Here is a 121954-nt window from a genome sequence, read left to right on the forward strand (position 1 = left end):
TGAATAAAATCTTGAATTTTGCTTAATTGCCTGTCTTGTTCAACTTCTTCATATTTTAATGCCGTCGTTTCGTTGGGGGTTTCTTCTTCTGGGTAGTAAAATTCACTTTCGCTGTGTACACTCTCGTCTGAATCCATTTTCTTCAGAATTTATATTTTCCTTACATATTTCCACGGGAAGTTGCTGAAGTTGTTTACGTGTAACTATGGCCTTTGTTTGTAAACTTTCGCAACTATTTCAATTTGCCGCGATTCGCGCAGATAAAAATCCGGACCGTGGTCCGTATCGTAAAAAGCTGGACCGGTTACGAGCGCACGATTAGCCAATCAGATTCGAGGATTTGAGATTCCGGCCCGCGGAGATGCTTCAGAAAAAAATAAAGAACTATACTCACTCCTAGCTCCAGAGTTATCCATGTTTGAAAGGAATGAGATGTCATGTTTTAACCCTCGGTGAATAAATTATATATTAATTTTCTAGTCAGTACCTCAGGCATACTATTTCTAAGAAAACCCTTGATCGTCTTCAGCTCATATGCTGTAGCAATCAAGGTTAAACGTTAGTGGTTGTATCAATGTATTAATTATCAATTAACAATTATCAGACTTAAAAATAAAATACGTTTTTTTTTTCATCTTTCCTTTTAGGGTGTTTTCTGTGCGGGCTGAAGTCTCACGAAGTTTTTAAAGCTGGAGTTATATGAGTAAGAATTGCACGGCAAGATTCTTGAGCTAGTCTTCCCTCTAAATCATTGGTTAAGAATCAGCACCGGATGTCTTTAAATCTCAAGACAAAAATGGCGTAGCCAACATCGATATTTCATAACCAGATTCCCGTCACTACGAAATAACAGTGCGTGAAGACCACCGAGTGGTGATTACGACTACCACGATCAGATTACTTTGGTCGTGGGGTATTTGGCTACAGCGACAGTGAGCAAGCATCGATGAAGCGAACTTTTTCCACTTTGAAAATGAAACAACCTTAGTAACTTTACGATACAGTAGATTTATAGGTGAAACTTTGGTTGTAGTTATCGCCGCGTCAGTGGTCTGAGAACAGTTTGTGCTTCGTAAACATTTCACGAACGTAAAGGGAGGCCCTTTTACATACTAAGCTGAGTTAGTGTAATTTCCTGAGTCCAATTTTCCCGTGTATTTTACTGACCAATGTAGGATTTAAAGTTAACCCAGGTTTTACAATGATCTCGTGTATCTATATGCGTTTTTCCCACTAGATTTAGTTGAGTCTTAGGCTACCAATTTTAGTTTGCGACTGAGAGAATTCAAAACAAAACATCATTGAAGGGCAAGAAAGCATTTACAGGAATCCTCATTATTTAAGTTAACACTCAATTTTAAATGGGTTAAAATGAAATAAACATCAAATTAAAACTAAACATTAAAAATAAAATAAAAATAAAAATTTAAAACAAAATTTATAATTAACATTTATACCTGTCTAGTCCGGCAAACTTTGATAATGGTTGTTTCAAGTATGGGGTCTTAAAGTTTATTAATGCGGATTCCTGTAAAGTTAGGTTGTCCTGCGTACGTCTTGCTGATTTTGCCAACTTGTTAAATACTGTATCAAAGTAAAAAGGAAAACAGAGACCTGGGTTACTTAAAAACTCAGATTTATTTACTGCACTGACTTATATCCGAAACTTAGTCAGTCCCTGAACGCGTTGATTTGTATGGTGACAGACACTTCAAAGAGTTTCGTTTGTTGTTACTCACAAGAATTAAATTCTGTAGAGCCATACAACTAAAATTAAATTATGTAACATACATTGACATTTTGCCGTCACGTAACAGAAAGCTGGGGCGAGCGTAGTGCGTGAAGGCTCACGGTTAGTGGTTTTAAAAAGAATCCGTTCAGTAAGTTGTGACATTCTGCGGTCAGCCTCCCTCGGCGACACATTACGTTGTTAAGTTTGTTTTATTAGTTCGTTTCTTTTTAGCTTTTACTTTCGTTTTTCTGGAGAAATGAAGAGAGGTTGAGTTTGATCTTAATCTCGTACCCAGATCTCACATTTCGACATTCCCGAACCGACGACTGAGATCGGGGTACGAGATTAGGAGGGAGGACGATCCTCGCACTAGGAAGATCCTAGAGGGCGGATCATCCTAACGCCATATGTTTTCTCTATTCAATTCATGCAAAAAGTTGTACTTGCCCCTAGCGCTAGGATCTTCCTAGAGATAGGAACTTCCTAGCTGAGAGATAGGAAAATCCTTGCTCCATGTAAACCACTTTCGCTCGGAAGATCCTAGCACTAGGGACAAAAAGAACAAACACAGCGGCAACTGGGCGTTCACTTGCTCAAGGCCGACAGTTATTCTTCCTTTCCTTCTCCACTTGGTAACCACTTCGGCCGAAATTTCTGTAGAAAAGCAAACGAAAAGTTTTTCCGCCTTCTCGGATCTTCCTAGTGCTAGGATATTCCTCTCTCCTTTTTTTGAGATTGAGATTTTGAGTGTCATTCGGTAATAAGCTGACCACTGCCCTTGCTTTACTGCAAAGTTGAACATGGAATTTTTCCTTTCGCTCGGAACAATTAGTATGCGAAAAACTAAAGAGTATTTTTTTAATCGCAGCGAGATGAGTTTATCACGTCATGGGTTGGGGGTGGGGGAACGGAGATCTGGGGGAGGAGGGAACGTTGCGTGAAGCCAAATTTGTCATCTTCATTGACCCAAATGTTTAGGCCTACTTAAAACCTGCCCCCCCCCCCCCCCCTTCCCCTATCCCTTGTACTAGTAAGTATATGGTGTAATCATCCAGAGAAAATGACAAAATTCACCTCTGCAGGCAAGTTTGATCAGTCCGAGTGAAAATTTTGTTAAGATCTTGTCATTGACGTTTTGAACGTGTCTTTGGTTGTACTTAATCGTGAAAATAACTCTGAAAACTGACAAAAACGACACGCGGAAGAATGATCTCGGGAATTCTGAAATTTATACCGGCTCTCAAGTTGTATATTTAAACAAATAACGCCTATTTCGTGGTAAATTTAAATTTGAAGAAAGCGGCTTGTCCGTTACTTCTGGGCTAAATATGCAATAACGTTGATTTTATAGCGGTATCTGTAGGTTGTTACAATTATGACTCATCAGTTGATATCCATGTTTTTGCTCAAGAAAGACGTTTTTCAATAAAATACATGTTTGTCCGATGAACCTACAGTAGTTCAATGGCCTTAGCTGGCCCACGTGTCTCCTGTAGCTCAGTGGTAGAGCATCAGAGGCGAACTAGTAATCGGAAGGTCTTTGGTTCGACTCCTGATAGGAGCACTCGGATTTTTTCCGAGTATGCCCGTGTCACTTATTGAATAATATATCATTCTACAACAATTAAGTTTGCAAATATAGCAGCTTCATAAATAATTAATAGCGAATGCGTGGTAACCGGAAGTTATCCAACTACTTAGTTTTTAGCTGTACGTGTAATCACCGAAGAATGCAAGTTTCGCTTTATAAAAGTTTCCCCAAACACAACTTCCTTTGCAAAGGAAATGAAACAGAACGTTTTGTTTCATTCCTGGGTGATTTACAGCTGTCTTACTCTGGCTATTTTTAACTAGCAGTGTTTTCAAGGAAACTGAGACGAACAAGGCTTGTTTTTCCTTATGAGTTATTTTAATTCCCCTTAAATAAAAATAAAATAAATAACTTTAATAGTAACATCCTCGTGAGGTTTTTCAGGAACTATTTACAAACTATTTCCAATTTATAAAAGCAAAAATGACAATAAAAACTCGAAATCACAATTTATGCTGGTATTTTACTAAAATTTAAAGCTTATGAAGGAAATGTCTGCCTCAATAGTGTGTCTTTCAGGGTGCGTTTGAAAGATGCCAATGAGGCACTTTGCCTAAGTTCATTATGCAAGTTATTCCATATGTAGGCCCCTCTATAGGAAAATGTGCGCTGGCCTATAGCCGTTCTGTATAGCGGAATCTGCAAAGAGTTCCGTGTACGAGTGTCTCTTCTGTCTCTTCCGGTGAAAAGTGATCTAGAGACCCCCAATTTTTTTTAAAGTTTCAGATAATTTCCCTTAGTATCTATAAAGGAAGTAAAAATCAATATTTGTACCTTGCTTAACGTAATTGTAAAAGTTTGAGAACTCGAGACAGCAGTGCGGGCAAACCCCTGGCGGCGTAACGGTGAATTTCCATGGTCGAAATTGGACAGCTTGAAGTTGAAGCCGTGATTTTTTAAAAACCGCGATGACTTCAAATCATCTGTTTGTGCATTCTCCTCTAAGACTATCAACTGTCTAGCATTACTCTGAACCGTAATCACATCGTCACGGCTTCAATATCGCACCCAAAATCATGACAAAATCATCACAAAATCACCCAAAATCGTCCGATATGCTGCACAATCCATTTGAGTTAACTCTGTTAACTCAATCGCAGCATGCCTCGGATCAGAATATAGCTTGTGTAAACGCCCTATAAGCAAAAACCTATCACCATTTGTGAGTACGTTTGTCATATTGAACCGAAAAACGTTTCATCTGTTCAAGCCTCTTAAGCTCTGGCAACCGTCATGTATTTGTCTTCGATCGTTTAAATTATTTATAAAACAGATAAAATAGCGGTAAGGCATCACTCTTGCACGCGAAAACGACTTACAAACCTCCGAAACTGACCATCACTTTCCTGAAGAACCCAACCCAAGGAGGAGAAAAAACCGTCTATTACACGCTCGAGGATAGCTGAAGGTTTAGAGAAAAACAAACAAACAACAAGGAGGGAAACCAAACAAATCATCTACCGAAAATTTACACCGGGACCCTGAGCCCCTTTAAAAGATTTGATAAATAGATTACGATTGATTCTAAGACTTGGCAGCACGAAACCTCACTACAAGTTGATGACTGAGAAGTCCGACGACAATTCGCGGGATCATGATTTTGTCTTAACCTGGTGATGAGTTTTAGGGCGCACTGACAGGAACATAAAAGTATATCTGGTAGATGCTAGCAGTGCTTTTATACTGACTATAAGGAAATGCCTTAAATCCGGCTTCATCACTCAGTTTGCTTAATCTCATGTGTTGCAGTAGTTTCCTTAAATACATTTAATGAATTCTTGCTATTGATCGATGATTTTTCAGTGTCAGGGTTCGGTCAGGGCCCTACGGGGGGGGGGGGGGGTGACTCTCTTATAAATGGGGCGGGGATGCTCGTCGTCTCGCTTAGGGGTGTAAATTTCGGATTGTGGTCTCACTTAGGGTGTTCTCGGGAAAAAAGCAATTATATTTAGCCGTGAAGGTCTCGTTTAGGGTTGCACGAGAAAAGTCACTGTATTTTTTTTGTTTGTCTTTGTTTTAAGTGGTCTCTTTAGCCGTCCAAATAAAAAAGCTTAGGCTACGCCCAGATTGGGCTCCTTTGAGGGTTTAATTCAAAATGTTCGACGAGCATCTCCGCCTCCAACCCGGGGAACAAGGCAACCGCAAAAGGTGAAATTTCTTTTGCTTGGTTTCAAAGGAGTCTGAAAGCCACTGAGGAAGCTCTCAAGATTTTGCCAGTTCCAGATCAGGACCTGTGTGGACAAGGAAGTGAAAGATGACAACTCTAATCCAGCAGTTTCCAAGGTGATTTTCATGACCTTAATACCCCAAATATCCTGCTTTTCCAATTTTTAAAATAAGGAAAAAATAAAGTAGTAACATGTTTTCGGACGGTGCAACTATAGAGCTTTCATTTGAGTGATCGCACGGAGATCTATTTTCATAGGTTGTCTCCAGGTTTCAGTAATTTAATTAACGTAACCTTAACAAGATTAATCTTGAAGATGTTAACCTTCGATTCTTGTTATTCACGCACGATTCAATTATACGATTCATACATATCGGTTTTCCCGATTCAATCGGCGTTAAATTGTCAAAAGTTAATCACGATTTATCAGAGCATTATATTTAACAATTTATTAGCAGCCAACAACAGTATTATAAGTATTACGTGTACAACGGTTCCCTTTTAGGTGATAAATAACATGGATTATTGTCTATCTCGCTACAGCTACTAGTTTGTCATCCTTCACTTCTCCTTAATTATCCATCAACTGACCTTTTAATAAGGTTACAGGAATTGGAGCTGAATTGTTTATGTTCAACGTTCCACATTAATAACGTCAGAAGAAGGTAAATTCACAAACTAAACAACAGACAAACTGCGTCTCTTTCCCTTCTCATAGCTTTGAGTGCGTTTTCCGGTATTCCGTGATCATTGGGCATGGCGTGACGAACAACTCTTTCTGAAGTTACGTAACATAGCTAAATATAGAGAATATTCCGTGATGTACGTAACGAGGCTGGGTTAGCCTGCCAAACGCCTATATCCTGAGTATTCATATTGCGCAGTCATGCATTGTGAGTGTCTAAGAAAACAGACGTCAAGACTTTGAGCCGACAAAGTCAGCGACGTCTGTTGGAAGATCTGATGATGATTCAAGACCACAAAAATGTTTCGCTTTTGCGTAGAGCTATCGAAATCCAAACCTTATTATATTTTTATTATTTAATACTCAAAATATTCACACTTTTCTACGAAGGGAAGCCGGGGAGGAGCGGAGTTTCTGGACTGTTCTGTCTTCTGAAAAGGGTGTTCAGTTTCATCATTAAAATGGTCTTCCCTGTTAAGATAAGTTTACCTTTTTAAGATTGTTTCACCTAGCTAAAGTCATAATCAGAGGTACCGTCTTACAGGCGGTAGCATGTTTACTTTTAAAACCATCCTGTTAACATCACCCAAGGCAAAAGCACGCAAAAACCAAAACATGGCCAGAATACATCGCATAACACACGATAGCACGACTGGGGCAAATGCTATTCGTTCCGCTTTGGTTGGCAGAGCAGCAGAGCAGATACCGTAAAATTCAGAAAATAAGCCCCGGGGCTTATATTTTTTAAAGTACTTTCTTGAGGGGTTAAAATTCGGTGGGGGCTTATATACGGAGGTGTTTATTATCAGAGGGAAATTCGCGTTTCAAAATCGGCTGGGCTTATAATTGGAGGAAAATTTGTGTCTCCAGTTTTTCAATATGCAAATGATAATAATTGGGCGTTAAATAAAATCGAAATTCATGACGAGGTAATCCCTGTGAACATGCCAACTCCAAATACAAAGACAATAAACTTTATTGAAAATGTAACACCGTATATACAGTAAAGTCAACCAGTTTATAGTTTATACCGTAGTTTATACTTTAGCTTATACATTCAGTGTAATGAATCGTTCCTTTATTGAACATTATGCCGTATGTGTAATTTACTTTGATTTATTTTGTATTGGACGGCAATTCCCGAGTATCTTATATTTGGAGGGGCTTATTTTTGGAGTCAGTTTTTTGTGTTTCAAATTTGGAGAGCGGGGGGGGGGGGGGGGGGGGGCTAAAATTTCGAGCTTCTAATAAGCCCCTCGGAATATGATATTCCCAGAGGCTTATCTTACGGTATGTCAACTAAAATAATGTTCTGTATACTGACATTTCCTCGAATCAACCGTTCAGGAAGTGTTAGATAACAGAAGGATTAGCCAATGAAATCTGGCCGCTTTTGCTGGAAACCCAGATAAATAGTACCACAGGAAAGTGGAGCTAGATGCTGATATTGGAATGGCCATACTGTTATCAGGGTCGTAGTCCTGTAAGGTTCAAAAGGTTTCACCAACATTTGTAACAAAATTTAAGGATAACTTTGAACTGAATCAACGGAAATCGCCTGTTAATTAATAGACTATTCATTCATGTCGTTTTTCGCGATAAGATACCATAAAAGATATTACAGAATTTTAAACCTTTGAAATATATGTCAAAGTAAACTTCAAGGCAGGAGGCATTCCCTTATAATAGTAGCGAAGTGATCGTCTGAAATATCGGACGCAAGATCGTCTTTGGTTGGCGTGGATCCAAACTTTTTAATCCCAACGCAAATGGCACCTATTCTTGCTGTCATGTCAAAACAATGTGACTTCGATAAGTCTAACAGTGGGCGTTTTTGATAAGATTTAATCATCCTAGGAAGGGGCATCGAAAAAAACGAATTTAACAACTAATACTCCGATTGTCCACCATCGTTTTACCATGGGAGTCTCTCCACACCTTTCCAGTAATCTCCAGGCTGCAAGGTCTCAACGAACCCGGTAATCGGTAATCTCTACTTTAGTGAAGTCTTTCATGCGCATGCGTCGTTGGTAGATAGTCAGGAAATGGGCGTGAATTTACATCATGACGGAACATGTCTGTATTTAGATAACATTTCTCACGGGAACAACAGTGCACGCTAAGATTCAGGGGAGACTGTTCGGGTTTCAGTAAGCTTTACAACGACATACCGTACCTTTCTCCGTTTGGCTAACTAGTGTGTTGCTACTGGAATCCTCAGACGAACTACAATTAAGAATTTGTTCCACCCGTGCTGTTTTTTTTTTCTTTTAAATTTAATATAGTCTTCTTAACCTTTGTGGTTCAATAAAGTTTTAAAGTGAATGTTAATTGAGTCATTTGTGGTGTTTTTTCGTCATTCCTGGCTGTATTAAGCGTCCGCTTTTCTAAGATCACTTTTCATCAATTGTAGTTAACTCAGCACTTTGCAGCTGCGCGCTAAGAGGATGGTATTGCTTGCGTGTTTATTATTTTGAAGCATACCTGACAACTGACGTTTCTAACGACTGAATTTCTTGCTTAAAATCGACGCCTGATGAAATTTGAATGATTACCGTAAGCCTGCGGTACACCCTCTCTGTTACGGACTGTAATGCAGCGTGTAATTGTCTGAACACTTCTTTTCTAAAAAACGTGCCAGTTTGAAATTGTAACAAATTCCTATTATTGGGACCTCCCTTAAAAAAAACTAAATGGATATGATAAAACAGACAACGCTTTTTTTCTTAGCAAATATAATTAAACGTTTTAGACGTACGAATTTACAGATATCTACGTGGTTGTCGTTTCGGTAGTACATTTACACTTATACACATGACTGATTCTGACGACATGGCTATTTATCGCTCAGCAAGCACGTGAATTCCTGATTTAACTCATGTATAAACAGCGTTTAAATGGCGCTATGATAAAAAATCTGCCTTTCCTTTTCTCTTCAGTATTGGAAAGTATAGATTTGACAGTAACTTGTATTCAACACGTATAATACCAATAAAGGTCGTCTAGACTTCCTTCATTGTGGAAAATTTACTGATTTATTTCTAGGCTGACAGTATCCAATATAAACGTTTATTTTACAGCAGTGAGTTATAATTACGACTCAACAGTCGAAATCTGTGTTTTTGGCTCGGGAAAGACTATTTCTCAGCAAATTTATCTTTTCTCCACAACACAATGATTAAGTTCACAAATATAGCGGTCATGCGCACGAGTATGGTTAGGGGCTCTTTTCAGCTTCATGGTTCAGTTACCAAGGTTACGGTACAATAGTGAATGTTTGGTGACCGGAAGTTATTAAAATCACCACAGAATGATGCAGTTTCCATTAAAAAATTTTCCCAAAACTAAACTTACTTTTGGAAAGGAAATAAAAGTAAATCTACTGGTTTTTTACTCTCGTCTTATTTATAACTATGCTGTTTCAAGAAACTTCTGTTTTTTGCTCTTGAGTAAATTTAGTTCCCCTTCGATCCGGCTCTTCCTCATGAAAAGTAATCTGGAACTTGACCCCACAAAGTTTCAGCGAAATTCGGAAAATTTCCCTGCTCTACCGCTAAAGGAAGTAAAACTCAACATTTGTTCCTTGTTTTCACTAATTCATAAAAACTTATTTGTAACGTTTGAGACAACAGGGCGACAAATACTCAAGTAAAGGTGGATTTCTACTGTGGCGAAATTTAACGTTCTTTAACGGCCTGCATGGAATTTACGTGTGTAAATTAAAATAGAGCAGACGTATGGACAAGCTGTCCATACGTCTTCGGAAAAGTTGAACCAGGTTCAACTCTTCCGCAAGTAAATTCACACCCTTTAACGCATGTAAAATTACTCGACAGTCGAAATTCAACTTGACTTTACATTCCAATGGAAGACTCTCGTTCTCATCAATGTTCACTCTTATTTAGCTTTATTTCTAAATCTCCAAAGAAAACACAAAAAAATAGTAATTCCGTTTATTCACATCATATAAAAGCACATCGCAGTCTTTGGACTGAATTACGTGTTCTATTTGCAATACTAAAATCCATTTCAATCTATATACAATAAAAGGTGGGAAAGAAAATGTTATATAAACCAATAAAAGACATATACGTTGCATTTGAAATATAGAGATAGGTAAAAGAAAAACCACCTGTTTCCTAAATATTTCATTAAAAATTCCTCTCGTTTTAGGACAAACAACAGGCGGAAAACCGAACAAAACGAAAATAATACCGTGACCTTGTGTCCCGTTAAAAGCGTTGATAAATACACAAGGATTACGATTGATCATTCTGCGACTTGGCAGCACGAACTCCAGTGCAAGCTGATGACAACGAAGTCCAACGACAATTTTTGAAAATTGCTTTTATTTTAACCTTTTGGTGAGTGGATTTGGGGGCAAACAGGAACATTAACGTATATCTGGTCGATCCAAGCAGCATACATATACCGTGACTCAGTGAAATATCAAAATGCCTGCAGTTGAAACGCGTGAAACTGACCGTTATCAGCATTTAACTCAAATCCTTCATCACTTTTCTTAATCCCATATGTTGTTAATCTTAACATGTGTTGTAGTAGTTTCCTTGAGTAACTTTGTTGAATTCTTGATAATGATCTGGCAATGATTTCCCAGTGGCGGGTTCAGTCATTAAGTCGCAACTGCAAAGGCGAATTTTCTTTTGCTGGGTTTGAAAGGAGTCTGTTACGTTCAAGCCACTGAAGAAATTTTCAAGATCTTTCAAGCCTGTTTCAGATTATAACTTACCGTGCCCGATAAGTATATTTTTAAATGCTTTTTCGCCAATTACAGCCATGGTACTTGGCCACTGTTTTTACGGAATTATAAAAAAAATTGACTTCTGCTGAGAAACATTTTTATCACCAAACTCTTTTCAGGCCCGGTTAGTTACCGGGACTTTCGAGGAACGGCCCCCCAGGACCTGTGTAAGGGGTATCGAATGGTCCCATTTGATTTGAAAGTGCTCCCAAAATTGGAATTGCTCGCAAAAATTACACGGGTGCTCGCTTGCTCGTGCTAGCAAAATTTTTGCAACTGCTCACATGCTCGCATTCTCGTTAACATGTGCTCGATTGCTCGAAATTTCTTTAATCCTCCTTTGTAGTTATTTTTGATACATATATACGATAAATCAGTTTTGATAGGGTTAAAACATCCTTACCTCTGGCTTCAGTCTTTCTTCAACAGTTCAGCCTGTAACTATCGTTCTGTTTTGGAGGTGTCAGCCAGATTATTAGCTATTACTTGGCACCAAACATTTATCAGAGGCACCCAATGGAAGGTTTTTCTCAGATCCTCTGAAACGCCATTTTAGGCTATCTGGAGTGCCTAAAACGCTCTGTACTGATTCATTTAAAGCTGCGCTATAATATTTTTATCTGTTCGGTCATACTAGGGGAACTTGAGTCTTCTCGAAATTACTAGGGCATTTTTGTCCATTTCCCAAAAAACTTAGGTCTTATTTCCTTTCCGAAACTCTTAGCTGACCTTTTTTCGGTACCCGAGACGACATTTTTATCAATCCGAAAACACCAGGCCTTAAATTTCCCATATCACGAAAGTTCGAGGCGAAAATTATTTTTAGAAAATTGTAGGGGATTAAGGGCCTTCCGAACAGATAATTTACCGAAACAATCCTTGGGTGCCCCTGATTTATCCTATTAATAAAAGAGAGATTTCGGCTAGCGGAAAATTTACGAAGAACTCGAAGTGCTCACTGCTCGTCATCTGTATTTTTCTAAAGGGCTCGCTACTCGCAAGAAAAATTTGACAACTGCTCGTGCTCGCAAAAATAAACATACTGCTCGCATGCTCGCAAATGCTCGCAAAGACCATTCGATACCCCTTGTGTAATTAAGGAAGTGGTAGATAACAGCCAAAGTTGTTTCACTGAACAGTTATTTTCAAGCCCTCAGTTCCCAAAATTTCCTGGTTTGACATTCCCAAAATAACGAAAAACAAATAGGTGCATGCAACTAGGAAGCTAATTCGTTTGAGTGGCCTCACTGAGTGCGTCATTGAGTTATCTCCGGGTTTCAGCAAAATTTAATCCGGTAAAAGTTATCAATAATTGAACCCAAATATTCAAGTTCCTGACTAGAAACTTGTGCCAACGAGGAAGTGTTAGATAACAGCTCCAAAAACCGGCAGTTAGGGCGGTTTATTTTTGATGACCTTAAAACCCAAAAATGTCTGCTTTCGCAAAGGCCAAAACATCGGAAAACAAATAGCACAATAAGATCATGAGTGGGCGTTACTTTCACCATTTTCAAAGATATAATTTCATCCCGTGTACCAATGAGTTGCCTTCAGGTCAGTTTTCAGCAAATTTAATTAAGCTGATTTTAACCATGTTTTTTTGTTTCTAATCATATTGATTCATGCATATTGGTTTTCACTAATCAAGTCGTGCAATAAATAAAAACTTCCTCTTACTCACGAATTATCAGATTAAATAATGGACTTAGTGATGTGATTAGAATAAGCTGTGCTATTTCGCCCCCTTCTGTGGGTAGCGGTTATCACGTCTTCCTTGAACGCAGGAGACAGGGGTCATAGTACATTACACCATTGCTTTTGAACGTTTACTCTCTTTGTCGGGTCCTTTCACATAATAGGGCATAGCAGTGATCCTTTGCTGTCTGCAGCTTCATGCTACTGAATGGACGAATTTTCAGAAAATTAGTTATCAATTGATAAGAGACCGCAATAAAGGTACTCTAGCTGTTCTAGAAATTTACATGGTGGCAAAAGAGTTGGTGGTGTAACTTTGAACTATTAAAAAGTAGATAGATTTGGTTTTTTGTCTTTCGGGCTATAGCTATTTCCATCATTCTTTAGCTACATATTGATTTTCGGAGTTATCCTCACTCATTATGAAAACCTTACGATTACAGGGATTGGAGCTAAGTTTTTCATGTTAAAATGTTTCACATTACTGAATAGCATCAGAAACAAGTAAACACAGTACAAGAAAAGCCTCTTTCGCTCCTGATAGCCTTTCAAGAGTGCGTTTTCCTGTAATCCGTGATATTATATTAGGCAATCGCTCCCACGCTGATTTTACGTAACATAGCTAAATTAAGAGAATATTCCGTGATATACGAGGCCCAGCTTTGCCTGCCTAACCCTATTTCCGGAGTATTAAATATTGCGCAGTCATGCATTATGAGTGTCTGAGAAAACAGACGTCAAGACTTCGAGCCGACAAACTTAGCGACGTTTGTTGGAAGAAGATCTGATGATGTTTCAAGACCACAAAAATGTTTTGTTTTTTGCGTAGAGCTATCGACTCATCCAAAACTGACAAATAAACCCAAGATTTTCACACTTTTTACGAAGGGTAGTGGGGAGGGGAGCAGGAAAACGCTATGGTTTCTGGCTTGTTCTGTCTCAATTAGATAGCAGGACAATTTAATTAAGAAAAGTTTATCTTTTTAAAATTGTTTCTCGTAAGTCATAATCATAAATACCGTCATACAGGCGGAAGGATGTTTACTTTGAAAAATATCCAGTTAACATCGGCGGGCCCAAGAAAAAAGCACGCAAAAACCTGGAGATGGCCAGAATAAATCGCATAACACACGATAGCGTGACTGGGACAAATGCCATCAGTTATCACCTCGATTCAGAGAAGCAGAACAGCTACCGTATGTCAGCTAAGCTAATGTTGTCATGTCGTCGAGTCAACCGTTGAGTCCAACTTGTATGTAAGCGTAACTCCGGCTAGTAAATCCTTCGCTTGTTATTTACATGTATCAGTATGTAAGTGTAATTTTTATGAATACAGAGTCAGGCATTCGAAATTTCGCCCGCTTGGTCATCCGGGACATCATGGTAAACAAGGAAGTGATTGATCAGAGAAGGGTTAGCCACTGAGATTTAGTTACTTTTTTCTAGAAACCTGAACAAACAGTGCCCAAAGGAATGTGGAGCCATTTGAATAGCTACTGTCCCCCGGATCTCGTTCTGTCAGAGTTAAAAATTTTCAAAACCATTTTTAGCTTGAATTGAATCAACAGCTGAATCGCCTTAATTAAATTAACAATTTGATTGCAGACTATTCATTCGTATTGGTTTTCACGATAAGAAACTAAAACTTTATTAGATGACAAAATCACCTTCAAGGCGGGAGGTATTCCCATATAATAATGAAAAGATCGTCAAATCTGCGAAAAGCGCCAAACTCATTTTCACTCCCAGTACAAATGAGGCGAATTCTTTCTTGTATTATGTAATTGTATTGTATTCTGTTGTTTTTTGTTTGCTAATAAAGGACAAAAGAGTTCCTGTGACTTTAATAACTCTAATAGTGGGCCGGCATTTTAGATAATTAGGATTTAAATACCCTAACTGAGCAGCACCAAACCACTAAATGGTGCGATGACCCGCCATCACATTTGCACGAGATGGGAGCGCTCTCACACCCCGCGCTCCGCCCTTTCCTCAATCAATCTCTGTGTCGGTAGAGTTTGAACTCTTTATGCCTCATTTAATAATGAATAGTCCGGAAATTTGCGTGAACTTATGTCATCACAGAACATCTCGACCTACGATCACGCTATGATTAAGGAACAATGAACGAATACAGTCGGTACAGGAAAACGCACTCAAAACGCGTCGAAACGTAAAGACTAGAGTTGGACATCACTGGTATACAGAATTACATTCCTCTGGAGTGATGCGTGTTACTATTGAGATCTTGACACGGAACTACTTTTGAGATTTATTGACCCGTGTGGATTTTAAAGAGCCATCTTGACCTGTGTGGTTCAATTAAATCTAAAATGATTGTTAGTTCAGGTCTTTTCATCATGAATATTCTGAGTTTCAGCCGACTAAGCACTTTGCAGCGCCTGTCTCAAAGAGCAGGGAATGTATATGGTAGTGACCTGTGAACTTAACGTTTGGTCAACTAACGTTTCTGAGACTGAATTTCCTTTCAGAAAATCAAAGATGTGATATTTCAATTACTGTAAGTTGGATTGGTAATTACGACAATGTGTGTACAGCCATCCGTTTTACTACAGTTACACATTTAGTCTGAAATGTCAGCGGGGAAGGAAAGGGCTGACATTTCAGACTATTACACATGCTGGGAGTACTAAAAGTCACGTGCACATCTTAATAGATTTGTGCAAGCAACTGAAAGTGAAAAGGGTTGACACGCTGAAACGGAAATGTATAACAATTGCAATTTTTTGTACGTTATTACACGTCCGATATCAGGGTCAGCACCAAATTTAGCTCTGCTATACTTAGAAGTAGGTAGTATTTTTTTTTTGAATAACGGCTAAAACAAACAAACAAACATCAACAAAAAGAAAAACAACAAAAAAAAAAATGCTCGTGTTATGTCATGCAGTAAAACGGATAGAGGCATTGACCGGGCTAGAACAGAATAGTTTCAAACGCACACCTATCTTTACATCCGTTTTCATGTGATATCAGTCTGCCAGAGGAGTTGTTGGCTGTTCTTGACTGTTGGATTTTTGGTTGTTTTGTTTTTTCGTATTTCATCGCAACACTTTCTTTCATAAAAACGCATCGGTTTGAAACTGGAAAATCTTCCTGTTGCACTTTTCTTCCGAAAGCTAAATACCTAAAAATAAAATAGAAACGCTTATTTTTAAACGAAAGCATTAAACTTGCGGTGGCGTGAATTTGTAATTAAAGTTGAAGATATAGCTGCCCTGCACGCGCACTGTTCACGGTCAAAAGCGGTCAACATTCGTGGGTTCACGCTCATGTCACGTGGCTATGAACTTCACTTGCCAATGAATGCGTTCGCTTCGGCAGGAAAAACTTGCTATGCAACAATGCTAATTATAGCGCTCAGTACGTACGTACGTACGTGAGGAAAGATGAGGTCAGGATGTGTGAGGTCATGTTCACGATCCCAAAGCTACTTTGATCTTCTTCTTTATCTTCTTTGAAGGAAAAGATCCTTAAAGACCGGTTTAACTGATGTTAACAGTGACCTTATCTCCCTCAAAAGCTTCATATCTCTATCACACATCCTTATAAGTGGAACATACAGGGTGCAGCCGAATCCGATAGCACGTTTACAGAAGTTATTAATAGAAACCAAAATGGCCAGTTCATGAGAGGCTCAGTGATTCAATTCTTGCAAGGAATAACCAAGGAATAAAAAAAAAATTAAAAATGTGTCGAAATGGCCATAGTTTGGCGCGAAGGTGCATTTCATTAAGAAGCTCAGCGAGAACCCAAAGAGGGAGCTCCTTTGGGGCTTTACCGCTCAGCCAACTTCCCGCGAACTGCCCGCCAAACTCAGTCATATGCACGTGCAAAACAATCAAAAGCCGGTTAGCAGGTTGGGTCTGAGCTGTTTGTGTGCGGGTTTTTTTGTGGTCGTCTTTTTCTCAGCCCACTTCATCCGCAGGCAACTGTAAAATTTAGAACCGCACTGGTGAGCGCGAGCATCAAAGTTAGAGCCACTCCCCTCTCCCCCTCCCAGCGGCTCAGTGTTCCCGCTGCAAGTGTGAGAATTATAATTTTGGAGCAAATCCCTGATGCACTGTCCCTGACGTAATATTGAGTTTCGTAACACCGGGGAATTAGTTCATTAGGATAGCTAGTTTCGAACAAGCAAATAGTTGTGCGACTGCCGAAGGAAGGTGAAAGCTGTTGCTATATTTACAACAGGGACAGGGCTATTTTAAATTTAAGGGAGGGGGTTTTTATAACCAAAAGAATGGCCCTTCTGGCACTCCTTTTCTATCCTTTGAATTCGCCCCTTGTAGTGTACATGGTCCACCTAATCCCGCTTGAACTTATACGCAGCAAATGTGACTCAGTTAGAAAGGCTCGTGAGGCTCATTCAATCAACAAAGCTTAAAACATCATTTTTAAAACACACCCTCTTGGTATAAAAAGACGTGAAGAAACACGCCAATGACATGTCTCACACTTGTAACTTGTCACGCATTTTATATTTTAAATCTTCATTTGTAACGATCCTTTTCTGTTTCTTACTTTTCTTTTTCGTTCAGCCCCCGAGGAAGGTTCGTATTGTAAACCGAAATATCGGGCAAATTTTTTTTTCAACAAATATATTTCAGTTATTCTAGCCTTTGTTGTTTATTCTATCAAGCTCGTCACCTCCGCCGTTGGATTTGTCTCAGGCAGTCTGTCGTCAGTATTTTCTACCTCGCCAAGACAGCGCGATTTGGGATTTTTTTTCTCAAAATAGCACATTTTGAGCATAATCAATATCACCCAGCACACAATTTTTCAGATTTTCAACTTTGTAGGGGGTGAAACTTTCTACCCCAGACAAGCCTGGAGAATTCTCTCTTTTTAACCATTATCCAACGATGAGGAAGATAAGACACTTACAAACTGTTGACTGTCTGGAAGCGGCAATTAAGTATGAAGTTGCAGATAACAGGCATAAAAAATGCCTCAAATATTAGCTTAACTTTTTCACAGTGACACTACAAACATCACAGTTTGATTTTTGATTGTATCTCTTTTGACTGCGTTTGTCGTTTGCTGCATTGTTTGTGTCCAATTATCAGAATAAACGTCCACTCCTCGGCAGTATACGCATATGGTGACTTGGGCTTTCGGCATAACTTCACAGTTAAGCCCCAATCACAATGAACTGGTGGGAGGGTGGTGAATAGGTCTACGGATCGGAAGATTTCACAGATATTTTTGCCGCGATTCGATTTCGGATTTAAGGTAAAATTTTACGGGGTTAGCATGATCCTGAAAATGCAGCGGATTGCGGATTTATCCAGTTTTTAGTTCCGGATTTTGCGGGTCTTTGCCGATCATAAAGTTCGGATCGTGGATCTCTTTGTTTTGTGTTGTTTTTGTCATGGCCGAGACGTTGTATTGGTTGTTGATTACATTCTTTTTCTAAGTCCCTGAAAAACTTTAATTTTGCTAAAACTCAATCGCAGTATTGAAGGTAACTGAGCAACTTCGTTTTGTGGATCGACGGATTCGGGCCGGTCAGAATTATCAACCGATCGTCGGATTTGCGGCATAACCCTATTCACCCCCCCCCCCCCCGGGCCACATTTTGGCTTAAGTTTGTAAAATTAGGAGGACTCAGTCACTGAACAATATACTACTGTACTTTTATGAGTACCCAGTGAACACAAATGAGAAATCTTATCACGATGACAAAACGGGGCCGGGCCGGGGAAAGGTCAAGTTTTGCCAACACTGGACCCTACCCCACAGTTTGCATCACTGCTATTTCCGCGAAAATTGTTCAAAAAACCAAGCTAAAACCGTATCATTGGGGCTTCACATGTCGATAAACATACAATTTATAAAATAGGGAAGTACTTGCCCTCTTCCCGGAGAGACACACTGGTTACGTAAGTCTAGCCGTGTGGGTGACACGAAGGTGTGTCCGATCGACTGTCAGTGCGAGCAGGAAAAAAATAATAAAATATCATCTGTCGAACTGACCACGCACGCCACATGTAACCCGCATGCACGCAGCTAAGTGCGTGGTTAGCAAAATCCATATGTTATAGATTCCTTTGTTAATCTTTAAAAAAGAGGAAGATACAGAAAGCTTGTTTGGTTTACAACACATTACTCTCTGGTATTCCTTTTTTTCTCTTTTAGAGGTGAATCACCATCCTCTTCTAGAAAGAACTATGACACTCCCGCTGTATTAACAGCCAGATTTGAGCCGCTGCGACTGAAGCTACTTTAATTTTAAATTCTAATTATCTATATTTGCGGTATTAAAAACCATCGAAGCTAATATCTTAAAATGATACATTGTAGAAATATTTGCCAGTGTTTCTCCAGTACTCTCTTCGTTTGAATTGGTGTATTTTTTTTTACTGTTTGTTCTCAGCGAGTGTGAGGGGGGATTTAAAGAGAGGAAATACAGTTTCCGTTCACAAACATTGATTCATCTTATTAGTAACTACCCTATGTTAATGGCTGGCAGGGTGCTAGCAGGTACCGTAAAAAAACTGTCCACCGCTTTCGCATGTTTTAATCATGCTCTATACTCGGTTGTGTTGAATTTTCTTCCAGTTGGTAGTTTCTATTTTTATAATATTACTTGGGACTATTTTTTAAAAATGGGATGTTTTTTCGAAATTTTCCAAATGTCGTCCGGGATTTTCCCATGAATCGAAAACGCGGTTTCGAAATGCCAGGGAGTGCCCCGTTGCGACGTGACGAAATGTTGCAAGAATATCGACGTCCATTCATCATCTGAAAGCACGGTTGGGTGGTCAAGCCTTTGTAAACTTCCAACAGGTCTTAATCCGCCAACTGCATATTGTTTCCCTGGTGTTATTTTGGACGATGGGTGTATTAACAAAAGAATTGTAAGGCCGGAAAAACCCTTTGACCCAAAATACTCCCCGAAAAAATGTGATTGGTCTAGTGGTCAACGCTGGAGGCTTAGGTGACGTCATTTGATTGACAGGAAGGTTTGAAGAATGCACAAGGTTGCTTTTCATTGCTGCGCGAGAAGAATACACGCTTGTCAAGTGAAGTGGAAGAAAAAATTGTTGGTATATTAACGTGATTTTCTCGACTATCTTCTCTAGAATTACTGGAAAAAAGGAGTTGAAGTGATTTCTAAAGTGACAAAGAACATTTGGTTCGAAAATGAGGCCTAAATTGCTTCTCTTGGTTTGTGTCGCACTGGCGAGTACTTTGTTCGCATCTCATGGCGCAATGGCGGCGGACTTGGACGGATTGATAAACATTGACGACTACGACCCTGCTGACTCAAAAAGGTCTGAAAGTAATAGTAAGCCCGTAGATCGCTCTGATGGGGAAGGAGACGACGAGGAATATTCAGGGGTGCAATCGGATGAGAGTGGAAGTGGTAGTGGAGACAACACAACAGATCCAAGCATTGTCGATGTATCTGTTATGAGCCCGACACCCGAACAAACTTCATCGACGACGACTGAGACCAGTAACGTGATTACAGAGGATACCGAAAAACCCACAGAGGATCCAGATAACAACGTTGGCGGAGTGGATGGAGACGAAACGGGAGATGGTGACATGCTTGGCGGCGGTGTTAGTGCGAAGACCGGTGTGGAGGATAACTCGTCTGACAAATCACCAAACGCTGAAGCTAACATCGACGACGAACCGGCCGAGAAAAAGGTTTTAAGAGTTCTTACCACAGAAGTCATTGCAGCTGTTGTCGTAGGGGCTGTTTGTGCTGTGATTCTCATTGCGTTCCTTGTGTATCGACTCCGGAAGCGAGATGAAGGTAGTTATGCTTTGAGCGATGCAGGGTACAAGGATACCTATAAGCTACAGGGTGACACGGGGAAAGAAGCGTTCGTTTGAAGCGAGCAAACGAAACATTGACTCTATAATTATTTTACAGGCTGAACTCTTTTTGAATGAACAACAGCAACTTTTTTCTACCGAGGTTACAGTAATACGCCGTTAGATTCAGAGGCACGTATATTATGCGATCGAATTAGCTAGAACAGAGCTATCGATGGAGTTCGCATTGCTGCGGAAAATGAAAGCAGTATAGAGTCTTCGCGTTTCGTAACCTCCTACTTACTGGTCATAAAAATGGCAACACGATGGCTTGTGTTCATATTTTGGTATTTTTTGAGGTTTTAAGTACAAACGAAATCAGTGCCACATTTATTTTCATATAATTTGAGGTTTTGACAAGTGATTAATTTTGCCAATCACCATTTTGGGATGTTCGTTTCCAAGACAGTTTTTGTAGGTTGTTTTGTACATGACATATTAAAAATACTTATGATGTTCTTAACCATATTCTTTTTAGTGTCAAAATATCATTTAAGAAAAGCATGAATTGTATTATAGAGCATATTCCACGAAGAAGAAGTAGACGATTTTTTTATTAGAACAAGGCGACGATTCGCAATTACAATGCAAGTTTCGGCGCCATGCAAAATGTTCCACCAAATACAAGTCAGGTTTGTAGCTTCAAAATATTGTCAAGTAAAGTCTTTTACAAAGTAAATCTACAGATCTGAGGTCGGTAATGGTATTTTGAAGGTTTAATGTTGGCCAGGAGACAGAAACTGGGCCAAGGGGCGGTATTTAAGTGTTAATTTAGCGGATTTGCCATCAGGCATTCTGTAGAATATTCACAATGTAATTATATAAACCACTTCTCTTTTGCAAACCGCACTAACATGTGAAAAGTGCTGTACAGGACAGCTCGTTTTTGTAATAAATAAACCTTTGAAGTAATTTTCCACGTCTTTTAGTTCCATTTCATTGGATATTGTACATCGTCAGCTTGCCTTGTTTATCTGTATTTGTTCGAAGAGGTAATCGCAAGCTAAGATGTGAATCGAATACTTCATATCCTTTGTGGTCGCCGTTCCCTTTTCGGTCGGATTTCAGTTAATACCTTATAGTTCTGAAACACGTTTCCAGCTTATCCTGTGCCGAAAAGAATGTGTGTGCTAGCAAAGCGAGACATTACTGTATGGATTTGAATTAGAATTTAGATTGTATATTGGTCTGTGCGCGCAATTCTTACCACCGATCTAATTTCGGTCTCACTTGAAATCCGCCTTGTTTGCTCTAGAAGTTAAAGTTCCGACACGCTTTTACTCTTCGTTTGGCAGTTCTGTTTTACAAACAGTTCGGTGTTTTAAACTACAGGCTTGCTAAATGGTCAATTTTCGGTCCTCGGGGGATTTTTAATGCAAAATGACATGACAAGGATTTGGATAAATACAGTCTTGCCGACTGCAAGGCGATAATAACTTATGCAAAATATGTAGAATGTCTTGAGATTAGTTGTTTGATACGTGGAAGATAATATTCCGTTATCACAACGGTCCTTTGTATTCTGCTTAAAAAAAGTTCCTTCAATTTGGACATTTATAATTTTTTGGGCTTGGTTCTAAACTGGATCGTCCCATGTTTGCGTTCAGAGGTAAACCCAATGGTAAACCTCTTGGGTTTAGTACGTATATCCTTTCTTTTAGAATTGTACATGTCGGCGAAAGTAGTTTCTCAGACAAGATTGATTGCTTTCTTTCCCCAAGACTTCTAACTGCACTACTGTGTACCACAAACCATGTCCAAACTGCGATAGGAAAACCAAGGAGAGATGTTTAGAATGGAAATGTATGAAGAGAGGGTCATACGAGATCTTGCGACCTTCATGTTGTGAAGTGTGTGCAAAGGTTGCATGCCATTGCATGGCTGTCAAAAAAAAAATTAAATCGTCAAAATGCCTTGTTTTTTGTTGGACAAGAAACTGATTTATTAAAGAAAGGTGCGACACCTGATGCGAAAATTACCTCAAAATGGTTTTTAATGGCTTCTAGGAAATCATAAAGTCGAAACTATCAAAAATGCATTTCATTTCGTCTGCAGAAAAAAGTAAAATGTGATGCATGTACAAGACGGGTAGAATTACTGACAAGTGTCAAGTGTGAAACAGGGAGGAAAGGTTGTCATTCTGCCACAAAAAGATGTCCAGTTGGCTTTTACAAAAACAATCTATTTGGCATTTGTACCATAGTCACATGTTTCAGACAGGAAAGGATAAACAGCCATTATTACATGGTCAGTGCCAAATTAAAGATTGACAAAATATTCTAAAATTACCAGTTGATCTGCTGAAATATTCACTATTTTTGTTTTTGAATGCTTGGTAGGAGATCATGGCTCACAAAATAAATATGACTATCATATTTGCAATATCCTTGACCTCACAAGTTAATACCCTTTTATACACAACTTAATACCTTCAGTACATAAGGAAGTTTCTTTTGCCAACGTCAAAACTGGATAATTAGTACATGTAAGGAAATATCCTTAGGAGGAATGACGGGAGGTCAGACCTGTAGCTTCTCTAATATTAACATGGAGAAAGGTAGTTCTTATTCAGCAATGTGAAGCAAAAGATCAGGACAAAAATGACAAATATTGTATGATTGTTCACCAAGGTTTACCTCTGCTACTAGGGGGTTTGGTGTCCCACAGGGTTCCCCACAAGTTCAAATAATTTGTAAACCTTTTTTCCCCAGCTAAGCCTGTCCTGTATGTAATACATACCAACTTAAAAAAAAACATACACAAAAAAACAAAAATACAACTAAAAATAAGCCAGGCTAGATTTACTTTCATAATAAAGACATTTTTGGTGTATTTGTGCCTCTGAAAGGGTTACGTTAGCATGCAAAGCTAATGATTTCATAGCTCTAGAAATAATGTATTTTTTTTAAATGGAACAAGCTCATTAAACAGCAGTACTGTGACACAAACTCCACTGTGGCAGAACCCATGCCATTATACAACTCCCATACATAACACGTCACTGTATTTTCATAGATCAGTCTATTTTTAGTGCTAGGTTTTAAATTACTACTTCCTGTGAACGTTCAAAAATTTTGGTCCATATATATATATGTGAAGCTAGGCTCTTATGTGGAGTCAGAACATGTTCCATTTCATTAGAAATGAATTATTACAATGTGTTTACACTGGGTAAATAACAAAAATTACAAATTCTATCTTATGGGACTGGGATTTACAAAATCAAAATTTAAGTTAACAAAATTTCTAATATTTATAAATAAATATTACTAAAGATATCCCCCCAGGAACAAATTTATAGTCTAAAAATTATTGGGACTAGGATTGACAAAAGACTTCATTGAAGTCAACAAAATTTCAAAATATTATGCTCATACTACATGTATTGTGCTCCAGGAAAAAAACCTTACTCGTGAACCCCATGGAAAGTCATCGGAAATTCCTAGGGGGAGGGGGTATTTTAGAAGCAAAGTACTGAATGAAGCTAAATTGGAATAATTTCCTGGGGGAAGGGGGAGGGGGGTGCAAAACAAAAAACCTTCCACGGGGGAGTATGGATATTTTCTGGAACTGCACATTCCGAAAGATAACCCCCAAGTATAATATTAAAGTTAACTTTTCCAAGCTTTTGCATTTAGCATTAGGATGGTATTAGGGTAGAAACCTTATCTGAAATGAAAAATATCCAAATGTGATCAGAATTCTATATACAGTTGACTCCCTTTATTGTAGACACCCTCTGGACCGCGAGTTAGTGTCCTTAATAGCGAGAGTCCGTAATAGCGGGAATTTATTTCAGTCAAAAGTCCGCAATTTATTTTTGCCGGGGATTTAGCTGCTGCCCGTATTATCGGGGTTTCCCTAATAGCGAGGTGTCCGCAAGGCGAGAGTTGACTGTACAGGGTATACTTTAAATAAATTGAGAAATTGTAAATACACTCTAAATAAATATGAGGGCTCATAAATTTCAGAACAAATAATGAGGACATAAATATTCAAAACAATTAAAGATCATTGTGGCATGAGGGGGAGGGGTGGTATTTTGGGGTGATAAGTTTTATAAATATTTATTATTGCTTATTTGACCAGATTTAAATATTTCTAGACCGAACACAACTTCTATTTTTGGACACAGTCACTTTTAAAATTAGAAGCAGTACACAAAGTACTGTGTATTCCCTTGACAAGTAAATGATAATTTAATAAGGGTTAATAATAGTTCATTTCAATTGCACTTTTTCCTCAGAAGTCCAAGAAAGCTTTAAATTATTGAAAAAAAAAAAAAAAAACAACAAATTATCAAATCTAGCCCAACTGAAAAACAACTAATAATAGTTAACAGTTTAATTAATCAATTAATTAAGACACATGAACTGAACAACATGGCAAACCCAAACTATTGGCCTTCTTTTGTTACTGTGCATACGTTCTGCGCATCTCAAGATACTCGAGTTTCCTATGGGTGGTGCCTACTAATACAGGGATATTTTTTCGTGGTTTAAAAACTATGCAGAGAAAGCAGAACTTAGCAAGTGCTCTTGGGATCCAAAACGAAAATTGGGGGTAACCATGCATTTTTCAGAGATAATAAAGCTTCAATATGGAAATAAAACGCCCTAGATTGCTTTGTAGTTTACTGCTTTTTTGGACTGTTCTTGCTTAATTATCTCTGAAAAATGCGTAGTCTCCCCCAATTTTCTTTTTAGATTGCAATAGCCCTTGCTAAAATATGCTTTTCCTGCATAGTCATAAACTGCGCAAAAATACTTCAATATTAGTAGGCACTGTCCTTAATTCATATATTTAATTATTAAATTAAATGGAATTAAATGAATGTTAAAAGCCAGTGTAGGCACCCCCCTCCCCCACCCCTTGCTGGCTGAACCCAAACAAGATGTTAGAGGGTTCTAAATAACCTCCTAGAGGTTAATGCACTCTTTCTTTGATGGTACAAAGGACTCCATCTTTTGGATGCACTGTCAGTCTCTCCTCTCTTTGCAACGTCTGTCCAGCAACCAACCTGAATTTAAACTTCTGAAAAAGCCGTGACATTAGAATGGTGGCATTGATGCTTGAGAAGACCTTGCCAATGCAGATTCTCGGTCCAGAGGAGAATGGAAAGTAGACAAAGTTTGAGATCTTGTTTTTGTCGTTACCAATCGCAAATCTGTCAGGATTGAAACTTGCAGGATTATTCCAGTATTCCGGGAGGTGATGAGTGGCATAGATGGAGAAATTAAGTGTAGTTCCTTTGGGAATATCAAACAGTCCAAATTTCTCTGGCTTTGTTGTGATGCGAGTTGTTCCACTGGCTGGTGGATGTTTGCGGAGACTTTCCTTCAGAGTTTGCACAACATACTCTAGTTTCGCAGTGTCGTCATATTCAATGGTTTCTTTGTATCCTAGTACATCATCAACTTCCCTGAATATCCTGGGAAATAAAAAGGAATACCTTAATCACGCCATCATCCAACATGTGGATGGAAACTACTGTACTCGATCTGAAGCAAGATCACAAACAGAGGCCTCATGCATCACATACAAGTTAATAGAAAAACTATCTATTGTTTTGCCAACATTAGGGAGCCTGGGTGTTTCTTGCACAATAGTAAAATATGACAATCCTTTCTCTGATCTGGACAACATCATGATTTAATAATAATAATAATAATAATAATAATAATAATAATAATAATAATAATAATAATAATAATAATAATATAATACTACTACTAATAATAATAATATGTATATATATTTTATTGATTTATTCATGTGCTATTTAAGTTTCGCTTGGCTCACAGGTTACGCTATGCGCCCTGTGTTGCTTGCATACAGATAGTTTTAAGTACTGTAAATAATAATAATAATAATAATAATAATAATAATAATAATAATAATAATAATAATAATAGTGTACTATGATTTAAAGCACGAGATGAAACAGATTTGGAACTGCCAAACAGTCTTGGTCATTCCAGTAGTCATTGGTGCATCGGGTACAGTCTCAGGTGGACTTGGTAAATGGTTAAATCTGCCGCGTATGCCCTACAACATGGAGCTCTGACAGTGTGTACATTTTCTGGGGATCTCCAAAATTCTGAGGAAAATGCTAGACACATGATACATGTATTAATGCATGACAGTCAGCAAAGGAAAGAAAAGAACGTGCAGAGGATCCTAGGCCACAGGTGGCGACCAGATGCTCTGCAATTCACTTTCTGCCCAAGTAGTGACTGATAATTTAATAATAATAACATTTATTTAATAATAATTATAATAATCGACAAATTTTTCTATGGATCACCAATGTATTTTTAGTCATATAGACTGACGTCATGTAACTGAAAACTAACTATATGCAAACTTCAGACTCAACCTCAACCAATCACTGACCTGTTTTCAATTTCTTCATTAAGAAGTGTTTCTAACAATGCAAAGCTAAGTTGATTGGCTGTTGTATCTTGACCTGTAAAATCATATTAATCATAATAATTAATTAATAAAATTATACAGACATAAATACAAGGGTACTAATTGAGCCAAAAATAATCCTGTATAAATTTATGCAGGGGGTAGGGGGGAAGGGGGGGGGGAGTAGGGACTTACAACACGGCACAGAGGAAGGGAAATCTATAACAATTTCATTTTGGGTCAAAAATAACTAATAACAAAAATAAAAATTCCAACTGCCATGTTTTGTGCGCAGAATTTAATCATTTGTATGATGTTTTTTGTTTAGGGACTGTCTTTAATAATTATTTTTTCCATTACAAAGCCAATTTACTCATTATCAAAAATTATCAAAGGGATAACTGTCACACAGCAAGGTTGTAATTTTAAGTTGAATGATTATCCAAATTTGAGGCACTTTCTAGAATGGGATGCTATATTGCAAATGCTGCAGGCATGGTCCAAGCGATTTTGCTTCCCAAATATGAGCAGTAATTTTAAAGGGGATGTATCATGGGGTTTTTGATAGATCTTTTGTCAAAAATGTTGAAATAAGACCTTCAATTGGCTGCCAAATAATTCTAGAATGACAAGTGGAAAGAAATCAACTCAATTCTTGAAAGAAACAACTCATGATCTGTTCTAGCGCATTCTGGAAACAAAAATGCGAGAACTTGAAAAACATTAGCGCAACATTTTTCAAGGTTCAATCCATACCAACCTACACTGTCTCTGGCCAGAGGCACTAATTAACAGTTTTATTGCACTGGGGTAATATTTATAGCAAACTTGACAATTATTTTGTTATTTTGTTGACAGACAAACAAATTTTTTGGGTTTAATTTGAAATTTTTGAAATGACAGCTTATTTGCATGATGCTTCCCCTTTAACTTAATATTTAAAAAAAAAAAAAAAAAGAATTTGCCTAACAAAACATGTTCCGATGAATTAAATCCTTACAACTGTCTGCAGATGTCAAAGCAAAAGCAACACCTAATTGTTTTATTTAAATAATCTTCATGTAGCAGTAACAATCATATTATTAGAACTTATATAAATCCAACCAGTATTTAAAACATACATTTATTAACAATTATTACATGGAATTATTAATATTGCCTGATTCTTAGCGGACGAGGCCGTAGCTTAAGTTGGCTAAAATCAGGGAACTATTCCGCGAGATTGAGCAGGATAATTTTTTTATTATTCAACACATTGATAACAAGGACAGTTTTATTGCAGAAAAGCTGCATGGAGATCACGACCTCTAACTTTTGCCATTTTTTCTCTGACATACAGCTGTAATACATGTACCGGTGTGGGATATCACTCACATATCTGGAATGGGCAGTGTTACAATGCGTCGAATATGAAAGCAGAATGTATGGTTAAGGAGGCTTAGAAAAGCTGCGAGTGTTCTGTACATATATATATGTTACCTGCAATGAAGAAAGTAATAAATTCATCAACAAGATCCTCAATGGAAATGCTGGATGGAGAACCTTGTAGAATCATCCCCAGAATGTCATTGGGGAGTGGCTGATCTTTCTGTATGGCCTCCATTCGTTGCTGTATGCAGTCTTTAGCAAACGTTCGTAAAAAGGATAGTGATTGATGAATGGTTTTCTGGTACGAATATCTGTAAAATGGAAGGCATAGAAAAGGATCTCTGTAGCTCTCCTCAAAACCCTCTAAACATTTAAAGAGGCAATCAGGAATCCCACTGTTGCAATCATCCAAGCACTTCAAATCAATACTGAATGCAACCTACGAGACAAGAAGTAAACAGCATCATCATCATCATCATCATCATCATCATCATCATCATCATCACAGCTGAAGTACAGAACCATTCTCAGGCATGTCAAATGATAATTATCATAATGAATTGACTGTAGATTTCTCAGAACCATTGCTCTACCATTTGGACGTGAGCTACAGAGAAATGTAAACAACACATTCAATGGATTCAAGGAGGAGTTTCCTACCCTTAAAATGGATTAAGCTATAAATCCTGGTTTAATGTGAAATCTGACTCGAGTGTCATTACACATTATTAACTTATACAATAGTACAGTTTTGACTTAAATGTTTCTTTACCATTAGCTTGAAATATATTATTAGCTTTGCTTGAAATCAACTTTTAATGAGCGAGATGAAAACCTAGGTTAACACTTAATTGTGTATTAATTAGTGCTAATTGGCTTTCCAACAACTAGGCCCTAAAAAATATAAGGCAGAGGAGTTTCAACAAACCCAAACCTCTTTGGGCAAAAATAAGGACATCTACCAACAAACAATCTTTGCAGTTAAAGCATGCAAAAACATGTACACCTCTTGCTCTATTGGTCAGGCATTCTGTGCATGTCTAAGCCAGAAACTTACAGTCCTCCATTTCCATACTTGGTAACTGTTTTTAATAATAGTCTATTGTAACATACATTAAAATTTTGGGAGAAATTCAAAGCATTTAAGTTCAACCAATTTTATGATGATTAAGGATCACATTCCAAACCTCTTTCAAGGGGGTGATTTCCTTTTTATTTTCTCTTGTTCATGAATTATCAGTGGGTTTGGATAGTGCAATTTTCTAACTACCTTTGCAATGGCACCAAGAGTAGCTTTTTGAAATTCATCAGCCATGTTAATGACAGTTTTTCCATCGGCAAGTTTTGTCAACCTGGCAACTAAAGCATCTGCAGCGGCATTGAACTGTGGTACAAGATCCTTTAAATATCCTCGATGAAATGCTGGATTTACCCAAAGCCTTTGCTCTTTCCACCTCTCATGATTCACCTGCGATAACAGACCAGATCCAAGGAACCTGTACCTTCCAAACAAATAAGCTACTCTGTTGTAGGATGCAGGCCCCTTTGGAAGATTTAGAGATATTAATCCGTGTTTTATCAATTCAGGACTTGATATTACAACAACTGGAGAATAAAAATGCCACCACACAAAAACAGGTCCATAAACGAGAGCATAGTTAAGACAAACATCGCACCAAAGACGCCCCTCAGCTTCAGTTAGATCTGAAATGTTGCCGCAGAAGAAACTTGTCCTTTTTGGTCCAGGAAGGTGGTCATATCGCCGATGTTGATGCCACAAAAGAAGTACACACACCAGAAAGACAATGAGAAATGCTGAGAGAGTACCAAGGGTGATAACTGACAAAGTCCAGAAGATTGAAACCATCATGGATAACAGATTGAAACAAACTTTCTTTCCAGCAGTCAATTTCTTTTTAGCCTGAGAAAAAGAAACAAAGTGATTAATGGAAAGACATAGACTAATATTATTATGCATGTACCACTGCCATGTTTAAACCCACTCCCACAGTATCCGGTCGTTTCGCTACACCGTTAAGTATGAAAATGTGCTTATTTCTCGTTCTTAAAGTGAGTTCAGGTGAAATATTATCTTAGCTGTTTCTACGTTTCACAGTGTTTGCATGAGAAGCAAATTGAGTTTAAATATTAGAGAATATGTCAATTTTAAAATGTAGCGAATCGACTGAACTGCAATGTAGCGAAATGACTTAGTAGTGAAAGGACCGCTAACCACTTCCACTGTAAGCTGTGTGGAAGGATTATCTGCTCATTCTTTCGCATAGTCGTTTCAATAGTTCATTACACTGCAAGTATCAAAATGCAATAATTATTATTTCTCATAATTTGTGCTTGCATGAAAAAACAACCTCTATGTACAATGTTTGTGGGAGGAGTAAAGTGAAAGTATTAATAAATCAATTTTAAAATGTAGAAAATGAATTTAACTGCTAAGTGTATTCTCGGTTTTCACTGTCACGCCATTGAAAAAAAAAATCGAAACCATTCCATGAATGAAGTCAAGAAATTGACATGGTATAGAGGATAAATAAATAAGGCATCTGTCCAAGTGTCAGGACTGTGCGGCATTCCGTACTCGAGTTATTTGACAAAATGTTCCACATAAATTTATAGAGCTTAGTATGGAGACGCCATGTTTGTGTCCCTCTGAGGGGCACAAAGATGGCGGCCGGAAATAGGAAAAAACATCTGGAGTTCACTTCTGCCAGAAAAGATGTTTGTTTGCCCTTGTGAATTTTCGAATGTTTAGATTAATATTTCTCCTCAAACTTAAATTGTTTAGAATGCTGAAAATCACACGAAGAGTCATTTTTAAGATACGGAATAGCTCTGTCACGGTCGTCCTCCTGATGTCACGCACGATGGAAACTCGGAAATTGAAACTGTTCTATTTGCAAAAGGAAGCACGACATCGAGCTAAGAAATCGTGAACAGACATATTTTTAGGTAATCTTTCCTTAAATGAAGGTAAAAATTTTGTAGGCCCCCCAGTTTTGAATTCTAGAATTTGGTGACGTCACATGAAAATCAAGAATAGTTATGTTAAGCAAACCGTCCATAACCGTACAAAACTGTTGCCTAGTTAAATACAGTGGAAGCTCTCAAGCGCACACCCTCGGGATGCTAAAAAGGTGTCTGTAACTGAAGCTGGCCGCTTTTGAGAATGGTTCTCGTAACCTGAGCCACAGTGGAGTGGGGGATAGATGGCTACTCACAGAGTTTGCCCAGCTAACGATAAACATAATTTGGGAATGCAAAAAAATACCAAGTTCAACATATTAAATGATTTTTGTGCAATGCTGCGATTACTGTAATTTAAAAATGCACTGTGAAATCATTGTGATGAACAGCGATGTGAGGTTGATTGACTAAAATAGGATTCAGAGGCTAACGGGATTTCCTTTCAGGTGTCCGCTTATGGGAGCTTGAAAACAAAGGAATACTGTATAAATCATAACCCCTGATGGCTGAAAGTGTCTCCGGCCACTTACGGCAATATGTTAATTCAGAGTTTGTATGGGAGTTCAAACAGGGTTTTGTGAAGACGGTTGTAAGTAGAACTGTCCGCTTACAAAAGAGAGTGTTTGTTAAGAGAGCTTAAATTTCACTGTCAGTAGTACTTTCAGCAAAGAATTAGGGTTTAAATTTACATGAGTTAAGATGGTAAAAGTTTATAACATCACACTGACTGACAAAAACTAAATATAAAGATGAGACAGGCCTTTTGTCTGAACTGCATATAAGGCACAAATTATGTGGCAGGTTTCTTTTCCTGAGGTCACAGAAATGTTTTGCCAATCTCATGCTCAAGCATTTTCGTTGCACTATCTTGACATATTTTATAGTGTGAATCCCTCAGTTTTATTTATCTGTAACATTTTTTGCCTACTCAACTTCTACAAAACCGCAAAGTTTTGGGAACATTACTTTCAGTTGGTCACTGTTTTCGATTTAGACTGCAAGCAGTATCTTTCTTCTCCAGCTGATTTCTGCAGTGCTCATTCACTTTTCTAATTTGCGTAATTTTACTGTCACTTTGTGTGCATGCATGAGTGATCTGAGTATGATTACTCACAGTCTATTTTTGATTCAAAGATACTTTGAAGTATTATTAATATTACAGAGGTACTGAAGCAGTTGTTAAATACTTTCAGGTACTGGGTAGTCTTTACTTCCCTTAATTAGCTATACCTTTTGATTACTACTCTGTGACCTGGGACCTGCTGTGTAACCCGTGACCTGCTGCTTATGAAATACCGAACAATACACTTTTTATCCATTTTATTTTGTAGTGGAAAGACAGTTTGCAAGAGCAGTACACACAGAGGGTCCCCAAAAGGGGTTCTTCAATCCCGCCATCCTGGACAAAATTAGTAGTAGGTATGAGTAGGTTTCTGAGAGATTCTCCTTTTCGGTCAAAATGTAGTGAGATCTCTCTGTTGACCTTTTGATTTTGAATGATCATGAAGGAAACGACTCAAATTTACCGGATATAGGTTTTCTTATCATTCGAAGCCGTTTGAATTCGTTCCTTTATGCCATTTTGTATGCTAGCTCTGTGGAATTTGATTAGTAGGCTTATCAGCTCCAAGTTAACTGCAAGGTCTCAGGGAGCACTCAAGAAATTTTATCTGTAAAGACATAGGACCCGTAAATTTCTTTTCTCGTCCAGGACAGTGACAACTAGCTTTTTCATATTTGTACATTTTCGACACTGGACTTCCCAGATCTCATTTCTTTAGAGTAACATTTCCCGCATCCCGCTTCATAAAATCGTCAAATCCTGCGTCCCCTCCCTCATTCCAATCCCTAATATTGTTGCTCTTTTCTGCTAAAATCCCGAATCCTGACCTTTAAAAATGCCAAATCCCGGATCCTGAAAAACCAATTGGGGACTCTCCCAACAATGCAACATTAAAAATTGGGGTCACTTTGTTCCTGCTTCATGACTCGCTCCAATCTGCAATTTTAGGCAGAACTCAACGAGATCTTGCTTGCACGTGCAGAGGAATTTTCTGATAACTTGTGTGTGCACTTGCCATGCTCTGCAATTTTGGGACGTCACACAAGAAGAACGGCCGCTACAATATGTCTCCCTTTCATATCCCTGCTACATGTCCCCAATTGTATCCCGACTGATAATATAGAACCAAGTTTCAAATAAAGGACGGCATGAAAACTACTTAGAATGTAGATACAAGCCTAGCTTCTCGTAACAGGTATGATGAAGTTCCCGCTTGGAAATCTGGGTGGTTTGCATCGGAATACGAGTTCAAATTCGTCAGACGTCAAGAAAATTAAGCTAATTTTATCGTAAAAAGAATAAAAAAGTGAGTAAGTGACTACTTACATAATAATGATAGAAAATTGAAGTTAATTTCGAAACCCTCCACGGCCGCCATATTGGAAGTGAACGTAATCAAAAACGATCCAAACTGGTAACGAGGTTGCCCTTCCGAAGTTCATTTAGGGCCCTCCGGGCCTTCCGGGCCCTAGTTTAACCCCATCGCCAGAGAGAAGGCATGTTTCACTGCTTAGTAACTACGCTGTGACCTGTCAAAGGTCGCCCAAATTCTGTACAAATGTCTCTAATATTGAGATGGCGTTCCCCAAATCCAAACAAAGTCTCTATGAACTTAGAACCATCTGATCGGATGCCAAACTCCGACTCGTCGAATATTTCTAGTATTGTAATGAAAATTACTCACGTAGAATGGTTTTTCGGCGCAAAATATTTTCGGAGATTTTCGGCAGTTTTGAGAAACGCACGCCATTCTCAGCTCTGACGTGCATATGAAATTTGGCTTCCGGTCCCGCACGGTGCTCCACACAGTTGCACGAAATCTTGACGGAAAAGTAAATGGTACTTTGATTGCAATTATTGAAAATCACACAATGTTATTATCTTTAGGAAATATTCCATTGCCCAAACTGTGACTCAGGCATGAAAGGATCACTTGAATAAGTTTATTGGAGTGATATGTAGGTGCATCTTCCTGTACATATGTATTCCAACGGATGCAAGACTGGTCAACAGCAGCTGAAGTGTAGTTTGATGAGTTTTCCCTCCAGTATTTCATCTGCACTAGACTGACCTTCCGACACATTTTAGGCGTGTTGATTGATGGATTTGGAGAAATTAGACAAATTTTTCTTCAATTTTCTTTAGATCCTTACGCTCGATCGAGCTGAATTGAAAACCTTAATATACAAATTATTGTCAAAGCAAGGAGGGATTCTGACGAGGGGGAGGAATCAGGACATGATCCGAAGTAATTTTTCGGAGGCACTTTTCACCTCGATGGAATTACCACCGGCTTGAAGTGGTGGGAGGCTATATGACCCCTATCAGGGTCCCAAAGGGGTTTAGGGCTCTAGGGCTCCGGCCTTAAAAATGCAAGGCTCCAAGGCGAAAATTTCAGGGCTCTAGGGCTCCACATCATACGCTTTAGGGCTCCGGGCTCCACTCTGGTCTACAATCTTGATATGTAAAAATACTATTTTTCGCGCTAAATCAAATACGCAAATAAAAAAGTCAGCTATTCCGATCAATTTTTTAAACCCAAGCAGCCAGTTATATTATCTCCTATTATTTAAAAGTGTATTAAATATTAAACCTGTTTAAATGGGGTTGACAACTCCGCTGTGTGCCCATTGTGTTGATAAAAGCCTTTCTAGTTTTGCTTTAACAGGCATGTCTTTAAGCGACTTCCCTTTTCTATAACACATCAAGGGAGATTCCTTGTATATCTCTCTTAGTAGCGGCTGGTTTTGTATTAAATGCTATTTATCCATTAGAATATTTTTCAAACGTGGCAGAGATGGTCGAAATTGTGTCACGAAGGGTAGCTATAGGAGGGTTATTGGCATGAAAGTTCTCGTATGCGTTGCATACTATAGTGATTCCTTCCTCCTGTGGGATATTCGTGTAAAGGCTAGAGACATCCATTGAGACTAGAAAAGCGTTTCTAGGCACCCTAGTGCTTTCAATAAACCTTATGAAATGTGTCGTATCTTACGAGTCCTGTATTTATGCTATTGGCTGAAGTAGTTTGTCTACGAATGATGATAGACGTTCTGTGGGGCCATCACACCCAGATATGATAGGTCTTCCGACTAATGTCGGTTTGTGAATTTTTGAGAGGGTATAAAACACTGGGATTCGAGGCGGATTTGGTGTTAGGTTAAACCATTTAACCGTCATTTCGTCTATGCACCGTGCTGGGTGAAGACCCGAAAGTCAGGATGGAAAGGGTCATGAATCAGATGAACAGTAAACAATATAATCTATTAAGGACTGGGTAAGCATTGAAATCTATTAATCTTTATCAATTATTATTTGTATCTTCAAAATCATCTGTCAAGTTTTTTTTTTTTAATTTGTTGTAACTGATACCTGCGAGCAAACTGCCAATAAGGAACGTCCGGTTACTATAAAGTTGTTTTTATCGCGCTCACTACAATTATAACAAAGTTTTCATTAAATTCATAAATAAGTTGTTGCATATCATTGTAAACTGAGATAACCGCGTATACTTGTATTATGTACTGTCCTCTCTTCAGTATCTGTTTCTTTATGCCCGTTAACACGCACAAAAAAAGAGGCAGTAATCAAGAATCAATGCAATCTGGGAACTTGAATGATCAAACTTGAAAATGCTGGGCTCCGGGCTCCGCGCAAAATGTCTTTGGGCTCCGGGCTCCACACCCCAAAAAGGATCAGGGCTCCAGTCAGTAAAATGATAGGGCTCCGCGCTCCACAGCAGAAATTTCAGGGCTCCAGGTCTCCAGGGACCCCCCCCCCCCCCCTCCTTTGGGACCCTGCCCTATAGCTATATGCCGGCGGGAGTTTCAACTCCTGGCAGTATCATGACCCATAATCAGGGGAGGATCCAGGAATTTTCGATAGGGAGGTCCAAACATTGATTCAGAAACACTGTTGAAACTTTAGTGAGGCAAATTACTTATCCCTCCACCTCCGAGAGGATAGTTTTGCCTCAGTCCCCATGACTTGCACTTCCAAGGTCTTGTCACAGGCCCATGCAATAGTTCATGTCATGCCCAATCACGTCTTCCATAATGGTTCAGTGTTAAGCCGCTTTCAGAGCACGCCTCTGCCGTACGTTGACTTGGCGATGCCATGCTCATGAGCCCTAATAAGGGCGAAATAGCTGGCAATACGCCTGCGGACAAGCTACACTCCATCGGAATCTAGCTTGGGTAATCACTATTATTTCAGTGGTTCTATAAAAGGGCTGAGAGAGCCCAAGGAGGCAGTGAAAATGAAATATTCTAAGGACGATGCGCACTCATTCACCAAGCTTCCTCTTCCAATGCCAACCTTTTTTTTTTTTATTTTATTTTTTTTTTTTAATTTGCAAAACACAAAAACTGCTTACATTACTTACAATACAGATCTCTTACACCACTAACATTACAATAACTCTACTTTCAAGATACAACTTACATTACTTACATTACAATACTTACTCAACTTAAAATACGGTACAATGCTTATTCTACTTACATTACAGCACATTACATCATTTATTGACAAAATAATTTTTTCATCGGTTTCCACTTACTTAAAATTTTATCGTGATGAGAAAAGTCACGTGCAAATTTTTCAATATTGTAATGAAACTTAACGTAGCTCTGTACGCCAGCGAAATCGGGTTCACGTCCCTCCATTTTGCATTTGTATATGAAAAACTTGACTACTAAAATAATACAATTAATCGCATTCTTATAAGGCATACAGTTTGTATAGCCCAAGAGAACAGATTCAAGAGAAAATTCTATTTCAATGTCTGTTACCGACCAGATCCAATTTGCGAGGGCGATCCAGAGGTGGGATATCCGGTCACAGTACCAAAAAAGGTGCTCTATGGTTTCAGGTTTACTGTCACAAAAAAAGCAATTATCGTGATCCTTAATACCCATTTTCATTAACAATACATTTGTGGCAATAATTCTATGGAATATCCTATATTGAAAGCTTCTCAGCTTACTAGCACTCGTGCATAAGAAAGGGATACTGTAATAGGTAGACCAATCCTCTACAGGAGATGGTAGATATTTATTCCATTTACGCTGCACCTTAGTTGGCTGTATGGCAACCGATTTTCGCAAAGCGTCATAAGTAAAGCTGGTCACCTTTTTTGTCTTAAATAACCTATCTATATTTTGGGATTTGACCACAGGTAACCGTTTACCAAACTCTCTAATCTTTGACTTCCATGAACTTGGAATTGCGCACATAATACCATAAGCTTGTAAAAAGGTACAAGTTAGGCTAAACTTATTAATCAATTTGGTTGGTGACATAAAAATGCCGGATTCGTCTACAAGATCATTGACGTAACGTAAATCTTTTTTGTACCACGACTTATAAAACACAGGTTTATTTTCTATCTTAATAAAGACATTATTCCATAGTGGCTGTGACAGAAGGTCACCGGCTTCTACAGTTTCCTGAACATAATCTGCCCATGATTCAACTACATTCCTCCAGAAAGTATTTGTCCCAAAAGAGCAAGCCAGGCGTGATAATGATCTTTTGTTTAGTAACCAGACATCATTCCAGTAAAGGTGATCGGAAAGCAGGAGCCTTTTCCAGTCTGCCTGATAATTTACGTCCCACACTTTCTTAACCCAGGAGATCTTCAGAGCCTTGGCAAATGATCGAATATCGGTCATCTTCAATCCCCCATCATCTACATCATTAATGATTGTTTTCCTTGCTATTTTATCACTCTTTCCATCCCAGATAAAGGAGAAGAAGAGTGTTTCTAATTCTTTAAGAAAAAAGGCATTTGGAGTAGGAAGTGTTGTTAAGAGATGAACAAATTTAGATACTGCGAGAGACTTAATTACCTGTATTTTGCGTATGATACTCAAAAGTCTCCAGGACCACGAGTCTAAAAGTTTTCTGACCTCCTGTAGCTTTATTTTGTAATTGTACTTCACTATTTGCTGGGTTTCAACAAAAAACGTTATCCCTAGGATGTCAAAAGGTTCATTAAATACCCATGCTAAATTTTTCTCCGGAAGTAATATGACCTTCGAGAATCTCTTACTACCCAGCCATACCGCCTTAGTTTTTTCCACATTCACCTTCAGACCTGAGCACTCTCCAAAGAGCTCCAAGGTGTCTAGGCATTGGGAGAGTGAAGTTTCAGTTCCATCTAAAAGGAAAAAAGTGTCATCCGCATACTGTCCAAGTAAAAATTCTTCATTATTAACAGTGATGCCCTTAATTTGACCGTTTTGTTTTATTGCATCTGCGAGAAGTTCAGCACAAATAATAAAAAGGTATGGTGACAGGGGGTCTCCCTGTCTAACACCTCTTGAGACCGAAAAAGAATTGGAGCAATGACCATTGTATAAAATGGAGCTATTAATATTTTTGTAAAAGGTTTTAACCCACCGCCTTATAGACTCTCCGAAATTAAAAAACTTTAAGGCTCCGTCAAGAAAGTTCCATTCTACCGAATCGAATGCTTTTTCAAAATCAATTAATAACAGTAAGCCCTCTTCGTTGCTAGAATTTAGTTTATCTATAATATCATAAATTAGCCTTGTGTTTTCGGCCATAGACCTGTTTTTTAAAAAGCCTTTTTGGGTGTGTGAAATGATGGATGGGAGAACCTTCTTAATACGATTTGCGACAACAGCTGAAGCTATTTTATAATCAACTCCAAGTAAAGATATCGGCCTCCAATTTTTCAGATAGAACTTTGTCTTATTTGGTTTAGGTAAGGTAGTTATAAGCGCGCTTCTCTGAGTGACCGACATTTCGCCAATGCTATATGAGAAATTAATTGAACGCACTAAATAATGGCTGAGGTCATTCCAAAAAAATTTATAAAATTCCACGGTAAAACCGTCCATTCCAGGACTTTTTCCATCACCCATAGCTTTTAGGGCATCTAAACATTCTTTAGCAGAAATGTTACCCTCACAAGAGTCCTTTTCTTCAGGAGTCAACTTCACCCTTATATTATCTTGATTGAAAAATGTGGCAGAATAAAAGGGCTGAGAGAGCCCAAGGAGGCAGTGAAAATGAAATATTCTAAGGACGATGCGCACTCATTCACCAAGCTTCCTCTTCCAATGCCAACCTGCCAACAGAGATCAGTTGTAAAGCCGCTCCCTGAGGACCCTGAGCGCGCCTCTGGCTGCATTGACTGTGTCAATACCCCGGCTCATGAGACCTAATAAGGGCGAAATAGCTGTCCAAAAAGGCTGCCCAAGGACTGATGCAAAGGCTTACGTGTCGAGCGATTAGCTCATCCGACATCACCAGAGCTCTCTAAGTGGTAAATTTTTTAACACTCCTGGTACAGCTTCAAATTCGTCTCTTAACACTTTACGATTCACCATCCGAGAACAAATGTTAACGAAAGAAAAATAAACTAAAAACGCGAACTTAAAAACTTGACAAAACTGAATGTACAACAAATCGAACCGGAAAAAGGCAAAAATCCACAAGCGAAAATACTGAACTACATGTACTTACAAGCTCTATACGGCAACTCTGGAATCACAACAACTGCTTTAGAAAGGCGAAATACAAAACTTCGATAATAATTTGAACCAAAAAATCATAGGCCTAATGAACTTATGAAAATAACAATAAATGATTACGTAACGCGACGCCGAGAAACTAACTTAAAAGAAAAAATACGCGTATCTAACAAAAAAAACTAAACCGGCTGAAAGTGATGACAAAGATTTTACACTGATTTATACCGTGCGACAATAAATGAACAGAAAAAAAATCTAATTCTCGTGGCTACAAGTCAACGCCAGCCTGATTTATGCCCCTCTATGGTGGAAAATTTTCCTTATGAACTGGGTTGATCTGACCAAACATTCCTTTTCACTCCCCCACCGACGCAAAAGGACAGAGTTCTTTAGAAAGTACCCTTCATCCATGTGTGACGGTCGTGCGTGATCAAGCGCAGGTCGTGTGTCTTCTACGTTCGCAGTCGTTCGTTATGTCACGTAACGCTCCTCTCCACAAGGAGGAAGAGCGTTGCGTGACGACACTAAGAACGGCTTCGTAGGAGTCCGGCTTCAGACGGCTGTTGGTGTCCACCAAGAGAGGACCAAGGGTTACCTTCTGATCCTCTCTTGTATCCACCGAATACATGCAGAGATATTAAGTTAGACAAAACCAGAGAAAACAGTCATTTACCAGACGGAAACAGTTGAAATGAATAAATAAAAATAGAAACATAGTCACCCACTTCGAACTCAAAAGACAAAATTAGAATCCCCGTTACAGAGCTGAAAAAATAAAAATAAAAATTCACTTTTATTTAAGTGTCAATTTTTTTAGCGCAGAGCACTTTCCAAATCGAATTGGAATTTAGAAGTGTGGGTTTTTGAGGAAAGGGGAAAACCGGAGTACCCAGAGAAAAACTTCTCGGAGCAAAGACGAGAACCAATAACAAACTCAACCCACATATGACGCCGAGTCCGGGAATCGAACCCGGGCCACACTTATCGGAGGCAGTGCTCTCCTACTGCGCCATCCTTGGTACCCCCTTGTTTGATTTTGAATTTTTCCGCGCTACACTAGCATCCAATCCCCCATCTTCCCGATGCCGAGCAACCGACTCTGGCACTAGTCTCATGACGATCATCAACACCACTCGCAGGTTTATGATCGGTCACCGGACACTACACTCCATCAGAAGCGAGCTGGGATAAGTAACTATGATTTGGCTAAAGGGCAGCTGATAGCGCCGAAGGACGCAGTAAAGAATGAAATACGCCAAGGATGATGCACACTATTCACCGACCTTTCTCTTCCCATGGCAACAAAGACGATGGATTTTGAGTCGGATAAAGAAACACAACATCTCCGTAGAAAGGTACAGAAATATCTAGCTTAATTCAAGGACACACCAGGTCGGTTGATGCCTTGTGAGTGAAGGACGGCGCGCACGTGAAGAAAAATATTGAAATCGGAAAAAACTTAGCCCCCTTCCGGCAGGGCTCTCAATGTATTTTCTTTGCTATTTGCCTGTCCTTCACTCCCGACTTCTGATTACGTGAACAGGTTAAAGTAATAAGATCGAGGAGGGATAGCATGGGTATCAGCCAAAACAAACGCGTATATTACTTCTTGTTTTGAGGGACGAAGCAAAGTAATTCAGGGGAGCTACTTTTTGTGAAACTGAAGAAAACTTTTTGCTTACAATTTTATTTATATATGTTAACCTAGTAAAATCGTTTTTTTTTAACTGTCATCTTACTCGAGCTCGACTTCAGAGATTAAAGTTCAAATGTTGCAATATGATAACAACGTGACCCACTGCTTCTCCGCAAAGAACGTGTAAAGAATCATCGAACGCATACGTGAAACAACACACATTTTCCGGCTAGTCACATCACAGGTGCGTGATGTGCTCTTTAATTCTTTCGTGGATTTTTCCCTCATAATCCCTGAATCGGCACGCTCAAAACACTCTTTTGTCAACGTCTCCGTGGATCGTGTGACAGATGAGTAAAAACATTGAGTAGAAATTCACCGAATTTGGACAAAATGTTAAGAAACGTTCCGAATCACGCGCAAGTCATTAGAAAATTACGCAACCAATCAATTTACAGAATACAGGATTTTCCCGCCAAGTTTCTGCCAATCACGTGAATGCGAAGGTGTTTTGGCACGTCATGTGACCCTCATGAATTCTCTCTGTCTCTCTCTCGTTGAATGTGTGTGCGGAGATGAGAATTTTGGCCGAAAAATCTACCAATGTTGTCGAAATTCTTCTCGTTTGGACACCGAAAGTCTGGGAAAAAGCACACAAATGTCGAAACGTAAGCATATTTCCTTAAATACTTCATTTCATCGTTTTAGAGACGTTGTAATTACAAACGACCGCTAATGTCTTGTTGTGTGTATTCACGCTTCGCAGCGAAACGAACGAAATTCATGGCACCAAAAGGTGAGCTTCAATGCCATAATTTTATTAGTCACTTCCATTCGTTCTGTCGTTGTTAAAAGGGTTTACCGTTAGTAATGGAGAGTATTTATAGATCAGTTAAATTCTTGTCTGGTCAATTCGTGACTGCTTTCTACGCAGCATGTCAGGCAATGGTGTACTATTATTTTGAATATGCTTGTACACATACATTTAATAAACGGGTTAAAAAAATTTTCTTCCTCTATTTTGGAGAGAGGAAGAGACTACGTGATGAGTCATGCAATATCAGAAAATTTCCCTTTGTTTTACAAGTGTGTTGTTGTTAAGATTAGAATTGTCGACGTACGTCGAATCATCGATGTTTCTGTGTTGTGAATGAGCTTATGCAAATTCTTTTAACCGTAAGTTATGGAAATTTTTGGTCATATTTTATCTTTCGCCGTTGGAACATTTTTTAGATTTGTGAGATCAATTTATTGAGTGATTTATATGATCCTTTCTCCGAAAACGCCAAACTTCTATAAACTTAAACTATTAGGATTTTTCCCATGCAATATTGCTCCATTTTAAGTTTTATTGTTTTGGTGGGACGCGTTTTTAACGTCGAATTATGTCGCTCAGGAGAACAGCTAGAAGGAATTATAGAGCCTCGTGACTCGAAAAGCTTGATCAAGGAAAATATTTGCTAACCTTGGATAATCTTTATTCAGGCGGGTTGATGACTTCAAGAACTCATGACACACATTTTTGACATATCTCTTTTATTGTCTTGCCACCGCAAATCCATTTATATTGCATTAATTGCATTATTAGGTTATTGTCTTTCATGTTCTCAGAGGTACAAAGGTTGATTTATACTTTTATTCCGGGAAGTTGCTTTTGGGTATTTAAATTTTGTATTAATGTTGCTATGGCATGCGTGCAAGTCACTTTTCAATAATTGAAGGCTTGGCACATAACCGACCTTCAGTGACTTTTAGATCATTTTCTGTTGTTTTAGCTCATATTTACCAGATATTTTGTTTGTGACCTTTCATACCTTCATGAAACGTCATCTACTTTGCGCTTTGTTTTGTGATAAAAATGGAAATATCTCGCCCATAATCATAGGTTTTTATTGCAAAGCATAAAACATTTGGACAAATGTTCCGAATCAAACTGAATTGAGGGCTGCATGCAGGAAATCCAATGAATCTGAACTAAAACAATAAAAATCGACCTAAAAATATACTATACGTGGGTTATGCATCAAGCCCTTCAACTGAAATAGGTGTATCAAGGTATTGCTGTGAGGGAAACCAAATTAGTTTTTAATGCATGGTTGCGCAGTAGAAATTAAATATTATTAATTATTGTTAGCTACTTTTATCAAATTGGCCTTTATTGATATTGTATTCCTTAACTTGTTGCACATTGTAAGAACATTGAGATTTTAATGTAATGCACTAGAAATAAATTATTATTATTATTTAACTGCTACTCATTTTTTTTTACTAAAGGTTGGCAAAATCATTTGATGCTAGTATAGTAAAACTTTCTTTTTTCATTACTTGCCAATTAAGCTGCACAGTTTTACAATAGTTTTTCATTCCCCTTGTTGCGGACACCCTAGGGACCGGTTAGTGTCCTTAATAGCAGGAGTCCGTAATAGCGAGTATTTATTTCATTCAAACCTCTGTAACGTATTTTTGCCGGGGATTTAGCTGCTGTCCGTATTATTGGAGTGTCCGTAATAGCAAAGTGTCCGCGAGGCGAGAGTTGACTATTACTAAAATAATTAGGATGAGTTTTGTAGGAAGAGTTGTAAGTGCGGGAGCATAGATGAAGAGGGTAAATTATAAGAGAAGTGTGGAGTACTGCAGGGAACGGATCATCCTGAATTTGGATGGGGCTTAGTTGGGAGAAGTGATGTCTTGTGGGATGAAGAGTTAATTGCCTCCTTGTTGCTCAACATCTTTCAGTTGTGGGTCTGCCAGCTTAGGGATCCTGAAAATGATTATAGAAGGGTTGGAATCCTTTGGAGATGGTGTTCAGCTGATGATGCAGTGGATGTCACCCATAGTGGGTGACAACAGTCTCTTTATGGTGCATTCATCATCATTATTTTGGGGAATATGGCCTTGAAATTAATCCCTTCCTCCACAGTTTTCGGTCTTTCCCTACTCCCAACTGATGCAAAGCCACAGTTTCTTTAGAAACTAACCCCCTTATTGATTAGTTTAGGATTGTTCACTGTGCAGGGTACAAACTTATTGCTATCTTTCTCTCATCTTTAAAAGGCCATTCCCGCAATTGGAACATGATGAAATAAGAGTTCTTGTGTTCAAGGATTGTGATCGTAAAGGCAAGACACTGCAGTTTGATTCCAAGGCCACTGCAAGCGATCTAAATCAGCAGGTAATGTCCTGGCTTTTTAGTTCATGTGATTCCATTTTTTAGTCCTGATACAAAGCTGCTGGGCTTTTTCGCCATACACTTGTACCTTATCAGTGATCTAGATAGAGTAAGATATTGTGAGAGTGTACTTGAATGCAATTTTACCAATTTGATGACAAAGAGAAGCTGACATTCATTAAGCGTCAGCAGTTTTTGGATGTATTAGTTGAGTTCCTGGTTGGTTTGTCTCTTTTTTTTTTTGTGCCCCTCCCGCTCCTCTTTTACCCTCTTCCGCTACTGCTAATGCAGTGTGACGGGCACCTGAATGACTACCCATCGAGGCTTATATTGTGGCTGTGATGTTTAAAATGTACTTATAATAGTAGAATTGGATCATATTATAGTGGAGTAAGTACTTAAGGGTTAGGACATTACTTTAAGGGGATGTATCACTCAAATTTGCTGTCATTTCAAAACCCAAAAATGTTTGTCTGTCAGCCGAAACAACAAAATAATTATTGTCAAGTTAGTTATAAATTATCACCCCAATACAATAAAACTGTTGATTGGTGCCTCTGGCCAGAAACAGAGTAGGCCAGTATGGATTGAAACTTAGAAAAATTTTTCGCTATTGTTTTCAAGTTCTCACATTATTGTTTCCAAAATGCGCTAGAACAGGTCATAAGTTATTCCTTTCAAGAATTGAGTTGATTTCTTTCCTCTCGTCATTCTATAATTATTTGGCAGCTGATTGAAGTTCTGAATTTATCATTTTAAACAAAAGATATAAGAAACCCAATGATACTTCCCCTTAATAATGTTCAAGGGATGGGTCAGTGAGATAGCCTAGTAGGAGACTTTGTGTCCTGTTGTTTTTGCACCTTACCAAGTGTTGTGTGAATCTGTAAATGAATAAAGAGAGAAAGAAATAATAAATGAGGATGAGATTTGATGTCAACATACAATTTGACTGTTTCGGTATGGTTGTGTAACCAGGATGTAGGACACAACAAAAGCATTGATGTGGAACAGAAGCGTTTATCAGGGGGGCCAAAGATGGACCCTAAACAAGGAAACAAACCCAAATTACAGGTGAGTGGCAGACATCAATTCTGGCGTGAAATGTCGAGAAGTCAGATATGTTTCTGACTTTTGAGTTTGTGCATGGAATCCTTCTAAAAGTTATGCAGAGCAATGTGGTTCAAACGTTTGAGTCTGTGGTTGAAACCTTATTTAAAGTATGATATGGCAATGCCTCAAATGGAAGCGATTAATCAGTTATGCTGTTCATTGAATCCATCTAAATTCTGTTGTTGGGGATATTGAGTAGGTACTTTTCAAATGAACGCCACTGGTCTGTATTTTGATATGCTTTGTGTATGAAATAAATTAGTAGGACCATCAATTTTGAAAATGCCGGTGCCATAAAAAAAAAAGAAAAAAAAAAAAAAAAAATTTGACCTAAAAAAGACTTACAAGTGTAGTGGAAAGCTACTCAGGCTAGCTAGCTTAGCTTGTTTGGTACGCAGCAACTGGATGTGTGGTCAGCTTTGTTTTGAACTTCAAAGTTTTTGCATACAGTGCACCTTTCAAAATAATGATAGCTTCTAAGCAGTATTTTTTCATGCTTTTGTGCATGAATTGAAATTACGAGGTCCATCAAATTGTGCACACTGATGATGTTTAGAAAAAAAAATGAAGACTTAAACTTTAAAGGGGGATTTTACAAGTGTAGAGAAAAGCTTCATCACTCAGAAAAAAAAACTAATAAAATTACTGTCAAAAGGGATTTATGTTGTAAGTATAGAGAAAAGCTAGTGAACAGTAAGCGTAGCTTGTTTGATATCTAGCAACTGGAGTTGATGTTAGCACGCCATCTGCATTTGAAACTAATTATTATAGTTTGTATGCATGCTGATGGAGAAGACACTGTAATAGCAAGTATCCACTGGTCATGTGTACCACACTCTACTTTTGCGTGAATTAAGCTAGTGAGAACAATGTGATGCAACTCATGTCTTTGCTGTGATTTTAGCATCCACGCCCAAGTCATGATGCCAAAATGCTGGGAGAAATGATCTTTGGATCTGTAGCTATGACATACAAAGGTCAAACTGTCAAAGTCCATGAAATAAGGTTTGTTTTAAATGGTTTTATTTTATTTTGATTTCAACCATTCTCTGAAGTTTTTAGTACAAACTTTTTTAAAGATCGACATGATTACTACAGCTGACTCTAAAAAAATTGCCAGAACCTGACTAAAACAATACTGGTAATAGGATGGACCTTGCATTCTGATGATGGAAATGTTTAACACATTATTTTTTTTTCATTTCAGAACACCGCATCAACTTCTTCTAACCAATGTTTTTGCTGTCAAACCAAGAATTGTTATGCCTAACTGTTGGTAAGACAAGAGCACTATGTTCCCTGTTCATGTTATTTTATCCCTGATGAGCAATTTCTTAATTTTTGGTCTTTTGTTTGTTGTATTTTAACAGTGATGGAAATGAGTACTTGAGCACAAGCAGTCAAGCGGACTCTATGTTAGATGATAGTAACAGAATAGACCCTGACTGTTCCTCTCTGTCATCACAAAACAGCTTTTCCAAAGAGGAAGGAGGCCTTAAAGGTATTTGCTCTCAAAGTGTTGAACAGATTGTCTCTTTTTATCTTTTCTTTCAATCTTCATGACTGTGTTGCAGGTCATTATCTTTTGGAAAATTAATTTGTATGAAATGCTTGAGGGATCTGTTCACAAGAGAATTAAAAGCAAGACACAAACAACTTTCAGAACAAGCAAACAACACTCTCAACTAATTGTCAGATATTGTTCAATTATTATTCTTATCATTTCTCATATGTGTACAAACATTTTATAAGCAGGCCTAATATTAGTTGTTTTTTAGTGTGTGTGTGTGTGTGTGTTTTCGCCTTTTCGAAGACCGCGTTTTGTTTTGTCTTTAGCTTTCGAATTTCGTTGTAATATAGTTTTCGCTATTCGCTTTTTCTAGTTTCGTTTCGTAGATTATATATTTAAAGAAGTTTCAATATTTGCTATTTTCACTTTCACTGTTTTATACATGTACATGTAACATCGAAACAGGATCAACCTTTGGAAAATCTGGACTGTGTTAAGAAATTTCTGGAAGCTCCACTGGTTTGAACTGTTTGCAACATCCAATCCTTGTAAGAACTTTTGATCAGATTGAAAATTCTTGGGAAAAATAGATTGTTGCTAGAACGTTGACTCAAAAACATATCACCACACTTGTAAGAGAGTGTTTTTGCATGGCTTGGAACAAGCTTGACAAAATAATGCCCACTTACAAGAAGAGTTGCCCACAGAAGGGTTCTCGGTACATGTCGTTGACCGACCATACATGTAGCTGAGCTGAAGAACAATGAACGAGGTGGAAAAAAAATTGTGGAAATAAGCTTAACTGCCTGTTGTGAATGTTTTATTTTATTTTAGGAGTTTCCTCTAAGCCAGTGGATGTTCCAGGATCAGTGCCTGTTATTGAAGCTGATGGAGACAGTGGACTTGTTGCTTCTGTTGAAAGTAAGAAGTATTAAGTATCATTTTTTTGAAACCCCAAGAAGGTTCAATAGTCAAATTTATTTGCAAGTTATTTGACAACAAAGTACTGAACAGTACATGTACAGTACATTCAAACCTCAATTGTTCAACCCTGATTTTCCCAAACTTTTCAATTATCCACTGCAGACTTGTCACATTCTCTCGATTCCCCCATGAATATAAACATTTCAAAGACATGTAGCAATGCTTGGCAGAAAATCTGGCGTCAAGTAATTCACTTCAAACAGGCTTTGTTTTTTATTGCTCAGGTTAATCTTGGTTGATGAGAAGTTCACTTTGATTTATGTCGAGAGTCTTTCTTTTCTGCTCTATAATGTACGTGTATTTTTGGGACTCCTAATGGTAGAAAGTCCATGGTTCTCCTGTGCAGTATTACAGAAAAGACAGTAAGGCCAGCAGCTTTTACTCTAACATGCTCAAGCAATGCAAATGTCTAGCACAAGTCAACCCCACAAACCATTGAACCATAAGAGCAGTCTGCATAATGCCTTAATAACAAATGGTTCAAACTGTGTCTTTCTGTTTTAATAGGCAAACAAATTAGAGTTAACTCACTATTTTTGGTCTGTTTATTTCTTTAAAGGTGGCTATATGGATGAAAATTTATCATCAAATCTCACGTCTGCATCTTCACCTTGTGGAAGTTACCACAGACGTCTGTATCGCAGCCACGCCACCAGCATTGATCGCAGTTTTGGACGCAAAAGTGAAGAATTATCAGAAGATGTAGGTTTGCAGTATAATCCAGTAAAGCATGGTACAATAGGAAACAGCACACTATCATTCAACAAATTGTAACACTACCCAAGTACTGTATGGCCATGGTGCACTCAATATTTGTTGTCTGTAGTCAACAGATATCCTGTTATGTAATTTATTTGTGTGTCGGAGAGAAAAATGGCAAAATAAAGATCGTCTCTTGCTCAATCTTGCAGAATATGCCCAGACGTTAGCCAACTTGGCCTATGGCCCGTTGTGGCTAAGTGCACTGTATCAGGCGATATTTTGTGCGAGTTCACCACATAATTATTAAATATGGGTGTGGTACATGTAAAAGCTGTTAAATGTGCAGTGTATTTAGTGAACTGCAGGAATTTACCATGATGGTGCTTCTTACACTGTACGTAAAAGACATTACTTATGACTGGAATAAGTTTCTTGTGTTAGGTGAAGTAAGAACCTTACCTACTGTCACCTAATTATTGTTTGTCCAATTGGATTGAAGTTTATTTTTAAAGTCAAAAATTTGGAAAGTTCGAGCTTGAAGAATGTATATGCATTCAAGGAGGGATGATATTATACCATGATTGAAAACCTATTTTGTAGTTAACGCAGTTTAAATACAATTTCCTGATTGTTTAACATGTAATTCTCTTTGCCAGGTTTCTCCACTGATGAGACGGAGGCCAAAACTGGGAATTGGAATTATTTTATCCCTTGGTGATAATGAAGAAAAGAGCAGGTATTACACGCATTATTTTTAAATCAAACTGTGTGCAGTATATATGTTACAGGTCAAAATTAACTTTAGGTACTTTTTTTCAACCTAGGTAAATTTTATATTAACCTAGGTTATTTTTTTTTTTAACCTAGGTAATTTTTTCCTATCAACTGTCTAAAAAAGGGCTTTCCCTTTTTTGGGGGTGTAGTAAAAAAATAGGGGCATGGTATTTTTGGGGGGTTCTGAAAAAGAATAAAAAAAAAATTGTATTCTCCTGCCTTCCTATCTCCCACATCCTACCCCGGTACCTACCCCTGACGTTCTCAGTAACCAGTTCTCCACGTTGAAAATAACTATACGAAAGTTGTTACAAGACATGGAATAATTTCAACTTTTATTTCAACAAATCGTTTAAACAAATGCACAGCTACTAGTAATGTTTTTGATTACTCCAAGGAGATTGCCTTTTCATCAGCTTGCAAACAAGAAATGAATTATAAATAAAAAGATCGGTAACATTGTTCGTGTCCAATTTACTGTCACTCTTCAAGACAATTTCTTAATTAAGTAGCACATTTCTCTGTATTGTTCTAGGTATCTTTTAACTTAAATGAGTCCATAGCCTTACTTAAGTAAAAGGAAAATCAATGAAAAGAAAATCAATGTAATGTGGTTTAAGGGTACCCCAAAACAAAACAACCCCAACCTTACACAAAAGCAAACTGAGCATTTAACTCTAATCACTAAAACTTACGGCTTAACCCTAATCACTGAAATACATCTAGTAGCCCTAACCTTCCATGAAAGCTAACCATTTGAAATAAGCGCTTAACCCTAATCACTGAAATACATCTAGTAGCCCTAACCTTAATGTTACTTAAAACTAACTGAAACAGTATCCTTATGCAAAAACCCTAGGTAAAAAAGATTTAACCTAGTTAAAAAAAAATAACCTAGGTTAAAATTTTTTTAACCTGAATTGAAATTTGACCTGTAACATATACATGTACGGCAGGGTTTCCACTAAGGGAAAAGTCTGGAATTTTGCATCAAGTCAGGAAATTTTATTTTTCTCCAGCCACAAGGTTTGCAGTAAAAATTCCTTGTTGGCAAATTCAAGGAAATTACATCTAATATTTATGAAGGAATTGATTTCTATGGCTTTGTTGCTGCCTGCTGGCTTCATTACCAAGGGATTTGTCTTGTATGTTGAGTGAAATGTCAAGCAATCTTTTTTATACTGATGAAAGGTAACCCTGGTATGAATTTGCCTTTTCAGTAGTAGATTCCTCTGTTTAACGTTGTGTTTGTTTTTGTGCTTTTTTTCTGCAGGGCTCTTCAAGGTTTCTTCTTTGCGCATTTTCCGTTGATTGAGTCCCATGTTAAAAGACTAAGGCTTGCCATTGAGAATGCTTGCTTCCTAAGAACTAGATCATTTTCAGGCCAAGTATTTGAGGTAAGATTTCACAAACTAAATGAAAGGGTGCCCGAAAAAAAGCCCTAAAGTGAGTTCTGATAAATTGCTAGAAAGACTCTCCTTCCAAATTGTCTTGTATTTGCTTGTGAAACAAAAGGAGAATTTGGCCTTACATCAAAAGTCACTTAGGGCCTTATTCCGTGCACCCCTTCAAATGTAGGTACAGACCTGTACATAATATGTAAATCTAGTACAGTGTACATGTATGATAGCATTACTGAAAACAAATTTCAAATGACATTGATTTTAAACTGTTATACCAACAGGCTGTTGCTGAGTTCAGAGAGAACATATACAATCTTCTTGCTGCACCAAGGCTCAAGGTATTAAACAGCTTTAATTAAATTATACATATTTAGACATAAGGCTATTAATATTTGTTCAGATTAAACTTTGTTGATGTTCTGTAACTGCCAATAGATTCTTTCTCTAAAATAGTTAATCCATTCCTGTTGGGAGTACTCAAAAGTATATCTGTGTCATTGACTGAAAAGTTTCATCTACATGTATCAGATTCCCGGTGTTTGCTGAAACTGTAGTAAATGCACACGTAATGTAACGTAACGTAGCATAACGTAATGTGATATTTATTCAAGATGAGGAAAATAAAATTATCAAACAACATCTTGGAAAGGAAAACTAGAGGTTAGCCCTATGACGTTATCTAACTAAAGACGCATTAAATCACAAGTAATTTTTCAATGTCATCTTCTCTCTTCCAGGAGCCAGTATGGCTGAACATGATGACCCATTCGTCTCAACGTCCACAGCTTTGTGAGAAGTTCATGGTTCAATTAATTGATTGTCTTAGACTTGGAAACACCAGAGAAACAAATTTGTAAGTCTTGACTGTTTTATAGTCACAGACAGCACAACAAGAAAAAATAGCTTTGGTAGTTTAGGAATTATTAATGCCTTGTAATGACGGAACTCAACATCTTAAAAAAAAATTCTGCAGCCCTACAGAAGGGAGCGTACATGATACATGTAGTGCATAACCTGTCACACAATGGCATTTATTGTAAGAAAGTTAATTTTGTACATCGAAAACAGGGACGTTCTGAAATCTGGAAAACTTGCCCGTCAAAAATTGGTTGCTATGGCAGCATCAAATCTGATGCGGCCTAACTAACCGTACCAAATCTTTTCCAGTTAAAGTTTTGAAAAAGTCATGAAGTGTGGTGTAGTTTGTGCAAATATTAAGAAATGTTACAGGTACCGTGGAAATGTAAGTTGACAGTCTTGACTTAAAACTCGATCCTTGTTCCTTAAAGTTATTGAGAATTGAGTGTCAAGGTTCGAGGAATTTCTTGAGGATCTCGATGGCAGATTTCAAGGAAACAATTAATTTCTCGGACCTCAAACAATAAGAGAGAACAAAAACGATTTTTGCATGGCAGAATCCCCTCTCCCCTTCCCACATGTACATTGAAGGAAAAGGCAAGAAAATGAAACTTGAAAATGAAAATGAGACTAACTGAGTGTTTTTTGGTGTACTTTTTTTTAAATCCAGTTTCATGGCTGCTGTACTAACAGCTGTTCTACAACACCACCTGGCATGGGTGTCAACTGTGATGCCTGCTGGAACAGCTCCTAGTCGTGCTTTCTTGGATAAGCACTCATCCAAAACAGTAAGGATGGCATCACTTGTACTTCATTTTTAATTTTTATTTAATAAAAAGAAACAATATTAACAAATTCTGTTGTTCCTTTACATCTGATGCACTTAATGTATGTATCAATGTATGTATCAAATGGTCGATAAAACATCAAGTGCAGTGGTTTTAAAACTCGATAAAACCTCCTCCTTTATATTATTATGCGCTGTGTTTAATGTTTTTCTCAAATGCTAATTTCCAAGCTTCATAAAAGCATCATTGTTATGAACTCTCTTGGCACATGCTTTTCCAGGAATGTTTTTGAAGCCTTTCAAAAAACTTGCAGCACATGTTTTATCGGGTCTAAAACCACTCGGCTGCGCCCTCGTGGTTTGAAACGTTAAGTAAATGCGGTCAACATGACTATAGAACTGATGTACCATGTAGAAAAATCGAGATATTTGAGAGATTTAGAATTGCATTTACGGCAAATAGCAAAAGTGAGATTCGCGTTTATGTTTGTTTGAAAAAATGATTACACAGATGAGAATAATGCAAAATAATTCTGACCTTTGATGCTAACACATCCATTTTTATTGTGAAACTGAAACCAGTGAGTGGCAAATATAGGATAAGCATGGTCACGTGGTCATGTCTGCCATTTTCCATAAACATACTGTAATTCTAGATCTCTCTATAGGCGAATCTTTGTTTACACTTTTTGCGTCATTAACATATGTTTATCACTATGTAATGATGTTAATAAAATAAAAACTCTGAATACTGAAAGGGCATAACAGTTTCAGTTTTCTCTGAAAATTGGAGCCCAATACATTGAATGGTTTCGGAGATATTTTCTTCTTAAAAACTTGAAATTTTACAGTTAATGTATGGCTCATTAACTTTTTTGCCACCCAGCAATTTCGCAGATTTTGATGGCTGATATTTCCTTCAATATTGCTTGCAAAGAGCTGAAAATTGCACAAATTGCTCAACTTAATCAGCTCTTTCAACTCTTGCAATAAGTTCATTATACGGCCGTGGCTTCTATGAGTCAAGTTGTATGCTAATGAGGAAAAATGTAAACAATGGCATCAGCAAAGATTGGCCTATTGTGTAAAATTATTGATATCCCTCATTTAATTGTCTGGTGGTGAAACTCGGGGTTTAAGATGATTACATTTTCTGTGTTGTTGGTAAAAGATTGCCTGTCGCATGTATTTACATGAATTGTACATTGTCCAAGATAGATCGTTTTGTTTGTTTTGTTTACAGCTGGATCTACTTGCCCAGTCCCATCCATACAATCCATTGTGGGCTCAGCTGGGGTAAGTAACCATGAACGCTGGAAGGTGTTGAAAGTTTATTTAACCCATTGCAGCCCGCGTGTTTTCGACAATTTCACAAATAAGCATATTGTTAATAATTAACCTAATGTGCAGTAAAAATAGGCAACTTACTGGGTCAAAGAAACAGCACTCCTTTGGTCTAGAATAGCTAGAATTTCTAATTGTCGAATAAAATACCCTAGCTGCGAATTAAAGATTATCCAAAAAGGAACCTGAAGGTAAAAAATTTCAAAAATTTTGATGAAATTTGATCCTCGCGTCACATGGCAGTAATTTGATCCGCTCTCGAGAAGACGTCTTTGTTTACGCAAGATTAGGCAGTCGTCACGTTTCATCAATGAAAATAGAAAGAAAAACAGGCAATAAAGCTTTCCTAAATGAAAAATTTATTCAAATAAGTCTTTATATACACTGTAGGTCTAAGAAGGAAATGCTTATAATTTTTGCCGCGAGGCGACCAACTCGCAAGTGATTTGAAGGAATTGCGAGTCAATTTTGAAGCGAATTTATCTCAATATCTGGAATACTTACCACTTGAATTGTATCTCATGTCAAAGAATGTAAGGGAAGCTATTAATCTACTCTACTCTCATAGTCACTGACATCACACACCGGCATTGCATGGAAAATGATTTAGTTTGGTGTAACATATAGAGCTTAAAACACCACACAGAAGAGCCAAAATAACAGTGTAGTGCTCGTTCAAACATGTGGAACTTAATGTGGAACTTAATTTATTCAGTCTCCAAATGAAATTTGGAAACATTGTGGTTTGCTTTAAAACCAAATACAAAGAGACAGTACTAAACTACTATAAGGTTACTACTGTTCATTATTCAGTAGGTGACACAGGCATACTCGGTAAAAAAAATCTGAGTGCTCCTATCAGGGGTCGAACCTAAGACCTTCCGATAACTAGTTTGGATGCTCTACCACTGAGCTACAGGAGACTTGTGGGAGCTAAGGCCATTTAACTATCTTGTTAAGAAAAAAGATTAGGTTTTGTGAGTGTTTTCCCCCAAATAAATGCATCCTTGATCAAGCATCCCAGAAAAAAGTCAAAAAGTGTAATAAGTGCCATAGCACCATTTGACAAACTTCACGACTAAATTCAGAGAAGGAATTTCTCCTCTCTCCGTACGATGAGGGATTTTGGAGTATTGTGTCTTATTAAGAGCACCTGCCATCTTCTTCTTGCAGTGACTTGTATGGGGCAATTGGATTCCCTCTGAGAGTGGCAAAAACTGTCGTGGTTGGAAAAGACTCTAAACTTGTTGAACAAGTTATAAACATTCTCAGTTATTTTATTAGATGCACGGAAGTGTTTGAGCATGTGCAGAAGAGGGAGGGTGAAAACGAAGATGGCACTCGTGAGAGTGGTCCGAATATTGGAGAAGAAAGTATTTGTTCCCAATGTGGGATTAAGCCTCGTGTTGAACTGGAAAACTCTGACAAGACTTGTAGTTTAACAAGTGAAATTGTAATTTGCTCGAAATGCAAACAGAAAGGTGATGGAAATTGCTTGCAACAATGCGAGCTGACAGACAAACTGGACAAAGAGTTGTTACGTGAACAACTTGAAAAACAGTTACACATTAATGGAATAACACATTGTTCAAAGTGTGGATCAAGAAACACCAGTGCTGTGGAAAAGCTTTCTGGTGTTGAATTGCTGTCATGTGACTGTTCTTGCAATGGTATCTCTAGTGGTGGACTTCAAAAGGAGTTGAAACACTTCATAAAGGATACAGACTTGTCCAACAAGTCATTTCGCTGCTACTGTTGCAATGATACGACAAACATTCATGCTTTGCTGTCTACAGGAATGACATGTAAATGCTTTTCTGATTCAGTGAGTGGTTCTGGCAGCCTTCACGGGAAACAGGATTCAACAAAACAGATACTTCCCAAGGAAAATCATTGTTTGGATTGTTTATCAAAACTTCTTATAACAGAAGAGTGCAAGGGTGAGGGACAGAATCAAGCAAATGGATTCCTAACAAAATCTGTGAAATCTGATCAAAGGAAGGATGTATTTAGAACTTGTAATGGGAACACAGACAGTCGTGTCTCCAAGACAGACAGTTGTGTCTCAGAGACAGACAGTTGTCTTTCTGAGGACACAGACACAGCCTTAGTTAGAAACAGTCTCCCAGAGAGGTGCTCCGAGGTTGAAGAGACAATTGCATCCTATGGACGCAGTGGCTCGGCTGACTCAGGGATTCATCAAAGTCCATTGAATTCACCAAGTGCTAAGCTTCCTGTAGATTTTCCTAAGGCTGTTGGGCATTTAGGGGACGAATCACAGATTCCAGAAGAAATTTCTCTTCCAAAGGTTGTGGATGTAAACTGCTGCCCTGATCCTAACAGGTGAGAATTTTTGTTTAACTATAATATTATTGTACGATAATTGAAGGAGCACCTGCAAAAAAGCCCCAAGTGACTTCTGATAAATTGCTAGGTTCTCTTTCCAAGTTGACTTGTATTCGCTTGAGAAATGAAAGGAGAATTTGACCTTACATCAAAAGTCACTTAGGGCCTTATTCCAAGCACTCCTTCAATTTTAACCTCCTTTACCTTTAGTTATCAACTCTGTTGATAAACCAAACATTTGTTTTTACTCCCCACCTATGCAGCACCACACTTTCTTTTGCAACCAACTCCCTTGTCTCACAAACGTTTTCTTGAAATTTATTAATGACTGAAAGGGTCCCGGATAATATGGGGCAATAATTATATCGGCCACATGCAATAAATTGAATGAGAGAAATCTGTGGAAAATCGAAAAATAACGTGAAATTTTACACCAGATAGTTTTGAGCTCAACACACTTTGTATCAGATTATTTTTGTCCTATCATTCTATCAAACTTTATTGGGCAATACACACATAATGATATGAATGGTACAGATAAATACATAATAAAATGTCAAAAAAGGTTGCCCAAAAGGGAAAGGCATGAATGGGATGCTCAGACCCTTGCAAGGCACCCACGCAAAGGATATGCCACTGCAAGTGTGCTTGTTTTTCCAACAGACAATCAGGCCCCCGTTCTTCAAAGAGCAGATAATTTTATCCACTGGATAGGTCGCTATCCGCCAGATAAAATGTGTGCAAAATTTTCCAGATGGTCCTATAATTTGTGAAAAGAGTAGAAGCATATGTCAAATTTAAGAATGAGATTGTGTTGAAAACTTGCCAAAAGTATTGGTTGGTGTACACTTGCTCCGCTGGATAGCGCCTTATCCAGTGGATAAAGTTATCTGCTCTCTGAACAACTGGGGCCAGATTGGTAACATGTAGATGTGTAAACATTGTGCTATTTGTTGCCATTTTGGTTCATATGTCACCACATTCATCCTGATATCAGAATCTGACAATGTATTGTATATACATTCATATACATGTAACTGTGCCTGGATTTTCTATAAGCAATAAAATATTGCTTTTCGGAAAGGCCCGCTGAAAATAAGCTGTTGTTTACATGTGAATATATTTTAATTACAGCAAATCAGATGAGTGGAGAAGCTTTAACAACTTTGGACGATCGCTTTTTGCTGGGTGAGTTAAAAATAATTATTATCAGCTAAGTGATACAGTGCAAGTGTATAATTTTTTGTAATAAAATTTCAGTACCATTTCTGGTGGATTTGATTGCTTTACTTGAGCTGAAAATACAAAGGTTTGCTCACATTATTTTTATCTTTTTGTGTCTAGCATGTGCGACAGCTACTTACCAGACTTGGTTCTTCAAGGTGTACCAGATAACGATTTTAAAGACAGCTTATCAACTGACTTGAAACTCGCACTGCAGGTAAATATCAGTAGTACTGCTGAAATTTAAGCTGGCATGTAGAGTGTCTTTTTTTTATCAGTTACATGTAAGTTGAACTCAAATTTAAAAGTTGTTGTATTTTCACCAGGCTGTTTACAGCTAACATTATTTCCATAAAGTTAACCATCTTAGAAATCAGAGAATTTAATTCTGCAGTGTAAATTTAAGTGCTGGAAGAAAACCACTAAACAAGGATACAGCAGACCATTATGTTACTTCAAGGACACAATCTACATTGACTTTGTTCATTGTGAGAAAATAACAATAGTGTTTGGGAAGTGTTGATTGTGGTTCTGTTTTACAGCATTCAGTTGTTGATGATCCTGTATCAGAGGCTGTGTGTATCATTGCCAACACTGATAAGTGGTAAGTTACCATTGCTGGCAACATTGATATAGTTGACTATAAAAATTAGCAAATAAACGGAACAACGTTTCAATGTCATCTTGGCACCATTATCAAGTAAAGAATGCAACACAAAAGATGATTTATACAGAAACTAAAGGTGTGAAATAGCATAAGGAATGTCAGGGAAAGCTTGATTGCTTAATCTTTGAAATGCTTAGGATCCGCAAGAAGAAACTGAGTCTAAACACCCAGTCAGACTCCATTCGCACGAAACTATTTGTCTAACGGACATAACTCTCACTTTATAACACCTCTCTGAATGAACACCGGACAGTTACTTTTGGTCTTAATTTAATTTATTCTATTTCACACCTTTACTTTCTGTATAAATTATCTTTTCTGTTGCATTCTTTACTTGATAATGGTGCCAAGATGACACCGAAACGTTGTTCCGTTTTTTCGCTAATTTTTATAGTCAACTGTATTTCTAAATTTAATCTTATTGAAACATTGATATAAAGAGGTTAAATAACAGGTTTTGTTGGTCTTAAAGCAATGTAAATTATGTTATTGGCAAAATGAATGACATCATGTGCAGTGTAAGAGAAGAATCATTGTCTAGCTTTATAAAATGAATGTATTAGTCTGTTAACTACATGTACATTTCTGTTAACGGTACAATATTATTAAATTGCTCAAGAATGTTAGAATCCTGGTTATTTTCTTAGTAAGGTCACAATCAGTGATTTGTGTAAGATTACCAAGTACAATGTATGTATGCATGCACTTTGGTAGTTGTGTATTAATTACTGTTATGTTTCAATTATAGGACTTGCAAGCTTGTGTCTATGAAGAAAAACAAGAAAAATCCAACCAGGTAATAATAATGATTTTTGCTATTAATACTTAAAGGTCATGGAAAGGAATAAATACTTAAATGAAAGGAAAATCAAAATTAAGTAGGTCATGAAGTTTTATTGATAATGCACTTGAATTAAAGAAAATATGGAAAAAAAATTTAAAAGAAATACTAACGCAAGAACATGATGTTTCGGCATCATCCTGTCACCATTATCAAATGCAAATTATTAAGGTTGTAAGTTCAAGTTTATAGTACAGTGTAGTTTAAGTGTGAAAATGAACAATGTCAACCAATTAAACAGTGTCAATTTTGTATGGATGAAGTCCACTTGCGTGCTTAAAGTTTCAACTGATAGAATGGCAGAGCAATGAAGCTACTTCTAAGAACAGAACACTTTTAATTAATTTTTGTATTTGTACTACTTTCTTCATACTTTTATTTTTTGTATTTTATTCAGCATGTACATATTTTTAATGAGCTTTTGGCTCATTAGACATTCATTGATTGATAATTAATAATTGTTATTAGCTTTCCCCTTTAAAAGTTTCCCTACATTTTAAAGAATTGTTACTTTGACAAAAATACTCTTAAAACACCATATATTTGTATTAGTTTCTTTAGAAGAGTGCTCAGCCATAAAATGCAGGTCTTACAGTGAATGCCTTGTATAAATAACATTTTGTTGTTTTTTCAGCGAGCCTCGTGTACAAAAGGTGGAAGTGTCCAACTTGGTCTTCAACATGTTATCTTCTCTCTGTGGTCTCTGGGATATAAAAATGTCTGCAGAGTTTGTAAGTACCTTTTTCATTGGCTGTAATGTTTAATGTTTCCTTACTATAAGCAAACATTTTTCCAGTCCTGAGGTTGAACTGCTATATTTTAATAAATTGAAGGGGTGCTCGGAATAAGGCCCTAAGTGACTTTTTGATGTAAGGTTAAATTCTCCTTTCATTTCACAAGCAAATACAGAGTCAATTATTTTGGAAGAAGAATCTAGCAATTTATCAGAACTTGGGACTTTTTTTGCAGGCACCGCTTGAATTGTTATTTTAACCTTCTTCTTTCTCAGGAGCACTTAAGCTCAAAGCTGTAAAAGGCAAAACACAGAAAAAAGTACCATGTGAAAGTTTTTGCTTCTGGATGGTTTCATTTTTACACTGTACTCAAAAGTTGGAATCACATTGTACTGCATGTTAAGTAGTGCCACAGGAAAGCACTGCTCAGTAGCTTTCATTTGAATGCTCACATTTTTATAAGATTTCATCCACAGACTTATACATTAGAACCTCCTTTTACATTGTAAGAAACACCACCACAAGAATAAGTCTGCTTAAAGCTTTCATTTGAATGGTCTTGAAAACTAAATAGGATTTCATCTATAGACTCAAAAGTTTAACCATAATGCTGTTTGTTTTAGTGTCTAATGCACTTGGAGGATAAACTGAAAGAAATTCACCTCAAAAGCAAGGTATGTTGGCATGCTTGCTTTTGGTATTGGATAACTCAAGTACTTAATGTACATTTAGTTCCTCAAAAAGCATCTGCAATCCTGGCCAAAAATGTTGGGACGATTTCCAAAACTCAACACGAAATACCTCCCCACCCCCAGCCCCCATGCAATGTTGTCATGTTGCTGTGTTTATGTACAGTCCGAATGATTTCAGTGGCTATCAACATTTCTTGGGGGAGGGGGGGGGGGGGGTTGGGGAGGCTTCCAAAAAATTGCGATGGCGGTGCCACCAAGCTTATGGTGACTGGTTATAGATATCCAGAACACAAACATGCCCTGTAAACGCTATTTCCGTATCTGCCTCAGAAAATATTAGCCAGGATTGTAGGTGACTTGCTTCAACCTTTTTCATTTCAAGGGTTTGGTACATAACTGACCTAGCGCATGTTGGCTCGTTTTTTACTACTGTACTCTGCTCGACATGATTGGACTCTACTCGGCACGATAACTCTGCTCTACTTTACTGTAGGCTCAGCTTCATATGTGGATTGAGTTTCGATATTCTAAGAGGTTATTCTCCAGGTACTCTAGTTGCAACTTCACCCCCCCCCCCCCAACTCCCCCTCCTCCTGCCTCTCCTCAGAAACCAACATTTCACTAGTATTCTAAATTAGAACTCTGCACTTGTTAAAGGGAAAGCATTTACTAAAGTTGAGGAATGACAACGATTTTATAATTATCCTTTATCTGTTAGACTATAAAAAGGTCTTACTTTTTGCCACACTTTTATTTTGTAAGCCTTTTATCCTCACAAACCCAGGTTTTGGTGAGGAGTAGGTAGAAACGACGTTCAACTTTGGCATGCTTCTTGTTACAGGTTTTGACAGAAAGGTTAAGAGACAGAAGAAAGGCTTTGACTCGTGACGAACTCACAAGCATGCTCAGGTAATTTTGTATTTTATCAATGGACTCCAAAATTAGAACCAGCTTATAGAGCGTAGTAAACAGCACCACAAAAGATACATGTAATTGTTCTGATCACGGGGATTTTATCCACACGCTCCAAAACTAGAACTATGTTGTAATGAGAATGATGTATTAATCAGTAAATGACACAGGCATAATCGAGAAAAAATCCGAGTGCTCCTATCGGGACCTTCCGAGCTCTACCACTGAGCTACAGGAGACTCGTGGGAGCTAAGGCCATTAAAGTAGGTTCATGGGACAAACATCCTGCATACTGCTGGATTTGGAATGTCATGTGTGGCATATGCGCGATGGAATAAACGTGATGGAATATTTTTAACTCTTCATGTTTGTTTTGTCTTATTTCAGTGTGGATGATAGTGACGTGCCATTACTGCTGGCAGTAGCAGGTACTCACAGCCCACACAACGTATCATTTGGAAGCTGAACACCTGAGAGCGACATCACAGAGCTTTGCAAAACCACCAAGACCTGCTGTCATCGGTTGCGTGACAAATTTTGCATTTGTGTGACATGACATGATGTCGTGTGTTACGTCGCTAATTTACATGATCTTGGCCAGATTTGTGTTCCAATTGAAGGCACGTTTACTGTCTACCTCAATCGAGGCATACTGGATCACTACATATGCACCTTTTTAAACAAGAACTTACTGGAGAATGGGACAGTCGCTTTTGTGATATTGCGTGACAGTAGCTTCAGTTACTAAGTAACAGGCTGCAAGCCTCTGATGAGTGAGTTATAGGACTAAGAAATAATCTATTTCTCAGGGTAACCTCTCAAGGAATGTAGCAGGAAAAACTACACTACGATAAGTCTCTTTTTGCTCAAAGAAAATTGAGCCAGAAAAACCTGAGAGTGTGCTGAAAGTTGCCTGCTAGAATTGCCTTGCGCCCCCCTACCCCCCCCCCCCCCCACCATCCATACATGTACGTTTTGTTTGCATGTGTAGCAGGCAGCTTCCATAGCACGCTGGCCTTTGAGCTCTTTAGTGGGGAAATCAGGGAGAGATACAACGGAGCTTTAGCCTTGCTTTGATTCCCAGTTTTCTGTCACCCCATTCACTGCTCTCAGAAATTTGTTCACAGTGAACAAGCTAACGTCTCGAATGTTTTTGTGTACGCTTGACTTTGCCCGAGTGCAAAAAGGGGAACCTATAGTTTATATCTAAGATACTGTCATTTAGTAGCCGGCATTCAGAAGCTTTAAAGGTGTGATATTTATACCGCTGGGTATTTTTTGCTGCAGTTTTCTACAGGATGGCAATGTACAATGTATTCTTCCCAAGTTAATGGTTGGGTTTTATTAAGGAAACAGGGAGCTTAAGCAACGACGATGGCAACGGCAACGCCGCAAAACAGTAGGTTTAATGAGCAAAAACAATCGCTCTGCACGTGCGTTTTACATTTTGGTGCATTTCTTGACCGTCCTCTGCAAAACAACAACGTGAAATGATCACATTAAAGGTTGAATTTTTCATTTTCTTTCTTAACTTGTACGCCACTCCTACCAATTTGGTTACTGAATAGTTCGCCATTTTTGGAAAAGTTGAGCGAGTTGAAATAAGTAACGCAAATGAACTAACGTTATATTTTCAGGTGACGTTTTCGTTGCCGTTGCCGTCGTCGTTGCTTAAGCTCCCTGATAGCTCATGAAAAACGTACGTAACGTCAGACAGAAATGGTTTACTTAAATTCTACAGCTCAGTGCATTATTCCAATAATTGAGTGAAGGAGAAATGTTGAATTTCTTGAAACGGTGAAACACGAACAACGGACTTCAACGCATGTGGCTTTTAGACTGGCGTATTTCGTTCACCGACTGTGTCCGGTGGCGTGCGCAACAGTACTGCAGGTACAGTGCTACCCATTCCCCACTCGACAAACTACGGGGAGTCTGGGACGAGTGGGGATCATGGGATCGCTTGGAGACCTCGCTCTCCCCAATCCCTCCTCGTTCACTTTTCTAAGATGCATAATTTTACAGTCGCTTTGCGCGCGTGAAAAAAGGAAAAAAAAAGGACTGCTCGCAGTCTGGTTAAAATCAGTCTTCGATTAGTTTTGCGAGTTTGGAATTGGGCAACTCACTGGGTTTGGGTTGAGACTGAGTCGCAATTTAGGAATCCGCCTTCTAATTGTCACACTCAAAGATTTATTTTTCCAAGTTAAAAGTTAGCTTCATCTTGTGTAGCATAACTAACAGCTGCTACACAGTTAAGTACGCCTCAGTAACTTAGATGTCTGTCGTTCACCTTCCAAAGTTAAAATCATGCTGTTTAGCGTAACAAACAGTCACACAATCAATAGAGCGTTTTCATTCACGTGACTACCGGCCATATTGGTTTACTGAAACAAAAGAAAGTTTTTGCATAAAAATAGAGTTCAATTCCCAGAGGTTTAGTTTGGGACACCAACATGGCCGCCATTTCTTTGTTTTGGGACACCAACATGGCCGCCGTTTCGTCATGTGAAAGCACTCTATAGATTCATCTTATACAGCACAAAAAACACTGCGAAAAAAGTACTGATTGAGACTTGTTCTATGCTGCCTAGGAACTGTGTTTCCGATTTTCTGGCCGCGCGAGAATAGGTCAAGTGCCAAAAAAAAAGAAAAAAGGCTATTCTCGCGCGGTCAGAAAACCGGTCAGCCTTCAGGATTTTCGTCAAACGTTTACAATTTAACTGCTTTTCATGTGTCTAGCGACCAGATAGGGAAAAGGGTATGTTGTTGAACAAGTTTCCCCTCCCTCTGCAAAAGAATTACGAAGCACATCTCCTGGGAGATAATGTGTGCCAATCTGAATTTAGCAAGCACTTGTATTTAATATATTTCATACTTTGATGCATAATATTGTGAACCATCATTTTTGGTGGAAAAGCAAAATAGAGAATAAAGTCATTTATTTCATTGGTTACCTGTGGTTAACAACATTTTGTCTCGGCCCAGTCACATGAACTGCGTATATAAAATGATCTTTTTCAGCCCCAAATTTTCCAGTGAATCAGTTGAGGAGGTGGACCAGGAATTTTCAAGGTGTCAGTGGCAAAAAATTGTTTGAATAAAGACATTTGTTATTGAAAAGTTGTTTTAAATTACCCCAAATGTCAAGAGGCCGAACCGTGGGCCAAACTCCAAAAAACTAAAATGCCAGGCACTCTTCAACGCCACCTTATGTGTTAAAAATCCAGGCGTTTTGCCAAGAGAAAGCAAGATTTTATGTTTGCTTCAGGGAATACCTATTAAACTAGTCACTTGAAGATATCAGGATCAAATACACAATGTTCAAACAAAGAACACTACGGGTGTTTCGTTCAAAGTTCAAACTGAAACGACCTTGAATACTGGAGCGCTTTTCGACTGCTCCTGCGTTTTTCAGCTAGAAAATAAACTTGTTGCGTTTAGTTAGCATGTTTTCTCTTCTTCGTATACCAATATGCAAGACAGCCTCATTCTCTCCATATAAGGAGGCTCGAAAGGGGTTCTAGCCTCGTGCGCGCGCGTAACCCACACACGCTATGATTTAGGTGTACGCGTCAGCTGAATGAACCAATGTCTATCAAAAGTCGCGCGCATAGAACACCAAGTGGAAATGCAGCGTAAAATCGCGTGAACCGGAAATAAAAGCTGCGGGAAACACTTGTTTTTATCTCGAAATTTTGCGTGGTGACCTATCTTGAATTTTTCGTGCATGCCGCATTCAGTATGCCACTTCAAATAGAAATGTTTGGGAGAAATTTATCTAGTAGAAATTTTTGTAGGTGAAAAAATGCCTTTTTTGAAATAACACAAGATCTACTAGCTAACTTTTCGTCATATTTCCAAAGGGGTTAAACAATTTAGGGTGCTTCCCGGCAAAGCAATAACTGAACGGTGGGTCACCGACTTCACGGTTTTTGAAGTATTTTACAAAAACTGGAAGTTAGAGGTCCTTTTTTTAGAGCCGACCTGTTGCCATGGTAACCCAAATGACATCACTGAACTTCCTAGTATTGCCCAACAACTGAGTTACAAAGATATTTAAAAGTCTTTAAACTTTGTCCAAATGATCAGATGAAATTTTTTGTAATCTTTCATCATTTTACAGACACTACAACAATGAAAAACTCTTACAAGCCTCCTTACGATTTCTCGCCTTTCTCGTTGGCACTTAGCGATGGCTATTTAACAATTATTCCACGAGCGCGTGTTGGATATGAGATGATAGATAGCCAACGAGGCGCGTAGCGCCGAGTTGGCTATAATCACCTCATATCCCCATTCCAACAAACGCGAGTGGAATCATTGTTTTATTAAAACCAATCAAGTAATATTGGTAGGCCTTGCTGATTTCCTTTCCAAGAGCAACCAGAGAACAATTTATGGTCTCTATTTCTTGGGCATGGTATAATGGCTCATATACCATGGCCGCTAAGCCAATCGAAATCCTGGAATTGCATTATACAATGATCCAGTTTTTAATAAAACTAGTTATAGTTTAGAGAATACATGAAAGTGATCATGGAGACAACTGGGAATATTGATGTAACAAGAGGCCAGTTGGCTCCCTGGAAGTCGAAATGTGGGAGAGAGCTTTGATGCAACAGTGACAGCGTTACTTTCGGCTATCAATTATGTTTTGGAGACAGTACAAGTAACACCGCTTGTTATACTGTACTGAGTTTTTATTTATTTGTACATATAAACTGATATGGTGACTGTGGGTCAGCCATTCAAAGCTTTCGTCGACCAAAACTCCCGCCTGAACACCTCTAAGTGTCTTGTTTTTTAGAAAAAAAAAAAAAAGAAAAAAAAAAAAGAAAAAAAAGCTCACTGACGGAGGTCACGCAGGCTTGTCGTGTCCTTTAGAAGGAGAACCTTTCCACAGCGAAGATTTTTTTATTCTTTACTTAAGCTTATTCATTCTATGTTTTTTTTTTATATAGTTTAGTTTGTCACATTTTCAGTTTTGACATTTTTGTTAACAATATCTTTTCATTAATTTATCTTGCTCTATTTCATGTTCCGAGATGTTTTGGAATGTTCCATGGTCCAGATTTTAACAACGGCCTATGCCCTCAGATGTTTTGTGAGTTTCGATTTAATTAGACTGTTCACAGTCCCCATATTTTTCCGTGGGATTACGCTTCGTTGGAACCGCCGCCATCTTGGTTTGTAAAAGCGAGCGCGATCTGGGGAGAGTGTCTAAACTAACACCCACTCCCGCACTCCCGCTCTCCCGCTCTCCCGCTCTCCTCGGCAGTTTAGACACTCTCAACAGATCGCGCTCGCCTTTACAAACCAAGATGGCGGCGGTTCCATCGAAGCGCACCGGTCTCGAGAATCCCACGGAAAAATAGGGGGACTGTGAACAGTCTACGCCGATTTAACACTGTTCGAAAATTGATACCGGAAGTTCCGTTCCGTTTTGTTCGATTGCCTATGCTGGGAAAGAAATGATTGATGGCGGCCGAAATAGTGCCATAACATTCATCGATATGCATGCTGAAACTTTTATATTGTGGGTATTACCTATAATGTTGTTTTTGAGGACTGTGGTGTGTAGAGGGGTGTGTAGTCAATCAAAAATCGATGTCGTGTTCCTTGCGAGTGAGTGGGGATCATTGCAAGGAGGACTGTCGACATTCAACAGAGAGTTTGCAATCAATCTCGCGAGAAAATCAAGCCAAAAGATCAACGTTCATGTTTATGTTTCCACTGGTACTGAATTCGACAAGAAGGACGCCGAGAAATACGGGGTGAATCTAATCATAGCAGAGCCTCTTCCTGGATTTGGAGACCCTCTGCATTGGTTGATTCAACCGCCTCGCGAACTTCCATACCTTGATGTTGTAGTAGGACACGGTCGAAAGACTGGCGGGCCTGCTCATTTGCTCTCGTCAAACCGGAACTGCAAATAGGTTCAAATCTTGCATGTATTTGCTGAGGACTTGGGTAAATTCAAATCCGAGGACTGCACCGTAGAAGATGCAATTGAAGACAATGAAAAAAAGCAGAAACTCGAATTGCAGTTGTGTGAAGTAGCACATCTAGTTATAGCTGTAGGTCCTTATCTTCAACAGAAATACAGCAGATTGCTCTCCAGGATCCGAAATTAACTTTTTTAGGCAGGCGCCAACTGGCGACTGAATATATTTTTTCAGTCGCCATATAGAAAAATGTGGTCGCCAAAAAGTGTCAATAACATTTTTCCTTCGCAGTAAAACACAAACCAAACTTTTTCGTTGCCAATTTTACTTTTAAGAATCAGAACAAAGAAAACGCATTTGGGGCCGCAATGGCGATTTTTCTGTTGACGAATAAGATTGAATACAAACACGCTGATTGTAGCTGTGAAACGTTGTGGTAGATTCAGATAACAACAGGAAAATCGGTTTTATACTTCAAAATCAGCGGAAAGGTAAAACGTAAGTGACCAATTGGCGGGCGACTTTGAATTTTATTTTTAATCGATTTGGCTGAAAATCAAAGTTATTATTTGTATAATGATCGTGGCATGAAATAGTTAATCGCCCGTTGGCGACCAGTTGTGAAATTCTGGTCGCCAGTGCAAAATTTTTAGTCGCATTGGCGACCAGGAAAGCGCAATTTCGGACCCTGCTCTCTCATAAAAGAGTAGAGGTCATAACTCCAGGACTTATTGAAAAGTTTTTAACTCAAGCAACAATACCACCAAATGTCTCTAGATGGCATCGGTTTGTTGTTGTCATGCTTGGCCGTGGAAGCTTTGAAGACCTTGAACTTAAAGGATATGATATTGTTGCATCTGCGATAGCATCTCTTGGGAGGAACTTTAATTTAATATTTGTTGGTTCACCACAAAGTAAACATAGAAAATTAGAGGCCTGGTTTCTCCAGAAAACTGGAATAGCACGCGCTCAATTAACAATCCGTAGATATCGCAGTTATGAAGATATCAAAAGTATATTTGAGCAGTCTGACTTGGTTACTTTACCATGGTTGGGGTGGAAGCAATATCAGCTGGTGTCCCTGTTCTTGTCAGCAGTGAAATAGGGATAGCTTTTGCACTGGAGGAAGTCGAAGGTGGGGCAGCTGTCATAGTTGATTCAGATAATCCAGAGGAGTGGGCTCGCAGAATCCAACAGGTATCTGAGCAGAAACCAGAAGAGAGGCTTGCTAATGCTGTGCATCTTAGAGGACAGTATGGAAAGGTCTATTCTTGGGACAAAGAAACTGAGAAATTTACACAGTTGGTTGACGGTATGTTATCAATTCATTGTTTATTCATCGGCATCATTTGTTGGTTTAATTTAAAATGCACTGTACAGTAGTCAGTAACTGATTCAAAAGGGAATGTTACAAGCGTAATCCGGTCTCAGGTTGAACAAGTATTCAACCTTCAATCCTGGATACTTTTAAAAAAATTTCTCTTTTTCCATTTTACTTTGCCCCAAAAGGATCAATATCTAGATCTCTGATGTAAGTTGGTTGTTTTTGAAACCTTTCCCCCTCTTCCCACCGCTTGTTCATTGGTGAATGTTAACGCTTGCACATGTCGATATCAAACGAATTTGCCAATTGAAGGGGTGCCTGGAAAAAAGCCTGAAGTGACTTCTGATAAACTGCTAGAATCTCCTTCCAGATTTTCTTGTTTTTGCTTGTGAAATAAAAGGAGAATTTGACCTTACACCAAAAGTCACTTAGGGCCTTATTCCACACACCACTTCAATTAACATATTAGGGAACTTAAGCACCAGACGTTTTCTACGGGGCGACGGCGACCGGAAGTCAAATTTACTTCCGATCCACGTTTCCCGCCGACATGGTCAGCCGTCGCGCGACTCGGCGCCGACTTTGTTTTGCTTATTTTGACGTCGCGTGTAAAACGTGAGTTTCGCCTTTATGATTTTCGTTCCTTTATATCATTTAGCCCTCAATGTTTTGTACTTATCGATGCCTAAAATATTATTCTCTCGTTTGGCGCTTGTCGGAGCGATTGTCAAGTATTTACAGCCAATTTTTGAACTTTTTAGCTTCTAGCATGAAGATAGTTATCAAACAACAACCTGTAATGGAATGGACAGGTGACCACGACATTCTCCTGTTGCGGGAAATGATTGCTAGCGAATTGTTTCAGTTCAAGAAAGGCAGTCCAGACGGTGGCAAAATCTGGGAGTCAATCCAGGAAAGATTGAACAAGGTCGATAATCGACTCTGAACTCTGCCAAACATTCGGCTTCGTTGATGTCTTCAAGATCAAATCTTGCATACGAACTGTTTGGAAAATCTGGGTTCTTGGAACGGCAGCTCTCCCACAAGACCAAGAATTCTTCATCAGAAATTATTTTACCATCATATGCTAGCCGAACAGCATCTCTCTTGTTTCACGAAAAGACATTTTTCACAGAGGTTTTCTCAAGCTTTCGAGGCAGTTTTCGAAAGCGTTGCCGTCGCAAAAACACCTCTTTGCTTAAGTTTGGATTTTGGCGGGAACGACGTATGGCGCGTTTTTAGTGTCAAAATTCAAACTATCAATTCAAACATTCGATCCTTCAATTCAAACATTCAATCTTTCAATTCAAACATTCGATCCTTCAATTCAAATCTGCAATTGTTCGGTTCAAACTTTCGATCCTTCAATACAAACATTCAATCCTTCAGTGCAAATATGGAATGGGTCGATTCAAACATTCCATCATTCAATCCAAATATGGAATTGCTTGTTTCAAACATTCGATTCTTCAATCCAAACACCCTTTTCTTCAATCCAGAAATGCCATTCTTCAAGTTAAACATGCATTCATTGTATTGCCTGGCCTATCATTCAGTTCAAGCATGCATTTCGTCGATTCAAACATGCCATTTTTCAATTCAAACATTTGATCATTCAATCCAAACGTGCATTTCTTCAATCAAATCCTGAAACCCAAACACTACACCATAAATTCCGCGTTCAATTTCGATAGAAAATGCTGAAATCGTGCTGTTGAAACATTCTGCACTTTAATTTTAAGATATGAAATCCAGATTATAAATTCAAACATAGGCTCACAATGTAGTTGTGCAGTGGCTCGATTCAAACATTCACTTCGGCGATTCAAACATTCACTTCGGCGATTCAAAGAGGGTCTGGATGGGGGGCTACAAATGTCAGTTGTCAGTTAAATTTTGGGCCATTTGTCAGTTGTCAGTTAAATGGCTGTTAATAATTAACTGCAGATTTTCATAATTTCTTGAGGACCCAAATAAACTTTAACGTCATGGAAGACAGATAGGAGCGTACCTTGGTAACCGAAAAAGTATTGTAAAATGTTTACATTTATGTTTGCATTTTTGCAACAACAATCGTTTCTTTGGCCTTTATACAAATCATCCCATGGCCAATCTACTAAGAACATACCTTAAGAATCCAAGCGAAAACGGGCGCGTATTGGTCGGCCAGACCTTGAAACTGCGACAGGTGAAATTTCCTCCTCATTGTCAGAGATATCGTTGTCTGAAGCTGTATCGTAGTCGTCCTCTTGTGGATGTCGCACAGTACTAACAACCACATCAATGAGACAGTGATTTACAAATGCGACTTTTGTAATATCATTAGATGGCACCTCAGGACTGATTCATCTTCAACATCGCTGTTGAGTCGTTCTGGATCTTCCGTGATGGAATTGCTCTCTTCGTCTGGCATAAAGTTTACTTTACTGCAATCTGGTGGCTTCGTATACACCGCTGGTGGTAGAGCCCCTGCTTTGTCCTTTGTAGTGTCACCCCTGACTGTTCTTTGTCTTACTGGACGATACTTCTCTACCAATTCTTTCATGGCAGTCTCCGTTTCAGCGCTAATCTCTGCTGACGGAAGCGGTTGCATGAATTTTATACTTTAAAAAGCCATGGTGGTCTTTTGTAAAGTCTCCTTTGTGATGGTTCCAAAGTCTTGGGAATACTGTAAGGCGGTGAACGTCTCATGTTTAAAATGGGAGACGGCGTGAATGTTCTCCACAACTGTTGTAAGTAACGTGCACAACTCAACCTCTTCAAGGTATTCCTTGTTAGTCGCAGCTATGCTGTCACGCAGCCGGCGCATTCCTTGTTCCAGAAGCGTTAGTTCGCTGCCTGTTTCCTCCAGCAAGCTTGGCAGCTCCATTTTCCACTGACCATCTGTGGTTATCGCAAAATTTTCGCTTCTTCCTCCCTGCTTCGGTGCCATGCGGTAAAGTTTTAAATCAAACTCTCCAAGGCCGAATTTTATTGCCAGTTCTCTCAGCCCAAAAAATGACAACAGATGCTTCTTTAGAGACTGAACTGTCTCTAGCTCATCGCAATAACTATTAACTAATATGAATTGTTAGTATAAAATATGACGCCCTACTCTGCAGCTGTTTATTGTAACACGTTTGTTTGGTGATTTGGTATAAAATATATCAATTATTAGCCGAAAAACGTAGCAGCAGGTCTTTCGTCAGTTGTCAGTACCAGCGAGTATAAATGTCAGTTGTCGGTTAAATTTTATGCTATTTGTCAGTTGTCAGTTAAAATTTTGGCCATTTGTCAGTTGTCAGTTAACCCCATCCAGACCCTCTTCAAACATTCAGTTCAGCAGTCCAAACTTTCAGTTCCTCTCCAGTAGTCTGGAACCGAGGGGACTCTGTAAAAGAAGGGTACGGACGGGCGGATGCGGACGGCGGATTAAATTTATTGGTTAATTGTCACCTTCTAAGAAATGCTAGCTTTGGCTTTTTTTAAATTTTATTTTTATTTTTTTTAATTTGAATTAATTTTATATCTTATTGTCAGTCAAACAGCGAAAACGCTGTGGAATGTTTCTTCTCGTTTTTCAACCAAATCAGTCTGAGTTTGCAGTGGAACTCCGTACATTAATACGACACACCATCCGGCAAAACAACACGTTCACATTCATGAACATTTACAGGATAATCTGATTAACGGGTAAAGTACTGTACGAGCTCTTGTTAGGTATTATAGATTGGAAAACCAGAAACTGACCGAAAAAAACATGTTTTTCTGTCAGATAAAATAATCTGAATGTTCCAAGATGAGAAAAACCAAAATCCGCAATGAATATCAAAACCGAAAAGACGCAAAACCCGATCAAAAAAAGCCCCCATATTGCAAGGAAAATTTCGCTTGTGTACAAATTTAAAGGGAAGAAAATGACACGTTCAGAAATCCGGCCTACGCCGGGAAATCTTTGGACATCTTAAAATAATTTTTTAATAACTTGTATCGATCTGTCTGTTCGAACAATAACCACGATTTCCAATCTTTAATGCCTAACAAAAGCTCGTACAGTACTTTACCTGTTAATCAGATTATCCTGTAAATGTTGATGACTGTGAACTTGTTGTTTTTCCAGATGGTGTGTCGTACTAATGTACCGAGTTCCACTGCAAACTCAGACTGATTTGGTTGAAAAACGAGAAGAAACATCCCATAGCGTTTTCGCTGTTTGACTGACAATAAAATATAAAATCAATTCAAATTAAAAAATAAAAATAAAATTTAAAAAAAGCCAAAGCTAGCATTTCTTAGAAGGTGACAATTAACCAATAAATTTAATCCGCCGTCCGCATCCGCCCGTCCGTATCCTTCTTTTACAGAGTCCCCTCGGTTCCAGACTACTGGAGAGGAACTGAAAGTTTGGACTGCTGAGCTGAATGTTTGAATCGCCGAAGTGAATGTTTGAATCGAGCCACTGCACAACTACATCGTGAGACTATGTTGAATTTATAATCTGGATTTCATATCTTAAAATTAAAGTGCAGAAGTTTTCAACAGCACGATTTCAGCATTTTCTATCGAAATTGAACGCGGAATTTATGGTGTAGTGTTTGAGTTTCAGGATTTGATTGAAGAAATACACGTTTGAATTGAATGATCAAATGTTTGAATTGAAAAATGGCACGTTTAAATCGACGAAATGCATGCTTGAACTGAATGATAGGCCAGGCAATACAATGAATGCATGTTTAACTTGAAGAATGGCATTTCTGGATTGAAGAAAAGGGTGTTTGGATTGAAGAATCGAATGTTTGAAACAAACAATTCCATATTTGGATTGAATGATGGAATGTTTGAATCGACCCATTCCATTTTTGCACTGAAGGATTGAATGTTTGTATTGAAGGATCGAAAGTTTGAACCGAACAATTGCAGATTTGAATTGAAGGATTGAATGTTTGAACCGAACAATTGCAGGTTTGAATTGAAGGATCGAATGTTTGAATTGATAGTTTGAATTTTGACACTAAAAACGCGCCATACGACGGCGCCCTGTTACCCAGGCTGGCTCGTTTGTAGACGTCGCCGTCGCCCCAAAAACGTCCGGTGCTTAAGTTCCCTATTGTATGGGGAAAGGAGTGGGGGTGAAGGCCTGCCTTAGATCGGGGCAGTCCGGAACAGTTTGGCCATGATTGTAGGTTAAATGCGTACCTGGTATTCAACATAAGAAATTAAAAGGGTAGTAGTAAAAATAGTGAACTCAACAGATCTGAAATATGTGAATTCAAGTCCTGACATGAGTACCAAAAGTTCTCAGAAGTACTTCTGAGTGAGTTAGTAAACTTCAAGTTTGTAAAACGTAGCTACCACCCTTAGCTTGCAGGTATCAAATCAAGAAAGCACAGAATAAAAAATGCTCAGCAGTGTGTTCATGGCTGGTTTTCAGAGTTTTTATTTCATTTTGATCGAGAGAAGGGCTTATGTTATAACAGGCTCTGCATTCAAATTACCGTCCACCACTAAAACAAAGGATAGGAAGTTTGTGTGTCAATGTGATGTTGTTAGGTGGGGGGCTTGGGAGTGGGGGGGGGGGGGGGGTGGGTGTGGCATGTATAAAGCCTAGATGGTAGGGTTGGTGCAGCTTCAAGGGTGGGGCAACAATGGGTATAAGAATGAGTGCTTGGAATGAGTTAGACAAATAGTTATTTTTAGGATGAGCACTGGTGCATATTTTACCTTAGTTATTAGAAAGCTCTTCAATTCAACCTAGGTTGATAACATTTCACCTGAATAAAAACTGGATTTCACCTACAACATGAATGCTTAACCACTCTCTGTAAGACCTCACACCCAGGGGGGATACTCGGGTATAATCGTGATGGGGGGGGGGGGGGGGGTCCGACATATTTTTTTGGGTCTAAATTTTTCAACTCCTGTATTTTTTTGGGTTGAAGATTTAACCGTGTATTTTTTTAGGTCTGAAAAATCTGCAGGTATTTTTTTTGGGTTCGAATTTCCGCCAGGCTAATAGTTCTTACGCATTTCAAGCCAAAGTTCCCGCAAGATCCGAAAGCATGCTTCGAATAATACGCATGTAGCCGGTAATACTATGCCGAATTTCCAGGCAGCTGCCTATTTTTTAAACGGCATGGGGCCCGGGGGCCACTGGCAAACACCAATGGGAATGAAGACAACGACACTTTGTAAACTGAGACGTCATTTACTTCTCTCCATGACTCATTTATTACACAAGCTTATCATCGGCCCGATCATTGGTATCTTTGCGAACACAATAACTTTCATCGCTGGCAGTCTTGTATTTTTTTGGGTGCACAATTTAAGGTCCATGTATTTTTTGGGTGCAAAATATTAGGCTCTGTCGGACCCCCCCCCCCTTCCCCTGTCACGTTTATACCCGAGTACCCCCCTGGGACCTCACATCTTCAATCAAAGTTTTCATTTTTAGCCATCAATAACTGGCAATTAAACTTATGTAAACAAAAACTGAAAATAAACAGTAAAAAGAGGTGTGGCAAAATATTTACATCCTTGTAAATTGTAAGAGAGGACATTCATGCAAATTCAACAGATTTCATAATTGGAAAGAGCAGGTAAACAAAAAAATTAAGAAAAGGAACAAACAGGAGAAAGTTGCATATCTGTGCTAATGATTCCTGACAGGTTGATAGGTCATATTTTGTACCATCTCTTTTGAGCCGAATGCGGGCTAACCGTGTGAAAAAGGTGGACCATGCTACAGTTCATGTTTCGAATGCGGGCTAACCGTGTGAAAAAGGTGGACCATGCTACAGTACATGTTTCAAAAACATAGATCTCTGCTCAACTCACAGGGTCTTAAGTGCTCAATTGCAAAGTCATTCGCAAGTTATATTAGTTCAAATGACCTGTTGAATGATTTGTTATTTTACTTTGTCCTCAGCTCTGGTCTCAGGTTCCAAGACTCCAGACATACCAGTATGCTTCAATTTAGCTTCGCTCCCAAACTGCAAGTTTTCAACTGTGGGAATCATCTCTACTGTTACTCTCGTCTTTGCTAATTTCTTCCAAGATTTCTATTTTATTGTATTGATGTCTTTAACACCCTTTCTGTTTTTATGTTTGTTTATGCTTCGTTGCAGTTCCATTGTTATAAAACTGATAAACCTCAGATGGAAACAAGCGTGCTCGGTAATCTGCTTGGTCACTCATAGCATGGTGCAAAATCACGTTGTCTACTTTCGCGCGACTTTTCAAATGTTTGCTCTACACTCGCCGCATAGACGCATCTATCTTGACACTTCTGTCCTTCTGTGAAAGTGGTTTCCTGTATCGATTTAAACTTAACGTTTCTTTGAATCGCGACAAGTTCTTATAATCATTCAATTTTTTTATAGTGTTGCCTCGATCTGCTCAAAGATTTGTGAAATTATTTCTTGGCAATGTGATGCATACCATTAACTTGTACTTGTGATACAGTGCGTTCACTTTGGACACCATTGTCAACAAAAATTAAGTGGTGGTTTTGTTCTTTCCCCAAAACTTGAAATCATTGATTTTTGTAACTGAACAATCTTCCCTTGAACGACCTTGCGAACCCTATCAATAGTGCACTTTTGGAACTGCTTGGGTAATCCCCTCCACTCCCCTTGAAGGATGACCCTCCTGAGTTTCAGGAGGTTACCGAGCATCGTGTCTACAAAGTGTTGTACAAGCTGAACCCCGTAAAGGCTTGTGCATGGGCCAGACGCAGTCCCCAATTGGTTGCTGAAGGAATGCACACAACCTATTACCAGAGGGGGGGGGGGGGGGGGAACTCTCATATGTAAGGGGCGAGGATGCTTGTCGGAAATTTTGAATTAAACCCCTAAATAAAGGAGACCAATCTGGGGATGGCCCAAACTTAGCCCCCTAAAAGAGACCATTTTAAATCACAGAAAAATAAAAATACAGTAATTTTTCGCATGCAACGCTAAACAAAACCTTCACGGATAAATATTATGGCGTTTTGCCCAGAGCACCCTAAAAGAGACCAAAATCCGAAATTTACACCCCTAAGCAAGACGACGAGCATCCCTGCCCCTTTCATATGAGAGCCCCCCCTGCGGGGATTTTACCACACGTATGAGATTTAAGGATTTAATTACAGCATTGAATGTTTTTTTTTTTGAGTATAATAGGATGTTTGTAAAAATTAATAAAGTCCACGTCTGGCATAGTCTGTTGACACTCTTGGAGGTAATTTCTGTGAAGCCATTCTTTTCATCCTTTAATATGTAATATATCCAACACGAGGAAGAATGTTTCAACCAATTTCCAAACACCGAGAGGCGCCGTAGAGTTTTTTTCCACCTTCCAGGTGTTTGAAAATTGGATTCAAGTATATTTTGATATTCCTTCCAAGATCATTAATAATTCTTGGAGAAAATCAAAGCAAAATGTCATGTCCTTTGAACTGTGCTACTCATGAAAACCCATAAGTGTTAACGTTTTATATCACCTGGAATTTTTATATGAATTTCCATGAAAAGTAATGGACGTGTTTGATTGTGATCATCCAGTTTTGATTGGATCTTCTACTATCTTTACACTGTCATTTTCTTCCACTTTAATATGTCCAGAAATGCAACCGCCTAATCCTGAATTTGGATACTTCATATAAGACAAGCCTTTTTGTCATTTACATATGACTTCATGTTTGACAGAATTATGTGTGTTCACTGAGAGCCCCAGGTTTCCTCATCTTAAAAAGGATGCCTTGTTAAATTTATTTTCTCCCGCGAAAATTAAACTGGGGTTAGAGCTTTATGGTTGACCACCTGTGAAACTTTGCAAATTAATAATTTTCAAGCGGTGTTAGAAGTAACTATACATTTTTTTAAACTGTCTGATTACAAGAAACGTCAAATTGTGCAAGGCTTTGATTTCTGGCGATGTTTTGTGAGAATTAAGGTTAGGTTCATGTATCTCCTTAGCGTGTATTTCTGCACCTAAGTGTATTTCTCTAGATAGAACTAGTGAGCAGCACGTCTGCGAACTCTTACAGTTGTAAAACGATTTATTTTCTCCTACGCGTTTCGTGTAACTAACGCACACTTCGTCAGGGAGTTTTACAATACAACATGAGTGACCTGTATATATACCTACATAAAAGACTAAAATAAATTTTACATTACGTAAAACTGCACCTACGCTGGCGGATTTACATGTAGGAAACAGGCGAAAAGGTGTGCAAGGCGTTACATATTTTGTGTTTGACATAATATTGGGCCCCAAAATTCAGGCCTTTCTTAAAGCTACCTACGGAATCGCACATCCTTAGCTCCAGTTGGAGGGCATTCCAAAGCTGGGGAGTACAATATAGAAAATGCCCTGAACCCGTACGATTTTAAATAGTACGATTGTGTCTTCGGAAGTTCCATATTTCCTGATCTAAGGCTACGGACAGTTATATAAAAGTCTAAAAGTTCCTGAAGATAAACAGCTACCATACTATTCACTACGTTATAAGTACACAATAATCATCTATTTCCAAAAGCGCGTCCATCTATAACGCTCTACTGTTACAGGAGGAATTGAATGATTTAATTGTGGCTTCTTTTGCGCAATGTCACACCAGATCTCATTGGTGGCAAAAGGTCGAGGATCCAAGGCGATAGTACAAATTTTGTCAGTAATCCTATCCCACGGTTTCTTATTGTAGATGCGAATGTAAACCAGCCGTAAATTTCAACGTTTATTTCGACACGAGGCACCGTGAGACAAACTCGCAATTCCAGTTACACCAATGGGCCTTAATAAAAGTCGACTTAACTGCCGTACAAACCGTGAAAACTAATAAACCTTAGTGAACTTAAAATTGAGGTAAAAACTCGGTGGCCCTCGTGGTAAACATTAAAGGTCACCTATGCGCATGCCCGAAACTAAATGTCTGTGCAGGGAACCCAGCTGGGAAACACGAAGCCCAGCAGTAACATGGCTCCCCAAAATGTCCAACATTTTCTACAAAAAGGAACTAATCTTTAGCAAACACAATGTCAATGTTCCATGCTTAGTGAAAACACTTAAAGTTTCTTTCACTGTAAATCTCTTTCTTAACAAAGTTCCGGCTCCTCAGGCTCCTCGTCGGGGAATCCCGGTCTCTCACGCTTCTACGAGTAGCACAAGCTTGTTAACAGGTCTTTCCAGTCTGGATCCATTACTTGTCAACACTGTTACCGACCGTACTTGATCCTGATCATCGGGGTGAGTTTCCACCACTTTAGCCATGGGCCATCTGTTTCTAGGAGACTGGTTTTCTTTCAATAACACAACATCTCCGACCTGAAAATTTCTTCGTGGCCGAATCCACTTGTTTCTTGCTTGTAACTGCTGCAGATATTCTTTACACCATCTTGACCAGAATTCTTGAGCCATATGCTGTGTACGCCGCCACATCTTTCTGCAGTACAGGTCTTCTCTCTTGAATTCTCCACGCGGGGGCAGCACAAGTCTTGTCTTAAAGTTTCCTGTAAGCAGCATACTTGGTGATAATGGTGGTGCAGAATGTGGGTCGCTGAGGGTCTCCACTGTCAGAGGTCTGTTGTTGATCGTGTATTCGGCTTCGCAAAGGAAAGTCTTCAACGAGTCTTCGTCCAGACGACTACCATGTTCTCTGATGAGACCATTCATGACATTTCTGATTGACCTGATTTGTCTTTCCCAGACACCACCAAAATTGCTAGCAGATGCAGGGTTTTTAATCCAATCGATGCTTTCCTTAAGGAGTTCTGCTTTGATCTCCTGGTCATCCATTTCTTCAATAGCTTTCTTGAGTTCTGCTTCTGCACCAATGAAATTCGTTCCTCTATCGCAGCGGATTTCCCTAACCGATCCCCGTCTACAGATGAAACGTCTGAGTGCATTTATAAACGAATCCGTTTCCAAAGAATCCGCCACCTCTATGTGTACTGCTCTACTTGCTAAGCAAGTAAACAAGGCTCCGTATCTCTTCACGACAGATCTTCCTCGTTGGACGTGCCAAGGGCCAAAGTAGTCGACCCCACAATAGGTAAAGGGTGGCGTTGGCCCTACGCGCGACTTTGGCAAATCTGCCATTTTCTGTTCTCCTTGGCTCCCTCGAAGGTGACGACATGTTACACATTTAGAAATAAACTGCCTGACCATCGCATTTCCGCTAACAATCCAATAGCCACAGGAACGAAGCTCGTTCAAAGTTATCCCTCTTCCGCTATGATGTGTTCTTTCATGAACATGGCTGATAATCAGTGAACTAATGTGGCTTGACTTTGGTAGGATCACAGGGTTCTTTAGAGTGGGGGGCAGATTGGCCTTCCGTATTCTTCCACCAACTCTCATAACACCATCACCGTCTAGAACTGGATCCAACATGCGGAGAGAACTTGTCTTCCTAAACAGGGCTTTCTTTTCTTTGTCTGACTTACGACTACCGTAGACGACTTTCTCTTGAACGTCTTGCAGACTTTTAATTTCTGACGGGAACTCATTTCTTTGTACGTGCTTTATGATCTCCATTTCTGCTTCTTCTAAGTCAGCTACGTTGACTCGTGTAGAATTGACATCCTTACGTCCGGAAGGTCCTTCATCAGATGCCAAACCGCTGGACACTTTTCTCTTGGCTAAGACTCTATCTCTCAGATGTCTCTTGTATTTCAGGCAAAGCGCTACAGCCATCTTTGCTTTAAACCAACTGGAGAATCGTCGAAGTCTCTTGACAATATCACTGCTCTCTTTCACCGTGCTAATGTTAACCTTGACATTTTTGACTTCCGGGGAATCTGGATCCACGTGGTCTTCATACGTTTCTTCCTTCAGCCAGCTCTTTACAGGTTCTTTCAGGAAGTCAGGACCCGTGATCCATGCCGCTTTCTCAACAAAGCCCTTTGGAGACATACCTCTCGACCCTTCGTCAGCAGTATTCAATGCAGTTTCCACATAGTGCCATTGTGAAGGAGTAGTGTGCTCGTGGATAAGCTGAACTCTGTTAGCTACGTAGGTATGAAAACGACGAGATTCATTACTTATAAAGCCTAAGACGACTTTACTGTCCGTCCAGTAGTAGTCCTTTATGTCCTCATACTCCAATTCATCCTTTAACTTGTCACCAATATTGACAGAAATTGTGGCAGCAGCCAATTCCAATCTCGGGATACAGACTGTCTTCTTCGGTGTTACTCGGGCCTTTCCCATAACAAACGACACATGTAATTTCCCTCTCTCGTCTTCAAGTCTCAAATACGAGCACTGTCCATACCCACACGTCGAAGCATCGGACATACAGTGGAGCTGTGCCGACACAATCTTTCCGAATTCTGCGGGTTTGAAACTTCTTGGCACTTTTAAACTTTCAAGTAAGCAAAGTTCATTCCGCCATTTTTCCCATCTGCTTTTGGTTGCATCGTCAACGGGTTCATCCCAGCTGTTAGACTGACAGATGTCTTGTAATATCTTCTTTCCAACAAGTACTACCGGAGCGATGAAACCTAAGGGGTCGTAGATGGAACTAATCGTTGAAAGGATGCCTCTACGTGTGCAAGGCTTATCCTTAAGTTCAATCCTGAAGTTGAACGTATCTGATTCGATGCACCAAATAACTCCTAGTGCTCTTTCAATGGGCAACTTATCTTGGCCAAGTGCAAGGCTCTTCACATTCTCTGCTCTGTGCTCGTCAGGAATTGAGTTAATGATGCGTTCAGTGTTGCCCACAAACTTAGTCAAGTTAAATCCCCCATTCGTGCAAACTGCCTTGACGTCCTTCGCTAGATCGATAGCTTTGTCCTCGCTGCTTGCAGATTTTAGGACATCATCCACATAGAAGTTCCTTCTAAGGGTGTTGGCTACCTCAGTTCCATAGTTGTCTTCGTTGTCATCTGCTGTACGCTGAAGTGCATAGTTGGCACATGCAGGAGATGATACTGCACCGAAGAGGTGCACAGTCATACAATACTCTTCGGCTTTCTGCTCCAAGTCTCCATTTGGCCACCACAAAAATCTGAGGAAACTTTGATCTTCCTTTCTAACTCTCACTTGAAAGAACATCTTCTCGATGTCCGCCATAAAGGCATACTTCTCCTGGCGAAATCTGGTTAGCACGCCAAGGAGGTTACCTGTAAGATCCGGTCCCTGAAGAAGCTTGTCATTCAGGGACTGTCCTTCAAATGTGGCCGAACAATCGAACACCACTCGTACTTTCGACTTCTGCGGATGATAGATCCCATGATGAGGAAGGTACCAGGTTCTTCCAACTTCATCTTTGAACTCGTCATCCACCTTGCGAGCATATCCTTTGGAGATGATATTATCCATAAAACTGCAGTAATCCGCACAATATCTGTCATCGGCCTTAAGACGCTTTTTTAGGCCAGTCAGACGCTTCTCTGCTTGTGCATAGTTGTTAGGGAGCTGAACGTTCTGATGCTTAAATGGGAGGGGCATCTCATAATGCAGGTCATCGAGATGAACGATGCCGCTCTCCACCGTTTCGCAGAACTTGATGTCTTCACGTGACATTGCTGTCCCCTTTTCTCGTTCAGAGAAGTCCAAGTCAAACATCTGACTAACTGCTTGTGGAGTTATCCGCTCCTTCACCTTTCTCTGTGTGACTACATATCCCCGAGGGGTAATTATAGTATCTTCAGGGCTAAGATTGATTCGGTTGCATGTAATCTGGCTACTCGGCTGTGGATTACAGAGGGGCCCGTTGACGTACCATCCGAGGAGTGACCGAACTGCGTACGGGTCTGAATCTTTGCCGTAAACGATTTCTCTTGGACGTAGGGCACTTGGGCAATTCAATCCAATAAGCAGACCCACTTCGATGTCTGCCATGTATGGAGGTATCTCTGCACTGATTTTCTTCAAATGAGACATCTTGCAGATTACGTCAGGTCGAGGTATTTCATTGCGGTCTGCTGGAATCACATGCCGCGTAAACGTTCTAGGTAGGTCCAAGATCACGTCCTCTTCTTTAATGTTGGCTACCACCAATCCTTCAATGGCCTTTGTGGTAACACTGCTTGTTCCGTGAATCGTAGTAAGGATAAGGTCAGTGTCATTTCCCTCAATGCCAAGCGCTTTCATTGACTTCTCACTCACAAACGTCCCACCACTGGCGTTGTCTAGCAGTGCATAAACCTTTATCTTCTTTGCTGGATCACTCTTGTGAAACAAGTGAACTGGTAATATACCCATGTTGATAGGTACATCTCCAGCTTCCGTGACGTTACAGATGGCAGTGCGGTTGCTGCTAACCCGAGGTTCAGCTCCAGGTTGATTATCACTGTCGTTGCTGATCTTCTTCGCCCAATCATAGTCGTGTAGCGATGTGGGGTGTGGCCTTTTGCAAGTCTTACATGTCTGCCGCTCCTTGCAGTTTTTAGCAATGTGCTGATCACTAAAGCAACCAAAGCACAGTTTCTTCTCCACTACAAACTCCCGTCGCTCAGTTAGAGTTTTCTTTAAAAACTGTTCACAATCATTTAGGTTGTGAGGCCTTTTGCATAAGGAACACGACGTGGACTGCTCCTTTCTACCTTCCTGCTTTAATCCCGTGGCAAGGCTTGTTCCTTTTCCGCTGCTACGTGGCCTTCGTCTGAATTTGACATGAGTGCCTTTGTCTTTCTCATCATGATGAGGTTTGGTAACATTTTCTTCTGAGAATACAGGATCTGTGGCAAGCTCAGCCTGTTTGCGGACAAATTGTGAGAACTCCTCAAAGTCAGCTATCCTTCCTTTTTCAATCTTGGTCTTATTGTTTCTTTCAGTCCATTTGCTTCGTAGATGCCTTGGTAACTTTTCCCAAAGCTGTCGCAGTACATGAGCTGTGTTCAAATCATCCATGTGAGACATGCCTTTCATAGCAGACTTTGCTTGGTCCAGAGCAATAGAGAAATTTTGGAGAGCTGAGCCATCGTTTGCTCTGATTGGTTGCCATGAAGACAGTTTTGTGATGTGAGCATTTGCAATCTTGAAAGGATCTCCAAACTGTCTCTTTAGCAGTCCCTTGGCTTCTTTGTAGGATCCTTCTGATTTTCTCTGAAGACAACCATTAATAACTTCTTTAGCTTTACCAGAAGTGTACTGACCCAGAAAATACAGCCTTTCACAGGAGTCTTCAACCTTTGATTCAATTAAAGACTCAAAGGCAGTCATAAATGCGGGAAATTCCATAGCGTCACCGTAAAACATTGGAGGCTCAGTTGATGGAAGAAGGCTCCTTGCTTGCTGGGAAACCATAATTCGAGACAATTCCGTCTGCTTTCTTTGAATGTCTACAATATCTTGAAAGGTGTTGTCCTGGACTGCCAAGGGATTAACAGACAAACTTGTTGAGCAACTTCGAGGGCTATAAACACGTTGGGGTGTCTGTGGGATCCCCTGTGATTGATCTCTGATAGAATACACAACTGCACGCCCGTCTACGAAATGGGGTTGAGTTGATGAAAGATGTGCACTTGTGGGAATTTCAGTGGGGTTCACTACACACCCAGGAGTCACAATGTCTACATGGGTTTCAAAGTCAAAGCCTGAATTTCCTGATCTGCATGCTGTCATTGGGCTTGTGTAAATGGGGCCTGTTTTCTCTGTAGTATATCCACTAAGAGGATTTGCTTGGGTGGGGTACTGGTGCCCTCAGACATAAATGCCACAAGAATGTACTGGAAAAGACTTTGAAGCAGGTTCTAAAATTGGAATGGCGTTTGATGAGGATGAACTAGTCACCATTGCTGCCGTTGTCATTGTTACAACCGACCCTGGCGTTGACAGGGGGGTAATGTTTGTATCCTTCGTAACGTTGGCTGGGAGTAGACTGGACGCTGGGAATATTGGAAGCTTTTGTGTCTGTAAACATGTAGGTGTGGAAACCCACTCTTTACTGTTCATTTGTTCATAAATCCTTTCTTCTTCCTTTGCCTTAGCTAGACTTTTCCTAAGCTCCAATTGCTCCTCGGCCATTTTCAGTGCCTGTTTTTCCTTCAGAAAAGCTGCCTCAACTTCTAGAGCTGCAACCCTAGTCTTGGCTTTTATCAATTTCGCATTAGATGAAAGTGAAGACAAATTAGAACGTCCAGAGTGATCAGACTTTCTAGAGCGATGAGACTTGTTAGAAGCAGCAGAATTTAGTTCAGCAGACTGAAGCTCTTTCGCCTTAGACAAATACTCACAGACAGACTGTTTAAACTTAAACACATCTCCATCATGAACTTCATACCATGAATTAGCACTGGCAATATCTGATTCATTCTCTAACACTTCGAGGAAATTATCCTGAGCAACTTGTAGCTTGACAAGTAAATTGTTTAAACCTTCCGTTTCAGATGACACAAACTCAAAATTGTTAAGATCAACAAGAAGAGGCTTCATTTTGTTTATCTGCCTAGTCACGTGGCGAAGAGCCACAGTTCTACGCTCTTTTAACCTTTGTATCTCGTACTGTTTACCTTTATCCGTTGTAATTTTCTTCCTTGTGCCCGATTCTAACTCCGCGGCACCATTCTCCGTCGATTTCTCCTCAATATTCAGTGAACCTTGAACCTTAACTGAATCATGAAGCCGTATTTCTGATGCCGCATCCGTCGGTGGAGTGTTAAGCGGTGAAATGGCGCGAAACGAAGCCGTGTCAATTGAAGGCGAACGCGAACGATAACCTTTGAAAATTCCTTCTTCACCATAAGCCATTGTAGATTCCATGTTTTCGTTTTCCATGCCCGTAATTATCCGTGAAAGTTGCAATAGGAAAACCAAGTAAACGGTATTTATCCTTGTAAACCACACATCCATCGACAAACCATGCTTGAGGTCGAGTTTTTACTGTAGATGCGAATGTAAACCAGCCGTAAATTTCAACGTTTATTTCGACACGAGGCACCGTGAGACAAACTCGCAATTCCAGTTACACCGATGGGCCTTAATAAAAGTCGACTTAACTGCCGTACAAACCGTGAAAACTAACAAACCTTAGTGAACTTAAAATTGAGGTAAAAACTCGGTGGCCCTCGTGGTAAACATTAAAGGTCACCTATGCGCATGCCCGAAACTAAATGTCTGTGCAGGGAACCCAGCTGGGAAACACGAAGCCCAGCAGTAACACTTATCCTTTTGAGCGAGGATGTTCTGAATGAGAAAAAGCTCTTTACTGTAGGTCCTGTGGCCAAGCTTGAACGCCCTTCTAAAAACTTGTCAACACGTTATCATAATACGCAGAACCCCTTACTTCCTCAGCAAATGTAAATATGGATAGAATAAGACTAGTTAAGGCTTGTTCAGTGTAACACAATCAAATTGCAACATGTTTCCATGTTCACGTGAAATGCTACAGCAGTATAATAAGCCAGTGATAATTATTTCTCATTAAATTTGAATTAATCAGAAATTCAACCCCCGTTTATATTTCGAACGCAACCTTAAACAATGACGTCACAACACAAATAAGCACGATAACGTCACAATATCAACATCACTTCTAAATATCGGTTATGTCATACTAGTATTGGCTCACCTTACCCTTCTAAAACTGTGCGAAAATAATAACATGTTATAAAAACTTGTAAAAAACAGGTTTAAAAACCATCTTAATTTTCGAAAAAATAGGGTACAGTTCGAAGACCACCTTGGGAAGTGAAAAAATGGTAGTAACCCAGAGCTGTTCGCTTAAGAGAATTAACTCTCGTAACCGGCCAATCACTGAAACAATAGAGGCTGGTCGCTTATTACGGGAGTTAATTGATTTTCTTTTTCAGGCACGGCTAGCGAAAGTAAACGTGACGCATCTACTGAGATTAATAACCTTGTCAACGTTTATTTCGACAGCTGCAGTGTCTCATGTATGTGTAGTACTACACAACAGCTGTCAAAGAATGTGCTGATGCGTTGTTGGAGTATAATAATGTGTCTGACTACGGTATATCAAGTTTCACATGACAACATTTTGACTTTTTGAATTGGACTAATTTCACCCAATTAGAAGAATGGGGTGAATTGTGAAGTGTATAACCCTATTTTCTGATATATATAATTTATGTTTCTACAATATAATAAAGAAGAAGAAGAAGAAGACTATAGCCATTCATTTGTTAATTTGCTAGAATGGTGTCACTAACGTTTTATTAATTGCATTGGCTGTATTTGTATTTAAGAGAAATAAATGATAACATAATAATAATAATAATAATAATAATAATAATAATAATAATAATAATAATAATTGATTTATTCACGTTCTATTTTAAGTTTCGCTTGGCTCACAGGTTACGCTACGCGCCCTGTGGTGCTTTCTTTTACTGTGCATACGGATAGTTTTACTGCGCATAATAAATAGTCCTATTGACGTGGATTTCCACTGAAGCGTAAATTTTACGTTCGTACCGGCGTATATTTGACTGGCTTTAGGTCCATAAAAAAAGACGCTGTGTGAGCCGACAGTGCACAACGTAACCTCCAAAAGGGCAGGAGCGAATCAACCCCTGCCGTTATTAATTTTCCTGAGAACAACCTCCTCTCCCCAACCCAATCTCGGTCCCAGGGTCCTCTCTCTGGACCCTTAGGGAACGAGGTTGTCTCCAGCCTTGGACTGAACAATCACAAGTTAACTTCCGTCTTCCTTGTGGGACGGTTATTTTATATTTGCAACAATAATGTAAGAAGTATAGCAGGCAACAGTGAATAGTAAACTTGTCGTTCGTATTTTGACTCGCCCTGTCCTGTCATCTCGTAAAAATATACAGCGATACTATGCACCCAAACATCCAATAAGAGTGAAAAATTGATGCTACATAAGCAAGTTGGTCTGCGCACGCTCATCAACTCTCACGTGATATTCAAGGAACTTATGATCTATGATCTAACTCTAGTGTTACCTTAAGTTACTCTTTACAGCTAGTGTTGAAATTTCTTTTTTCTTTTTCCCCGCCTCGATTACTTAACTACATACGGGTGGAGGAATTTGCATTAATTTATTTGCTTCTGATATGATAAAGTTTTGTTGTTGTTGTTGTTGTTGTTGATCTAATTGATAACTATCTAGTATTTAGTTATATGAACAAATTTTAACTGCCTTTAAAACATATCGCGTAGAAACGAATTTAGGCCTCGTCGCAAGTTGCTCGGCGACTTTTTGCTTTTTGGATTTTTCGCAACTTGAACCAACTTTCGCATTCGATAGCACTATATATATATTTTAGCAATATTTGAGTTAGAAATAAAAGGTATAATGACAGTATACATAGAGCATTCCACGGGAAAAATATCACAATGATGATAACAACAACAACAACAACAACAACTTTATTTTTTTCACATTTCCATTGATACATATATGAATATTTAGTTAATTTAAAGTTTTAAAAACATTAATACGGATAACTAAACATAAATATCTAATGTGGAAACGCGTAGCGCCTAAGTAAACCATATAGTTTTCTAAGCTAGACACTAGTCTTGTAAAGAAGCATTTTAAATGTAAACATCTATATACATATTCAACACACACTCACAGACGACACACGCACTGCTCATACACTGACTGTTACAATATATAAATTAGAGGAATTTGGCTAGCTAGGTCATTATTTTTGCTTCGATAGTAGATACTGTTTAGCTTTTCTAGGTAAGTTTGAAATACTGAGATCTTTGAGATCTTGAGGAAGTTTTTGCCAGTGATCGACTGCTAGTGCTGGTAATGTTGTTTTTTTGCAATATTAGTCGAGAAACGTGCTTTACAGAAGTTAGTTTTTGAAGCATATCTAAGTATTATAAGTATTATAACAGTTTTAAGACAACGGAGAGAAAGGGTCCTGGTTGAACGAGGTTGAAAGAGACATTGAAAAGGGTAGGTCAGCGGTTTCCAAGAACATGAAGCAAAATGGCAAACGGTAGTGACGAATCAACTGATTCCAACTGTTACTAATATCCTATACTACCAAGTAACGATAGGGTGACTCTAGGGCGACCTTTGGGTAATTTTTCTAAATTATAACGTAACTTTTGGGGAACAATGGCAACTAATGGCAACGACATTTTTGAGCAAGTTTTGAGAAAGATTTGAGCAACTTGTGGCTCGGCCCTAGAAAAGATCACCGTATTGTATTAGCGTATCCAAAGGTTTAATGCATAGGCATCAGCTGGCAAGTTGAACCCTTCGTTTCCATAGTCGTATTCTCTTCTGCCTGCCCCAGCAATTAAGGAAGCCGCTTTCGACGATGTTACTCCAATTCCGTGATCCGCACGGATGCACCTTTGGCCTCCTCCACCAATCATCATTACAGAGCCACTCCAGCCAACAACGCACCAAAAACCGATCTTATTGGCGCCTTGAATTTCACCATTACAATTTGCTTGTGCAAAACCATTAGTTGTATTGTACTGTCCGCCGTAAGTAACGTTGCAGTCACCCCAGCACCCATCCACGCCACCATTCCAAGATCTGCCGTTCCTGAAGTCGCCATAGCTTGTGATTTTGGATCTGAATGTCTGTCCACCCAGACAGTCACCTTTGGTCTGCAACAGAGTGGTATGCTGTGGGTCATCACTGCGCGTGATCTTCAACTCGTTGCCGCTGAACAGCCAAAATGCTGGCGAGATCATGTCAGAGTTGATTGAAGGATCACTTGTTTCTCTAACAGCAACCATCTTGTCATACCACCATTCACCGCTGTCCTCCATCCAGTTTTTGCCATCTGCGTTTGAGAACCGAGCGATAAAGGTCCAGACTTGACCACTCGACTCCATATGGCAATATGTCTGAAGCAAACAAACAAAACAGTTATCATGGCTACGAAAACAGTACAATGCTGCACCAGGAGTAATGGGCTCCTGGCTGCACCTAGAAATAGCCGTAGCTGTTTAAAAGACTTTGTGGTTAGTACTATTACTCGTAATAATTTTAGAAAGGTCTCCTGTGTTAATTTTCCAGATCATTTTGTGCCACAGTGATCATTTCGTTTCATTTTGTTTGCTTTCTCAGAAATCCATGCCAAATACGTCCTCTCTAGTGCAGTGCCATCAACTCAATAGAATTTGGGGTCATTGATTCAATGGAGTCCAAGAAACACACCATAGAGGTATTGCTCAAGTTGAGATGTTACACTTCTCTCTTCTTACGCTCTTGGCTCTTCCAGAGTGCCTCAGCAATGCGTCTGCTGCTGCCTTGGTGAAAAGAAGGCGCCAGAAGGTGCGATCCAGGGACTCGGTTGCATAAAACGCCCACTTAACTGCTCACTGAAGTGTTAAAGATCTGGATAGATAGCTTGAGCTAATTAAGGTGTATACGCAAGAAAGTTAACAGGTCTTATAGTCTGCGTAAGTGGACAGGAGCCTGCAAGGATGTAACTGTAGGAAGGGCGGCCGTTTTTAACGCCTGCAGAGTGGGATCCATCTCCTCATTGCTAGGCAGTAGGTTCCATGTCCTTATGGTTCTTGGGAAACAGGCGCGTAGCTAAGGTTTTAATAGGGGTGTCCGTTGAGCCCCAAATTTTGCTGAGCGCCGGAGGCGCTCTTACCAGGGGGGGGGGGGGGGGGGTCCGGGGGCATGCTACCCCGGAAAGTTTTGAAAATCTAGGTTCCCAGAAACCTCATTTCCTGCATTTTGAGACCCATTTTAAGCAAATCACAACTTTGTTTTACACAGCTTTTTAAGCTATATACGTTATTTCGACGGCATAATTGTTTCAACTTAAACAAGAAAGTTCAATGTACATTCCGCGCCCTGTCAAGTTCTGATAGCTATTCGTTCTGCCGATAGTCATGCACCAGGCTGGTAAACTGCATCATTCTCGGGTATAGTCCTTCGAACAAATTGACTATCTCGTCAAGATTGACCGGCATATCATATTTGATATGCATTAGAGCCAGGGCGGACAGCCTACTCTCTCCCATAGTACACCTCATGTAGTTGTTCAACCTCCTCATTGTGCTTATGGAACGTTCACATTCACAAGTGGTGACTGGAAGGGTGGCAGCAATTTTCAGGAGCATGTACAGGTTGGGGAAGTCGTCGGGATCACATGCTTTTAGTGACGAAGCAGACGAATCAGCAACAATTCGTCCGTCCTGAACCATAATTTTCCACCTCTGGAATTCGTACGAAAAGAGTTGCGGAGAGGGTAGGTCATCTTGATAGAGATCCACCAAATCAGTAAGCTGCTGAACATTGACCTGGGGTTTTTTCTCGGGTTTATATCTATTTTTCTTTGGTTGATTTATTTCGACCACGGAAACTTTATTTAAAAGTTTTTCTTCCGCCATTATTTATCTTCAAAGGGGGTTCGTTCGAACCCCTCGAACCCCCCCTCCTACGCGCCTGGGAAAATAGACCTGCCATAGGCCTTAACGATGGACGGAAGTTGGTACTATTTGCAAACACTGTGTCTGATGCTCCTAAGGTTAAGAAATACAGTTGGGGGAAACCAATTTAATCAAATTATTACAGATTTTATAGAAGAGAACAACTTGCTGTTATAAACGACGGTGTTCTAGCGTGACCTAACCGAGACAACGAAGTAACTTTGTAGTGCTGGTGGTGCGCCTGTAGTCGGAGGTGACGACTCTGGCTGCGTTCTTCTGTACTTTTTTTTTTTTTTTTTATTATCAACTATAGAATACTAAACTCTACTTACAATACTAACCATACCAACTTAAGATACTAACCTAAATTACAAAAAAGTAATAATAATAATAATAATAATAATAATAATAATAATAATAATAATAATAATAATAATAATAATAATAGTTACAATATTAAATTAAATGCTACTACTGACAAGCGTTCTTCTGTACTTGTTCAATTAGGCCAACGTCAGCACTTGTATGGGGGCTAAGGACAGGTGGCGTATATTCAAGCAAAGGCCTAATCACGTATCGTTCTCGCAAATGACAACTTATGGCTCTTCTTACGTGATTTCACGAAAAGAAAACGTTAATTAATCTGCACACTCCTTCAAAACTCTCCCGTCATGTTGCCACATTGGTCAGGTTAACCAGTGGAATAATGCAAGTTATGTTCAGTCTCAATTGTGTGTTAAAAATCCAGGACAAAAAGGTATCACACAAGAATTTGTTTATAAATGTTAACAAAACTGAACCATTGTTTTAATGTTTCCCTCGATGCAAATATGTTTTTTGGCCATTCAAAGTAACACTAGAAATAGGTGACATTGCCCTTTAAAAAAGGACCAGGAGAAGACGATAAATTCCACATACATGCTTTATTACATGGATCTTATACTAATAGCTCTCACCAGAAACTTGAAGCCAGTTTGAATGAGCCAGTAGGCTCCGCTCACCGCCTGTTCGCCAACAATCTTCTTTATCGCCAAACACGATTCTCCAGCTGCATGAGAAAATAAAAACATGTTATTTAAATGGTTCCACCTTTGCGTTCAATCTATAGACTGAGAGGTTCATAGAGACCGTTTACAGCATAAGAAGTACTGCTCAATAGCTTTCGTTTAAATGATTTAAGAACGGTGGCTCCCCTTGTTATTGCGCATACGTTCTGCGCATCTTGGGATGGTCTGAGAAAGTCGGGTCTCTTAAGGAAGGCACCTACTACTACAAAAATTTTTTGCGCGGTTTATGACTACTGTACGAAGCAGGGGAATTTGGAATTCAAAAAGAAAATTGGGGTAACCGTTCTTTTCCGGAGGTAATTGAGCTTCAATTTGGACAGAAAGTCCCTTACATTGTTCTATATTTTAAAGCTTTTTTAGAATTTATGTTGCTTGTTTATCTCTAAAAAATGCCCGGCTACCCCTAATCAGTCTTTTTGGAGTCCTTGCTAAGATCTGCTTCTCTGAAAGGTCAAAAGCTTTGCCAAATACCTCCCGTATCAGGAGGCACCATCCCGTCCCGTAATCGCAGACCGATGAAGAATGGCCTTGCACATGATTGCAAAATAAGAAACCCCACAGAAAGGTCCTGCTCAGTTGAGTTTTCATGTTTTGGGTGATCAGACCCTTAGGGTAAAAAATGCCAAGGACGATAACTTCGAAAATTATTTACCTGTGCAATTTCTTCCGTCCCCATAATATCCATCCTTACAAGAGCAATTGTACGATCCTTCGGTGTTGGTACAATCAGCATTGATGTGACATTCGTGCTCCATAGAACACTCGTCAGTGTCTGAATAATAATAATAATAATAATAATAATAATAATAATAATAATACTAATAATAATAATAATTATTATTATTATTAATTATTATTATGACATTTGTATTTTCTCTTGAAAAGTTTGTGCTTCGAAAATTAGTCTCGAAATCGGAATGAATTGTAAATAGGTTTTAATAGTTCTTTTCTCAACTTTTAACTTGTAAATAACAATTTCAGCTGCTTGGTATATGTTAATAAAGATTATATTATTAAAAAAAAAAAATAATAATAATAATAATGATGATGATGATGATGATGATGATGATGATGATAAACTAAAAACACCAAATGTTTTTGAAACATATAGCATCACAAATAAGAGTAAAATGACAAAGTACCTTTCCGACTTTGCTGATTTTCAGCTTTTGGTTGTAAAGATTTAAGCTGATTTAGATAAAAATAACTTGTACCATCACCATCACTAACACAATCCACCGTCGCCGACATTGCCGACACCTTACCTGATTGCCGGTCATTACCAATGCCATTGCCAAAAACAAGCTGTGGTGCGCATCACATCGGACTGACACACACTGAGGATCATCTGAAGATCTCGCATAATTTTGATGTTCGATTGTCATTATTTATTCATCTTCCGATAACAAACGAAGCTTCATTGCCTAACAGTAAGATCTTCGAAAACTTCCCTTCAGGTGAGGGGTCATTAACACGTTATCATTTATACCTTATTGATACTTAATTTTGCGATTTTGGCGAGACAGTATTTTGCGGGGTTTTATTCTCGCGATTTCAATAGGCAAATATGAAAGAAGGGGATTAAATTTCCCGATTCAAGCGTTCTCAACTTCATTTTATTTTTTTAAAAGTCTGAACTTTTTAAAGTTGCTTGATAAACTGAAACAAGCAAAACTCATGTTTAAAAATTAACTTTTAAGTTAAATTGGAACAAGCAAAATGCATATTTGAAAATTAACTTTTTATTTTATCAGTTAAAATGTGGATACGCATTGTCTCGGTCCGTAGTTTGCGGTAATGTTATTGTTATTGCATGTTAATCATTTTTTCTGTGATTTGAATTTTCTATATGGGTATTAAATTTCTCAAGAATTTTTTATTCGCGGGTCTTTAGTTTCGCGATTTTTTAACAATCGCAAAAAAATGCGAAATTAAAGACACGCGAAATTAAGTACCCATAAGGTATATAAAAAACTATTTTTTCTACTGACTAATAATGAGCATCAAATTACCATTCTCACAATGGTCACCGTCGAATCCAGGGGGGCACAGACATCGATAGCCTTTGCTGGTAAATCCTGCCTGACAAGTTGCGTTTCTCTGGCAAGGAAGCTTTCCACAAGGGTTCTTAAACAAGATAAACCGATGTAAAAATTAATAAACTCCTATCAAGGTGAAATTTTCAGACAGGCCACCGTTTCATTGGAAGATCCAGAAAACAGTGTAATATGCTCTCCTCCCTCCAGATCTCTCACTGCGACATTGGAGGTTGACTGCATCTATCATGCAGTTATCTCAGGATGGGCCTCGGATTTCTCTGAACTAAAATTACAAGAAATATATGCCAAACTTTATTGAGAATTTAGGATTCACTCACCTTTGTTCCACGGTAAATATAATTATTCCATGGCTTCAAGTCGTCCGGATGTTCGTAATGAGTTGCGTTATTCAGTTCACATTTCGTGGCTGTATCTGATCCACTTGGCATTTCCACATTGAAACTGACGCAATTATGTTCCATGAAGCATAGCGCTCCGCAGAAGTCCCCTTGGACGTGTTGGATGGTGCGGATCACGTGATTGACCAGTCGCTTTCCCTCAAAAGCCCTAGCAGGTTTGAAGTCCAAATGGCGACACAAATCTACGGAGAAAAAAGAGAGAGATCGTCTTTATCGGTACTGGTACCATTTTTCAAAAAACTCATTAATAATTCATCAGTCCATTGACCTATCAAATTGTCGATAAAACATCAAGTGCAGTGGTTTTAAAACCCGATAAAACCTCCTCCTTATCGGTATGCGGTGTTTAATGTTTTCTCAAATGCTAATTTTCAACGTTCACAAAAGCATTATTGTTATGAACTCTCTTGACACACGCTTTTCCAGGAATGTTTTGAAGCCGTTCAAAACACTCGCAGTGTCTAAAACCACGAGGCGCACTCGTGGTTTTAAATCCCGTTAAAACACTGCTGCTCGTGTTTTAAACATTACATAATTTTCCCTTTGCAGCTAACGGTCACATGGCACGGATTTATTTTAACGGTTTTTTTTTTATTTTTACTTTTTCCCGCATCACCTAACATGTTTTACCCAATCGCAACTTAGCGAAAACATTTAAAGCGTTATTAGGAGCAATGTTTTGGTGTTATGCCAACGTTGCCTTCAATTACCTTGAATAAGATCAGACTCGATTCAATTACATTTTTTAGCAGTGATTTCCTGTGGTGCTGTTTTTAAATACTTTCGAGCAAATCAAAATAATGCTTTGGTGCTATGCTGTTTTGGTGTTAGGCCAACGTTACCTACAACTACGTTGAATAAGATCAGACTCGATTCAATTAAAATTTTTTAGCAGGTATTTCCTGTCGTGCTGTTTTTAAATATTTTCGAGCAAATCAAAACAATGCTTCCAATTTCAGTGATTTCTTTGAAAGTCATCCATAACTAAAAAAGTAGACCAAAAGATCTCAAGCGTGAACCTTTAATCTATGAATATACGGTTTATCGAAATGTAACGGTCAGGAACTGAACTGAGGTTGTATCGACATACCATATAAGAATCATTTTCGTATTTTCCGTTCGTTGTCATAACAGACTTAATTGTTATGCTTATAATCAAGGCAGCAATTTAGCGGCGATTTTAATCGCAATGACTTCAAATCACCTGTTTGCACATTCTGCTCAATCACTGCGCAGCAGTAACCCAAACCATAATTACATCGTCACAATATGGCCTCAGGATATTTCATCCAAAAATGGCCCGTTACTCTGCACAAGCCAGTTGAAATTAACTAAAAATCCCGGCATGCCGCGAATCAGAATGCCAGAGGTTTTCAAAAAGAAGGTTGCAACAATTTACGTAAACACAGACTTCAGAAGAAGCCAAGAGAAAGAAATGTTTTCCTGGTCGCTTTCAATCGTTTAAGTATAAACAGCGAAAACAAATTGAATAATAACACTCGGTTTTTTTTCGAAGAAAAAAAAAAAAAAAAGGAACAACGTCAAAGTAATCCGTTAAGTGTTTTCAGATTAAAAAACGATAGAAACCGCATACACTTTCGTTATGGATGGGCCAAATGGCTGAACTGAGACAACGGATGAATAATGAGGATTATAAGACATTGTCCCAGTTTTAATTGATATATCATCTTGTGGTGGGTTATTGAAAATTTACTGACAGTTGTTTGCTTGCTAAAGAAATAATTAAAAATAATTACATATTCTCTATCAGCCTAGTTCTTTTATCCTTCTTATCTTCCTGAATTCCTTTCTCTCGCCACCGTTTAAGCTTAAAACCAATGTTTCAGTTTTGTACGGGCTGTTGGCAAAGAATTTCCCGAAAACTTTACATTTTACTTACCTAGCATTCACAATTAATTTGCCGTTTGGGCAAACTCATATAATTAAAAAAAAAAGGTGCGAAGTAACTTAACGGACTTGGGTAGCATTTATTAAAACTAAAGAAGGCATTTTGGGCTCAGGAGTGGAACCATTGTCTTTGCAAGTGGCAGCAGATTTTGGTGTGAAGTCAGTAAGTCACATTGTATCGTTTAAAATGTGAAGAATTTTAGAAAATCAATTAGTACTGGTTGAATGCTTGTTTTTCGGTCCCGAAATGATTTAAATATGTTACAAAACACACCCCCGCTCCGATAACAACTAAAACGTAACTTTTATGCGACGATTGCTTACAAAACTTGCTGGATTTTCTCAACCCATTTCTTTTCAGGATACATAAAGCATATGCCATTTTACTATGTTGATGTCTAGATTCCTGTGCGTTTTTGGAGCATGTGTTTAAGGATACTTGTGTAAACAACAGGCTATGACTGAAAAACGACTGAATTTGCATTTAACAACACTCGGTATCTGATCCATGAAAGAATTAAATAAAGTGAGTACTAAGAGTCATTCATCCTTCGGTTTCACTTCCTTTCTGTTTTAAGGTGGACAAAATTGTAATGGAAACTTTTTTTAATCCTTTGACTGGGAATGTATGAAGAAATCTCTAATTTTCGTTTTTCATCGATTAAATATTTATCCGCTTTTAGATCAGGTTGTATACATAACGACAGCCTTTAAAAGCCATAACATTTTAAAATTAGTTTCTTAGAACCTAAAGATAATTTCAAAAAATTTTCTTCTTGAAGAAGGATTTAGGCATTGTTGAAAAAAGTTAGAAAAACCGGAAATAAAAGTATGTAACTGACAAACAATTTTTTTCAGACAATAGCTAAAATTTTTCCTAGATCTTGAATCACCGTCAAATAATTGTGTTTACATGGCTTTGAAAGCGATCTAGAATGGTTCAAGTTTTAGCTCATCGAGTTAAAAGGTCACTCTTGCTCTTCATGAAACGTGTCAAACGTTTATTGACCTGGCATAGGGGCTTTGCCGGCTTAAGCCTGGGCGAGAAAGCAAAACGGGATGTCCCAGCGCTCGATTCTCGTCGAAAAATATTCATTGCCTGTCTTCACAACCGATGATCAGCTGTAGAAACCACGGGGAATATCAAAAAGCCTCACGCTTTGTCAACCGATTGTCGCGTGATTTTCTAGTTAACTTTGTTGTCCATGACAGCGCAAGAGCTGTAATTTATTTTAGTTGGGCAGGCACTGTGATTTTTGAACTTCAAATACTTGCGCGCGTCTGCCAAAACAACTTACAAGTAGCGTTTCTTCGGATTTCACATCTTATTAACTTGACATTGATTTATAGTTTTCTATGGTTCGTTTAAAAACAAAGCGCGCGCTCAGTAGGGAAGATTTCCAAAACCAACAACACCTCAGGAAAGTCCTTATGAATAGCTTTGCATCATAATTTGAATTGTTACGCTTGAGGATTAGTAGGTATAACTAAAAGGCATAATTCATCAGTCAGCACATCAAGACTGAAAAACCACTCCATAGATCTGAATTACAATAGTCGAGTATCATCTCAATGTTTGGTCACGGTTGATCAAAGAGCGGACAACTCTATCCAGTAGATAAATCGCTATCCAGCGGATTAAACATACTCCAACCTATATATTTTATCCGCTCTTTGAACAACTGGGGCCAGAAATCAAAGAAATGGGCCAAAAACAGTGATTTCCTATAATAAATTTGATAAACTAAACGTTTTGCAAACTCGCAGTGATTTGTATTTCCTTTTTTTATATGCCTTTTATTTGGCAGATAAAAGTTTCTCTAGTGCGATCACCCGGCTCGTAACGTATCAAGTAAAGAAGAAATATATTGGCAAAAAAAAAAAAAAAAAAAAAAATTGTTGTACTCACCTTCCACCACGCAACTTACACTTGGTACAAAATAAGAAAGTAAGCCAAGGAAAATCCCGTAGACAGCCAACTTCATATTAAAAGCCGCTGAATTTGAAAGAAAATATTTAATTCTAAGCACGTTTTGAAGGAGCGTTTTACGCGCGCAGCGCTTAACTGTGCGATTAAACGTCAGCATTCAACAGAACTTCTGCTTTCCTCACGTCATCTTTGAATGCATACATGATTCTGCAGTCCACAAGTTTCTGTTTAAGGTACGTTATAGGTCAATTATTTTGATCTAGTTACTTCGCTGAAAACCATTAAGGCCAGCATGCTTTGTCATGTATTAGTAATGACATTCTGTTGTTGTAGTGGTCTGCAGGAATAGGCTTTAGACATGAAATAGGAGCTACAACCATAAACCACCTGCCTTCATGCCCATTCGATTCCAGGGCCTCTCGCTCTTGGCTTCGCAAACATTAGTCATGCGCAATACGGATAACAGCTGTGGACCTCGAGAAGGGGTAAATTTTGTAAGGTTATTTGGCAAAAATCCTGTCAGAGAGAAGGTGTAACGGAAGACAGTTTTAGAAAACGCCATTTTGTTTACATGCATTCTGATTAGTTCAGATGACGTATTTTTTTAATCCACAGAAACACGATAATTTTTCGCAATGGGGTTTTCTAGAAAAAAAAAAGGAAACATTTCTCATGTTTTTATAGATTAAATAAATTTAGGCAATTTTTCTTTTCCAAACATGCTTTTTACATCTTGGCATTTGCGTGGTTTTGAAGTTGAGATGGATTTTGGATAAAAAAAGGCTAACAATAAATATTTTACAAAATTGAATAAGACTGAAGATTAATAAACAAAATCAACATATACCAAACCAGCGAATAGTTTTATTTTTTGTGTGATCGACTCAGACTACATGTATACCTGTGGTGTTGCCTTAGTTTCGTTCGCAAATGATTTTGAAACAAACATGCTTAAGACAGCTGTTTTGTATTAATTGAGGAATAATCTTCCCCCTCATTTTGATTTAATTATACCCTACTAGCAGAGGTTTCTTTCTGGCAAGTCTTCTAGCATCTACGAAGTCGTTCGCGTCTCTAGTATTTCGCGTCGTAGGCTTTTTTACAAGCTTCTTGGACTTCGTACATGCTGAAAGACTTGGCAGAAAGAAACCTCTGCTAGCAGGTTAGTATAACTGCTCATTGGGCCTTCTGTGACTGAGTATTTAAGATTTTAAAAGGCTAGATGAAGCAGTGGGATTGTGCATGGGGGATAACAAAATCTCTCTAAATTACATTGTTTTTCATTGTAAGTAATGGGAAACAGCGCTCGAGAAATAGCTGGTAGCGCTAACATGAACAAATTAAATAATTAGATGGTTTGGGGGAGGGGGGGAGGTGGGCATGCATTGGGTGTGATAATTAACGATTTAACTTTTTACTTGATGGGCATGAATGAAGTTGTTTGTTCTTTGTCCTCTCGACCAACCATGTAAGACGTTGCAAACGGTGCAGATCACCATCGATTATGAAAAAATGATCGGAGGAAGCTGGGATACACCAAAGCCGTTTCGTTCAAAAGGCATGTTTTCTCTTAGTAGTCACGGAATGTGGAGTGATACCTACCTTAACAAAAAATAAGACTTACGAAGAGCCCGTATTACGAAAGTATTTATTTGTCGACTATTTTCTGTAAATGTTGTCTAAGAATCGGTTTCATATTCGTTCGCCTAAGGCATTGAGAGCAATAATAGCGCAGTTAAAAGGCTTCAGGGGAGGAGGGGATCGCCTGGATATTTCGTAATCAAGGTTAAATAAGCTTTTTCAGTAAGAAAATTTGCGTATAAATATTCATTTTAGGAAAACAAAACCTGCCAAAAGGGTTTAAAATAAAAAGCGTAATAAAACTATAAATGCAAAAATCTATTTTACCTGTCTGCGAACCTTTAGAAGCAAAAGTGATCTCTCTGGTAAGAAGACTAGAGAAATTCTGTGGAGAATGCGTGAACATTCACTACTGATAAGTACTTTCTTGTGGTATACAGCTTATTCTGTTATGAGACCGAAGCGTCCAATTTAAATCCTGCTGGATTACAGTATGTTATGATAACAGTGACTATTCAAATGAGTACTGCAAGGACCGTTCCTGGGTACGGTTTTCCTGCCGAAGTCTCCGTTGGCAGAGAGTCACAAAGAAAACGGGGGAAACATAATCATACGGAGATCAGGGCAGGTTCACCTTTCCCCTCCCCACCACGCGACACCCGGCAGAACTGACAACAAGCTTATTGTTCTCATCTGTAAATTAAAACCAAAATCTTTTGAACCAAGGGCCATGTGACCTTCCTATCCAACTTTTTCTAATCACTTTTAAGAAGAAAACGATTAAGAATATTGGGCTCGAGTATTCGAGGGTACAATGGTGTTTTGGGTGATGGAAGAAGATGTTTTGCTGCAAGTTTCCTCATGCTATTTGACTCTCTAGTTTTACTTACTCGAACGCGAAGCGACTGACACAAAGATTTTTATTATAACCGAACGACGGTTAAAATCAACTGAACTTGAATAATAATTAATGACTTAAATATCCCTAGCGGTTCACACATTCTGCACGCATTCATAGCTTAATTATTCCAAGTGGTTCGCACATTCTGCACGCATCTAGTATTACAACATCCCCCTTTCTTCATAAAAAAAAGAAAATCAACTGAAAGTTCCTAAAAGTTTTTGTTTTAGTGTCCCTTTAGCTACACTTCTTCGATCAGTATTTTTGGTGGTCTAACAGTTCGTTGTGGTCTAGAGACTACAATGCTGGGATGGGCGTGGTATTGCGCACACTGCGTCGGCAATGTCTGGCTGACGGTTTTCGTCGGTGGTGATACTGGCGCAACTGATTCTTCTAGAAGGGCAGGTTTCCCTATTAGCTCTTCTGATTGGTCGACGGTTTCTGAAAAAGTATAGATTCGGTCTGCACTTGATAACGTCTGGGTGACCTGTCAGTGGGTTGCTGAATCACTGTGGCTTTCCGCCAGACTGGCTTATTAGGATCCAGTTGCACGCGTACATTCTGGTATTGCCTTAGATCCTGAAGCCGCTTGGCCTTCTGATTGTAGTAATCCGCTTGGGTCTGTTTCTGTGCTATCTGCGCTTCTCTGCTCTTCTCCAGATTAGGATGTAGATATTGATGAATGGGCAGTAGTGCTCTATACTTGCGCTGGGTGAGCAGATCTGCTGGACTTAGTTGACCCGGTCTGATTGGTGTGGATCTGTAGATCAGCATTGCAGAATTAGATCGTATCTGCAGTGGTGGCAATTCTGGTTCTGTCCAGGCGATTGTCTGTTGCTGGAATGGCGTTAGTAATGTGATGCACCGGAATTGCATCATCTGCTTTACATCCTGAGGTCACACTTTACACGCTTTATTAAAACAGCCAGTTCCTGGAATGAGTGGTTCTGGACTGAGGGGATCGACTCAACTCAGTGCATCTGCTATTGAGTTGTCCTTTCCCCTGATGTACTCTAACTGAACCTCGTATCTTGCAAGTCTCAAGAGGAGCCTTTGAAGTCTTGGGCTTGCTGTGGCAATTCACTTTTTCCAAATCGTCTCCAGTGGTTTGTGATCTGTTTGAACTCGAACTGGTTCACCATAGACATAGTTGTGCAGTCTCTCTATGGCGAATACCAGTCCTAACAGTTTCCTCTGAATGTTAGAATAGTGCTCCTCAGCAGGAGTGAGTGTTCGAGATACGTAGATCACTGTTCTACCTTCTTGTAGCAACACGGCACCCAGTTCTTTCACCGAGGCATCCGTCTGAATAACATGATTACAGTTAAGGTTGAAATATGCGAGTACTGGAGTCTTGGTGAGCTCTTCTTTGATCGCGTCGAATGCATCTTGATGGGTGGAGTCTCAAGACCATTCCACATATTCTTTTAGTTGTGGCTTGAGCAGCTCGGAGAGTTTCATTAGCTGGACTGAATAGCGCTTCAGACAATTAACCATGCCTTGGAAACCCTGAAGACCCTTCTTGTCTTTTGGTGCACTCGTCTGCTTTATGGCCTCTACTTTTCTGTCATCAATCTTCATTCCTTCCGGTGTCAGCGTGTGTCCAAAAAAATTCAAATTTGGTGCTCTTAAACTAAAGTTTCTTTGAAGTGAACTTTATGCCATTCATCCTACGTTCACATCGTGATCCTTACAATCTACACCCCTTGTTAGGACGTCATCAACACAACCGGTGATTCCTTTTACTCCTTGTAGGGCGGAATTTAGTCTTTCTTGGAAGACGTCTGAGATGACTTCCAGACCAAAAGGAAGTCTGAGCCACTTGTATATCCCCAAGGGGTATTGAAGGTTGTTAAAAGTGAGCTCTCGGAATCCAATTCCACCATCCCATAGCCTGACTTGGCGTCAACGACTATAAAATACCTTTAGTCATGGAGTTCAGCACTGACTTCGTCAATCGTCTTGGAGTAGTAATGGTTCCTCTTGATACTCGTATTGAGGTCTTTTGTATCTAGACAGAGTCGAATCGATCCATCTGGTTTAGCAACAGGTGCAATGCTATTGATCCAGTCCGTGTGCCCCGCAACTGGTTCGGTAATGCCTAAGCTGCATAATATTTCTAGCCCATCTTTATCGGCCTCTTTCTTTTTTTCCGGCACTGCCCTGGGTAGGTGTTGTACGGATTGAGCATCAGGTTTGAGTTCAATGTGGTATTTCCCTCCTGGCAGTTTACCAATGCCTTCGAACACATCTTTAAATTCTGACAACACGTACTCCTTTGTTATAGGTAAACAGTGTCTCTTTCCATTAAGAATAACTGCATCATTCATTATTTCACATGTGGGCGTTTTAACGTCATCTATGTTTGGACGTAAAGCATTCACACTCATATGGATTTGTAGAACGCGGGTTAAGGCGGGTGGTGTTACCACTGGGAAGTCAATGTAACCAACTTGTTGCGCTGTTGTTCTACCTAGGATAAGATATCCTCGAGTGTCGGTCACCTGACAGGTTGCCATCTGTGGCTGCTTGTTGCTGGTATGGATGGTAATTATACACGCTCCAAAATTTGCTATCGGAGATTCTCCGTATCCGAAGATTTGCACTGGAGTAGGCATCATCTCCTTATCTCCAAACAGCGATTTGTACGTGTATAAAGGCATTACGTTGTATCCCGCACCTGTGTCGATTTCACACTCAACTTGGTGAATGGGTCCTTCACTTGTTGCACTCAACCAAAGTGGTTTGATATGCTTACTTGAAGTGTCATTTATACTCTTAACATGATACATCTGAATATGGTGAAATAATGCTGGCTGACTTGAGTACTGTTGGGGCGGTTCAAGTGGCGTGTAGTAGCCTGAATATGGGTTGAATACGTCCATTGGTTGTGTCTCCAAGCCATGTACTTGAGTTTGTTTGAACTTTTTGTTCTTGCCTGGTTTTGCTAGCTTGCTTTTGCAACACTTCTGGTAGTGCCCTTTTTACTACAGTTGTGACACCTTACATCCTTGGCTGGACACTTAGACTTTGGATGAGCTGGCCTTGCTCCGCAATAATAACAATCTTGCCTCTTCATTCCATCCTTGTCTTGGGAAGTGTCATCTTTGTCGTGTCCCTTTCTTGATTTTCCATCTTCTCGGTGCTTTTCCTGTAGCTTGTGAACCTGAGTTGACCCTTGTTATATGACCGTGGCTGCTGTCGATGCTGTGCTGAGAGTCTGCATATTCGATCTTTGACAATCGCTATTGTAGAGGTCGGTGGCAATCTCGATGACCCTGTCTGATGTAAGTATATCTTGGTTCTCTTCCAAACACTTCTGACACACCATTAGATGTTTGAGTCCAAGGAAAATTGCATTCCTGAGAGCCATGTCTTTGGCATCCTCTAGCCATCCACATGCGTCGGTAATTTGTCGGTAAGGCTGTTTTGTTTTGGTCCTGACACCATGTTTCCTCATGCGATTTGACTCCCTAGTTTTACTTACTCGAACGCGAAGCGACTGACAAAAAGACTTTTATTATAACCGAACGACGGTTAAACTCAAATGAACTTGAATAATAATTAATGGCTTAAATATCTCTAGCGGCTCACACATTCTGCACGCACTGCTGCAAGGTGACTGTAAATACGATAATACGCATCATCATCATCTCCCAGTGTAGGCTTGGTAGCTCAATTGGTAGAGCACTACACCGGCATCGCAGAGGTCATGGGTTCGAATCCCGTTCAAGCCTGAATTTTTTCAGGCTTTCTTTTCACAACTGCTTAAAATGCGTATATAACTGCAATGATCATTCACTTACTTATATTGGTGTGCGTTTGAAATTTAGCACTCTTAAGCCCTGTCTACACTGACGAGCAATTTTTATGTGGCAACCGTTTGTGGCAATTTTTATTTGCCCGTGTAGATGGCTCGACAAATATTTGTTGTTAATTTGCGTCAGTACTAATTTTGCACAGCGGAGATGACCATGGAAAGGCAAAAAGCAAGATGGCGCCATGCTGGATGCGCAAATGTTAGGGACTGGAGGGACTGGGTTCTACAGATGACGTTGAAAAAATTGTCACATTTTATGTGGCGTCTCGTCTACATGGACAATTTTTTTGTGTGGCAATATTTATTTGCCACAAGAAAACTAACACGCCAGCTTTTCAGCGAATGCAGTTGTCACATAAACATTGGTCATTTGTCATCATCTACAAGGGCAAATAAAAATTGCCACATAAAAATTGCCATATAAAAATTGCTCGTGTAGACGGGGCTTTATAGAGAGGAATTTTCCTTTTGGTTTGTTTATAATATTTGGGATATGGATATCGATTTCAGGGAAGAGAGCATTGTGATCAGACATGCCTGGAAATGTCTCAGCTCTGTTTAATAGAGACGAATTATTAACAAATATGAGGAGGAGCGTGTTATCCCCTCTATGTATGTCCTTCAACTGTATGAGAAGACCATGCTCAACTCAGCTTGTGTTGACGTAAGGTTGAGCCGTTTGCTCATTAGGAAGTGTCTTAAATACTTGCCGGCTGCTGTGTATTTCTTGATAGGAAAAAAAAAAAGGAACTTGTGACGATAATTTCTGGCCGAAGAAATACAGAGAAATTTCTCTTTTGGCTTCTCCTCGGGATAAGCAGCTTTATGTTTTCGGCATACGTTCGCAACGTTTTCCCATCGGCCCTTTATCTTTCCTGTGAAAATGCGGCAAACGAACAGGGTCTTTGTGTTTGCAAAACGTTTTCTTCTGAAAGACTCCTGGTGCGAATGATATCTGTGCATCTTCGCACGTTTCATCTCAGGCGACTCGCTCCTGTTTTCTCGTGTTGTTTGTCCACATCTTTCCCTTTGTCAGTCAGCTCTTTAACTTCACAGGAGTCTTTAGATAGCCAGATTTTTGTACACGCAACGAAACACTCGACAGTTCGACGGTCTCAGTTCAACTGAAGTTATTGCATCGGCCAATCTTCATAAAAATGGTATAGCTGTTATTTTACAAGGTGTAAACGTTTGGCCTTGGCAAAAGAAATTCGCTGGAATGTTCCTTTAGTTTAGAAATTCGCACGAAGTATTACGCTTTCGACTGGACTGTACGGAATGAATTGTCTCACACAATATTTGCGATTTAACGGTAATCTAAGGGTTTCTTTAGAGAATTTGAAGGCTCGCTAAAGAAATTTGACAGAATGGTAAAAATATCCATTCACATTCCTGCATGATTATAAAGAAGTATGTGAAAACATTTTACATTTAGCAAATATAATATTTCTACTATGTTTCATACCTGCAAGTTCTTTTTTTTTTTGTAAATAAAAGCGAAGTCCTTTCTTCAATTAATATAACGTAGCAAGAAAAGCGGCTCAAATTCGCTAACAATAGCTATTGTTATAATTGATCGTTTTTGACCGTGTATGGTATTGCTATTCACGCGGGAGACTTGAATCTTCGGCGAGACCGAAGTAAGGAGCAATTTGCACCATGGGGGAGGGACAGTTATAATTGGCACGACGAAACCAAGAGCGCTGGGGTGAGGGTTAGTTAGAGACAAGGCAAATATAAAAATGGTTCTCTTGTTATAAAATTTGCCTTAAATGCAGTAAGTAAGACAACTGTTATAATAAACAAGAAATTTAACTTACCGCAATACTGAAATGATGAAAGTAATTACTGTGCACGAACTTATCCGAGTTGTTGTACTTGTCCCATGGCAGCAGCTCACACAAAAGTTTTCCCTTGATATCCCGGAAGGCAGCCAAGTTGTAGGAAAAGCACGGAGCGGTTTCCAAACAGGCCAGCGCGCAGACAGAACTCTGCTCAACGAGACTTTCTCCAAGAATATTTATATTCAGATAGGATAATTTGTGCGCCTTAAAATTGGCATAACCTACAGGACGGCTAAGACCTTTGCGGCTGATCCCTGTCTTAGCCACAATCTCTAAAATAAGAGAATATAATTGTTTTTAGAAAAAATTAAAGGTGGCGAAACACTGGGACAAAATAACTTAACCATTAATAGTGCAAGAACCATCCGTTTTATCGGATGAAACGTGGAGAAAAGACGTCTACCTTTAGTAGCGTGAGCAACTGAATATGAGGAGACGACTGCCAGCGCAAAGAGCAAAGTTATCAGAAGGACTGAAACTTTCTCCATCTTCTACTTCAGTTTCCAAGCTATAGGCTGTATCTGAGTTGCTTCACAAAGATCGTAGATGTTTGCCGAAAGCACCTGCCGAATGTGGTAATATATGAAATGCGTTGTTTTGTTTGTTTCACAGCTGAATACAATGCGATCGGTTAATTAGTTGTCATTCATATCAGGGCGGCATAAATTGCGCCCGAAGGCGCCCTAAACGACACGTTTTGCGAGTTTCTTATTTTCAATACAGTATCTGAAAGCTAGAGAAATGCGGTGTATACTATCTGCTAACGTACTTCAGTGTCGCATCTACGCAAAATCAAAACAGTGCTTGGGAGCTTTTCGTTGTTCGTTGTCTATAAAACACGAAATATTAAATAAGTTATAACAAGTAGTATTGAAGTTGGGGGCAGGAGATCATTTTTATAAAAGTTAATACATACACGCCAACTTGTATCGTAGCTCTCCATATGAAGGGGAAGTTAGATAGATAGATAGATAGATAGATAGATAGATAGATAGATAGATAGATAGATAGATAGATATATACTTTATAAGGCACAAAATTCATAAAGCTAACACTTATTTACAATTAAGTTGTGCGTTTGAAGTTAATTTATGCAAATTAAAAATATCACAACTTAAAATGGTAACACTAATCACAGACAGGTAATAAAACATTATAATACATAACAGGTTACAATAAATAAAATATCACTGACACGCGTGGGGCCAATAATTGGTAGAAAAAGACCTAAGTGAACTAGGTTTTTTTGTAGTAGTATTTACACTGTTGTACAATTTAGCATTTGAATAGGTAAAATACCTGTAGCCAGAGTTTGAAGTTTTTTTGCCATGTGAAGATTGTTGTACCTAACCCTACACCATAGACAAAATAATAAAATCAGATAGTGCGTTTAATTGGCGCACCTCACGCGGTCTGGTGTAACATAAAAAGCGCTAATACAGCAACTCAACCTTAATTTATTCATCTAGCCCTAGTTGTTCAAAGAGCGGATAATTTTATCCACTGGATAGGTCGCTACCCGGCAGATGAAATGTGTGCAAGATTTTCCCGATAGCCCTATAATTTGTGGATAGAGTAGAAGCACATGTCAAATTTAAGTATGGGCTTGTGTAGGAAACTTGCCAAAAGCTTTAGTTGGAGTACATTTGCACCGCTGGATAGTGAGTTATTCAGTGGGTAAAGTTATCCGCTCTTTGATCAACTGGCTCCAGAACGGCGGGTGACACGCCTCACACCGTCTGGTGTAACATAAATACCATAATACAGCAACTCAGCCCTTAGTCTTTATCCATTAGAACGGCGGGTGACACACCTCACACCGTCTGGCGTAACATAAATACCCTAATACAGCCGAACTTAGCCCTTAATCTTCATCCATTAGAACGGCGGGTGACAAACCTCACACGATCCGCTGTAACTTAAAAAAACCCTAATGCGGCAGGTGACACGCTTCATACGGTCTTGTGTAACATAAATAACTCTAACACAGCAACTCAGCACTTAATTTTTATTCATCAGAATGGCGGGTGACAAACCTCACACAATCCACTGTAACTTAAAAAAACAAAAAAAAAAAACAAAACAAAACAAAACAACAACGACAACAACAAAAACACTAATGCGGCGGGTGACAAGCGTCATATGCTCTGGTGTAACATAAAAGAACCCTGATACAGAAGCTAAACCCTTACTAAAGTTAAATTTAATTTCCAGCTAAAGCATGCTAACAGATCAATCTGTATTAGCTTACATAGATGTGATTTGAAACTGAGGCCACAAAACGTTCTGGGGAAACAGAAAACGGTATTTTAAGTATTTTGGCTAAGTGTTCTTGTCCCTGGACCGACGAACTGAACTCCCAGGATCCCTGCCTAGGGCGATTAAACCAAAGGCTGTTTTTCGTCGGTTTTCGCTGCAATCCTGCATGATTGAAAGCTTTCCTTAAAATTGCCAAAAACATCACTCGCATCATAAGTGAATCTCTTATGAAACTTCTCCGGCAGGAAAGTTTGTCAAAAGCGAGTTTTATTCATAACATTGTCCTTTATCGGTGTATATTTAAATTCTCCTATTGTTTCTTGCTATTGTTTTTTTTTTCATATATTTTTCTCTCTCCTACGTAATAATTGTAAATAAAGTAAAGTTAAAAAACTTAAATAGCATTGTAAGTTATGTTAACAGCGTATTGTAAATAGACCAATGTTCTGTAACTGTTATTAAGTATTTGTGTCTTAGTCGTATTAGTGCCCCATCGTAAGTAATGTTTATTGTTGGAGCCCAGTATAGTATTGTAAGTAAGATGTTAAATTTTTGTATTGTTGTGTTAGTAATTGTTTTGCAATAAAAAACATATTTTCGTCAGAAAAACAACAAAAACAACAACATGACTTTTCGAAATGACGGCTAAAAGATCGCCTTGTGTGCACTTGTCAAGCAACGAAACTCGGTTGCGATTCTCACTTGAGATCAAATTCGTCCCGATCGGCATATAAAATCGCCAAGTGTGTCGCTGGTGTTAAGTCTGACAATCCAAATACCAGCTCGGCTAAATCTTGGTGCCTTTTGATTTTTTTGCGACTGATTTGCTATTGCGTAATATAAAATTTTGGAAAATTCAAAAAGTGCAAGACTGAACGAGGATCGGTTCAACGTATCCACAGAATTAATAATAATAATAATAATAATAATAATAATAATAATAATAATAATAATAATAATAATAATAATAATAATAATAATAACAACAACAATAATAATAATAATAATAATAATAATAATAATAATAATAATAATAATAATAACGATAACTTATAAAACGCCCTATCCAAAAGCTATAAGGCGCTTTATAATGAAGGGTTAAAATCCTATAACGAAAATATGGCAAGGTATAACAAAAATGATTCACTAACATAACGCTTAAAAAGTTAAGTTTTTAGACTAGGCTTAAAAGAAACAACATTAGAACTACATTTAATACTCTCTGGAAGAGTGTTCCATAGTCTGGAAGCGCAGACTGAGAAAGCACGACCACCATAAGATTTGAGCCTCGACCGTGGGATCGCTAACAGGTTCCTTTCAGAAGAGCGTTAGTTCCGTGTAGGCTTATACATCTCCAGCAAATCACTAATATAACTAGGACATAAATTATTTACAGCTTTGAAGGTCAAAAGTCAAATCTTAAAAACAATTCTTTGCTCAACAGGAGGCCAGTGAACTTCTTTAAATAAAGGAGTAATGTGGTCATATTTATGGTTACAAAAGAACAGCCGTAACGCAGAGTTCTGAACTAATTGAAGTCTGTTAACTAAGTATTTGGGAAGGCCATACAAGAGAGAGTTACAAAAGTCTAATCTACACGTTATGAGTTCGTGAAACAACGTTTTAGTGCAACAAATTGATCGAAACTTTCTATTTTGAGAAATAGTGCGAATGTGAAAAAAAAATGCAGATTTACAAATAGACGCAACATGGCGATTCATATGTAGCTTGTGGTCAAATATTACGCCTATTTTCCTGGCAGTCTGTGAGGGTTGAATAATAGAACCATCAACCGCTGTGAAACAAAGAATCTGAGAAGTAGGTGTACTTTGCGGTACAAAGACCAAAAGTTCTGTCTTTTTACTATTAAGTTTAAGTTTATTCAAGGACATCCAAGCTGTAACATCCTGTAGACAGGCTTCAATTCTTGACACAGTGACAGATGAAACGAAGTCAAAAGAAAAATAAACTTGAGAGTCGTCAGCATAATAATGGAAGTTCATATCATGTCTTCTAATAACATCGCCAAGAGGCGACGTATACAGTAGATACAAAATAGGACCAAGCACGGAAACTTGAGGAACTCCATACATGAGACCGGGAGTAACACGATCGATTTGTTCAAAGAAATTGACTTCAGTCAGCAAGATAAGACTTAAATCAAGATTAAAACCGCGAGCACCAGTCTCAGCCCATGTGAGATTACCCAAGTCTGTTTCTCCTCGTCGTCCTTCTAAACGAAGTCTCATACGCTCCTGTTACACCAATCCGAGGATCACCTAAAACAGCAGAGGAGACAACTTAAAAGTGTCGTTACTTTTAAGTGTGGAGATGAAGCTGAATGGTGTAAGGCACTCGCTTAACTCAGCAGAGAGACACCAGGAATCTTTGGGGTAGCTCTTTTTCATTCTTAAAGGACTGGTTCTTCACAACAAAAACTCGACGACTATTCTGTTCCATTCTACGTGTACTTTACAAGTAAACTAAGACTTTTCTACTCAATTCTATATCTACTCTACATCTTTAATACAAGTATCACTCAAATCACGCCTTATTTTATAGTGTGGTGTAAACATGTTTTCGACTGTAATTCAACCAAGGCCAGATGGTTCCAACCAGAGATAAGAATTGGTTTTGTCCAAATACTCTAACAGGAGAGAACAACACAACTGTTCTGAGAAAATATGTAGAAATGGAAACCAATCAGGCTGATAAAATCCTTAAATTTTATGCTTTGGCTTCAACGTGGCCTTCGAGGAGGTCCATGCTAAGGTTAGGCAAACCTGTAAACAACACAGCTGTTAACTTTAATCTTTTAACTACAGGAAAATGTCAAATAATCTGGAAAATATCCATCAAAGCTATCGAAAGGAAATAACAACTGTATTCTAAAATTAAAGTCGGAAACACACCCTTACATTCGCTTTACATCAATGGGCACTGTTTATCGTGATACACAGTCTGTTTCATTCTAACTTGATGTTCTTAGATAAAATACTTAAGTTTGACAATCCAAATAACAGTACAGCCAAATTGTGGTGCTTTTTGATTTGTTTGTCGGTTAAGTATTGTGTTATATAAAATTTCGGATTCCAAAAATGGACAGACTGGACAAGGATCGGACCAGGATAACTTAACGTATCCATAGGTTTAAACCGTAAGCACCCGTTAGTTCGCCAAATGCGGTGTCACCAAAGTCATTTTCTCCTCGTCCTTCATCTCTAAACGAAGGCCTGTACGCCGCTGTTACACCAATCCCGTGATCACCACGTGAACAAGTATCTCCTCCACCGCCAATCATGATCAAAGAGCCATCCCACCCGCCGTCACACCAAAAACCAATGTAATTGGCAGTTTGGAAATCTCCATTGCATTTTGCTTCTGAGAAACCTGCAGTTGTTTCATACCGTCCGCCATATTGGACCGGGCAGGTTCCCTTACATGCACAACATCCGTGCCAACCGGTATTCCGGAAGTCACCATAGCTTGTGATTTTGGATCTGAATGTTTGTCCACCCAGACAGTCACTCGTGGTCTGCAACAGAGCGGTGTGCTGAGGATCATCACTGCGCGTGATCTTCAACTCTTGGCCGCTGGTCATCCAAAGCGCTGGCGAGATCATGTCAGTGTTGTTTAATGGGTCAGTGTTGTCACCAAAAGCTTGCCTTATGTCGTACCAGAAATATCCAGTGTCGGCCATCCAGTTTAGGGTGTCATTGTTTGAGAAACGAGCGATGAGGGTCCAGCCATATTCAGCCAGTGTAATATGACAATATGCCTAATCATGATACAGAAAAGTAAATGCAATGAAATGACATAATTCTGTAGTTCTTTACGGTAATGCTTCTTGTTATATTGTTCAAATTTAATTTGATCAAGAAAAGTGTCTGTCATCGTAGTCACTTTTATAACGAAAAAAAAAATGCTAACTAAGCCCCTGACCTTAGGTTTGACCCTGTGATTAATTGATTAAATGAATCACTTTATTTCTCATGTGAAATATTAATACTTTCCGGCAAGAAGACTAGAGAAATTCTGTGGAGAAAGCGTGAACATTCACTACTGATAAGTGCTTTCTTGTGGTACAGCTTATTTTGTTGTGAAACCGAAGCGGCTAAATTAAATTCCACTGGATTAGAGTATGTCATGATCACAGTGACTATTCTAATGAATACTGCAGGGACCGTACCTGGGTAGGGTTTTCTCGCTGAAGTCTCCATTGGCAGAGGAGTCACTAGTTTGCAAATTGGCAAAAAAAAATCGAGTTGCAAGGAAAATGGGGTGAAATAAAGTATTGTTGTTGTTGGCAGGCTCACCTTTCCCGGCCCCACCAGGCGACACCCGGTAGAACTGACAGCAAGCGTATCGTTCTCGTCTGTGAATTAAAACCAAAATCTTTCGAACCAAAGGTCATGTGACCTTCCGATCAAACTTTTCCTTATCACTTTTAAGAAGAAAATGATTGCGCTTGAATATTGGAGGGTAAAATGGTGTTTTGAGTGATGCAAGATGATGTTTTGCTGCCTTTACTATAGAAGGGCCTGCCAGTGATGGTTGGGCTATTCCTCATTCTCAAGTATAAGTTTTTGGCTTTTAATCCTTACATTAGGCTTAGAGGTATCCCTATAAAGCCTAGCTAATTATCCCTTTTTTATTTACGTTTTGCAAAAATAAGCGATATAAGCAAACAATACTTCTCAAACTCATTAATAATTCATCAAGCCAAAACAAAGCAATCACTACCGTGAAGGAGGTTAAGAAATGTGATCTTAATTATCATAAAATTTTGTGAACTTTTGCTTCGAATTTCTCCAAGAATTATCAATATTTGAGAAGCGGTATTAAACTCTCGAAAGAGTGTTTCCTCCTTCCTATTTCCAAACACCTCGAAGTTGGTTTAAAAACGCGGCTGCGCCTCGTTTTTCCAACCTACTCCTCGGTGTTTGGAAATGGGAGGAAACACTCTTCCTCAGGATGTCATTTAAGTCAAGTTCAAAGTGTCAAGATCCGTTCAAATTTAAATGGATGATCTTAAAATATGTACATAAAAGACTTTATAGATTTTGGCACGAGAACGAGTACGAATAAAGTTTTGTAATAGAGAAAGAGTTCGTGCGAGTGAAGCAGTTTCATTTTGGTGAGAAAACGAGATGGGCGTCGCCATTTTTCTAAAAGCTTTTCTTCGGAAAGTCGTAGTGGCGAAATCAACTGATATATAGATTTAAGGCTGGTTTCCATATGATCGCGGATCGCAGATCGCAGATTGCAGATCGCAATAAGGTCTGCGATCGTCTGCGATCCTGCGATCGTGCTCGCAGACGATCGCAGAAGATAGAACCATGTTCTATCTAAAGGCTGGTTTCCATATGATCGCGGATCGCAGATCGCAATAATGTCTGCGATCGTCTGCGATCATATGGAAACTACTTCTGCGATCGTCTGCGATCCTGCGATCGTGATCGGAGACGATCGCAGAAGATAGAACCATGTTCTATCTCCTGCGATCGTCTGCGATCAATTGCGATTGTTTGCGATCTGCGATCTGCGATCCGCGATCATATGGAAACCAGCCTTTAGATAGAACATGGTTCTATCTTCTGCGATCACGATCGCAGGATCGCAGACGATCGCAGAAGTAGTTTCCATAAAGGCTGGTTTCCATATGATCGCGGATCGCAGATCGCAGATCGCAATAAGGTCTGCGATCGTCTGCGATAGTCTGCGATCACGATCGCAGGATCGCAGACGATCGCAGAAGTGTTTCCATATGATCGCAGACGATCGCAGACCTTATTGCGATCTGCGATCTGCGATCTGCGATCCGCGATCATATGGAAACCAGCCTTAAGATCGCAGACGATCGCAGACCTAATTGCGATCTGCGATCCGCGATCATATGGAAACCAGCCTTTAGATAGAACATGGTTCTATCTTCTGCGATCGTCCGCTTGTTCACGGTTGCCTGTGTAAATAGTCGGGGAAAAATAGCAAACAATGGATTTACCTATATAATAATAAGAAAATTAAACGGTGGCTTGAAGATACGAATTTAATTTTCACGTGTTAAAAACAATATTTTACTCAGTCGCTGCGAGGTTCTTAAAATATTATTTTTACCACTCGAAAATAAAATTCATATCTTCGCGCCGCCGTGTAATATCGATATCCTTTGTAATTTCCCGTGTAATATCTATGTATCACTAATATATATAATTTCATTGATCAGACGGTCAGGCTTACTGTTGAATTTCCGTGAAATGGTAAAATGGTCCTTCAGTTTCGTGGGCTGCAAGTTGTGATCCTCTCTGTTCTAAACGTAAACTTAATTTGTTTTTAACCCACAGAGCACCAAAGAGCTCTAGGAACTCATTTAAAAACTGTCCGTCGTTCCGGGTAAGTGTTGGTTTTTGTAGAGGGAGAAAAATCGGAGAAGCCGGAAAAAAACCCTTGGAGTCAGGGACGAGAACCAAAAACAAACTCAACCCACATATGACGTCAAAGCCGGTGGGAGGTTAGACTAGGTGGCAGGAAAGTGCTGGAATGCACATGTTCATCAACTCTATTAGAGCTAAATTGTGATTGTTTTAGTCACTTTTTGGAGCTTTAATAGTGTGCGTATTTTACCTGATCGTATGAAATGACTTCGACACATCTAAACTCGTCTAAACTTGGCAGCTCCATCAGGAGAGTGTCGAAATACTGTTTGCTTATATCGGTTATTGTTCTATTAGTATATTCCCCTCAAGATGTACTATTAATCCAGCACCGCTAAAATAATTTTCTTCATTGTCCTTCGACTGTATGCCTCCTAACCACGCTGCGTGTATATGTCTTCCAATGAAAATCTTGTTATGGTAACATTTGATTTCCTGTGAAGAAAAATAGTGAATAGAAAAAACGGTCCAAAGAAATCTTACCAAAAAAGGTGCCAATGCTTCTCCCAGCCAGTATAAACCACTGATCACCTTCCCACCTTGACGCTCTGCGATCTTCATGCATGATGCTGCTGGCATTTCGGACATATGTCCTAGTGGAGCTTCGTGGAAACAAAATTTACTCGAATTAAACTTGGAAATGAAATATTTCGTTAAATATAAGAAAAGCATAAAAGGCACAGTCTTTTAAAAGAGCCACTATGTGCGTGGAACCATTCGCAATGATATAAGGTTTTAAACTTCTACTGCCGTTATGCCCTAACGCTATTGTTATGATCTGTTTATAACTGACTCATGACGTACAACTGTTAGGGACGTTCCTGCTATTTCTGTCATTTTGTAAGAAAAATCAGTAACTATAGCCTTCCTCTTTTAGATCAAATTTCCTATTTTGAGGCCTTTAAAAGCTATATTGAGTTGGCTAATATTCTGCCTAATCCCACTAAGGTTTAAGGAAAGCACGTTTTACCCACAACACGCCATAAACAGGACCAAGAGGAACAACAAATAGGACTCTCCACGCTAAAAGATCATAGACGACTTGCATAAAACTTAACGGCGGGCGTAAATGCTATCGTCAGACGTTAAATTACTGAATGTGACTGGGCTGAAAGTCTGGCGCTAGCAGTTACGCCCGACGTTAAGTTTTATGCAACTCACCCCAGGTCGTCATTGTAACGACCGGCCAAGGCTTAGGCAATATTTTGTGAGACGACGGTCCTGACTCTACAATGAGTAGGATCACTAAGATCTCACTTCAACAGACACATATCACTCAGTTAGAGAGATCTTCAGGACGGGATGGCCACTGAGGATTATTCCACGATTACTCCACGTTTTACACAGCAGCCGCAGCAGCAGCAGCAACAGCAGCAACAACAACCATAACAACAAAACGAAAGCCCTCTAAACCCCTTATAACTGAACTAAACGTTTTATTATTATTAACTTAACTTTAGCAATTAACTTTGGCCAATGCGATAGGGATTGTGTATAATATGTCAAGTAGGTAGCGTGTACCAGGCAGATTAAGAGCTTCAATGACAGGTATCTTGTAAAAATAGACTATAATCACAACATGCTATGTAATAACTATGCTATGATGGACTAGCATCTCATCGGAGGATTTGGGAGGTGGTGTTAGTAATAATCCTGAAGTGAAAATAGTGAAGTGAAGAACAAAATCTTAAGTTTTGACTGTTATTGGAATTTTTTTTTCATCCGATTCTTAGTTCTTAGCTTTTACTGAGTGTTTTTACCATGAATTGTTGTTCATTTTTTAGTTTATAATTTTTAGTATATACTTGGCCGTGGATTACCTGTAAACTAGCTGATTAAGCTAAGCGTAAATGCCACGTTAATTAAAAGTATAGTATCGTAATCCTAGTTACTTGATGCTCGGTTTCCTGTGATGGACTTGCATACCTCACCAGGGGAAATGAAAACACTTCCAGTTGCTTCATGTTATAGAAACTGGGTTAATCGACCATGCTAAGTTCCTAAACTGTTGTTGAAACTTTAGCTGGAGCAATAGAGGTGAGTTGAAGAATGCAATTGTAAATACACTCGGACATTGAAACTCGCTAAATTGGTTTTTACATTACCTCTGTTGCCCACGGCTTTGTAGAATCTGGATTCATCCGGGACATAATCATTTGGTCTCGCTTCCTTGGTTGTGTTATTGAGCTCGCAGAGCTTTGTTGCTTTGACGAAGTTGTAGCTCAGGCATCCTTTCTCGTTGTCACAGAGGAGTTGGCATTCGCGAGGAGCTTCAACTTGCACAGTGTTAAACGTGTGACCTCTGAGTGCTTTGCCGAACACTGAGACCTCCGCGGGTTTGCATTGCTGGTCAGTGCTCCAGACGAGATGACTTGTAGATATCCGGGAGATCAAGCAAAATGCAAAAAGTGTCAGGAACATCTTTATATGAAAGCCAGAGGAATTCTAAGGCCAGAAGTTCTGAAAAGTTGGTGAAAAGTAAACTGCTATAGAAAAACGTAATTTAAGACAGTGACACTATTAGTTAAAGTTTATCACATTTTTATTTAACTGACGTTACGAAATCATATCAAACTCACGGTTAACAAAAACCTGCCTGACTCAAGGTCAGTCAAAAACACGTTAACTTTGGAACATTTCCTTTCTTAGTCAGAAACGTAGCTGTAAAATTTGATGAGGTAAATCCAATTTTCGAAACTGTTTTGAAAATTGTTTCGCAGTGTTTTGAATGAGGTTTTTGAGCTCTTGTCACGGTAAGTTTCAAACAATATGTCCGGAACTTTTTTGCACATGCTCATACGCTGTATTTTTTTTTTTGTGTCAAGAATGTCTGGATTGGATCCTGAATATAGAAATTAAGGTCGCAGAAACAACGCTTCATTTAGTTACCAACGTCGAAATTAACGCTCGCAATGAGCGAATTTTAAAATTTTCTCCTCAGAAAATTAATTAAGCTTCATTTTCATCTGTATAGTGTAATTTTTAAAACACCTTTTAAAATAAGCGTGAAAATATTTAAAGCGTAGGGCTGATTGCAAAGTTTTGTTATGACACCAATGTAATCTATTAAAATTAACGAAGAAAAGGCAAAGATTTTCAGACAACATTCGAGAAACGTCAACAAATATATTGTGCGTATGAGTTTGTATGCTGATGATAAGTGACGAAGACGAATCGTCTTGTTTATAACTGTAGGCAAACTCCGATCTTTTTTCACCACCGTGAGATTTTACAAACGGTAGGTTTTACAGGACCATGTTTGCCTACACAGATACCATGACATAGAAAAAAAATACAATAAAATGAGAGAAGGACATTTAATAATTAGAGACACAACGGCCAAAGTCAGGAACTTGAAAGCCTATCAGAAAGATCGACCATTTTCAACTCACGCAGTTTGTAAGTCGGATCGTCTGTAAGAAATTCACCCTGAAAATTTTTTTTAACTATACTTGATGTGGTTTATCAGTCTTATTGGCTACAAACTTTAAAAAGCTCACAAATGAAGTATTATGCAAAACATGACAAGGATCGCAATTTGCGAATTTTATATAATTTTTTTTTGTGTGTCGTTCTGTCCGAACTCTTTCTTAACCACTTTTTGGACCATGCATCCAAGGAAGAGAATCCTCTTAATATAGACTGGTTGTTTCCTTTGTTTCTTCGGGCATCGGCTATCTATTTGCTGGGCTGCGGACAGAAAATCTGTTCCAGGTGTACATTAACGGCTTCAATAAATTCAGTCAGATCAACTCGCACATGAAAAGAAAGGTGCTCAACTCCTTCAACGCCACTGGGAAGGTTATTCAGCCTTTACCCGCTTAAGACAATCATGAGAACAATTTTAAACGACCAGCAATGACAATGGACCATTAACTTCAGAGCAAAAATTACTTTTTGGGGCTTAAATTTGAGTAGAGTTTATCCTCGGCGGAGTCTTCACAGGTGTGTAGGGTAGAGACAAGTTTCTTCAAAATTGGTTGCTGAACCATGGCAGCAGCCTTAAACAATGAGCTAGCCGCTAAAAACAACTAACCTTAAATAAGAGTCTACTGGTTTTTGTCTGGGAAGGCTTTTTGTCAGATGGAGTTTCGAGTGAAAAGTTTTTGGGGATGGAGGAAGGGGCTTATATTTGGGGGGTTTTATGATCCTTCAAAACTTCCGTAGCTAGACCAAGCGGATCAAAAGTCATTGCAAGTGTAGAAATACCTCCATACGTACACAGAACTTCGATGGTGGTGAAAAGGGCGAGGTTATAAACTAAACGAAACTTAAAAATACAACTGAAATAAAAGTCAGTTAAATGCAGCCCTCGCGGACAAACCAAATGAAAAAAAAAAAAAACAAACAAACAAACAAAAGTAAAAAAAACCACAACAACAACAACAACAACAACAAAAAAAAAACAAAAAAAAAAAAAAGAAATAAAAGTTTGGATATATTGACTCGTTTGTTTGATTCCTCCGAATCTGATCGAGAATAAAATCATCGTAACTACATCGTAACAAGTCTTGTGTTTAGGTTCTGTTTGAGTTTTATTTTACGAAATAAACTAGATTTATTTCAACTGCCCTTACTTGCTAGCAAACGCGAGTGGGTCTGCTAAAAGGTGTGTCTGAAATCATGATCTTTTTGTCTTGCCGTACTGACTAATACCGACTGAATACAAGTCCTTAGAATTAAAAAAAGTGTAGTTTTTTTTTTAAACTTACCTTATGCAATGTTTCTTCCAGCTGTTATTTCTCTTGGGTAAGCGTTCATTTCTAACTAAGCTGATGTCAAGCGTGGGCCCTATTAGTCTTGAATAACTTATGAACTTTGGGTTTTAATTAAAAACAGAAAACTAGTCAAGAAAGGACAAACTGTTATGCCGCTAACACCAAGGACACAAATAATGTGATTAGAGAATTAACTTTGTAGTGTATACTAAAGGGCTAAATGAACCATTGAAAATCCTTTTAAGTGTTAGCCATAGAGAGAAACTGGGACACTGGCAGGAATAGAACCCACGACCTCCAGATTTGATCGTCCGTTTCTCTACCGACTGAGCTAAAAGGCCAGACTGGAGCAAGTAGTGGATAATAAACGCTGGTGGCAATTGCAGCAAATCTGAGTGTGAAGGGTACAAATGAATGTTGTGCCGCTTGCACTAAAGACACAAATGATGTGTTTAGAGAATTAGGTATGTAGTGTATGTTAAAGTGCTAAACGAATCCATGGAAATCCTACTGAGCGTTAGCTCTAGTAAGGAAATGGGAGAACGCACGAGAAAAAGAAACAAATCAAGAAAAAGTCGAGAAAGGCCAAATCTTCTACCATTAATATTGACTTTTTTAGAGTCTGATTTATTATTAAACGAAGTTTGTGGGAGTTCGTTAGGCCTCATTTTGTCTGCTTTATTATTCGCTCGGCGTTCCGATTGATTGTCTTGCAATGCTTGGCCTCTCAAACCATACCGATTTCAATAACAAAAGGTCGAAACAAATTTAAATCTTTAAGTTATAATTAAAATTAAGATTTGAAGGTATTGTAAATCAACGTCTAAAGTTAATCATTTATAACTGAACGAAGAAACATTCTGCCAAAAATTAATTTGAATTTCATTTGCAATGGATAGCGCCAATTTTCGAGCTGTATAAATTTGTTTTTATATACTTTTTACACTTTTTACTGAACTCTCATACTTTAAAAAAAAGTATGTATTTTACCTCACCTCCTCTTAAGATGGTCTTAATTTCGAGTTGTCTTTCGCATATGGCTCGCTTGACTTAAAATATTATGACAAAACCTTGATCGTACGACGAAGAATATCGCTTAAAAAAATTGAATGATCTGCCGCCCGCATAGTGAGGGTTAAATTTCTTCTGCGCATGTTTGTAACAACTTAGCAGGAAGACCAAGGAAGACCATCAAACGATTTGAGTTGTTTAAAACTAATATTGTCAGGGTTTAGTCAACTCAGATAATCATTCATACTCAAAGCTATAGTTGAGCCTGGGTAGGCGATCGGTAGAGCTGTCAAGGTCAGGTGGGAATTGATTTTCTTAGACTACTGATTAAAAATAGTATTCAATAATTCCCAGAGCTTATTTACCATGGTAATAGGACTGACTGGAGTCTGATTGGGTCTGTAATCATACGAGTGATTGAAATTCTGTTAAATCGATATCACTCGTTTGATTACAGACCGAATCGGGCGACACGAAGTCCTGTTACCAATTATTCATAACCATAACCATAACAATTTCCGATCAGAATAGTGGGTGCAATCACAATATACGGTCCAAAAATAACATGAAAACATTTTTTCCACAAGACTGATAGGTCTTCCTCGTTATACATTTTAGTGTTTTTATCATTATCATTAGCTTTTGAACAAATTGAAAACAACCAAACTGCTACACTCTTAAAAATGTTATTCAGTCAGTTTTCTTTAAAACACTCCGTAATATCGCTGGTTTTTGTAATTGTCATTTACGCCAAAACGATAAATCTCTTTGTTCAAAAGCAAACTAGGCTTTTCCCAAAAGTTTTCAATTTAGTTCGCAGACGCATGGCTGGAAATCATAACCGCTTTATAGATGTCAATTCCTTGTGGAGACCCTTAGGTAATTTGCATTTTTTAAACTTTCAAGTTCCAAAGCTCTCAGTTTTGTTATTTCTCCAGAATATTACTTCCATGAAGTTTGGCCTCCCTGTATAAAGATGGAAT

The 121954-nt window shown here is 38.9% G+C and overlaps 7 protein-coding genes and 1 pseudogene across 10 annotated transcripts; 2 read left to right on the forward strand and 6 right to left on the reverse strand.

Moving 5' to 3' along the window:
- The first annotated feature begins 19636 nt into the window (after positions 1 to 19636).
- On the forward strand, positions 19637 to 21395 carry LOC146480157 (uncharacterized). The gene has a single exon (XM_085110049.1). It carries the CDS (start codon positions 19800 to 19802, stop codon positions 20499 to 20501), a length of 702 nt encoding a protein of 233 aa, XP_084966175.1. The 5' UTR covers positions 19637 to 19799; the 3' UTR covers positions 20502 to 21395.
- On the reverse strand, positions 20562 to 33713 carry LOC146480158 (cholesterol 24-hydroxylase-like). Its single transcript, XM_085110030.1, has 5 exons — positions 33637 to 33713; positions 29536 to 30186; positions 28377 to 28704; positions 26880 to 26952; positions 20562 to 25914 (listed from the first exon to the last, which is right to left on the reverse strand). Exons 2-5 carry the CDS (start codon positions 30133 to 30135, stop codon positions 25410 to 25412), a joined length of 1506 nt encoding a protein of 501 aa, XP_084966156.1. The 5' UTR covers positions 30136 to 30186; positions 33637 to 33713; the 3' UTR covers positions 20562 to 25409.
- A 7239-nt stretch (positions 33714 to 40952) lies between these two features.
- On the forward strand, positions 40953 to 64464 carry LOC146480159 (folliculin-interacting protein 2-like). 4 transcript variants are annotated; one of them, XM_085110017.1, is made up of 24 exons: positions 41972 to 42119; positions 42218 to 42247; positions 44506 to 44623; positions 45599 to 45694; positions 46638 to 46738; positions 46941 to 47009; positions 47101 to 47234; positions 48078 to 48164; positions 48787 to 48929; positions 49586 to 49665; positions 50977 to 51100; positions 51388 to 51444; positions 51844 to 51959; positions 52635 to 52752; positions 53995 to 54047; positions 55269 to 56438; positions 57576 to 57629; positions 57786 to 57882; positions 58208 to 58269; positions 59081 to 59128; positions 59808 to 59904; positions 60531 to 60581; positions 61441 to 61508; positions 61899 to 64464. In XM_085110017.1, the coding sequence occupies exons 1-24, from the start codon at positions 42055 to 42057 to the stop codon at positions 61975 to 61977; spliced, it is 3117 nt and encodes a 1038-aa protein (XP_084966143.1). In that variant the 5' UTR covers positions 41972 to 42054; the 3' UTR covers positions 61978 to 64464. The 4 variants fall into 4 exon arrangements, with proteins under 4 accessions (XP_084966141.1, XP_084966142.1, XP_084966143.1 ...); XM_085110018.1 differs by having other exon boundaries at positions 41973 to 42119; positions 47104 to 47234; XM_085110015.1 differs by lacking the exons at positions 41972 to 42119; positions 42218 to 42247 and adding an exon at positions 40953 to 41170.
- A 14420-nt stretch (positions 64465 to 78884) lies between these two features.
- Positions 78885 to 84314, reverse strand: LOC146480160 (uncharacterized). The gene has a single exon (XM_085110059.1). The coding sequence runs from the start codon at positions 84312 to 84314 to the stop codon at positions 78885 to 78887; it is 5430 nt and encodes a 1809-aa protein (XP_084966185.1).
- Positions 84315 to 84382: 68 nt separating this feature from the next.
- LOC146480161 (uncharacterized) lies at positions 84383 to 85682 on the reverse strand. The gene has a single exon (XM_085110036.1). It carries the CDS (start codon positions 85539 to 85541, stop codon positions 84393 to 84395), a length of 1149 nt encoding a protein of 382 aa, XP_084966162.1. The 5' UTR covers positions 85542 to 85682; the 3' UTR covers positions 84383 to 84392.
- A 3090-nt stretch (positions 85683 to 88772) lies between these two features.
- On the reverse strand, positions 88773 to 94725 carry LOC146480162 (uncharacterized). Its single transcript, XM_085110037.1, has 5 exons — positions 94485 to 94725; positions 94120 to 94234; positions 92760 to 92879; positions 91997 to 92088; positions 88773 to 89498 (listed from the first exon to the last, which is right to left on the reverse strand). Exons 1-5 carry the CDS (start codon positions 94626 to 94628, stop codon positions 88845 to 88847), a joined length of 1125 nt encoding a protein of 374 aa, XP_084966163.1. The 5' UTR covers positions 94629 to 94725; the 3' UTR covers positions 88773 to 88844.
- Positions 94726 to 103015: 8290 nt separating this feature from the next.
- On the reverse strand, positions 103016 to 104445 carry LOC146480163 (uncharacterized; annotated as a pseudogene).
- Positions 104446 to 111900: 7455 nt separating this feature from the next.
- On the reverse strand, positions 111901 to 115841 carry LOC146480164 (uncharacterized). Its single transcript, XM_085110046.1, has 2 exons — positions 115726 to 115841; positions 111901 to 112586 (listed from the first exon to the last, which is right to left on the reverse strand). Exons 1-2 carry the CDS (start codon positions 115828 to 115830, stop codon positions 111942 to 111944), a joined length of 750 nt encoding a protein of 249 aa, XP_084966172.1. The 5' UTR covers positions 115831 to 115841; the 3' UTR covers positions 111901 to 111941.
- Between the last annotated feature and the right edge of the window lie 6113 nt (positions 115842 to 121954).

The sequence above is a fragment of the Pavona decussata genome, unplaced genomic scaffold (genome assembly GCF_977016875.1).
Source record: "Pavona decussata unplaced genomic scaffold, jaPavDecu1.1 SCAFFOLD_55, whole genome shotgun sequence".
NCBI lineage: Eukaryota > Metazoa > Cnidaria > Anthozoa > Scleractinia > Agariciidae > Pavona > Pavona decussata.

Excerpts from the sequence above, each read along its gene's own strand:
- LOC146480157 (XM_085110049.1), top strand. The coding sequence starts at position 19,800 with ATGAGGCCTAAATTGCTTCTCTTGGTTTGTGTCGCACTGGCGAGTACT.
- LOC146480162 (XM_085110037.1), bottom strand. The coding sequence starts at position 94,628 with ATGGAACATAATTGCGTCAGTTTCAATGTGGAAATGCCAAGTGGATCA. Across the intron at positions 94,235-94,484 it reads ATATTTACCGTGGAACAAAG|AACCCTTGTGGAAAGCTTCC; the intron begins GTGAGTGAATCC and ends ATCTTGTTTAAG. Across the intron at positions 92,880-94,119 it reads CGGTGACCATTGTGAGAATG|ACACTGACGAGTGTTCTATG; the intron begins GTAATTTGATGC and ends ATTATTATTCAG.
- LOC146480161 (XM_085110036.1), bottom strand. The coding sequence starts at position 85,541 with ATGGATGTGTGGTTTACAAGGATAAATACCGTTTACTTGGTTTTCCTA.
- LOC146480159 (XM_085110015.1), top strand. The coding sequence starts at position 41,061 with ATGAAATACGCCAAGGATGATGCACACTATTCACCGACCTTTCTCTTC. Across the intron at positions 47,010-47,100 it reads ATTGTTATGCCTAACTGTTG|CAGTGATGGAAATGAGTACT; the intron begins GTAAGACAAGAG and ends GTTGTATTTTAA. Across the intron at positions 48,930-49,585 it reads GTGAAGAATTATCAGAAGAT|GTTTCTCCACTGATGAGACG; the intron begins GTAGGTTTGCAG and ends TCTCTTTGCCAG.
- LOC146480158 (XM_085110030.1), bottom strand. The coding sequence starts at position 30,135 with ATGATGGTTTCAATCTTCTGGACTTTGTCAGTTATCACCCTTGGTACT. Across the intron at positions 28,705-29,535 it reads CTCTTGGTGCCATTGCAAAG|GTTGCATTCAGTATTGATTT; the intron begins GTAGTTAGAAAA and ends CTTGTCTCGTAG. Across the intron at positions 25,915-26,879 it reads AATGAAGAAATTGAAAACAG|GATATTCAGGGAAGTTGATG; the intron begins GTCAGTGATTGG and ends TTTATTTCCCAG.
- LOC146480160 (XM_085110059.1), bottom strand. The coding sequence starts at position 84,314 with ATGACAGCATGCAGATCAGGAAATTCAGGCTTTGACTTTGAAACCCAT.
- LOC146480164 (XM_085110046.1), bottom strand. The coding sequence starts at position 115,830 with ATGTCCGAAATGCCAGCAGCATCATGCATGAAGATCGCAGAGCGTCAA. Across the intron at positions 112,587-115,725 it reads AAGCATTGGCACCTTTTTTG|GCATATTGTCATATTACACT; the intron begins GTAAGATTTCTT and ends TATCATGATTAG.